Consider the following 121,896-nt stretch of genomic DNA (forward strand, 5'->3'; position numbering starts at 1 on the left):
TGCAATGCTCTCCTCCATCACATTTCAAATGAGTTGATTTTTCTCTTATCTGCTTTTTTTTACTGTCCAACTTTCACATCCATACATAGAGATTGGGAATACCATGGTCTGAATGATCCTGACTTTAGTGTTCAGTGATATATCTTTGCATTTGAGGATCTTTTCTAGTTCTCTCACAGCTGCCCTCCCCAGTCCTAACCTTCTTCTGATTTCTTGACTATTGTCTCCATTTTTATTAATGACTATGCCGAGGTATTGATAATCTTTGACAAGTTCAGTGTCCTCATTCTCAACTTTAAAGTTACATAAATTAACATAAAAGTTACATATGATTGCAAACAACTAGAAGGAAATTTTACATGACCCCTTTGCATAACACACACATTAATCATAACAACAAATATTCATTACAGAAAGAAAGATTATTCTCTGTCTGTTGCTTCATGGAAATGTGTGATCAATCATGACTCATGATGATGTCTTTCAAATTTATCCAGATTCTAAAGAGAAGAAGTGGCTGACTTATTGGTTCCACATAGGTGCATACCTTAATGGGGTTTTTTTGGGATTTTAAAAATTTGCTATATAATCAATGAATACAAATGAAATGTTGTCAAATTTGTCTTTTTTTAATTTGTCCTCTAAAGCAGGGGTGGGGGACCTTAGGCCCTCCAGATGTTTCTGAACTACAACTCCCGTCAACCCCAGCAATCATGGCCAATGGCCAGGGATGATGGGAATTGTAGTCCAGCAATACCTGGTGGGCCTAAAGCTCCCCACACCTGACCTAAATAGTCACATTTTAGTGTTGAGTAGGGATGGAAGGATCTGTCATTTTTGGGTCTCTCGATTTCTCATTTTTCATTCTTCAGTTCAGTTCTCCACATTTCTGCAGCAATTTGGGATTTTTAAAAAAAGAAATCCACCTCAAGATTCGTTGGCATTTTCATGCAAATTTCTCCTGCCAAACATGGGCTTGTCTGCACGTGCACATTTTTGCAAACAGTTTCTCCTAACACAAAGTAGTTTTGTACGTTATTTTATCCACATATTCATTTTTATGCACACTTTCCCCTAATACATGCTTGTTTGTAAACATCATATGGTTGAAGAACTGCATTGCAAAATTCAGATAATTGCGAATGTTGAAGTGCAGATTTGTTAGATTCAGCTTGAAATGTGAACTGAATAGAATTTCCCTCTTGTCCTTTATTCTTGCAGTTGTTTGGAAGACTCTTTGGTGAGACTTGCAGCAGTACCTTGATTTCCAATCTATATCACTGCCTCAGGTTTGGGGAGTGTAATAATGAGCCAAGGGGGATTTGCAGCTGAGCCGCAAGGATTTCCTTCCAGCGCCGTACAATTCCCCGAGCGAAATAAAGATCTGTGAAATATTTCTCCTGGTGCATGGACTAAGCTCAACTTGTCAGCCTGGCTGTCTTTGTTTGTTTCCTTTTTTCCTTTTCCGTTTTGCTACTTCTAGGGAGAGCCGTGACAGTTCATCACATCCACATTCAGCTGCGGTTGCCTCTCCAGAACTGAACTCTTTGCTTTCCATTTTCCTTTCTCGGATTGCTCATTGGCAGCGGGGCCTTCTAGCATGCTTAATGGTGGTACAGTTAGGTAATTTAAACTCAGGATTTAATGGTCTTTCAGCAAGCGATGCTCTCAAGGGCCATAGGATTGCAGAGTTGATAGTCTTCCTGTGGCCCCTGGAACACTCTCCCAGGGGCCATAAGACTGCTGGTTGATCCTCTTACTATGATGGAAGGATTTGTCTGCTTCGTTTCTCTTTGTATCTAGTTTTTCTAATCCTAAACTCGGCTCTCTACATTTCTTTTTTTAAAAAAAGAACATTATTAAAAGTAACAATAACAACTTTCAATGAAAATACGTTAACAAATCACACTTTCCTAACAAACTTCTAACAATTAGACAATGTCTACTAGCTCTTACATCAATATGTTGACATCACAACATGATCCCGCTGAGGTGTCCTGCTGGTACTGCATTGACTGGTCCTAATGCAGGGAAAGGAGCAGAAGTGGTTTGGATTTAGCCAACATCTAGCTGGCTGCTGTATGAAGTTGACCGCTGTATGATGCAGGATGCTTGACCAGCTGGACCCTGTGGTCTGAACCAGCTAGGACAGGTCTTACTTCTGAAAGCATGCTCCGTTTGGAGGATTGCCTGGCCCAAGTCTGGTTTGCAAGATCAAGAGCCCTACGAAGGAAGAGTTAGAAGGGCCTTGATGTTGCCTCCTGTTGTCACAGTGGACAGCCAGCAAGCTGGACCTGAGCACAACTGCAATCTGCCCACCTGGGATTCCCAGGAACTGGAGAGAAGCATACTGCCTCCGACAGTGGATGGGAAACAGCCATCACGACTAGTGGCCATTTATGGTCTCATCTTCCAGGAATTGCACCAGGAAACTTATGTCTGGGCACTGTTTGCACCAAGATGGAAAAGAAAGAGCAATCAGAGGACTGTTTCGACATCCTCAGTTGAGACCAGATGGAAACTTTGCCAGGCAGACTGAAGAACATCGGAAGAACCCTGAGGCTGGTCCTGGCCAAAGGAGGCCCATGTAGTCCAGCGTCCTCTTCTCACACTGGCCAACTAGATGCCCATTATGGAGAGCCCACAAGCAGGACCTGAGCGCAGGAGCAACTCTCCCCACTTGCGTAGGGATCGGAGATGATTTTGATTCAGTTCGCCTTTCAAGCTGCACCTATCGAATTCACACTTTCCAAAATAATTTTAGAACCGAAACATGGTTGTCCTGCAAAATTTGCACATCTCTGAATTTTGCTATGCAGTTCGCCAACCAATGTTGACAAAAATGCCTATATTAGGGGAAAGTGTGGCTAAAAAATGAATATATGTGTAAATGACATGCAAAAATGCATAATGAGAAGCTGCTTGCAAAAAATGTGTACGTTAGTCAAAACTGCATGCAAAAATGGGTTTTACTAGGAGAAATTCGCACTAAAATGCTGGAGGCCATGACTTTTTTTGTTAAATGCAAATTACTGCAGAAATGTGGAGGACTGAATGTAAAACTGGAAAAATGCTTTAATTTGGATTCCTGCATGGTGCAGGGGGTTGGACTTGATGACCTTATAGGCCCCTTCCAACTCTGTGATTCTGTGAAATGAGAAATGGAGCGAGCTGAAATGGACAGACCTTTCCTTCCCTACGCCTGTGATTCCCAGCATCTGGTACTCAGAAGCATCCTGCCTCCGACAGTGGAGAGCAAACATAGGCATTGTGGTTAATAGTCATTGATCACGGTAGGATAGAATACAGCCTGAGTTATTATTCCTGCATTTGCATCTCTAGAGATGCAAATGTGCACATTTTATGCACGCCCGTCTCCCTGGCCATCCCCTTTGTTGGCGAGATGCAAGTGGCAGGTCTCAGCCCTCGCTGGTGTTCAAACTCTGCCTCCTCGCAAGGGGAGCTGCCTCCCGGCAAAACATCCTGCACATCCCTCTCCTCGGGGCTTCCTCTTCTCTCACCTTGGCAAAAGAAAGGGAAGGCAAACTTCCCCTCCCTGCTCCAATCTGCTGCGTGGCGGCGCATCTGACAACTCCCCACCCCCAATGCTCACCGGGGGGGGGGAGGGGAGGAATCAGATCAAATGATATTTTGATTATTATTTTGGTCAGGCCAAAAAAAAAAAAAAAGAGCCAGCAAAGTTTCATCCCGTCGCTTAGCAACGCATCCTGGGATCTGGAGGCTTTGTAGACCTCCTTGTCTGCGATGGGAAATATGTTTGGAGGGGAAGGGAGGGGAGGGGGAAATGGGGGAGGCAGTCTATCAGGAGGGATGATTTTCTTGAGGCTTAGAGCGAGAGAGATTGATTCCTGGCCTTGCTCTGCTTCCAGTTCCTCTAGATGTGAATCCTTTGAATCCAGCTTTCCCCCCTTTCAACCCCTCATTTGGTTTGATCCATTTCCCCCCTCTTTAGGTGTTAACAGGACTATGCTTTGAAGGGGGGCACCTGGCCTCTTCGGCTATATACCAATCGATTCCCCTTTCTTTTTTTCTTCTAGAAAAGTTTCTAGTCTCTTTTATTTGGGGAGATGGAAGAGGAAACGACCAGGCTACAGGGAAGTTGCAGATTCATATATTCATCTGACACTGAAGGATTCCTACATCTCTCTACAGAAAAAAAAAAGCTCTGTCACAAAAGATCTTCTCACTTGGCCTTTCTGTTACAGCTTGCACACTAACTTTTTGGTCAGGCACAGAATTCTGGATATTGACAGACAGAGTATGATAGCCCTGTCAAACTCTTCCTGAATGTGCCCTGTATTGGATACAGAGAAGTATAAATTATGCTGAAAGGAGGGGTAGGGGAACCTCTTAGAGCTCCAGGGCCACATTCCCTTATTCTGAGGGCCACATGCCAGTGGTAGGCAGAGCCAGAGGCAAAAGGAGGCGCTGTCTGAATCCTGGTGGGTACCACTGATATACCACCTGCCCCAGTGCTGGTCCAAGGAGGGCTCCGATTCAAATGCTGGAGCCCTCAGGAGCCCCTTCGATACTGCCCTGCCCAGACTCTTCCACCATCCTTGGAGTCTGAAGACGATTCTCCTGCAGCCTCTCCTCCTTCACCGTCATGCTGGAGTACATGACTGCAGAACTGGCCTTCTAAATATTACAAATAGCTCTCCACTGGAAGGTCAAGCCCTGCCAGCCTTTTAACAGCTTCAGATGACTCTCAGCCTTTTCTGAGACAACATCTTCTGCAACTCAGCTAACAGGGCCTACTGGGATCTGTCCACGGTCCTTGCCTTGTATTTTCAGAGGCTTTGGTGTTCATTACAAGATTCCCTGTGGGTCTCAAGTGCTAACAGAACAGGATAATGTCATCCCAGTGTTTGAAGAGCAGGGATATTAAGAAGGTATCATTTTCCACCCTGTAGTTGTCACATGCAGCGCTGTTTCAGTTCCGCTGCCGTTCTTCTTCTGTCAAAACCAACATTACTCTTCCCACTATCCACTGCGGCAGAATTACATAACTTAATACTTTGTGTAATTAATTATGTAAATTATGTTGTCTTTCTGTTATATTGCCCCATGAAATGAATGCGTTGAAGTGAAAAGCAATGCAAATTTGGGGAAGAAAATGGTAACCTATTATGTATTGCTTGTGGACTGAAAGCAGCGATGACAGCGAACACCAGCTGTATTCGGTGGATGGATTTCTCTTCCGGACACAGGACGGGTAAGCAAATATCAGCAATATCTGCTCCTGTTTCCATTGGAATTCCCCAACATTCCTATTCATAGAATCGTAGAGTTGGAAGGAGCCTATAAGGCCATCTAGTCCTACCTCCTCTCTCTCTTGGAGAGAGATTCGAGAATTAAAGCCTTCTGTTAAGATCACAGCTCACATTTTCCAAGGAAACCAATAGTGATAGGCCTGTTGATGCTCACCAAGAGAGCCAGACTCCTCACCCCTAACCCCAGACCCATGGACAGACACAAATTAGAAGGCTGATGGGGTGGGGAACCTGGCCTGATATTCATCCCAATACTAATAAGCATCGATTTGTATGGCCTGTTCTTACCTGCCAATGGATTTGGAAGGCTACTGATATGCAGAAGGTCCTTAATGCTCTTTGTGTTTAATCTAGAGATGGATAATTTAATAAAACTTCCCAAGAGGGTGATCTCCTTGCCTTTTTGCCAGGAAACAGAGAGTGAGAGAAAGAGAGCAAAGTGACCAAAAAGGTTGTGAGGTGTGTGAGTTTTTTTTAATTTATTTTTGAAAAGGAACACTGAAATAATGAGATTGTTTCATTGAGCAGGGGGTTGGACTTGATGGCCTTATAGGACCCTTCCAACTCTACTGTTCTATGATTCTATGACTCTATGAAATGATAGGGAGGGAAGCAGGGCTGTGGAGTCAGAGTTGGAGTCGTGGAGTCTGAGTCTGAGTCGGGAGCAATTTTGGGTGCAGTCAGAGTCGGTAGAAATGTACTGACTCCGATTCTGACTCTGACTCCGACTCCTTCATAAATGGCAAATGTATATTAACTAGTAATAACAAATTTACTGTAGTAAAATGGTAGCACGAGGCATTTCATCACCACCACGTGAATCCAGAGCTTGGAAAAGTTACTTTTTTGAACTACAACTCCCACGAGCCCAGTGCCTTGTGCTACCATTTTACTACAGTAAATTTGTTATTACTAGTTAATATACATTTGCTATTTATGAAGGAGTCGGAGTTGGACAGTCGAAAAATAGAGGAGTCGGAGTCGAAGGTCTGGCATACCAACTCCACAGCCGTGGAGGGAAGCTAGGAGATATGCCACAATCTTGCCCCCCAGATCGTTAAGCCAATCAGACCCACTGGCAGTGGGGGGAGGGCCCGGCCTTGCCATTGGGCGGAGGAAGTCAGTGGCCTCATGCTGTAAATGTGAGCAAGAAGCAGTGCAGTGGCCCACCCCCAGAGGAGGTGGCAATAGCCACCAGTGTGGATGGCTTTCCAATGAGACAACTTCATGGAGGAGAAGGCTATTAGTGGCTACTAGCCATGATGACTATGTTCTCCTCCCTCTGCAGTTGGAGGCAGGATGCCTCTGAATACTAGTTGCTAGAAACCGCAAGTGGGGAGAGTTGCTCTTGCGCTCAGTCTGGCTTCCCTTTGGGGCATCTGGTTGGCCAGATGGGCCCCCTTTGGGCCTGATGGAGCCTCAGGGCTCTTGTCACGTTCTTATGGGTAGCTGCAAAACAGGACTTGATGAATTCATGGAGGGAAAAGATGCCAATGGTTGCTAGTCACACTACAGCCAGGTCTGCCACGTGGCCTGTCCTGTTGCACCCCTATCTCTGAGCTTCTTTCCTCAGTGTTGCACGGCCAATCTTGAAATTCACCTCCTGATCCAGTCTGTGCATGGCCCTGCTGGATTAGCCAAAGGGGCCCCATCGAGTCCAGCATCCTATTCTCACGGTGGCCAACCAGATGCATCCTGCCTCTGGCAGTGGAAATACAACATAGCCATTGTGGCTAGTAGTCCTTGATAGCCTCCTCCTCCTCCGCCTCCATGGATTTGCCTAATCCCCTTTTAAAGCCATCCAAGTTGGTGGCCATCACTGCCTCCTTTCAGAGTGAATTCCATAGTTTGACTCTGTGCTGCTGGGTGAAAAGGGCCTTCCCTTTGTCGGTCCTGAATCTCCCAACATTCAGCTTAATGGGTCAGCCTTGGGATCTAGGATTCAGAGAGACAGAAAAAACTCTGCCATTTTCCCCCGCCAGGCATAATTCCATACACGTCTATTATTCCTGCTCCTCTTTTTCTTGCCTTTTCTCTGAATGAGAGAAGCCTTCCAAAATATATTATCCTTTTGTACAGCAAAATGATGCCTGTTCTCAAGGAAATGTGTTTACAGTTGAGACAATACATAAGCAAATCCCACTGGGATTGTTGTTACGGTGCTGCGATTTAAGTGAGCTTAAAATGCAAAATGGCACATGCTCAGGGGGCCCTCTTATTTTGGCAGACTCAGAAAGCTGTTTCCTTGTTTGTTTGATTGTATTTTTGTGCAATGTGTCTTAACATATCAGGAAATTAACTAGTTGCATCATTGTTTTGAGAAGCGTGAAATCCCATGGATAGCTACATTCTGATCCATATGTTGGCTTCAGTGGTGATAAGGGGATAAATCTGATTCAGTTTGCATTTAACAGGCAAATCTATTGAATTCACACTTTCCAATATAATATGAGAACTGAAACACAGGCATCCTTTGAAATTTGCACTTCTCTGAATTTTGCAATGCAGTTCCCCAATCAAGCAAAAAGGCATGGATTAGGGGGAAATGTGCATTCAAATGAATACATCTATGAAAATAATAGACGGGAGCGTGGCTTGCCAGCAGACAAGATGGATGCGTAGTCCTTTAGTTCCCCTGAATTGGGCTTAGAATCAAATGGCAAGGTAACACAATCCTTTTTTTGAAACTGCATAAAGTAAAGGGGATTGAATACAAGCCCACTGTGGTCTCAGGCTAAATTTCCATGGCTCCAGCAAGAACCTGTAATCCGATTGACTATTGAGGAGCTGTCAAACGCAGTCAGTGAAACAGGCACAGCCAGTAATGGAGGAAAGGCCGCAAAAGGCAGGAAACTGACAAATGAGGCTTTGACTGCTTCTGAATCTGATGAATACATTGACAAATTACGTAAAGTCCTGTCTCAAGACTGGGCAAAAGCTTTGGAACCGCTGGAATCTAAAATTTTTGCCTTTTTCTCAAAACTAGATGATATAGCTATGACTGCTAATGAAGCTATGAATTTAAGTCTGGAACTCCAGCCCGCAGTCAGGGAGTTAAAAATGGCAACTATGGATCTGGATTATCTCCTGAAAGAGCAAGAAGACAGAATTTGTCATAAGAATATTAGATGGAGGGGCATTCCTGAAGAAGGGGCGGATATGTCAGAATTTTTAGGTAGATCAATGCAACTGGCTTTACCTTATCAGCTGACAAAATGGAAAGGGCACATAGAGCCCTTGGATCTAGACCACCCTCAGATGCTCATCCAAGGAACATTATAGCTTGGTTTGAACGTTTCAGGGTTAAAGATAAAGTCTTCAAAGTGCTATGCAATATGAAGGACCTCCGCTACGAGGGCCACCCAATTCAAGTGTTTCAAGATCTCAGGCTAGAAACCTTAAAATGACAGAAGCAATTTAAACAAGTCACAACAGCACTATGAGAGGCGGGAATCTCTTATTGATCGGGCTTCCCCTTTAAAATGGTTGTTACCCACAGGAGCCAATTGCTACCTGCTCACTGCATGGAGCAAGGTGGAAAAATTCTCGCTCAACTTGGGATCCGCTTACCTTATTAGAGACCTGAAGACAAAGGTTCACAGCAGATGGAGGGCAATCAATCATGGAAGAGAAAAGAGAAATATGATAAGAAAACACCAGGGCTGGCGGAAAATCAACAATGACTTCACACTATTACACTTAAGTAATCGTATTCACTTATTTTAAATTTGCCATAACTATAGGTCTGACACCAGCTATTTGCATGTCCCGAGAAAAGGGGGCATACCTGCTAACATCACCACAGGACCATTCCAAGTCCTCATATGCCCCCCTATACCAGCCCCAGGGCTGAGGTTTCCAAGTTCAGGAAACATGGCATGTTCTAGGTTCAATGTTTGCTATCTGTTGTTGGTATGTTCATTTTTAGTTCACAGTTATACAGTACAGACGTTAACAAATCTGGGATATCGTGCAAAGAAATATGAAAAAACAAAGTGTCTAGAGAAGGTACCAAAATGGCAGGTGACCGGATTAAAATTATCTCTCTGGATGTCAATGGGTTGGGGACAGTTATTCAAAGAACGCAAATTGAAATGGCGCTCAAACGAGAGAACCCAGACGATATTCTGGTGCAAGAGATCCATCAGTAAAAGAGGGAGGCGGGGCCAATATTGAAAGGGAAATGGCTGGGGGCACAACTTAGTCCTCCAGGCACCTCAAAGTCCAGGGGGGCGGCTGTACTTTTCCCAAGTAAATGTACATTTGCCCTTGAGGACACTATTATCAATGAAGGGGAGCAATATGCATTTGTTAAATGATCCATGCATGGGGAGTTCTTCACATTTCTTTCTGTTTATACTCCAAACTCATGACAAAGTGACTTTCTAAATAGGGTGTTTATCATGTTATCTCAGTTTTAAAAGGGTAATTTAATTGTTGGGGGAGAATTAAATGAGGTAATGGACCTTAGATTAGAGAGGAGCAGGAATAATTTGCAAGGCTCTGTGGGTCCTTCAAAAATGAAGAAACTTATAAAAGAATATGATTTGATAGCTGTTTGGAGGGAACATCATCCAATGGAAAGAGATTATATTTTCCATTCTTTGAGATTTAAAACATATTCTCGTATAGATTTAATCCTGGTAGATAAAGAAGTTTGGAACAAAATAAGAGAATCATGCATAGGGACAATAACGGTGTCTGATCATGTCCCTATTTCTGTTCCACTAGAAAGAACGGATCCTCAATACCATTCATTCCAACAGCATTTCCCAGTCCAACTCTTAGCACATAAGGAGATATGTGATTCACTGAAAGAAAATATATCATCATATTTTCAGAATAATATCACTCCAGGGGTGGAGGGCAGAGTAGCTTGGGACTCAATGAAGGCAGTTCTTAAAGGCTTACGCATTGGGGAAATGAGTCGCCTGAATAAATATAAAAAGGCTGCAAGGGAAGCACTATTATCTGACACAGAGCAACTAAGCACGGAATATAAAAGGACTGGAAGCTCAAAAATTTATAGGCTGTTATCTGGTAAATCAACTGAGCTGCAGGCCTTAGATGTGGAGAAAACACAGAAGGGAATAGCTTGTGTGAGAAGCAGATACTATGAATTTAGTAATAAGGGGTCAAAGTTACGAGCGAATGCAATTAAAAACAAAAAAACTTCTCAATGTGATAAGTGGAATCAGAAAAAGGGAGGGGGAAATTTGTCACAATACTGTGGATATTTCACAAGCATTTGCTAAATTTTATGAAAAATTATATTCTTCTGATAACCTGGACCCCAAGTATATAGATGCGTACCTAGCTAAACTTAAATTTCCACAACTATCACAAGATCAGAGTGCCATGTTGACTGAAGAAATTTCTGAACAAGAAATTAAAGACTCAGTCACTAGGCAGAAACTTGGAAAATCCCCCGGGGTAGATGGCTTTAGTGGGGAATTCTATAAGACCTTCAAAGAACAACAGCTCCCTCACCTAAAGGAGTTGTTCAATGCTATTCTAAACAGTGCAAACATCCCAGATTCCTGGAGGAAATCTCAGATTGTGGTGTTGTTGAATCCGGGCAAGGATCCCACGCAAATGGGGTCATACCGTCCGATATCACTTATAAATAATGATGCTAAGTTGTTCACCTCTATTTTAGTTCAGTGCTTAAACATGTTTGTAAGCACGCTAGTTAATGCGGATCAGTCTGGATTCATACCCCGGAGACAGATTGCAGATTCTACTAGAAGAGTTTTAAACATTGTATGTACAGCTGACGTGGAGCATTAAAAAGTTGCTTTGTTTTCTCTAGATCCCTTCAAGGCATTCGATAGGGTGGAATGGGTTTTATTTAAAAAACTGCTGACACATATGAAATTTGGCAAGAGATTTGAACAGCTTCTAGATCATTTATACTCTCCTGCCTCAGTGAGGATAAGAGTAAATGGGGCAGACTCCCCTCTTATTAAAGTCTTTTTTGCCTTCATTATTGAGGTGTTAGCAACACAGTTATGTTCTACTCCACTGACTGAAGAAATAGTAGTCAGGAAAACAAAATAAGATCAATTTGTTCGCTGATGATATTCTTCTAGCAGTAACAAATGCTCAGCAGGCAATATATTCTATCCAAACCATTTTTGCAGAATTTAGGAAGTCAGCAGGACTAGAAATGAATTGGTCCAAATCAAAACTTCTTTGCTTCAATTGTCCTGTAGAGGATCAACTGAATCTGCAGAAGAGTTCTGGGCTGGAGTTGTGTCATGGGGGTTGCAGATGTTTAGGGGTAATTATCACAAAGGACTGGCAGTAACTCCAAAAAAGGAATATAACGCTGGTCACTAAGGAGGTGGTTGGCAATCTTAGGTCCTGGGAGCGCCTTTCTTTACTATGGTTTGGGAAATATGCGGCTGTAAAAAAAGTCAGCATTACCAAAAACTTTGTTCATGTTTCAAGCATTACCAATTGTTCTATCTGAAAACTGCTTTAAAAAGTGGGAAGGTGTACATGGGGGAAGGAGAAGTTGCATAACCAGGAACACATTATATAGGCATAAATTGAGGGGTGGGCTAGGGTCCCCATATCTTCAGTCCTATTAGCATGCATGTCATCTTCAACAATTGATCCATATAATCAAAGGTACAGATTCGATTGCATGGGTAGGTATGGAATTGGGACACTTCCCTTTAAAATGGAGGGCTTTACCTTTCCAATTGCTGAATAAAAAGGTGCTGGTAGCGATGGAAACCCCATTCCTAAGGGCTACTGTGATGGCTTGGAGTAAATGGGCAAAAAAGCTAGCCCCATTACAGCCCCCTCTTCTCCCTATATTGATGCATTTTAAACTTAGACACAAGGATAAGTTTCTACAGTAGAAAGACTGGGAATCGAAGGGAATCTTTCGAATTCGTGACCTATGTAAGAATGGGCAGCCATTATCAGAAGGAGAGATATGGGCACAAGAGGGAAGGCTAAAGCCCTCTTGGCTTCAGCTTATTCAAATTTGGTCCTTTGCTCATGCTCTGTTAGTGCAAGGGGACACACTCAGAGATCTTACATGGTGTGAACATTTATGTATAAAAGAGGGAGGAGACTACAAAGGAATCATTTCTAGGATTTATCAGTCTCTAATTAGAGAACTGACGGAAGACTCCATGGGAGTCAAACAGAGCTAGGAGCTAGATCTGGGTTGTGTAATATCTGATGAAAAATGGAACTCCATATGGGGGAAAGCCCCATTTAAAGCGACATCAGGTAAAATTCAAGAAGGGTCATTCAAAATAATTCACAGATGGCACTGGACACAAAGGCCTTCAAGGCAGCTTACAAAGAAAAAATAAACACAAGTATAAAAATATATCAATAAAAGCAATACAATTTACAAAAATTAAACTAAATAAATGAATAACATTATTAAGAAAAACAAATGTCCATGAAAAATGTTGAACAAGTGAATTTAAAATGGCTCACTCTGCAACTGAAGTTACACAGGATGAACCCAACCATCTCTGGAGAATGTTGGAGAGGATGTGGGGAATTTGGCTCATTCTCCCTTTTTATGGTGGGAATGCAGCTGGGCCAAAGAATTTTGGATTGATGTGTTTAGTAAAATTTCTGACATCGGGCAAATAGCCGTGCCAGAACGTTTGTTGGCTCTCTTGCTGTTCAGTCTTTCAGATCGGCCTTCACTGATACACCGAGAGTTCGTTGCAATCCTTGCTGCCGCAAGACAAGAACTGGCCTCCCACTGGGAAATGACAGGTTTTTCTATGAAAGGGTGCTTGGACAAAATTTGGGACATAGCTCTTTCAGAGTGCCTTGCATACCAGAACAGGATTATTTATGGGTGAGTTGAGAAAGATAAATTTGAAGCTATGTGTTTTCTGTCCTATGTAAACTGGGATGATCAATTATTGCAACCACCTTCAACTCAAGTACAATTATGGCGAGGATATGTCAGAGGGGCAGTAATCAGGAACTAATACGTTAATTTCCTCTCTGATTTCTTCATGCATCTCACTTGCTTCTCTCATAACATACAACAAAATGGCTCTGTACCAGTGTAATAAATGGTTGACATCTCTTCCTGTAGTCATGAATATCTTGTACGTATATGTACTCAATTCCTTGTTATTTATGTAACAGCATATTTTGTTGAGGTTACTTATTTTGAAAACTAATAAAAACATATTAAAAAAAAGAAAATAACAGACAACACCGTATTATATTAGGACAAGCTGCTTGCAAAAATGTGTGCCTTGGTGAAAACTGCAGACAAAAATGTGCCCCTTAGGAGAAACACTGAAATGCTGGGGAATGTTCATAAGGAATTTTATAAACATAAATAAATAAAATTTCAGATTGCTGCCGAAATGTGAACTGAATGCGCTGAACTGAAGATTGGGAAAACAGCTTTTAAAGATGTTTTTAAAGCTTTTTTTTTTAACGATGGTTTTAAAGAAGTTTTGTTTTAACATGTTTTTAAAGATTTTAATGCCTTTTAAAGTCTGTTTTTTATGACGTTTTAGAGTGTTTTTGGTGTTTTTGTTTACCACCTTGGGCTCCTGCTGGGAGGAAGGGCAGGCTTAATTAACCTCTGGAACCTCATGCAAAGGTCCATGCCTCTGTCAGGCCATGAATTAACCCTGATGAAAAAGAGTGGAAGTAAAGAGCATTCTACCAAGTTGCACCTTCCACTGTTTAATGGGAGGGTGGACCTTACCCTGTGTCCCCAGCCCATAGCTGTGTGTGTGTGTGAGTCTGCAGGCTGGACCAGCTACAGTCCACCCTCCCCTCCCCCTCCCCCCATTTCTTGTCTTTTAAAACACACTCCTTTTTCTTTCCATCGCTGTCATCCTCCTTCTCCAGCTGAGCGGCTGTTTTTAGAGAACTGATTTGAAGCTCCCACTGCGCTCCTGTGAGGAAAATGGAAGTTAATTGAATCCCACAATCCCTCGCAGTGCTGTTGAGATGCAAAAAGGGCCTCATCTTCAGTGTGGCCTGCAGGGCCTCTGAGGACTGTCTCTAACGCCCAGGCTCTTGGAAAGGGCTGCAGAGACGTCTTCGGCTGAGATGGCCTCTCTGCTGTAAGAGGAGGGGATAGGGGAACTTTTTCCAGCTCGGTGGGGGAAGCGTATTACCTTCCAGGCAGCCTTCTGGGGTCCACATGCAGGACACCTAGTGGTGGGCGGGGCCCAGAGGCAAAAGTGGGCAGCGCCCAGAGGCAAAAGTGGGCGGGGCAATGAATGTAAATTTGGCCTTCATGCAGAAGGTTAGTTTCCGCACAAACTTGCACACATCCCTCTCTCTCCTCCATCTAGGCAAGCAAGAGGCATTGTTAGAGTTCAGCACTTTTTAAAGTTCTCCAAAGCACCATAAAAGAGCCCTGCTGGACCAGGCCGAAGGCCCATCTCACAAGATGCTCCAGTGGGAAGCCTGCAAGGAGGACCTGACGCCAACAGCGACTCCCCCCACTTGTGATTCCCGGCAACTGGTGCTCAGAGTGGAAGGAGAGCATAGTCACAATGGCTAGTAGCCATTGATCTGTCGAGCCATCAGAAGAGACTGTCTGCTGTATCAGGCCAAAGGGGGGCCATCTACACAGTGGCCAACTTGATGCCCTCATGAGAAGCCCAATAGCGAGACATGAGCACAACGACAGCTGTCCCCCCCTGGGATTCCCAGAGGCACAACTGCCTCCAACAGGGGAGGTAGAGCACAGGATCATGGCTAGTAGCCACTGATCAGCTCAGTTGGTCTGATAACAGGATTTTGGACTAGATGGGCCATTGGCTTGATCCAGAGCAGGGCTCCTTACGTTCTTTGTACATTATTTTTACTCATATAAGCAGGGGTGTAGCTGTTTGGGTTCTTCAGGGGGTGTCTTAAACCCCTTACTTTTTGGGGGGTTAGGGCCCCTATGCCTCCATCATCCTACGAGCCAATCAGCATGAAAGGGGAGTGTGTTAGCCACTTCTTCTAGCCTGCTTTCTTGCCCTTTCCTGCTGATTGGAGCCAATCAGAGTGAAAGGAGGTGAGTGAGCCACTGAGAAGATTCTTCTCAGTAGCTAACACTCTCCTCTTTCATGCTTATTGGCTCCTTGGGGTGTCTGTTGCTGTGGAAGAAGGCTCTCATTCTCAACCAGTGGCAAAATAGGGGATGTTTATGGCTGTGGCTAACATGAAGGGACCCTGCACTTCGGAGTTTGCCACTTACATATAAGCATTGTTGTGCATGCTTAGATGTGTTTTGTATGCAGTTTTTGGGTTGAGAACTACATCAGGCGAATCTCAAAGGATGCCTGTGTTTCGATTAGCGTATTGAGTCAGGAAGTGCATCTCAGGTTGCTGCGCAATAATATGCAAACTGAACAAATTTCCTCTCTATCTCCATCCTTCACCCACCCACCTGCTTGTTGCGAGATTGGCTCCAGGACCCAATCCTGATTTCCACGGCGCCGTCTTTCACCCAGCATCGCAACAGGACCATAAGCAGATTCTTGCCTGGCCATCTCTGGAAGCGTCCAGAGATTCAAATGCCAAGATGTGGAAACAGGAAAAAGCGAATGGTAAGTTTAATGGGCATCCATTTTTATTTTTATTTTTGCATCAAGAGGCATTTCCACGGATTGTTAGGCTCTTGACGCCGAGATGCCTGGAAGGTCATTGCTCTTGGAAGCTCGCATGCACCGCAGATCAGCTCTGTGGGGATGGAGCCGAGATATGCTCTCTTCACCGGCAGCGGAAATGAGCCTCGCTCATTCGTAATCCTGTCTTCCAAGTATGGCTGGCAAAGGTTCCCTCTGGTATGTTAATCGCCCATTGTCTGCCTGAAGCATCCTTGAGGAAATGGGATGGCTGTCTTTCAAGAGGGTACCCTTATCTTTGGATTGTGCCTTTCGAAATAGAGGCTGAAGACTAAGAGAATGCAATGAAGGTGGTGCGCATTCAGAAATGCTGTGCCACAGCGATGCAGTCCTCTTCATCCAAGAAAGCCTGGTTCTATGCCCGACGTTGTCAAATCATGCTTTGCTTCTTTAGAATAGAATATACCAGCCAGCGTAGAACAGGTGCAGGGGATTTTTTTTTCAACCCGAGGGCCACATTCCTTTCTGGGCCACTTCTGGGGGCCATATGCCAATGGTAGGCATGGCTAGAGGCAAGAGTGGGCAGGGCAACCAATACATTTTGTCCTTTGCACAGGAGGCTATTTTCTTCATGCACCCAGAGGGCGGCCAGGTCGGGCCCTGGCTGAGGGGCCTCTAAAGGGCCCCTTCTTAGGGTGGGTGGGTGGATAGCGCTCTCTTACATGATCTGTGGCAGCGTTGGCTCCCGCCCCTGCCATGGATTGCAGAAAAGGAGTTCCCAGGCACCCCACAACTACTGTGCAGGCCCGTGATGCTCGCCTGCACCCTCCATCCACCTTTTCCTTGAAGTAAATCCTGGCTGTGCTACGGGTGCATGCTTGCAATCAACCAAGATGGCGGCCGAAGCTTCCCTAAGGGTCTGATGCACGTACAGCGCGGCCAGCATTCACTTCAAGGAAAAGGTAGGTGTTGTCTGGGGAGAGTTTTGAGGGCCAGGCAGGGAAGCTGGGAGGGCTGCATTTGGCCTCTGGTTCCTGACCCCTGGTGTATACCATACTGAGATAGATGGGACCATGCTCTGACTCTAGAAAACAGCTCCCGATGTTCCTAATTCCAAAAATTATTTTGAGGGAAGGGCTGTAGGTCAGCAACAGAGCATCTGCTTTGCATGCGAAAGGTCCCGGGTTCAATTCTTGGCAGCATCTCCAGCTAGGGCTGGGAATGTCCCCAGCTGTAAACCTTGTAGTGCTGCTGCCGCCACCCAGTGTAGACAGTATCAAGCTAGATGGGCCAACGGTCTGACTTGGGACAAGGCAGCTTCCTCTGTTCACAGGTAAAGGGTGCTTAGTTTTGCTGGGCTCCAGTGGAGGCCGTCGGCTCCGTTGTCAGTGGGGCTGTGAATCCGCTCCGGGTTTGAGTCTGAACTTTCAAGGAGCTGTCCAAGGTGATGAACCGATTTTGGGACTGGGTGTCGGTACCCTGGACAGCTCCTTGAAAGTTTGGACTAAAACCAGGAGTGGATTCCACTGCCTCACTGACAACGAAGCCACTAGTCTCCACTGCCAGGTGGTTGATATGACCGTAGAATAGTACTTGCCACTGAAGTTGTGCCTTAATCCACCCTTAAATGTAGTCATCCCTCCCCGCCTCACAGTTCCACAGCTTTTAGCAGGTGCTGTCCACACACACTTCTAAGCAGCTCTTTGAGTCTGAATGTTCATGGTGCCGGTAAGTAGAATATCTATGTGCAGAGGCACAGTAACTCCTTCTATCTCTGATGCTCAGGCGGTGATTGCCACTTGTTTTCTGTTGTCAAAACAGCACCACCCACAATGCAGAGGGAAGTGCGTGGGTTTTTTTTTTTTTTAGCAAGCATGGGGAAACTCAGGTTTGTAGAAGTAGAATGAATCTATAGAAATATAAAAAGGGGGATCCTCCTGCCCCAAAAAGCCCAGTGAGGACAGTTGCAGAATCCTTGGTGGCCAAGGAGCACTCCAGCTGAGTGTTTGGGGTGTTGGGGAACAGAAATAGTAGAAGTAAGGGTAACAGAATGTCCTGGAAAATGGGCACAGATGCCCGGAGCCCTGAAAAGGAGTGTTCCACCGTGTAACGTTTTGTTGGAGGTCCACTTTGTATCTCTGAGTACGGGGTTCTGTAGGCAATGTACTAGGGCAGAGCGATCCCCATCTAGAGAGTTTTTCTCAGGGATATCCCCATCTATAGATGTTTTCCCCTAGGGACTTCTTCATCTAAGGAGTTTTTCCAAGGGATGTCCTCATCTAAGGAGTTTTTCCAAAGGACATTCCAGTCTAGGGAGTTCTTCCAAGTAATGTCCCCATCTAAGGAGTTCTTCCAAGGAATGTCCATATGTATTAGTATTAGTATTTATTAAAATTATATCCCTCCCTTCCCCCCAGAAGGAGTCCAAGGTTGCAAACAAAAACACTACCATCTAAGGAGTTCTTCCCAGAAAAGTCCTCATCTAGGGAGTTCTTCCAAGGTCCCTCCCCATCTAGTGAGATCTTCCAAGGGACGTCCCCATCTAGGGAGATCTTCCAAGGATGCCCCCATCTAGAGAGATCTTCCAAGAGACTTCCTCATCTAGGGAGATCTTCCAAGGGACTTCCTCATCTAGGAAGATCTTCCAAGGGACTTCCTCATCTAGGGAGATCTTCCAAGGGACTTCCTCATCTAGGGAGATCTTCCAAGGGACATCCCCATCTAGGGAGATCTTCCAAGGATACCCTCATCTAGAGAGATCTTCCAAGGGACTTCCTCATCTAGGGAGATCTTCCAAGGGACTTCCTCATCTAGGAAGATCTTCCAAGGGACTTCCTCATCTAGGGAGATCTTCCAAGGGACATCCCCATCTAGGGAGATCTTCCAAGGATACCCCCATCTAGAGAGATCTTCCAAGGGACTTCCTCATCTAGGGAGATCTTGCAAGGGATTTCCTCATCTAGGGCATTTTTCCAAGGGATGTCCCCATCTAGGGAGATCTTCCAAGGGACATCCCCATCTAGGGAGATCTTCCAAGGATGCTCCCATCTAGGAAGATCTTCCAAGGATGCCCCCATCTAGGAAGATCTTCCAAGGATGCCCCCATCTAGGAAGATCTTCCAAGGATGCCCCCATCTAGGAAGATCTTCCAAGGGACTTCCTCAGGGAGATCTTCCAAGGGACTTCCTCATCTAGGGAGATCTTCCAAGGGACTTCCTCATCTAGGGAGATTTTCCAAGGGACTTCCTCATCTAGGGAGATCTTCCAAGGATACCCCCATCTAGAGAGATCTTCCAAGGGACTTCCTCATCTAGGGAGATCTTTGGTGACAAACCTTTGAACTCGGTCAGATCCAGCATGGCTCTTTGTATATCCATCCAGTGTTTCTGACACTCTCTCTTTCTCTCTCTCGTTGCTTTTTATTTCCAACCACGTATATCCTCCCCCCACGCACTCTTGTCCATTGCCCCCTCCTCACCCCCCCAAAAAAAACTGTGTCAAAAGTTGCTATGGGAACCTATTACCCTGTCAAGGCCTGGCATTTCTCTCTTGGCCGCTTTGATTAGACCTTCCACTTTCGACTACTCTGACAGAAAGCTTTTTTTTCCCCCTCCTCTTGCAACTATCTGGTCTAAACCGCCGTCCGGCTGCAGCAAGAAGGGTAATCAAGTGGAACTGGCAGTGCCGAGTGCCCAGCGGCATGCGGCTTTTAAAAACAGAATTGGCCAGGCAAGGTTCGGGTCTCTCTTTGTTAAGGCTCTCGGGGTTGCCAAGTGACTTGGGGGAAAGAAACAGCGTGTGGGGGCGGTTGCTTTGGGGTGAGCTGTGAGAAAGGTTAGGGCAGCATTCTCTTCTGGGTGACCTTCTGAGGGCCGCAGGTCAGTGGTGGGCAGAGCAACAAATGCAAATGTTACCTTTGCACAGTGGGATAGTTTCTACACCCACCCACACAGACACCACTCCTCTCTCTATCCTCCCTTCAGGAAAGCGAGGGTCATCATCAGTGTCCAAGGACACATATGCCAGCCAGGCCAGTGAGGGCTGTGGAGAGTTCCAAGGGCCAGACATAGAGGCCTGGAGGGCTGCATTTGGCCAGCGGACCTGAGCTTCCAGGCCCCCGAGGTGAGAGTCTACTTATCCCCCCCCCCACTCAGGCATGTTTCAATGGCATGTTTTTAATTCCATCCTGTTTCAATCTCGCTGGGTCATCGTAACCCTGCTTCACCCCATTGTGAACTGCAGCATCCCGTTCTGCTCAGGCATGTTGTGCACAACTTTTGCACGCTTAAAAAAAAAGTGACGCATTTCTCATGCAAGATGTGCCCACCAAATCTTACCGTAAGCGACACCCTTTCCAGTTAACGGCTGTCATTTCCAACAGAGATGCAATACTCTCCACCATTAAGGGAAAAGGCTGTGCCCGGGCGCTTTGGTCAGTCTGCTGCCAAGTGCTGAAGCAAGACTCTGTCCACTTCAGTACACTGAAAGAGGTTCTATCTTAAGCACGCAAGGAGCTGTCATACAATGAGTCGGTCCATTAGCCCATGGCTTAGGACCACAGTACTTGATGGAATGCCTCTCCCGACACGAACCCACCCGTACACTACACTCAACATCTAAGGCTCTCCTCCGGGTGCCTACTCCGAGGGAAGCTTGGAGGCTGGCAACAAGGGAGAGGGCCTTCTCAGTGGTGGCCCCCAAATTATGGAATGATCTCCCTGAGGAAGTTATCTTTTCGGCACCAGGTCAAGACTTTCCTCTTCTCCCAGGCATTTTAGCATGTGTTTTTAATTTTTTTAAAAGTTGTGTCTTAAAACTGTTTTTTGTGTTTTAAAATTTGTATATTTGTTTGTATTGTTTTTAATTGCTGTAAAGCGCCCAGAGAGCTTCGGCGATGGGGCGGTATAGAAATGTAATAAATAAATAAATTGAGAACAGTATTGCCTACACTGATTGGCAGTGCCTCTCCAGGGTTTCAAACAGGGGACACTCCCAACCCTACCTGGAGACATCAGAGTTTGCACCTGGGACGTCTTGCACGCCAAGCAAATGCTCTTCAAAGGAACTCAGGAAGCTGCCTCAGATTGAGTCGGATCGTTGTTCTGTCTACCTCAATATTGTCTATACTGACCGGCAGCGGCTCTCCAGGATAGTCCCAGCTCTACCTGGAGATGCCTTTGGGGATTGAACCTGGAGCCTTCTGCATGCAAGGCAGTTGATCTGCCACTGCGCGACAGCCCTTCCCCATGCTGCGACTCTGACGCCATGAACTTTTAGAGACCTTATCTCAGGCCGCGTCTGTGCTGGGATGGCTTTTTCAGATGTTTTTAAGAGTGCCAGTGTGGTGTAGTGGTTAAAGTGCTGGGCTACGACCTGGGAGACCAGGGTTCGAATCCCCACACAGCCATGAAGCTCACTGGGTGACCTTAGGCCAGTCGCTGCCTCTCAGCTTCATGAAAACTCTATTCATAGGGTTGCCATAAGTCGGGATCAACTTGAAGGCAGTCCATTTTCCATACTGCCTTAAGCAGAGGTGCCAAGGTGGTTTATAAACCCTACCAACCTTTTGGAATTCCCTCCCCTTACATATAAGACGAGAGCCAGGGTGGTGTAGTGGTTAAGGTGCTGGGCTACGACCTGGGAGACCAGGGTTCGAATCCCCACAGCCATGAAGCTCCCTGGGTGACCTTGGGCCAGTCACTGCCTCTCAGCCTCATGAAAACCCTCTTCATAGGGTCGCCATAAGTCGGGATCGACTTGAAGGCAGTACACACCATTCCCAGATGAGAGGGGAACTGGAAACTCAGGTGAGGCTTGGGACCTTCAAGGGCCAAATGCTTAATTATTTCCTCCCTCCGTCTCTCTTCTCTCTCTCGTTCTCTCTCTCACACACACTCCTTTCGTTCTGACATGCCTCGGAGGACCTTGCGTCTCCGGCAGTGCCGCTTGGTCGGCTCTGCCATGAACTCTGCGTCCTTTTTCACTTCTTAGGATTTGGTGGGAACTGAGAAGCAGGAGTCTGATCTCTCTGGAGGCCACCCACGGAGCTTCTGGTGCCCACGTCAGCCTCTGGCGGCTGTCAGTTATTCTCATTCTTATGGGCTCAAGGAGATCTCTCTCTCACACACACACACAGATAGACTAGTTGGGATTCAGAATAGGTTTCTCTGCTGATGGTGTCTTGGAGAGGAGTGGGGGATGGGGAGCTTGTTACACACACACACACACACACTCATCGATGGGGACCTCAACAAAGGCTAGAACAAAATCACTCCTATCCGGAACAACAACAAAAATACAAAACAAAGCAAAGCAAAAATAACTGCATCACTAGAAATGCAGAGCCCGAGCTCTTCCCTGTGAATTTGGATGATCAGAGTTATTCCCTGGGGAGCACCGAGAGAAGCACAGCATGCTTGATCGCTGCGCTGAGCATCTGAGGAAACATGGCTTCAATGTTTAATGTGGGGTAGGATCTGAGTGTGACCCATATTTTGAGCTTGAGAGTGCACTGGCAAGGGGACCCCAGTGGTGATATGCGGGAGGAACAGTTGGAAAAGAAAGCTGGGAAGGGGGACTTTCAGGCAAGGTGTCACAGGGGCCACAGTAAGACTATTGACCCTGCAATCCTATGGGCACCAGGAAGGTGTCAACATAGCTACTTTTCCAAGGCCAGAGAGAGTGAGCTCCAACCTCAGGGAGGGAGATCCAATAGATGTCCCATCCTCATCACAGAAATGCCCATACCCTGAACCGGCCTCAGTTAGAATCCAATCCCTTCAACATCTTCTCAGTTCCCCAAAAATCTGCAAACCAAAGGAGGGGGGGAATCAAGTCAGAGCTGGCATAGATTTTTTTTCCTTCTTCCCTGATTGTACCACAGGGAGAGAGAGAGCACCCTGCCACCCACCTGTAGACTCATCCACCCACCCACACATACACAGTCTGCATCTCGGATCTGTTTGATGCATGCGGAACTGTTTGTGCTTGTATTTAACAGAGTCTAGCCCACTTTCCAGGGTTTTAAAAAAGACAATCCTCACCGAGCAGATTGCAACATGCTTCAAAATGCAGAGGAAAGGATCGAGCCACGAAAACAAGGAAGCGTATTCAAGAGACGATTGATTAAAGATGCCAGCTAAAGGTAAAGGCCTGGTGAAAAACATGGTATGCTACAATCAACCCAGCGCAGGCTGGGATAAGTAGCCGCGCAGTCCTGACCCTGCTTTTTCGAAATTCAACGAGGCTTACTCTCAGGTTAGCACGCTATGGAGGACGCCCCATTGAATTCAGGATTGCACATGGTTCAGATTGCATTGTTAAGAACGTAAGAAAACCCTGCTGGATCAGGCCCAAAGGGGGCCCATCTAGTCCAGCGTCCTGTTCCCACAGTGGCCAACCATATTTCCCAAAGGGCAACAGCACTCTTGCCCCTTGCGATTCCCAGCAACTGGTGTTTGGAAGCATGCTGCCTCTCACCACACAGCCATAATGGATAGTAGCCATCGAGAGCCTGCTCCTCCATGAATAGGTCTAACCCCCTTTTAAAGCCCTCCAAATTGATAGCCTCCTGTGGGAGTAAATGCCATAGTTTAGCTGTGTGGTGTAGTGGTTAAGGTGTTGAACTATGACCTGGGAGATCAGGGTTCGAATCCCCACACAGCCATGAAGCTCACTGGGTGACCTTGGGCCAGTCACTGCCTCTCAGCCTCATGAAAACCCTATTCATAGGGTTGGCATAAGTCGGGATCGACTTGAAGGCAGTACACACACAGCTGTGCGCTGCGTTAAGAGGTCCTTTCTTTTGCTTGTCCTGAATCTTCCGACATTCAGTTTCGTCGGATGTCCATGAGTTCTAGTGTTATGAGAGAAGAAAAAAGAGCCTGTTCTGTCTCCACTTTCTTCATGCTGTGCATGATTTTATGCACATCTGTCATGCCTCTTCTTTCCAGTTGTTAAAAGCCTCACAAAGGCCAGCAAAGAGGGAGCCAGATGAAATTTCTGCAGGAGATTATTCTAAAGAGCTTGGGTGCCCCCACTGGAAAGGCCCTGTCATCAAATTCCACTGCCGTCGGATTCTGGACTGTTTTATGTCAGTCGCAGGTGAGGAGATCCATCTCGCCCCCTTATGTACTCAGACCAAAACACCCATCATTTTTTAAAAAGAGAAGTAAAATAAACTTTAAATTAAAAAGAAACCCAAATTGCAAAGCCACTCTTTATCTTCCTCTTTGTCGGTAGGTTATAATTCAGTTCTATTTGCACCTCTTAATTTCCCTTTCCATCGCTTCCTAGCTCTGCCCAATTGCTGTGTGAGGAACTCTGTTCTCTCTAAACTGCGACGAGCATAGCAGTTCCAACGAGCATCAGTGGAAATGCAGGGAACGGGACGCTCGCTGGTGGCTGGCAACGTGGCAGATATGTCACCCCGGCTAAGAAATGAGCAGAGCAAAACAAGTTTGCAGTCATTGGATGGCTCTGATGTCAGTGTGGCATTATTGGAAATAAAACAAAAAATGTGCCTATATCAGGGAATGGTGTGCAAAAGTGTGTATGTTAGAGACATGCATTAAATGCTGAAAAAAACTCAATTGATGCATAAATCAGAAATGCAGTGAACTGAACTTAGGAGTGGAAGAACAAGACATTCTGAGAAATCGAACTGGACGAATCCATCCATCCCCAACTCAGCCCCTCTCCAAATAAGTCCTGTGGAGGGCAAAGAATTCAGCTCTTTTATCAGACAAAGGGAGAGGTTTGTGCCAAACACCTTTCTTCAAGGTCCTGCTGCCAGTTAGTGGCCAAGACCACCCTTGTTTCTTTTCAAGAATGAGTGGTAAAGGGTTGAAACCCCACCGACTTTCAGATTTCAAAATGTGGGCCTTGCCGGCAGAATAGCTTGCCTCCAAGCTCAGCTTCCAAATTCCTGGAAAGGGAAATTTTGCCTCCCTGGTTTTGCCGAGTCCGCTTTGACTCCCGGATGCAGAAATGGCGCTGCAAGACACCTGTGAAATGTGGACTGCCATGTGTCAGATTAAATTTAGGGCAGGCTGGGGGAAGCTGAACCCTCCACACAGCATGATTTAAGGTTCTTACAGAACGGCAGCTTTACCTGCCTTACACCTGAGTGGGCGTAGCATGGAGAGGAAAGCACCCCTGTGGAACAAATTTGGCCCGTGGGCCACAGATTCCCCGTGCCTGTCGACAACATCAGGACAGACCTGCTGAATCAGGCCAGTGGCCCGTCTAGTCCAGCATCCTGTTCTCACAGCAGCCAACCAGATGCCCCAAAGAGAGGAGGCCCACGAGCGGGGCCTGAGTGCAAGAGCACTCTCTCTATGTGTGATTCCCAGCTCCTGGTATTCAGAAGCATACTGACTGTGGAGGCAGAGCACAGCCATCACGGCTGGTAGCCTTTCATAGCCTCCTACTCCTCCATGGATTTGTCGTATCCTCTTTGAAAGCCATGCAAGTTGGTGGCCCTCTCTGCCTCCTGCGGGAACAAATTCCATCATTGAACTATGCACTGCGTGAAGAAGTCCTCCTAAGGATATTCAGAAACACCGTCCCTCCTTTGCAGCTCTCCTCTTGCAAAGCTTACCCTATTTGCCCACAAGAGATGGTAGGGGACCTGTGCAGAAGGTCATGGGGACAAAAGCATTCGATGATGCGGTGAGCATGATCCAAACTGTGCAGGAAGGAAGCTTCTTCGCAGAGGTGTAGCTCGCTACAGTCCGAAGAGATGGGAGGTGGCAGGCCCGACGGTAATGCATATGCAACAAGATGAAAAAAACACACAGCAGACTCCTGAGCCATGATTTCTAGCCACCCTCCCCCTCTGTGTTATTTATCCATATTAATGTTGCTCAAAGGCAAATTAGGCAACTGGGGAGAGCGAGCCCCAAACGAAAACAGTGATTAAGCAGCCGCAGCTTCTGGCAGTGAGAAAGTGTCGGGGGGAATCCAGGATGAGGTTTGGGCTGGTGTCTCGTCATCTCTTAGTGGAACCATTTGCGCCTTGAGCTGTCAAAACAGTGGGAGCTCGCGGCGCAAAGCAGCGGGCCGGATTCCGGGCTCCCGCCACACAGAAGGGATCCTGTAAGAACTCCGGCAAAAGTGACATTTTTCTCCCTCCCTCCCTCCCCTGCCTGTTTGTTCTCTCCATCTGGCTTTCTCTGTCCTTTCTCCCCGTGGGATGACCATTTAATCTTGGTGAGGGTTTCGCAGGCTGCAAAACAGAGGCCACGCAGGAGCCACAGTGTCCACATGCACACTGTTGGTGTTCAAAACCACTGGGGCCATGAGATGGTGGCGGAAATGGCACGATTGTGCTCATAGACAAAGCCCCCGGGTTGGCTTTTTGAAAAGTGGACTTATACCTAAGTCAAAACATCTAGGCTGGGGGGGAGGGGTGCTGAATGTGGCCCTTCAGGCTTTTCTGTTTGGCCCTCGGAACTGTCTCCAGGCCACACTGCCCTCTCCGCCAGCCACACCCCTCACTGGCCTCAAATGCTTTCTCGTGGCTACACTGCAGCATTGGACTCTGATCATACCTCCTGCTTTCCTGGATAGAAGACAGAGAGGGGCATGCGAGGCTGTGTGCAGAGCAGTGGTGTAGTCATCCAGGGTCTCAGGGAGTCTTAGATCCCGTACGTTTTTGGGAGCAGGGTCCCAATGCCTCCAGCGTCCTATGAGCCAATCAGCATGAAAATGGAGTGTGTTAGCCACTGAGAAGAGGCTTCCTGCATGCTTCCTTGCCCTTTCCTACTGATTGGAGCCAATCAGAGTGAAAGGCGGTGAGTCAGCCACTGAGAAGACTCTTCTCAGTAGCTAACACTTCTCTCTCATGCTTATTTACTCCTAGGGACATCTGTAGTTGTGGGAGAAGGCATTAACAAGGATCTCATTCTCAAACAGCAGCAAAAAAAAAAAAATAGGGAGGGGCATGGCTGTGACTATTGTGAAGGAACCCTGCACTTCTGAATTTGCCACTACACTACTGGTGTAGAGAAACTAGCCTACGCTACAAAGATTAAAATGTACACTAAGCACTGAAGAGTTTTTAGGAGATCACCCTCTTCCCCTCCCAGAGCTATAATTCCCAGGGAACTCTGGCAATTCTTGGCCTGTAAGGAGAAATAGGGGTCTCCTAACAACTTTCAGCACCCTGAACAAACTATAGTTCCCAGGATTCTTTTTTTTTTTGTGGGGGAGCCACAATTGTTTAACTACTGCTATAATCGCATGCTATACTGCTGTAGTACTGGTTTAATTGCATGGTGTGGATGCAGCTATAGTCTAGGGAGGAATGAATCTGCTCCTTCCAGTTTCTCATTGTTGGCAAACTTCAGTTTGGTTTTCCACTTTCCTGCATAAGTGTGCAATTTTATTTTTAAGTCCTCTTGGAAATTCCCGAGAATTCTTGTGCGAATTTCTCCTGATACAGACATTCTTTTTGTAGGCAACTTCCCTTGAAATAGACGTGTTGCCAAGTATTTTCTCTTCTATGTAATGCAGGGTGTTGGGGTTTATTTTGGTATGTTCTTTTCACGAATATATGGCCTTTGATCGCCTTATTCTCCCTGAATCTGTCGAGTCTTCTCTTAAAGCCATCCAAGTTGGTGATGATCACTGCCTTCTGTGGGAGCAAATTTCATCATCAACTATGCCCTGCGTAAAGAAGTCACATTTCAAGCTGAATCTATCAAATTTTCCATTTCCAAAACAATATTTGCAATTATTTGAATTTTGTGATGCAGTTCGCCAACCAACCAGTGTTATCAAAAATGCATACGTTAGGGGAAAGCGTACATGCAAATGAAAACGACATACAAAAAGGCATTCTGTGACAAGTAATGGCTTGCAGAAATGTGTATGTTTGTCAAAACCGCCTACAAAAATGTCTCCATAAGGAAATTGCACACTAAAATGCTGGGGAATTTTCATGAGGGTTTTTTAAAAAAAAAAAAAATCACATATTGCTGCAGAAATGTGGAGAACTGAATTTAAGGCTGGAAAATGAGAAATGGAGAGAGCTAAAATGAGCTGATCTTTCCATCCGTTTCGTCCAGTGGAGAAGGGAAATCTGATCCCAGAGGTCATGGCATTTCAGGTCACGGTCCTGATCCTGCAAACTAATTTCAGGGCAGAATCTGGCATCCATATCTCCCCAACACCGATAACTGAATGTGTTCTCCCTTGAGCATAAGCCAACAGCTGCAAAACCAGAATCTGTTATTTTTTGTTCCCAGTGACAAAATGCCTCTTCCATTCAACCCTCTGTGGCTGGGGGCGGGCATACCTGCAAGCACCTGCAGAGAAGGGGGAAAAACCACCCTGTTATCATCCCACATATGCCTTGTGGATTCCAGCCTTACATCCGCCTCCACCTGCCTGCTACAATTTGTGCAGGTTGGAAAAGGATGAATGCAAATGCCCGCCATATGGTTTGATGTTTCTGCCATCCAAAACTTGTTTCTTTCCATTTTTCTTTGTACATTTCAGCACTCCATCTGATCAGCGCAGCCTGACCAAAAAAAAAAAGCAGGTGAATGGGGGGTGGGGAATGAGGTTTAAGAGCATTAGAACATAAGAGCCTGGCTGCTGGATCATGCCAGTGGTTCATCTAGCCCAGGATCCTGTGCTTGCAGCGGCCACCAAGATTGCTTTCTCTTTGCTTTGGGAAGACTTTTGCTTGTTCAACTGTCTGTGGTGCGTGCGTGTACACTAGCTGAGTCAGTAAGAAGATGCTTTGTAACCAAGCCAGACCACTGGTCCAGCTAGCTTCAGATTGTCTACACTAACTGGCAGCGGCTCTCTGGGGTTTCAGGCAGGGATTGTCCCCTGGCCAGTGGAGACTAGTGGCTCTGATGTCAATGAGGCCGTGCATCCACTCCGGGTTTTAGTCCAAACTTTTGAGGAGCTGTCCAAGGTGCTGAACCGATTTTGGGGGTCGGTTTCAGGACCCTGGACAGCTCCTGGAAAGTTTAGCCTAAAACCTGGCGTGCATTTGCTTCCCTGCTGACATGGGAGCCGCCAGCCTTGACTGCTCCTGACCCTATCCAGAAATGCCAGAGGTTGAACTTTGCAAAGCATATGCCTTACACTGAGCTGAGCTATGGTCCTTCCCTTAAAAATAAAGTAAGATTCTGGTCCTCATGGCTCTGAATGAAAAGCCAGTTTAAAAAGGAAGATACCTTATGCTGAGACAGGCCACTGGTTTTTAACTCAGTCCTGTCTACGCTTATATACCTAGTCAATCATTATGCTGTCCAGGTGAGGTCCTCCTGCAGATACCCTCTTATCAGGAGGTCCATTCCTTACAAAGTAGGAAGCAGACATTTACCATTGTGGCACCACCTCTGTTATCTTTTCAGCACCTAATGAAGACCTGCCTCTTTCAACAAGGCTTTTAAGTAGAGACCTTATCCCAATAACAACAACAACAACAACAATCATCATCATCTGACTGGCAATGGCTTTTCAGGGTTTCAGACAGGGGGACATTATCAACCCACCTGGAGATGTCAAGGACTGAATCTAGAGCCTTTTGAGTGCAGGGCAGACACTCTACCACTGAGGTACAGGCCTTCCTATTGTAACTACACTATGAACACAGCAGATCTGTGCCATATTTGCTGCAGAGTCCAGCTTTCGCAGAACTTCTCATAAGAACAGAGCCTGGCTCCTGGATCAGACCAATGGCTCATCTAGTCCACCATCAGGCTCTCGCAGTGGCCAACTGGAGTTGTTGCCAGCCAGTGTAGACAATACTGAGCTCAGTGGACTAATGGCCTGACCTGATAAGTTCCTGTGAGAGGGCTATAGCATCATAGAATAGTAGAGTTGGAAGGGGCACATGAGGCCATCTAGTCCAACCCTCTGCTCAGTGCAGGAATCCAACAGGTGCCCAACAGGTGGCTGTCCAGCTGCCTTTTGGGTACCTCCATTGTCGGAGAGCCCACCACCTCCCTAGGCCATTGTTCCATGGTTGTACCACTCTAACTCATGTCTGGCTTGAGGCCTTCCCAGAAGAGGCATCCGGTTGGCTACTGCATGAAAGATTGGGCCATTGGCCTGATTCAGCAGGACTCATCTGATATTCAAATGAGTGCATGAATGTATACAAAGAGTGCATCTAGCCATAAGGCTGTCTTCAGACATTCAAATGACTGCATGTTCACAGGGGAGCAGGGCTGCTCTGCCCTCTCCCCAAACGCACATTCGTTGCACCCTGTTTGAAAGCATCTCTCTAAGAGGCTACACTTGTAAGGGGGAGCGAGGCAAATGAAGAAGGTTATGCAAGGAAGCAAGACTGCAAATCATATCCCAGCTAACTCTTGATCATTTAAATATGCTTTTGTTGTGCTCCTTGGAATATAATAGAACACACCCCAGGGGTTGTGGGGTTGGGCTCGAAGGACGATGAGTTCTCATTTTCAAATAGTCAAAAACTCATCAGGCCTGCCCCAGGGAAGGAAGGAAACTCTCCGAGGACACCGTCTCAGTAGTTGTGGTACACAGTTGCCATGCCAACACACAGGCCCTGGATATGGTCTAGAGCATCAGTGAGCCTGGCTTCTGGTTGCTACGGCAACAGGCCTGGGCTGTTCTAGAACTGGCCTTGCCACAATGCCTGGTTCTTAATAGCCCATCTTGGAGGAGGTTTATCATAGGACTTTTTAAAAAAAAAACACACATCATTTTTAGAGTCAATTCACGCAAGGCACTTTCCTCACCCACGTGGGTGGGTGTTTTTTGTTTTTGAATTTCTGAGGACAAAGGTATATCTTTTTTTTAATTATGATGATTAAGAGCATCTTTTTAAAAAAATAATTATAGGCACCTGATGCAGACATCATAAGTAAGTCTTACATATAATAAAGTTCCTCAAATCATAAAGATTCATTAGCAAAGTAGGTCGGAATAAATATAAAAGACATGAATAGCCACAAAGGCGTTTAATTCACCCAGTTCAGTTCTTCAAAAGCCGAGGCTGCCCCCCACAAACACACACTTATTGCACCCCAGTTCAAAGCATCTCTCTAAGGCTTGTAAAGGGGAGTGAGTCAACTGAAGGAAATTACGAAAGAAAACAAGGAGTCAAATCATATCTCAGCCGACCCTTAATCATTTACATCGACGGCAAGACCCCTGCCTCAAACCCTGGAGAGCCGCTGTCAGTCAGTGTCAACAATACTGAGCTAGATGGACTAATGTCTGTCATGGTGTAAAGCGGCTTCCTGTACTCCTCATGAGTAAGCAATCCCTGAAATGCCTTCACTACTAGCAGCTCGGTATAGAAGGCCAACCTCTTGAGCCTTCCAGTTGTTGGAAACAGCCCAGGTTGTTGGTTCCTTGTCTGCGCTCTTGCTGCAGTGCACCTGGCTGGTCTTCCCTGCGATGTAGACCTTTGATTGTCACCTGACCTTGCCTCTGAGTCCTATTTTGGACCTAGACAGACTCTCTGTTCCTTGGCTGCCATTTGTTTGGAAAGTACAGCACCGGCAACCCAATCCTCATCGGTGAGTGTTTTGCGAAGAGGCTTATGCCTCCTGGGATTGGGACCCCAGCTCAGAGGAGTGCGACACTTGTGTAGAAACAAATCATTTTGTTGTCTTCCTCTCTCCTTATTGTAAGCTTGACCCATAGAAGCCAGGCTCCTTCTTTAAAGACCATTCCTCAAAGGGCGGTGGGTTCCAAAGATACTGTGTTTTCACTGGGCAGGTGAAGATTCAACTAGTTTGCCATTGTTCATAAGGGGAAAAAAATCTGGATCAGGCTAACGGTATTGCAGTGGCCTACCTGATGCCTCTGGGAATGCCACAAGAAGGATCTGAGTGTAGCAGCAATTCTCTCCTCCTGTGGTTTCCAGCAACCAGTGTTCAGAAGCATGCTGTCTGTCTCTGTGGAGGCAGAGCATAGCCATCATAGCCAGAAGCCTTTGATAGCCTTGTCCTCCATGGATGTGTCTAATCCTCGTCTAAAGCTATCCCAGTTGGAGGCCCTCCCTGCCTCTTGTGGGAGCGAATCCCACAGTTTGATTATGTGCTGCGGGAAGAAGCCCTTTCTTTTGTCTGTCCTGAATTTTCTAACGTTCAGCGTCATCGGATGTCCGCCAGTTCTAGCGTTATAAGAGAGGGAGGGAAACTTTTCTTTGTCTGCTGTCTTCATGCTGTGCACATTTCTGTCATGTCGCCTCTTGGTTGCTCTTTTCTCTAAACTAAAGAGTCCCATTTGCTACAACCTTTCCTCAAAGGGGTGTTGCTGCATCCCTCTTGATCTTTAAAACTCTCAAACAGAATCTCCACCCCTGGTTTTGGGGAGGAATTGTTTTTTTATTATCTTGACACACTTTAAAGTTCCCCCCAATTGGTGCATCTGCTGGGTCTCTCCCAAGGATGTGCCTGTATATGAAGTGATGTAAGTTGTCAGTGCAGACGTGTCTTCATTCATGCCTCTTTCTCTTCTTGACACCCTTTCCCGTTTTAAGTTCTGTCTCTCGTTCGGTAGGTGGCATCTGTGAAAAGCCAGCCTTCCAGGGTTTGTCTGGGGCAAACAAATCGAGGGAGAAGCTAATGATATATTCATAGCTGCAGCCTGGGGATTAAAACAGCGGCAAGCCCTGATCAAAGGAAAATAAAGCCCATTTACAAAGGAAGAAAAACGGTACAATTCTCTGTCTTGTGGTTGCCGGCATTCCGAAATGCGACGCCGTGGCTTTTGCCAACCAGGGCTTGGACCCGAGCAAGGGGTGAATTATTCAGTGCATACAAGAGAATGAGAAATGCTTGCAGGCAGCGATGTGGATCTGCACAAGTTAGCATTACTGTTTCCCTGATTCTGCTTGGCACCATTGGGGAGAGAAACCAGCCTGGCTTTCTGGTTGGCAGGCGCCAAACCCAGTTTGTTAACTTTGGAAGCAAGGCAGGGCAGCCAAATCCCAGCTGGTGGGAAGGGTTCCGATTCCAGTCGTTTGTCCCCAGAGCTGGAGGCTGCTAAAGGTCCATCTCTGGGTGTGTCTAGAGCCCTGTCCCCTCGTTGGATCATCACCTTGTAGTGATGAGTGGGCTTCCGTGTTCCAAGGAACCCTATGAGCGATGCCGTCGGGAGTCATGTACTCCCAGCAGGGTCACCCATGGCAGTAAGGTCAAGGGAGAGGAACCAGACAAAGAATGATCCAAGAAAATATATATATATATATATATTACTTTCACTGAACATTGGCCCCATCCACACCATACATTTAAAGCACTATGATACCACATTAAACAGTCATGGCTTCCCTGAAAGAATCCTGGGAACTGTAGTCTGTTAGGGAAGAACAATTGGTTGTTAAGGGAAGAGGGACTAATGGTTAAACCACTCTGACAGTTGCAGCTCTGTGAAGGAGAATTACCTTCTAAACACTCTCAGGAGCACCCTGACCAAACTACAGTTGCCCAGGACTCTGGGGGGAAGGCATGACTGTTTAAAGTGAGTTGATTTTTTTTCTTTAAATGTATAGGGCAGATGAGGCCAGACACATTTATGTGCTCATGTTTTGGTTGGGAAAACTGCATTGCAAAATGCAGAGCATTTTGAAAAGAGAGCTGTTTTGGGTTCACTGATCATTTTGGGAAGTGCAAAGTGGGTACGTTGTTTGCATGATGATCATGTGTGTCGAACTGAATTGCTCTGCCCCCCTCCCAGTCCCCATTATGACAGCCTCTTTCCTGGGTGAGTGGATAGAGAAGCACTGTAAAGCACTGAGCAGACTAGTTTCTTGCACAAAAGAATAGTGCTTGTACAATGTGCCTCTTATCTCAGGTTCCACAAATGCTGAACCCCCACTCTGTTTTTAAAACGAAAGCTGGGAATCTGGCATTGGTAGTTCTATGGCAGTGGGATCCATGCTGGATTTAGTCCAAACTTTAAAGCAACTGTCCAAGGTGCTGAAACCTGTTCCCAAAATAGGTGTAGCACTTTGGGCAGCTTCTTGAAAGTTTGGACCAAGCCCTGGAGTGGATTCTACTGCCCCACTGAAGTGGAGGCATCAGCTGCCTCTGCTTGAGGATGATGGTCCATGGGGGGGTCAACAGGCCCCTTGCTTCTCTCTGTTAAGCCCATGGCCTCTTTCCTATAGATGTCAGCGCTATATCCATGACTGGTGGGATCTGTCCATTCTGGTGCTCTGCGTTTCTCTTTTTTTTCAACCTTAAATTAAGCTCTGTGGCAATTTGACCTTTTTTAAAAAAAAATATCCTTGTGAAAAGACTTCACCAACTTAATGCAAATTTATCCCCCTAATTTGTATGCAGTTTTGACTGATGTACATGTTTCTGAAAGCCACTTCTCCAAATAGCATGCATGTTGTGCGTGTCGTTTTCACTAACGCCTCATTAACAGATGCATTTTTGTAAACTTCGGTTGGCGAATGGCATTGCAAAATTCGGTGAAGTGCAAATTTTGAAGGATGGCTGTGTTTCAGTTCTTGCTTTGGAAAGTGCGAACTAAATCAAATTTCGATTTAGCTGTGAACGAAATTGAATTTGTCTCCTGTCCCTACTCACTGCTCCATTGTTGATTTACACTTCAGCAAATAACACTCAGCTAGGGATTTCAGAGAGACTCATCTGTCTTCCCCCTTTTTTTTTCTTGGCTTCTCTCCACCCTCAACCTACACGCCTCCCCAAAGCCCAGTGATCTGTTTATATATATATTTTTAATTACTGCTGCTCTGTAGACCCGATGAGCGAGCGGCAATTCACGCCATAGCACAGGTGTCCCCTTGATCTGGTTTCCATGGCTTCAGCGCCGAAGTAAGCGGATGCAGCTTCGGTTTTATTATAATTTTATTGCAGCTGCTTCAAAACGGGCATTGGGAGGATGGAAGAAATAAAAAATATATTTTTAAAAAATAATAACAGCAGAGAAAGTCAAGTCAAATTTGTTGCCGGCATTCTTCCTCTATATGCACTAGGCCTTGTAAGTCCTTCAAGGCTACGCCTCTCCCTCCAAACCTGGCACCATCAGCTCAGGGCTTCTGAGCATATACAGAGTGTGTTTTCATTCTGAGAGGAAGCAGCTTTTCTTCCTTGAAGGAAGGACAAAGTGCATTCAGCTACAGATTGCCTTTGAGGGTGTTCAGACTTTCCTTTCCCCTCAAAAGTAAATAAAGCCTTACTCTACCTCAGTCTCTCACACTAAGGCCCCCATCTATGCTGTTCATTTAAAGCAGGATCATACCACTTTAAATGGTCATGGGTTCCCCCAAAAATCCTGGGAACTGTTTGGAGTGCAGAGAGTTGTTAGGCGACACACCCCACAGAGCTACAGATCCCAGAGTTCTCTGGGAAGAGGGATTAATTGTTAAACCAAGATAGAGAGCCAAGACAGGATCAGCACCTTGGAGAAGGACCCAACTGCAATTCTTCAGGACCATGGTTAGCAATTCTACAGCTGAGCCAGAACATACAAGTTGTCTCAGCAATGTCTTGGAGCACCTGGCAGATTTTTATAGCCTGGGCTGGGTATTCATTCACTAGAAACTTTATCATCTTCGAGTCTGTAGTTTGTCCCTCTGCTTTTTATTACTGTTCAGGCACCCAAATGGCAAAAAACAAAAAGCAGGTGACTGAGAAAACAGAAAGGTTAACAGGTACTCTAGATGCCCCCTTTCCAAGCATCCCCTCCGTCTGCATTTCTTGGCATGTGTTGGGATTTCTGGGGTGGGCGAGTAAGGAGGATTGTCTTCAATATTTGCTCAAAGCCAGATTCCCTCAGCCCCTGAACAAAGGAGGAGCAAATCTAATAACAACAAAAATGAAATCTCAGAGAACCATGTTCGAGAACCGAAAAGCCTTTCATAGCTGCAAAATCCGGCAGCGCTTCTTATTTAATGTGCTGAAAAGCAAAATGCAGACATGAAGGTCTTTAAAATCACACAGACACATATATATGCAGGTTTCTTTTGCTCAATAAGAGGGAAAAAAATAAAAATAAAGCCAACCTTTCTAAAATCGGAGAGGGGAACAAACGGTTTTCAGGGAGAACTGGAGCAAAAAGCCTTTGAAACCCCATTGCATTTTGCAGCGGATCAGTAGCTCCATCTGTATTCTGCGGTCACTGGTCAGCAGGGCTGTAGTCATCCAGGGTCTCAGGGGGTCTCAGAACCCTTTACTTTTTTAGAAGCAGGGTCCCAATGTCTCCAGCATCTCATGAGCCAATCAGCATGAAATGGGAATATATTAGCCGCTGAGAAGAGTCTAACTTGCTTCCTTGTCTTTAGATTCAATCAGAGTGCAAGGAGGTGAGGTGGCCACTGAGAAGACTCTTCTCAGTAGCTAACACTCTCCCCTTTCCTGCTGATTGGTTCCTACGGACAAAAGAACATGCAGAGAGCTTTGCATGGGGGCCAAGAAGTGAGCACCAAGAGTTTGGAAGAAAAAGCATCATGGCAGCGCTATCAAAGAAGCACCAGTGTTTAAAATTTCAGAATTATTTAAATTAAAGCTGCAGGCCTCAGCATTCCAAAATGAAAGACCTTCCAGCTTGGGAACGGAGTGTGGGTGCAAATTCCCTTCTGGGCAGCTTTCTGAGGGCCACATCCGAGTGGTGAGCAAGCGGAGCCACTGGCAAATTTGGCTGGAGCAAAAAATGGAAACGTTTTGCTTTGGTACAGCCGGGTAGTTTCTGCATGCATTCCTCTCTGTCCTCCTCCCAACAGGATTCAAGGATGCTTTTCCAGCCGGGCGAAAGCACTAGAGGAGGAAGCAAAGGAGGGATGACTAAGGGGTGTGGTCAAAGAGAGGGATGGAGGGCCATATTTGGCCCCCAAGGCTGAGTTTCTCCACTTCTGCAGTCAACTGAGGCCAAGCCTTCATCCGGATGAAGTTGCTACAACCATTTCCAGCAGTAAATCCTTGTATGCAGCCCCAAAATCCCTGCAGCAGAATATTTGTCTCAGCTCTGTCTCTATGCATGAGCTTTTGCAAGTGGCCAAGGAGGACAGAGCTTGGGGAGGGGGCCATGTCTCTTTTTTTCTCTCCTGAATTGACAGCCCTACTTGTCTGGGTAAGAGGGTGGAGGGATTAGTCTCAAATTTAATGAGGATCTAGTCCTTGTAGCTGTCATTTTATTAGCAGGTGGGTGACATCACTTCCCCCCCGGGGATGCATGCAGAGAGACAGAGAGAGAGGCACACTTTTTTATCTTTCTTCCATCATGCCTTGGGCCAGCGCATGAAGACGGTGGTCTCCCAGGGGAACCAGGCAGAGACAGCATTCACCAGCAGCCCTGGGTCGCTCACTTGGCAGATGCTTCTTTGATAAGCATTTCTCCATTGGCCTCACTCTTCTTTGTCCGTGCTATGCCACTCTTTTTTTTCGCAGCGAGACAGAACCACCGAGGGGTACAAGAAACAGAACAGATGTCAACACGCACTGCTGTGTTTGCTTTGGGATCTACAGTGAGGTGGAAAGGCAAAGCCTTTCTGAACGTGGGTGTTCCTGTTTGTGCGGACCTCTCCAAGCAGAAATATGTGCCGTTTCATCTGTTCCTTCTGTGATGACTCTAAAACAAACGTCTGATGCTGTCTAAGGACAACAGAAGTGCCCTTCAGCTGGACCAGGCCAAAGGGGGCCCATCTAGTCCAGCATCCTGTTCTCGCAGTGAGCAACCAGATGCCTTGGTGAGAAGCCAAAAAGCAGGACCTGAGCACTCTTCCTTCCTGTTGTTTCCAAAAAGTGGTATTCAGAAGAGTAGTGCCTCTGACTATGGAAAGAGAACATAAGAAGGGCCCTGCTGGGTCAGGCCAATACTAGCCTAGTCTAGTATTGGAGCAACTTGCTCACTAGGAGCTATCCATGGTGCTGAAACACATTGGAGCAACTTCCTCACTAGGAGCTATCTGTGGTGCTGAAACGCCTAACCTGCCTTGGTCCATGAGTTCCTCCACCACACCAGAACAGAACATTAGAACACAAGAGCCCTGCTGGATCAGGCCAGTGGCCCATCTAGTCCAGCACCTTGTTTTCACAGTGGCTAGCCAAATGCCCTAATGGAAAGCCCCTGAGCAGGACCTGAGTGCAACAGCACCTCTCACCTCAGGCAGTTCCCAGCAACTGGTATTTGGAAGCATGAGCGTCCGACTGTGGAGGCAGAGCATAGCCATCGTGGCTAACAGCCGTGTTTAGGTTGGTGGTGGAGCTGAGCACTTGGAGAGCTTGGGAGAGTGAGAACTAACATTTGGGAAGATGGATGCATGGGTAAATCTGGATATGGATACAAGTTGAGTGCTGGGCTGAGATCAGACCAAAAGGCTCTGGAATGAGAGGCTGTATCCAGCCAAGTTCAACTCAGAGTAGACCCATTGAGATTAATAGACTTAAGTTGAAATTGTGGAGAGGCACTGTCAGACAGTATAGACAGTTCTGAACTGGGTGGAACAATGGTCTGACTCTGTATAAGTCAGCTTCCTATGTCCATTAATTACCTTACGCAGAAGGAGGAATCACGAGGCCAAGTAGTCTTTGGATCAGGGCTGTACTGAGACTTCCAGATTGGGTGAGGCAGGACAGAGATCTAAGAAGCTTTTCATTGGCTGCCTGGCTGTTGCTGGTGCAACATGGCTGACCAGCGCCACTTGCTGCCTGGCTGTTGCTGGTGCAACATGGCTGACTAGGTCCTTTACCTCTAGCTACTTGGTAGGACAGCTGCTTTGCTTTCTCAACAACGTTGTTCTCAATCCCCTGCCTCACTGCTGCATGAGTATTCGAACAGGCCTCACTTCTCCACCACTAGCGGCAATGGGACAGGCCTCTGGTAGGCCATCTCCACTGAAGATATGCTAAAGTTCTCAGATGCTGGCATCCCATCCAGGCATGCCCCCCCCATGCTTGAGCAACGCAACTATACCCAACTGCACTTTTAATTTTGTGCATGTGCTTTCCAAGCCAATCTCTGGGCAACGTGTTTACCAGCTGCTTGTGGGCTTTGCGTCTGTGAGAGATGAGGCCCTGCGTCTTAAAATAGATTGTGACTCCTGTGAAGACTTGCTTCTTCACAGCTTTGCTAAGTGATGTTGAATATGCTGCTCCTTCTAACCCTTTGTTTGTACACTGTGGCAACTCCTCTCTCTTTCTGTTTTTTAACAGCCCATTTTGCAACCTCCACTTCAGCTAAAGTATCTAGCTTTTCCAGGAAACTTTAGAAACTTCAATTCCTACCTTGGCACCATCCGGGTGCGAGGAAGGCTGAAGAAGTTGTCCTGGTGTGGATTGATGTATATGATGGTGCAGGTGTATGTACTTTGCTGCATGTCAGCCTGGCCTTGTGTCTCTATGCCGCTATCACTGTCCATGGGCACTGATGGCACCATAGAGGTACAAATCAAGTTTTACAGGCAGCAATGGTGTAAGCAAAAGAAGGGCAGGCCCGATACTTCTGTTTGCTCTCTGCTGGACTTGCCACATATGAAGCTGGCCTTGTACCTCTATGCCGCCATCACTGTCCATGGGCACTGATGGCACAATAGAGGTACAAATCCTGTTTTGCGGGCGGCAATGACATAAGCAAAAGAAGGGCCGGCCTCTGATGGCTTCTGCTTGGCTGCTGTTGGAAGCAGAACACTAGGCTAGATGGGACTTCCTTCAGTGCCAGGGATTACCTTTATTGGGCACCTGCTGGGGGCCTCTAGTGAATGAATACCCAGCCCAGGCTATAAAAATCTGCCAGGTGCTCCAAGACATTGCTGAGACAACTTGTATGTTCTGGCTCAGCTGTAGAATTGCTAACCATGGTCCTGAAGAATTGCAGTTGGGTCCTTCTCCAAGGTGCTGATCCTGTCTTGGCTCTCTATCTTGTCTGCCTGGGACTGCCGATCTCCACCTTGATGGGGCTGTCACCTCTCCTCAGTGGCAGGAATCCTCATTGATAGAAAAGCAGGTGATGGGAACTACCTTTTGCTGCTGATATCCTTTGCCAGTCTGGATAGAATATTCTGGGCTGGAACTGGAGCAAAGCTGCTTCCAATGACTTCTTCCTTTGTACCATGTGTGGGGACAAGGGGGACGGTGCCCACATACGCACAGCTGCTCAAGTCCCTGCAAAGTAATATGCGGACACTTGGAACACACTGCAATTTTGGGGGAGGAAGAAAAAGGGATGGATTTAGTCTGATCGCTTTTTATTTTAGTCCCTAGCCAATTAGCTGAGCCTGGCAGGCTCGCTGCCTCCGAGTCGATTAACACGGAGGTGCAAATGAGCTTCATTCCTTATTGCCTCTCTCCATCTCATTTGTTTTATTAAAGATATTTGAGGTTTCTCTCTCATTTAACTCAACGATATGTGTGTGTGTGTTTGTGTGTTAGCAGTCATGGAATAAGGGGAGAGGTCCTCTTGTGGATAAGGAATTGGTTAAGAAGCAGAAAGCAGAGAGTAGGAGTAAACGGACAGTTCTCCCAATGGAGGGCTGTAGAAAGTGGAGTCCCTCAAGGATCAGTATTGGGACCTGTACTTTTCAACTTGTTCATTAATGGCCTAGAATTAGGAGTGAGCAGTGAAGTGGCCAAGTTTGCTGACGACACTAAATTGTTCAGGGTTGTTAAAACAAAAAGGGATTGCGAAGAGCTCCAAAAAGACCTCTCCAAACTGAGTGAATGGGCGGAAAAATGGCAAATGCAATTCAATATAAACAAGTGTAAAATTATGCATATTGGAGCAAAAAATCTTAATTTCACATATACGCTCATGGGGTCTGAACTGGCGGTGACCGACCAGGAGAGAGACCTCGGGGTTGTAGTGGACAGCACGATGAAAATGTCGACCCAGTGTGCGGCAGCTGTGAAAAAGGCAAATTCCATGCTAGCAATAATTAGGAAAGGTATTGAAAATAAAACAGCCGATATCATAATGAATAATACTGTTTATTACGGTCAAAGACCAATACAAGAGGAAAACGTACAAAAGTAAAAGACATGAACCGATATCATAATGCTGTTGTATAAATCTATGGCGCAGCCGCATTTGGAATACTGTGTACAGTTCTGGTCACCTCATCTCAAAAAGGATATTATCGAGTTGGAAAAGGTTCAGAAGAGGGCAACCAGAATGATCAAGGGGATGGAGCGACTCCCTTACGAGGAAAGGTTGCAGCATTTGGGGCTTTTTAGTTTAGAGAAAAGGCGGGTCAGAGGAGACATGATAGAAGTGTATAAAATTATGCATGGCATTGAGAAAGTGGATAGAGAAAAGTTCTTCTCCCTCTCTCATAATACTAGAACTCGTGGACATTCAAAGAAGCTGAATGTTGGAAGATTCAGGACAGACATAAACAAGTACTTCTTTACTCAGCGCATGGTTGAATTTGCTATGGAATTTGCTCCCACAAGATGCAGTAATGGCCACCAGCTTGGATGGCTTTAAAAGAAGATTAGACAAATTCATGGAGGACAGGGCTATCAATGGCTACTAGCCGTGATGGCTGTGCTCTGCCACCCTAGTCAGAGGCAGCATGCTTCTGAAAACCAGTTGCCGGAAGCCTCAGGAGGGGAGAGTGTTCTTGCACTCAGGTCCTGCTTGCAGGCTTCCCCCAGGCACCTGGTTGGCCACTGTGAGAACAGGATGCTGGACTAGATGGGCCACTGGCCTGATCCAGCAGGCTCTTCTTATGTTTTTATGTTCAGGTTCACTCACCGACATCTCTAGGGACGGCTGGGGGAGAGACCCCGTTCCAACCCCCCCCGAGAGGTGCTGCCGGTCAGTGCAGACAATACTGAGCTCAGTGGACCGGTGGTCTGGTTTGGCATAACACAGCTTCCGATGTTCTTAAGGAAGTTGCAGTGGCCAGAAGGAGGAAATGCTGCAACTGTTGAAGTCCTCAGGGCATCGGCTTGGAGACCCGTTCGGTTCGGTTCCTCGTTTGTCCTGAAAGAACGGGCAGGGCCTACCAGAAGCTGGGGGGGGGGAGTGTAATGGGTGCTGCCTGTCAGAATCTAGGGGCTAACTGGGCAGAACTCACTGCTCATTAGTCAGCATTCAGCTACAGAGGAAGAGGAAATGGGGGTTCATCTCGGGAGAATTTGTCACGAGGGTGACCTTCCAACCTGCTGCCTTTAACTCCTGGCCTCCCCCTTTTTTCTAAATTTGACCTTGCTCCCCCAAACGCTGCAGGGTTTCATTTTCCCTATTCGTGGCGTTCTAATTACCCGGCAGAATCCTTTGCGCCACCCAATTAGCTGTGATGTTATTGGGTGGATTATTAGCCGAAACAGGATAATTGGGAGGCGCCAGACAACTGCGGGTTGGGGGCAGGTGGTGTGTGTGTGTGTGAGAGAGAGAGAGAATGGCAGAAGTAATGGAAATTTAATAAAGGTCAGCAGAGGGGCATCTTCCGCCCTCCTTTTAATTATTGCAAAGGTTAGAAAAAGGAGCAAGTTGCCGCCTTAGACTAGGATTGATTCGACCTCCTGGAGTTTAGCTCGGCAGCACCTCCCACTGGGTTAGCTAGTGACTTGTTTCCGTAGCCTGTTCTTGCAGGACAGTGAGAAGGCATCTGGCTGGCCTGTGTGAACAGGATGCTGGACTGCATGGGCCACCAGCCTGACCCAGTCTTTAAGGTCTTATGAGTGTGCTGAGTGGTCCTATTCCCCTCAGTGGTCAAAGTGATGTCTCCTCAGAATTCCCCAAGCAGGGCATGGTGGTGAGAGCCCTCCCGCGCCACATGTCACCAGAGTTTAGTCATCTGAGGTAGACTGCCCCATTGTGTGGAGGCTTCACTTTGCTATCATGATACAGCTGCACAAGGAGAGCCCTGCCACGTTGGATCAAAGGCTCCTCTGCTCCAGTAGCCTGCTCGTTAACCTTGCTCCCATTTAACATCTCCACAACACTAGGCTCCTTAATTCCTCCTACAGTGGCCTTCTGGTGACTGGCCTGGCCTGAGGGCACTTAAAACCCTTATTGCCAGAAGCGAGTTGGGTAGATTAAATGTTCCCTACCCAGGCTCCATCTTTCAGATTTCTATCTTAATTTCCAAGCTGAGAAATGTTTTTGTTTGAATTGTATGCGTCAAGCAACTGTAGTTGATGCTTAGTGTATCGCGCTTGATGACATCACTCGGGCCTGCCCCATGGCATCACTCAGGCCTGCTCCATGACATCACTAGGACCCGCCCGCAAAATCTCAAGGTTTGGGATGCTTCTGACCTTTTCTCAGACGGCCAGCCAAACAGAGGCAAAAGCCAGTGTAAGTAAAGTAGTTAAAATAATAATAAATAAATAACTGTAACAGGAGCTCAGGAACGGGGCAGGGAACAGTGTCTTCTTGGAACAAAATCAAAACCTTTTATTCTCATTCTCTGCCTGATGTCCAAGCACCCACACTCCGTTCCCAAGCTGGAAGGTCTTTCATTTTGGAATGCTGAGGCCTGCAGCTTTAATTTAAATAATTCTGAAATTTTAAACACTGGTGCTTCTTTGATAGCGCTGCCATGATGCTTTTTCTTCCAAACTCTTGGTGCTCACTTCTTGGCCCCCATGCAAAGCTCTCTGCATGTTCTTTTGTCCGTAGGAACCAATCAGCAGGAAAGGGGAGAGTGTTAGCTACTGAGAAGAGTCTTCTCAGTGGCCACCTCACCTCCTTGCACTCTGATTGAATCTAAAGACAAGGAAGCAAGTTAGACTCTTCTCAGCGGCTAATATATTCCCATTTCATGCTGATTGGCTCATGAGATGCTGGAGACATTGGGACCCTGCTTCTAAAAAAGTAAAGGGTTCTGAGACCCCCTGAGACCCTGGATGACTACAGCCCTGCTGACCAGTGACCGCAGAATACAGATGGAGCTACTGATCCGCTGCAAAATGCAATGGGGTTTCAAAGGCTTTTTGCTCCAGTTCTCCCTGAAAACCGTTTGTTCCCCTCTCCGATTTTAGAAAGGTTGGCTTTATTTTTATTTTTTTCCCTCTTATTGAGCAAAAGAAACCTGCATATATATGTGTCTGTGTGATTTTAAAGACCTTCATGTCTGCATTTTGCTTTTCAGCACATTAAATAAGAAGCGCTGCCGGATTTTGCAGCTATGAAAGGCTTTTCGGTTCTCGAACATGGTTCTCTGAGATTTCATTTTTGTTGTTATTAGATTTGCTCCTCCTTTGTTCAGGGGCTGAGGGAATCTGGCTTTGAGCAAATATTGAAGACAATCCTCCTTACTCGCCCACCCCAGAAATCCCAACACATGCCAAGAAATGCAGACGGAGGGGATGCTTGGAAAGGGGGCATCTAGAGTACCTGTTAACCTTTCTGTTTTCTCAGTCACCTGCTTTTTGTTTTTTGCCATTTGGGTGCCTGAACAGTAATAAAAAGCAGAGGGACAAACTACAGACTCGAAGATGATAAAGTTTCTTGCTGTTCCCATGGAAACGAGTCTTTTACTTCCATGGAGAAGTTTAACCCAGTGTCTAGGGTAGGGGTCTTCTGCTGTTGCAAGCATCAAAGGCCTCTCGCTCGAAACCACTGTTTGATAGGAAGGACAGCTGTAAAAAAGCAGAAAAGAAAGAAAAGTCATTCTGAGAGGCAAGGCCTGTGTCGGAATGAAGATAACTATGGAGCGCCGTCTGCTTCCGACTGCTGGCTAGACAAGGGAGCTGTCGCTTCTACACTCCTGCTTTCTCCCAGCTTATTCTATCATTGTTATCTGCAAAATGTGCACCATCCTTGTATACATGAATCTAATATTTCAGTACCTGAATTGTGCAGTCTAAATTCTGCCCCGACACAAAGCAAAATTCTGTAACAGCGCGTGAGATTTTTTTCAAAAGTCTTTTGCATAATTTCCCCCCTCTCCATTTTAGCTAGCCACCTGCTTCCAGGGTTCAACTCCCTCTTCTGCCACAAGGACTCACTGGGTAACCTGAGGCCAGTCACTACCTTGGTTTAACATACCCCTTATCCTAACCTACCTTGCAGGATACCATGGGGAGGGGGAGGAGGACCATGGACTCCACCTTGAGCATTTCACAGAAGAGGCAGTTTAAGCAAAAGAGCTGTTACAGAATAGCTCTTCCAGGACTGTACCACTTTATTTGCTGATGGACGGGCCCGTTTCAATCCCCGTCCCTCATGTAGAAAGCCTGCTCCACGAGCTAGAGGGAGCCCCAGCTGACGAAGCGTCAAGGCCCCAGCTGACAAAGCGTCAAGGCGAGTTAAGCAGCAGAGCGAGTTCGGCAGCAGGGTGAGGAGGCCAGGGCCCCCCACTCTGCCCGTCTGTTCCCTGACCTCAACTAAACCGCAGTCTCCAACCCATTGACGTAATAAACCTTAAACAAAACTATGCAGGTAAGAAGCCAGCAGGGGTGTGGGGGCTTTCCAGTGTTTTGCACCACCTGCAGCATGTACGACTATCTGCCTGTTGGACAGAAGTCGTGGGTCTGCTCTCGGTGCAATGAGCTCCTGGCTCTCCGGGAACGACTTCAGTAATGGCCACCAGCTTGGATGGCTTTAAAAGAAGATTAGACAAATTCATGGAGGACAGGGCTATCAATGGCTACTAGCCGTGATGGCTGTGCTCTGCCACCCTAGTCAGAGGCAGCATGCTTCTGAAAACCAGTTGCCGGAAGCCTCAGGAGGGGAGAGTGTTCTTGTACTCAGGTCCTGCTTGCGGGCTTCCCCCAGGCACCTGGTTGGCCACTGTGAGAACAGGATGCTGGACTAGATGGGCCACTGGCCTGATCCAGCAGGCTCTTCTTATGTTCTTATGTTCTTAACGCTAGCCTCTCATCTACAAATGGCATGATTGAACGGGCTGAAAGCCCTGTTTCTTTATTGGTGTTGCTGAAGTCACCCCTCTGTCTGGATCACTGGTGTTTGACATTGACCCATTAAGCATAAAATACCAGTTGGCTGCTGTTTGACAGGAATTAAGCTGATGGACATGTTGGGAGTAAAGCACCAATGCATGTTACCAGCGACTTGAATCAGTCTGTTGGAGGGGTAGCAATAGACAGAAAGGCAATCTATTCTTCCCTCTGTTGATTCCTCCTCTAAAGTGTTTGTCGTTTTTGCAGGCTACCACCATTCCCTTCAAAATTCATACATCTCCAAATTTTGCAGCACAGTTCTCCAGCCAAGTAATGTGTAAAAAACCGCATATACTGGGTGATGGTTGAGTACTACCTGCACTGTTGGACCCTGTCAGGAGCATGAAGAACAGCCTCGCCATCTTCCTGAGCTTAGAGAAAGAAAAGGGGACTCTGTGGCTCTCGGAATGTTGCTAGACTCCAACTCCCAGCTTCCCTGATCGTTGGCTATGTTGGCTGGAGCTGATGGGTGATGGAGTCCAGCATCACCCAAGAAGGCCACAGGTTCCCCTTCTCTGGCTTACAGGAAAGCCTAGCTGAAGGAATCATGGGGTTTTCAGCGTTGGGAGTAAAATACCGATGCACGTTACAAGTTATTTATTTATTTATTTATTTATTATTTTATTTAATTTATATACCGCCCTAAGCCCAAGGGCTCTCTGGGCGGTGTACATAAAATAAAACAGTCAGGAATATATAAATACAATAATACAATAAAATCAAGCCAACAAAGGTAAACAAAAATAATCAAACAGCAGCAAAATACAACAATACATATAATAAAACGCATTAAAATGCTTCTGTTTGGTGGGTGGTGAGCGATAGACAGAAAGGCAATATATTTTTCCCTCTGCTGATTCTTCTTCTAGAGAGTTTGGTTGCTTTTACAGGCTTTGCTCCTCCCTCCTTTTCCTGTCTTTGTTCGTGGTTAGTTGGTAACGGCTCCCTTTGTGGAAGCCACGTGATTATTTCAGCATGCATGACTTTACGTTAAGTATACTTTATGTTAAGTTTCTTTATTCCTTTAGCTACCAGTCTTGACAAGCCAGTTATTTCTGCACTTTCCTGCAATATATACCCAAAACTCTAACGGGGTCAAAGACAAGAAGTGATAACTCCCTCCCCCTCCGTGCCATTTTGCAAAAATCGCACATGGACAACCCCAAATCCTTCTATATCTGGAGGTGCTGGGGGACCTGTGACCCTCCAGATGTTACTGAACTACAGCTCCCATTGGCTCCAGCAAGCAAGGCCAATCTTATTTAATGGTCTATAATTCAGTTTCACAACATCATTGTTATTTGCAAAATGTGCATGATCTAATAGTACAATAAAAAAAGATATATGTATTCCTGAAACGCGTTACCTCAGAACTGAATAAACAGTGCCCACCATTCTAAAAAAATTATATGTTTGGCCATTTGTTCCCCATCTTCTATAATATGTTAAGCTTGTTGTGATTATGCTGTCTCAGATTGTTTCAAACCAGTCTGAAACCAAACGGGTTGCTCTCTCTGTCTGTCTGTCTGTCTGTCTCTCTCTCTGTCTGTCTGTCTCTCTCTCTCTCACACACACACACACACACACACCCCTACCTACCTACCTACCTACCTACCTTTGGCAATGCTTATTTAGGCAGCAAATAATAGATTTAACGTTCCTTCCATTCCTCTTAAATAATTTAGTAGTCACGTTTTAGGATTATTTGGTCACTGGTACTACCCAGTCATTTCTGCAATAACATTGCAGGTTTTAATGCAGGATGCCAAGGCTTAATTGCAAAAACAGAAAAGTTCTCTTTCTGTCTCCTCTCTCGCCTTCGTCTTTTGGACTAGCAGGTCTGACTCTAGAACTGAAAGCTCTCCTTCAGGTTGACAATAAAGACTTTACAAAGAACCCATTAAGATTGCTATCAACTGCCGTTCTCTTGAGTCTCTGCAGAGACTCAGCAATGCAGTAGGCGTGTGAGTGTGTGTTATCAAATTTCCTTTTGGGCTTAGTCTCGTGTGTGGGGGGGGGGGAGAGAGAAAAACCAATTAGTTTTAATCCAGAAAGATGTATGGTGATGGGGTTGGCAGAGAAGGAAAGTGAAACCCATTTCAGCCCCCCCTTCCCCCTTATCTTGCGTCTGGCAAAGAAAATCAGTTTGCACGAAAAGAGGCCAGCAGCCTTGGAGCCCGATTCGAGGCCCGTTTGCTGCGTTCGGTGCAAAGCATGAATACGATTGCATCAAGCAGGTTTTAAGCCTGCATTGTGCCAAAATCTGTCCTCCGGTTTCTCAAAAGCGGTCTCCTCCCATGAAAGCTCTGGGCCGTGAATCCGCTCCGGGTTTTAGTCTGAACTTTCAAGGACGTGTCCAAAGTTGTGAACCTATTTTGGGAACAGGTTTTGGCACCTTGCACTAAAACCCAGAGTGAATTCACTGCCTCGCCGACACTGGAGCCGACACTGGCCTGGAAGTGTTTATCAGCTGGGAAGGACCAGCGGGAAGCCTTCAAGCAGAGTCATGTTTGAACATGGAGTGCCTCAGGAGTTATCCAAACTGGAAACAAGAACCTTGTGATGGGCAGACCTCTGCCCTGTGTGGTGAGGTATCAGAACTGCAGTAGGGGATGGGATTTTCTAAAAGTCCCAACCTGATTTGCATGGGTTTTTCCTGATTTGACACCTGAGATGTCTATTTTTGTAATGGCAAGTTGGGATTGTTTTAAACTGTAGCTCCTCCTACAAAGGGCTTTCAAGGAACTGCACAAGGTGCTGGAACCTATTCCCCAAGCAGGTTCAACACCTTGGACACCTCCTTAAAAGATTGGATGAACACCCAGAGTGGATTTACTGGCTCACTGACATTGCAGCCAGCAGCCTCCCAAGCTTCTAAGCAAGGTCTGAGCAATGGTTACTTTTAGCCTTGGCTATCCAGCCCAAGATCTTCAACCATGATGAAGGAGGTGTGGAAACTGGAGGGAGAAATATCTGTAATTTAAGATATGCAGACGATACCATACTACTAGCAGAAACCAGTAATGATTTGAAATGAATACTGATGAAAGTGAAAGAGGAAAGCCCAAAGCAGGACTACAGCTGAAAGTCAAGAAGACTAAAGTAATGACAATCGAAGATTTATGTAACTTTAAAGTTGACAACGAGGACATTGAACTTGTCAAGGATTATCAATACCTCGGCGCAGTCATTAATCAAAATGGAGACAACAGGAAATCAGAGGAAGGCTAGGACTGGAGAGGGCAGCTATGAGAGAACTCGAAAAGGTCCTCAAATGCAAAGATGTATCACTGAATACCAAAGTCAGGATCATTCAGACCATGGTGTTCCCGATCTCTATGTATGGATGTGAAAGTTGGACAGTGAAAAAGCGAATAAGAGAAAAATAAACTCCTTTGAAATGCGGTGTTGGAGAAGAGCTTTGCGCATACCATGGACCGCAAAAAAGACAAATATTTGGGTGTTAGAACAAATTAAACCAGAACTATAAATAGAAGCTAAAATGATGAAACTGAGGTTATCATTCTTTGAACAATGGATAATGCTGGGAAAAACAGCAGGGAGTAGAACAAGAGGAAGACCAAACAAGAGATGGAATGTTCCATAAAGGAAGCCACAGACCTGAACTTACACAATCTGAACAGGGTGGTTCACAATAGATGCTATTGGAGGTTGCAGATTCATAGGGTCGCCATATGTCATAATCGACTTGAAGGCACATACATAACAACAACAATCCAGGCCCAACTCTAAATTCAACCTCCCCTCTGCATAATATTATTAAATAATGTTATATATAAGTGGTATAATAACAGCATTAACAACTCAAGTAAAATATTACAAATTTCCTGAATTAAACCATGCAATAAAACAAACCAGTTAAAACCAAAAACTTCCCAGCAGTTAACAAACAATCCAACCAGTGAATAAAATCCAAAGTTCAAGTGCAGGGAAGGCCACCCCAAACAGGTGTGCCATCAGGAGCCGGTGGCATGCCAACACTGATTGGAGCCTGTCGCATTTCAGCTGATTCACAAAGTTTTCTGGGATTCCCTATCGAAGATGGAGGCTGGCACTGCTGAGTTTTGTAGCATGCTATGATTTGCTGTTGAAATTGGCCTTCTGTGATTCCCAGGGGCAGTCCTAAATGAAGCTGATGATTTATAGTACTCTTCCCCCTTTTTCTGGCAAGGTTAACTCCAGTATTAATTAATACATTTCCCAGTTGGGTGTGAGAGTGGTTGGGAATTGTGCCTTCTGTTTATCCAGATGAGACTACCAATGTTGACAAGGTATTTCAGCCCCAAATGCCTTAATTTTTACACAAATGACATTAAACAAAGGGTGCAGAACATGTGCCCCAGGGCAAGTATATTTCCATCACCTATCTGAACAATATAGGGCGGAGACAGGTAGAGACGGGCAAATCTGGCAATTTCAATTACTCATTTTTCCAATCTTAAATTCAGGTTTCCACATCAGTTTGTGATAGCTTTTTTTTTTTAAAGTCCTTGCAAAAATTCATCAGTGTTTTAGTGAGAATTTCTCCTAATATGCACATTTTGTCTGCTGTTTTGACTAACTTGCACATGTCTGCAACACATTTTCCCTGACATAATACATTTCTGTATGTTACTTTCACAAATATATGTATTTTTAGGCATACTTTTCCCTAGTGCATGCATTTTTTTGTATGTGTTATTTGGCTGGAGAACTGCAGTGCAAAGTTCAGAGAAATGTGAATTTCGAAGGATTCTTGTATTGTTTTGGAAAGTGTGAATTAGGTAGGTTTGCCTTTCACTGCAAACTGAATTGAATTTATTCTCCATCTCTACCTGCGGCCCTCCAGATCAGCCCCAGCCAGCATGGCAATGGTCGGAAGGGCCACAGAGTCCACATCTCATATATATTCCACATTCCACTTCACCATATATTATCCAGTTTGGGTTTGTCAGGGCACAGTTGCTATATCAGTGGAGGTAGAGCTTTTCCTCAAAAAACAAATTGCTTTGGTGTGTGAATATTTACCTTTTTCATCCTTGTTCAGCAACATGTTTTTCTTTCCTTCCTGGATCAATTGTCTGATCCAGATCACAGCCAATCAGGGATCACACAATGAACAGACTAATGTCATGGCACTATGTGGCCAATCACTGACTACATAATGATATCAATGAGGGCAAACTGGAGCAGTGTTTCGTGGATTAATAAGTTACATGGGTTATCCCAGCCAATCAGGGACTATACGGTGAATAGTTGAATGTCACGGTATTATGTGGCCATGTAGTCCTGGTAATGGTGGCAAGTCTTGCTGGTGTTTGTCCAATTAGTTGCAGGGGTGAAGCCACTGATTGGGTGGAAAAGATGACATCACAAGCTACAGAATTGAACTGGCTATGTGATAACATCACAAGCAGGAAGCTAATTAAGAGTGAGAGGCAATGCAAATAAGGAAACATGTTCACAAGAAGCCTTGGAAAAAAACCTTGCGAAGAGGGAGGTTTTGACAGTGCCAAAATTGACTGTGGAAAAACTGCATCCAGGCTTTTAAGGGGGGGGGGAACCACCAATATAACAAGACTCTTTACACAGGCACCATTGCAGCACAGCTTCCGCCCAGCATTTGAACAAGCAAAGTCAGTCATCCAGCTGCTCAGAGCATGGGCAAAGTGTCTTCCCCACCAAACCTGAATTAGCAGACAGTCCACCGAAGCACACATTTAGGGATTGAAGGGCCCAGGCCTCCAGCTGAGAAGACTCCCAGGTCTTAAAAGTTGCCAATCTGAATTATTTTGCACCATTTCGACAGCTTTGGCGCTACGCCTGAGCAGAGTGACATCTAGTGACCACAAGGCAAAATGACGCATCTCCTCTCTCCAAAATAGAGAGAAGAGGTTCTCTTTGATCCACATATTATTTCTGTATGAAGACGTCTATAGACCGCCTTTCATATAAAACAAGCCCGGGATCCTTGTGTCCCCCACCTACCCTTTGCACACTTTGTCAGGGCTTTAAAGCACCACACTGGGCTTGCAAAGGGTTTTGGAGCGCTGCTGGTCAGCTGATTGCCGGGGCTTTGCAAGTTGGCTGAGAAGTGTATCTTATTTATTTATTTATTTAACAAAATCATAGAATAGTTAAGTTGGAAGAGGCCTGTAAGGCCATCCAGTCCAAACCCCTGCTCAGTGCAGGAATTTAAAGCATCCCTGACAGGTGCTTGTCCAGCTGCCTCTTGAATGTCTCCAGTGTCTGAGAGCCCACCACCTCCCATGGTCATTGGTTCCATTGTCATGCTGCTCTAACAGTTAGGACTTTTTCTTGATGTTCAGCTGAAATCTGGTTTCCTGGAACTTGAGCCCATTCTTCCGTGTTCTGCACTCTGGGATGACCGAGAAGCGATCCTGGCCCTCCTCTGTGTGGCAACCTTTCAAGGACTTGAAGAGTGCTATCCTATCTCCCCTCAGTCTTCTCTTCTCAAAGCTAAACATGCCCAGTTCTTTCAGTCTCTCCTCACAGGGCTTTGTTTGCAGTCCTGATTGTCCTTGTTGCCCTCCTCTGAACCTGTATATACCACTTGAACCACCAAATGGTGGCCTGTGGACCACCAGTAGTCCATGAGCTTCCTTCAGGTGGCCCGTGGCATGACTGCGGATTTGTGGTTGAAAGCAGGAGATGACATACTGATCATGTTAAATGTTTATATTGATTTTTAATTGCATTTTTATTGCTACTCTTATTGCTGGTATATGGGATTATAACTTGAATTCTACGGAATGCAAATGGTAATACAAAAATACACGGTATATATATTAAACGAAACAATGAAAATACAGTTGTTTTTTTAAATCACGCAGCATCTAGCACAGCACATGACAATGGCTACAACGGGCAGAAAAATCATTAAGGGGTCTGCCAAGATCTCAGCCATTTTCAGGTGGTCCGTGGGGAAGGGGTGGGGACTTTGGGAACCACTGTTCTAAGCGGTTTACAAGCAATGTTATAATGATTAATTTTAAAAGTCCAAATGAAATAAACGTCAAAAACAAGCAATTAAAACATTTAAAGGACAATGACAATGAAATGTAATTCCACTTGCATGGGGAGCCAGTGGCTATTCTTTGAAAACTAGCACAAGGCATAAGATTATAAGAAGAGCCTGCTGGATCAGGCCAGTGGCCCATCTAGTCCAGCATCCTGTTCTCACAGTGGCCAACCAGGTGCCTAGGGGAAGCCCGCAAGCAGGACCCGAGTGCAAGAACACTCTCCCCTCCTGAGGCTTCCAGCAACTGGTCTTCAGGGTGGCAGAGCACAGGCATCATGGCTACTAACCATTGATAGCCCTGTCCTCCATGAATTTGTCTAATCTTTTAAAGCCATCCAAGCTGTGCACTCTGCACAGGGTCAGGAACCCTCTTGGTTAGTACAGCTTCATTTCATTTATTCATTTTCTTCCATTTTTTTCCTCCTGCCTTCTTCCATCATGGACCCTGAGGTGGCTGACAGGTGGTTCCCAAGCGAGTCTCCCATTGAGGCACTGACCAGATCCAGGCCTGCTTGGGCTGGACCCGGCCCGATGGGAGTTGCAGTCCAAAATGTCTGGAGGGCACCTGGTTGGAGAAGGCTGGACCAGACGGACCCTTTGGTCTGATCCAGCAGGACCCTCTTCTGATGTTCCCATCTTCAGAGTCCATCCTAGGCATTTGGTCCAAAGGAGTTTCCCCGGCAACAGAAGACGCGGTCACAATCCCCATGGCAACAGATGCTGGCATTTCTGCATTCCGTTGAGCTATGGATAGACTCGGGACAGGTTTGTCTTGAAGGGGGTGGAAATGAGTTGGGGGGAATCCAAAGATGGGGAAAGAAGGGGTGAGAAAAAAACAGAGCAACATCCCCTATAGCAGGGACGCTCCCCAGATTTGGAGGGACGGTGGCTGCTTGTAGGATTATTCTGACTCTCATGCACATAAACATCTGGGTTTTCTACAAGCCGTTAAAGTGTGGTGAAGGCTCAGTGGCGAGAGCATCTGCCTTGCATGCAGAAGGCCCCAGGTTCAACCCCCAAGGGCATCTCCAGGCAGGGCTGGCAGAGACTCCTTGTCTGAAATCCTGGAGAGCTGCTGCCAGTCAGTGTAGACACTACTGAGCTAGGTGAACCAATGGTCTGACTCAGTGTAAGGCAGCTTTCTGTGTCCCTGAGTATGGTTTGTTGTTGTTGTTATGTGCCTTCAAGTCGATTGTGACTTATGGCGACCGTATGAATCAGTGACCTCCAGTAGCATCTGTCATGAACCACCCTGTTCAGATCTTGTAAGTTCAGGTCTGTGGCTTCCTTTATGGAATCAATCCATCTCTTGTTTGGCCTTCCTCTTTTACTACTCCCTGTTTTTCCCAGCATTATTGTCTTCTCTAGTGAATCATGTCTTCTCATGATGTGTCCAAAGTATGATAACCTCAGTTTCATCATTTTAGCTTCTAGTGACAGTTCTGGTTTAATTTGTTCTAACACCCAATTATTTGTCTTTTTCGCTGTCCATGGTATGCGCAAAGCTCTCCTCCAGCACCACATTTCAAATGACTGAGTATGGTTAGGGATGGGCAAATCAATTTCCAGCCTCTGTCTCTTGCATATCTCCACACCCGGTTCTGCATTCATCTGTAAAATTCCAAATGGGAGTACAGCATGAAAATTCACAAATTTCTCTCAAAATGCATATTTTAAATGGGTTGTTGTTGTTGTTTTGAGCTGAGAACTGTGTCAGAAGCATGTTTGGGTAGTGCAGACTCTGGTGGATAACGACCTTCCAACCTGCATGTTCGTCCGGGAGGTGCGGATCATATCCGAGTCCACAAAAATCAAATTATTCAAATATCTCTAAGTTTAGATCAGTCCTCTGCTGAGGTCATAGTGCAAGGGATTTGTTTTTGCAATGAAATATATACCGGTGTGTATATTTTGTGGCAAGGGTATCCCCTAGTGGTGAAGGTTGGTATTAATTTTTTTTTAAAATCGTTTAAAAACAAAAACCATTAAGATATGTCTATGCCACTGCCGGTTTCCAAGTAGATTAATAAAAAGACATTGGAGAGCACATACCACTCTCCAGCCAGACAAGCAAGAGGTATTCTCGCAGTTCAAGGACATATCCAAGCCAGCTAAAAGTCACTAGAGGAGGATATAGAGCAGGGCCACTGATGAATGTGGCTTGGGCAGAATCCCAAGGGCCAGGTAGAGAGGAGCAGAGGGCCACATTCAGCCCCTCCACCCCTGCATGATGCAGAAAAACATATTGCTCCAACCCAGTAGTAAATAGCAGAGACAGTTAAAACCACAGCTTCAGGATTAGAGGCCAGCAGCATTGCTGAACAGCCTGGTCTTTCAAATGTGTTTCAAAGCAATTAGCGAGGAAGTTGAGCCCACTTCCCATGGGAGTGAGGGGCCACCACTGCAGAGGCCCTGCCTTTTGTGCTCTCCAACTCAAGATCTGCAAGCAACACCCTCTTCCGGAGGTATGGAGCCTCCAGCCCAGGCTAGCTTGGGTCCCAATTTGTTGTTTTCATCACTATTTGAATTTGTATGCACATGTTCCCTGATATATGCATCTTTGTACACCTTGCTTGGCTGGAGAACTTCATCACAAAAGTCAGAGGCATGCAAATCTCAAAGGATTGTTGTTTTTCCATTCGCATTAATGGTAAATTATATTATTTCTCATTAAAATGCGAACACCATTGCATCTCTCCCCTGTCTCCATGGTGAACCCCAGAGGAAAGTGACGTCCACCTGATCTGTGTTTGACTCTTGATCAGAGCAGCAGAAATACCTCTGGATTCAAACGGTGTCTCCCCACTCCGCTGAACACTGCCTGGACCCAGGCCATCTCTCAAACACCTGTAGCCATTGCTTTTCGTTGCTCAGAAGCGTAGTTGAAGCACCTCCTCAGACATCATCAGAGTTGGTTGTTCCATTAACTCATGCCTCCGGAATGGGTTCATAAGAAAGACCGGACCAGCATACTTGCTCAGCCGAAACCTATTCACCAGGTCATCTTCTGCAGGTGAGAGTCTGGTTTGTGCATCTCTTGGCCCCAAAGGGAGCAATCGTCACTATGGTGTTGATGTGAAATTTCAAGGGGTTGCATCCAACTCAATTCTACTCAGAGAATTGACGGAACGCAGTAAATCACGTCCTTTAATTTCTATGGGTCTCCTCCAAGTATGATTAACACTGAATGCAACTCCTGGTTTATGCTGAAATCAGGTTGTAGCCAACTCAAAGTAGGCCTATTGACATTGATTTCAGTGGGTCTGCTCTGAGCAGGACTTAGGCCCTATCAAGTGGTGTGATATCTGCCTGTCATACCACTTTAGACAGTTACAGCTTCCCCAAAGGATCCTGGGAACTGTAGTTTGTTGAGATTGCAGAGCGTTGGTTGGAGACCCCCTATTCATCTCAGAGAGCTACAATTCCCAGAGTGGTGTAACAATTAATTCCGCTTCCCTTAAAAGGCTATAGTTCCCAGTGGCTAGGGCACCTGCCTGGCATGCAGAAGGCCCCAGGTTCAATCGTGAGTGGAATCTCCAGGTATGGCTGAGAAAGACTTCCTGCCTGTAACCTTGGAGAGCTGCTGCCCGTCAGTGCAGATAACACTGAGCCAGATGGACCTTTGGTCTGACTCATGCAGCCAATCCCAGGTGGCTTGAAGTTGGCACCAATCAGCTTGATATGCAGTGACTTAAAGCTTCCCTTACCAAGGTACAATGGGCAACACACTTTAAGACTCCGGATTGTTCATTGGCAGGCACGTGTAAGCCGCCCTGAGTGCCCTATTATAGGGTAGAAGGGCAGGATAGAAATATTTTAACTAAAATAAATAATAAATGTCTAAAATTATGCACGGCATGGAGAACGTAGATAAAGCGTTTCTCCCTCTCTTGTAGCACTAGAACTTGTGCACATCCAATGAAGGTGCATTTTGGAGGTCACACTAAAGAAAGTCCTTCTTCACATAGCGCATACGGAATTTGCTGCCACCAGAGGCAGTGACGGACAGCAATTTGGATGGCTCGAAAAGAGCATTAGACAAATACATGGAGGAGAAAGCTACTAGCCACAATGGCTATGCTTTGCCTCCATGGTCGGAGGCAGGATGCTTCCAAATACCAGTTGCTGGAAACCTCAGGAGGGGAGGGTTGCTGTTGAGCTCAGGTCTTGCTTTTGGGCTTCCCGTCGTCATCATCATTCATTGGCGATCACTCGTGGCCGAGTAAGTTTGTCTTCCAAGATAATGTCTTTAACAGTGGGTCTGTAAGTGACTGTGGAGGCCAATTCTGGATCCACACAGCCTCCCACAGTGAGGACATAGGCTTCCAGATGGAAGATGGTCGCGATGAGGGTTTGTTTGACGCGCCTTCTGCTTAGCTCATTTGTCCCGTTCGCCCTGTATTCGTGCTTCTTCGAAGTCCATAGCACCTTTGATAATAGCCGACCTCCATCTGGGACATTCATGGGCCAAGACTTCCCAGTTGTCGATGTTCATGTTACATTTTTTTATATTCGCTTTAAGAACATCTTTAAACCTCTTCTGCTGTCCACCAATGTCCTGTTTTCCATCCTTAAGTTGGGAGTAAAGTTGCTGCTTTGGAAGATGGTGATTAGGCATTCGAACAACATGGCCGGTCCAGCGAAGTTGATGTTGAAGGATCATTGTTTCAGTACTGGTAGTCTTTGCTTCTTCCAAAATGCTAACATTAGTCCGTCTGTCTTCCCAAGTAATTTGCAGAATTTTCTGGACGCGTTGGTGGAATCTTTCACGAAGTTGGGAGCGGCGTTTATAAATCTGGCTGGCCACTGTGAGAACAGGATGCTGGACTAGATGGGCCACTGGCCTGATCCAGCTAGGCTGTTCTTACATTCTTATATGACAAGTGGGTGTGGTTTTGGGGGAAGGGACTTGCCATGCCAGGCTGAATTAGGCCCATGTACCGGAGGTTCCCAATCCCTTCCTTTGAATGTTTCATTGGGACTTTATCTCCCACTTGTGAATCTCTGTGTTTAAGAGGTGGGGGGGTGGATAGACATAAGTTCTGAAGCCTAACAGAGGTGTACTGGCCTCCCCTTGAAAAGATGGGCACAAGAAGGCAAATATCGGACCAGAGATATTTTAGCAATCCATTTAACAGTCTCCCCCCTCTCTCCCTCCCTCCCTCCCTCTCTCTCTCTCTGCAGACCTTCTGTATACTGGGTTGATAAAATACCCAAGGGACATCCTAGGAGCACAGTTCCAGGCAAGTTTTTCAGAATTTGTACCAAGAACCTTCACCCTTCACTGGCAATAGTTTGATTCTGTCTGTTTCCCATTTCTGCAATCTTAAATTCAATTTTCTACACTTCTACAACATTTTTTGTTTTTAAAAAAAACCTCTTGAAAATCCAACATTTTACTGCAAATGTCTCCTAATAAACACATTTTTGTAGGCTGTTCTGACTCGTACACACATTCTTCCCAAGCAATTTCTCATCATTTCTGCAAGTTATTTTCACTTGTATATTCATTTTTTATGCACACTTTCTCCTAAGAGATGCATTTTTGTAAATATTTGGTGGGCGAACTGCACTGCATAGCTGAAGTAGGTGCAAATTTCAAAGGATGGCTGAGTTTCAGTTCTCATATTGCTTCGGAAAGTGTGAATTTCACAGATGCAGCTTGAGACGCAACCTGAACTGGATTTCTCACCCATCCCCAGCTGGCAGACAGTATCGCTACCCTTTTCATTTATTTATTTTTGTCACTTTTAAACTGAGGTTATCAAACTTTGGACACAATAATGAGAAGACAGGATCCATTAGAAAAGACAATAATGCTGGTAAGAACAGAAGGGAGTAGAAAAAGAGGAAGGCCAAACAAGGGGTGGATTGATTCCATAAAGGAAGCCACAGACCTGAACTTACAAGATCTCGTGGTTCATAACAGATGCTGTTGGAGGTCACTGATTCATAGGGTCGCCTAAAGTGGTAATCGACTTGAAGGCACATAACAAATATCAACAAAAGTCTTAAAATGCTCAAGAGGAAGGCTTGGCTGCTGCTTTTTGAAGCCCCAAAGCTCATGCAGTATGTCAGCTTTTCCCAAGCTTTTTTCCCCACGGACCACTTGAAAATTGCTGAGGGTCTTGGTGGAAACCACTAGATGATGTTTCTGCCAGTTGTAGCCAATGTAATACGCTGTGCTAGGTGCTGCATGCTTTTAAATTGTATTTGATTGCTCTTTACAGATTTCGGCTAGTAATACAATAAAATGCAATATATAAGAACTGAAATAGCAATAAAATACAACTGAAAATCAATATGGATATTGGTGAATGGGTGTGCTGTCTCTTTGTCTTCAATGACAAATCCACAGACCACTTGAGTGAAGCTTGCAGACCTCTGGCGCTGTCCTAGGTGCTGTATGATGTTAGATTGTATTTGTATTGGTCCTGTTATTTCATATAAATTGTAATTTTATTTGCATTCCACTGCATTCAAATTGCCGTACCATAAAATACAATGTAAGAAGTAAAGGTAGCAAGTCAAATCCAATTAAAAATCAGTATGAACGGTTAATGTGCCATCTCCCGCCTTCAGCTACGAATCCAGACATGCTGCGGACCACCTGAATGAAGCTCATGGACCTCTGGTGGTCCGTGGGTGATAATTTGGAAGCCCTTGGTCTAGATATAGGAGTCTGGTCTAGTCACATCCTTGCAATGGTGTATCAATGGTCACTGCTATTTCTCTCCCCCCAAAATCCCTTCTTTTGCAGCCTTAACTTCTAGGCAGGAAGAGCTGTCTCAATCCAAAAAGGTTGATATGGACTTCAAGGATGACAGGTAGGGGAGAATGCAATATGATCAAAGTGTCCTTTCAAACAGAACAAGTAGCTCCTCTTTTACTGTAAATACAAAATGCATAGATGTGCACATGTAGATGGAAAGGTTGAACATGGGCCATTTTTATTTCACTCAAGGGTGGCGTTCATGGTTCTCCTCCGCCCTGTTTCATCCTCACAACAACCCTATGAGGTAGATCAAGCTAAGAAACAGTGACTGGCCAGTGAGCTTCAGGGCTGAGTGAGGATTTGAACCCAGGCCTCCTAGGTCCCAATCCAACACTGTAACCACCTTCCTTCTTCTGATTGGCTGCCACATCTGTTTGCTGCAGGCACGCCAGCATCTTGGCCAGCATCCCTACAACTCAAGTGGAAGAAGCATTATTGTATTGTGCTTGCAATGGTTGTGTGGAACATGTGCTGTCCAGTCCATGTCCCGTAGATCAGTTGCTAGATCTGGAGCTAGAAGCTAGAGCAGGGATAATGTGGTTGAGCAACTGAGTGGTTGCAGCATTCAGAAGGCCCCGGGTTCAATCTCTGATGGCATCTCCAGGGAGGGCTGGGAGACACCCCATGTGAAGCCCCGGATAGCAGCAGCCAGTCAGTGTAGACAATACTGAGCGAGATGGACCAATGGTCTGATTCAGTTTAAGGAAGCTTCCGTTGAGGGCTGGGCCCTGATAGGCAGCAAGTAATTCACTGACAAAACCACAGAATTCCCTTGAGGATGTACAAAGACCTTTCCCTCACCCTTTCACAACTTCAGCTTGTCCCCACCCCACGTGGATTTTGATTATTTGTGACACTTCAGTCCCACTATGCTAAGGAGCCCAGGATGGTTTAGACAGAAGGAGCAGGATTATTATTATTATTAAAAATAAAAAACACCCTTCCTCCAGGAGCCCTGTGTGGCAAACATGCAATAAAACACTAAAAACATCTTTAAAACAAAAAATCTTTTAAAAAAAATCTTTTTAAAAAATCTTTATTTTTTAATCTATATACTGTATCTATGCATCCGTCCATCTATCTGTCCGAAGGGATTTGTATCTAAAGGTTTTTTTCTTGTCTTCCAAGATAAGGTCTTTAACGGTGGGTCTGTAAGTGACTGTGGAGGTCAATTCTGGATCCACACAGGTTTCCAGATCGAAGATAGTCGCGATGAGGGTTTGTTTGACGCGCCTTCTGCTTAGCTCATGTATTTCGTTCGCCCTGTATTCGTGCTTCTTCGAAGTCCATAGCACCTTTGATAATAGCCGACCTCCATTTGGGACGTTCATGGGCCAAGACTTCCCAGTGGGAACTGTAGTCCAAACAATCTGGAGGCCACCATGTTTTGGGGGAAGTGCTTTGTTTTAAACTTTTCAGTGGTGGCCCCACTTTTGTGGAGTGCCCTCCCCAGTGAGGTGCACCTTTCTTCATCATTACTGACTTTTAGGAGGACTCTGAAAACATTCCTGTTGACCCAGGCATTGGATGGCTGTAGGAGACTGTTACTGGCAACCCAGAGATCACTGGATGGAAGAATGTTTTCATCTGCAACTGTTTTGGGAATGTTTTAACTGTAACTGTTTTTTTAGAATGGGTCATTTTGCTAAATGGTTTTGTCGGTGCGTTTGCTGCCTTCAGGAGGAAGGGTGGGATATATATTTCATTAATGATAAATAATAACAGGTGTTTTGTCAGGTTGTGTGTGTGTTTTTACTGTCTGATAAGTTCCTGGTATATTTTCCCCCTTGTTTACAAACCCAGGCCCACCGCTGCGTGGCCAGTGACAAATGCAGCCCTAAAAGCAAAGGCATCTTCAAGATTGAAGCAACTGGCACTGCCCCGGCCATATACGGATGCTTGGGAATTAAATCGCCCTCCTTGTCCTATGGTATGTAAACTCTTTGCTGGTCTGCCTCCTGTCCTTTCCCAAATGGTGCGATTACTGTTGAAATAATGCTTGTACACGGCTGGTACGCCGCATGACTTGGCTCCTCAGTTCTGAAACGCCAGCGCAGAAGGGGGGGGAATATTATTATTTTTCCTTCTAGAGAGCCAGTGTGGTGTAGTGGTTAAGGAGTTGGGCTATGGCCTGGAAGACCAGGGTTTGTATCCCCACATAGCCATGAAGCTCACTGGGTGACCTTGGGCCAGTCAATCCCTCTTCCCAGGGAACTCTGGGGATTGTAGCTCTGTGAGAGGAATAGGGGTCTCCACACAACTCCCCCTTAAACTACAGTTCCCAGGATTCTTTGGGGGAAGAAGCCACGACTCTTTAAATTGGTACGATATTGCTTTGTAGCACAGATGAGGGCCTTGCTTCCATTTCAAGCGGTGCACCACTCTACTGCCGACTCGGCCTCCCCTGACTCCTGCCTGCTGCACATTCTTTGCTTTACAATGACAGCTGTAGAGATCTTTTGCCCTTGTGCCGTGATTGTGGGTTTCCCATAGGTATTGACTGGCCGCGGCGGGAAAGAGGATGTTGAACGAGATAGGCCTGTGGTCTGATACAGCAAAGCTCTTCTGTTCTTTTAAAACAGTTGATTGCATCTCTATGTCACTTGACTTTGTGTCTATTCCTGGTTGGGGAGGGACCCCATGATCATCCTTGCAACAGAACAACTTTGTTTCTTGTCATCAGGTGAGTAAAGGAGCATTGACGGCCATTCCCACACAAAGGATTGTTGCTCTAGCCAAACCAAAGAACCTGCCATCACCTCCAAAGAGTAAGTGATCTGCTTCGGCCTTCTCAGTAACGATGACGTAAGCTTGCTCTCCATGCTATAGTCTGGCGGCAGCTCCTCCCAGGAGGTTTTTGATACGCCAGGGGTATGGAGGCTGTGCCCCCCCGCTGCTCACTAAAACAATAAATATTCATCCATTTTTAGAAGATGAGGAACATGGGAATATTGCTGTACAAACACAGGTGCCTGTGTGCATTGGAAGCATGGCTCCCACTGGCTTCCAAGATCCCCTTCCAACATCTAAACGGCGTGGGAACGGCTACCCATGCCCCCATGAGAAAAGCTGCCAGCAATCAGATCACAGATGCCAACTTGAAAGACTTTTCCTTCAGCTCAAGGGGAGGGCTCCCCTTCAGATGTGTAGTCCCATCTATTACTTTGGTGAGGATTAAACTACCTGCTTTGCCTCCACGCCGAGAAGTGGCATGTGCCTTGCCTGATCATCTGACTGCTAAATGGTTAGCTGTATGTCAGTCTAGAGACAGAAAAGTCTACCTCAAAATCGAAGGTGGCATAAGAGCAGCACCGTTGTCTGTAGGGTGCATACTCAGCCCACTATTTTCCATTCACACAGGTTTCTTTAATGGTTTAAATACCTGCAAAATCTGTTTCATCAGACAGTGGTTAAGTATTTACCTTCAACTCAAAAGCTGGCTGAAGATTAAAATTTTTAAGGAAGTCCCCAGTTCAAATCTCTGCCATGAACTCATTGGACAGCTTTAGGCAAGCTGCTCTCAGCCTCAATATCTGCAACATGATACTGACCTGCCTTACAGGGCAGCTATAAGGATTAGTGAGTATTTGCAGTGCATTGAAGGCTCAATATGAGCTGCCTGTAGGACCACTTGCTCCCATTACGAGACTGCCCCTTGAAGATCTTCAGAGGGGCTCTACTCCAAATACTGCCTTGATCTGAAGTTAGCCTGATGTGTACACAGGATGCTTTCTCCAAAGAGAAAGACAGCCAGTGGTGGTGTAGTGGTTAGAGTGTTGGACTCGGACCTGGAAGACGAGGGTCCAAATCCCTGCTTGCCCATGAAGCTCACTGAGTGACCGTGGCCAGTCGCTGTCTCTCTCTCTTGGCCCAACCCACCTCACAGGGTTGAGAGGATAAAATCAGGAGGGGAGAACCATGTTTGGATGCCACCTTGAGCTCCATGGAGGAAAAGTGGGATACAAATAAATAAACACATCATCTAGGCTTGGGAATTCCCTTCCTTGTGTGGTGCATCCAGCTGACTTCCTGGTTTCTGGTAGACAGCAAAGGTTGTTTTCTTCTGTCAGGCATATTATCCTATATACTAATAGCAAATTTATTATCTGAGTGTAGATCCCTTATGAAGCCAAAACGGCATGATCCCATATAAGGGGGAGATAGCAGCAGACTTGGGGGGGGAACCTAAAGTTTACAGATGTACAACCCCACCCCAAGAACTGTAGAAAGCAATTTATGAGGATCTCTCCCCCCAAATACAGCCCAATAAGGTAGTTGAAAGAGGAAGGTCAGTAGGTGCTGGAAAGACTAGATAGCACCTAATATTTTACTGGAGGACATTTCAAAGGGTAGGTGCCACCCACAAAAAGGCCCAGTTCCTATATAGAACAGGCCTCCCAATAAGACAGTATCTGATTGGGCATATACAGGCTGAGATTATCTTTTAGGTGTACAAAAGATGAGACTATCTTTTATTGAATTTTAATTGTTGTGATTTTGATTTGCTTCACCTAGCGTTTTAACTTGATGCACCCTGCTTTGGGTTCCTATGGCTTGAAAAGCCGCCTATAAAATTTAACTGTTATAATTATTGTTTAAAACAGAAGTACATTCTTATTTTGGGCTTAATCTGTTGAAGTGCGCTGACTCCTTTAAAGCCCTGGCAAGAGCAGATATACAGGAAATGTCCTCTTCACTTTCCTCCTATGCAACAAAAGGGGGGAGGACTGAGTTGCTATGAATTCCTATTTCCCTATCGAAGGTGTAAACCCTTGAGTCCAATCCTGACTTCCTTTCAACATCTAAAGCATCTTGAAGTGAGACTCACTGGCGACAAGTTGTACCCCATAATGTGAATTCCGAGAGACAGCTGAAATATTTCCTAAGCTTCTTGAGCAATTTTTCATCCCTTCTAGGTTTTTGCATCATTGTATTGGGGAAAGGGTTGGTCAGCCCCAAAGCAATTATTTGCTTCTCTTTTCTTGCTCTCGCAGGGCCACCTAGAAAATCAATCTATGGTCCTATTGCTGGGTTTGCAAAGTTTGACGAACTCTCCAAGCCTCGGATCTACTCCTTTGATGGCAACAATCCATACAAGATTTCCAAGGCAGCTCTCCAGTACGTTCCTTCTCCTCGCATTCTCGAAATCAGCCGTCCTGTGAGAGTAAGAGGCAAAGCAGCTTGAGTTATACAAAGGTTGCTGTCCCCTGACTTCCAATTAAAGGATCTTGCACCTCTCAGATCTGTAAACTGGGCATGATGTGTCATTGGTTTAGTTTCCTTCTTGGTTGTAGAACTTGGGGCCTCTCTGGCTGGTGTGTTTTGAGATATCAGTTGACTTGCAAGGAGAAAGGATGGGTTAACCTGGCTCTGAATTAATGACGAGAGGAGCCCCACCTCTTCTTCCAAATGGCAGCTGTGAGATTTATAGGGGCAACTTTTCCCCATCATACATATGCCCAGGTTTCCATCCCTCCTTTCTCATTTTCAGTCTGGCCACTTCTGCCAGGATCAGATGGGATTCAAAACAAAATCCTCGTCGGCACATGCATACACCTTCTGGTCAGCAACTCAAGGGTGCACAAGCAAGGGATTAATTTTATTTATTTATTTTATTTATATACCGCCCTAAGTCTAACGGCTCTCTGGGCAGTGTACAAAAAAAGTAACAGCTCAATATATAACTTCAATAAATATAAAAGGCAAAAACCAAAAACAGACAAAGAACAACAAAAGCCAAACAGCAGTACTGTCCTCCTAGGCTCCACCACAGTTCCATCATTTAGGTGCTGCTAGTATTCTGGGATGTACAAGAACTGGGTATTTGCCTCAGTAGATCAGATCCTGGCTTTATTGGTGGGTTTCCCTGGTCTCTTCCAAGGTGTTGAACATGCAGGTATCCCTACAAGTCTGCCCTATGTGAGAAGAACATAATGAATCCACTAGCTAGAGGAGTATATTTTTAGGAACCTCTCCAGTTGTGAATGTAATTTGTTTTGAACTGTTTAAATACTGCATTTTGTATTGTTGTGACTTGCCCTGGGACCTTCTGGTGAAGGGTGGGTAATACATTTAATAACAACAATAATAAGTGGACAACTAAAAAAAATATCCTGAATTGGGCATAGAATCCACTTCAAAAGCAGCCACTGGATTTTGGAATCTGAATCCTTCATATATTGCATTATGAACAACTACCGGATCTTGGAATATAAACTCTTCAAATATTGCATTATAATAATACAAGCCTATCTCCCTTGAGTTTTAAACCCTTGTTGGTTCTTGTCCTGTCCAAAGTGAATCCAGCAAACCATTTCTCTTCTTCTCTATCGGAGATATTTTTGAAGGATTTGAAAACTCTATTCTTATATTTCCCCTTAATCCTCTTTTCTCTCAGCTAAATGTATCCATTTGTTTTAGGATGTTCCCTTCCTATGGTTTACTTTATAGCTCCTTTGCCATATTTTATCACTAGGCTCAGGCATCACTCTGTGTTGCAGCTGAATGTGTGAATGAATTCCACTGCTCAGCGTAGTGTTTCAGCTGATGAGACGTGATATTTATGAAAGTTGTGGGTTGTATCTAAATTATACTCAGAGGAGACTCATTGAAATTAATGGACCTAAGTTAGTCATGTCTATTAATTTCAATAGGTCTACTCTAACTGTATACCATCAGCATTTGATTTCTGATAAAGTCACCACTTTATGTACATGTACATTTGTGGAACCATCCCTGAATCTTTCCAAGTTGCCAATATCCTTCCTGAACGACGGTGCCCGGTGCCAACCACAACATATGCCTCTGAGCATATATCAAATACCATCCTCTCACTTACAGAAGACGACACCAGCTTCTGTATAGCTAGACTTAGTCCATTAAGCAGTTTCGCTTGGAAGTCCTGTATTCATTATAGGCTAAGAATCTGTTCCTCTGCTTCCTCAATATCTCTGGTTTATCAGGTGGTATTTGATTCTAATGAGTAAAATGAGAACTGTTCATTTGTCCCCTTTCTGTCTCTTGTCCTTGGACCCAGTGCAAGCTAAATCCATTGTTAAACAGAGATTAAAAGATATGGACAGCCAACAGCTCTATCCTTCAGCCAATGGTCCTTGTTCACCATGCTCAGTAGGCCTGATTTAGTCTGCCTCTCACCAATGTATGCCATACTTATGCTTTTTAACAATACCCTCAGTACAGAAGAGCTGTTCTACTGGCACGTTTTAACATTTTGCCTTCATAGATGTTAGAGGGCAGATTTGCTAAAATTCCAGTCGACAATAGGTGCTGGAACTTGAGTTTTCCATGTGTTTTTTTACTGTAGATTTTATCAAGGGGTCAGATAATGTATAATCCACCCCCTTATGAAGGTGTTTCCCAGTTGATCTTTGGCGGCTCTTGAGTATTTTCCTCGGAGGGTCCAATATATTTATTACTGAACAGGTAGCAATATTTCTGAATGTAGTAATATCTCTTAGACGTTCAGGGCCTGTTAGCTGTTAATCTTCATTTTTCTCTTTTGATTTTGTGACCGTGTATTTATTCAGTTGTATACTCTTTAGTGGTTGGCTGACCACCATGAAAATTTTGTTGTTGTTGTTGTTGTTCAGCTTCTATGTGTCTTACGATTAAAAGAGGGCAGGGCATCTGTCAGAAGGTCTGAACTCTTGTTTTATCAAATGAACATTGCCTGCCACGGCCTCAGACATCAGCCAACACAGGATGGAGACGAAGCCAACAAAAAATTATGGGGTGTTTCAACCCCTTGTTACAGTTTACCCTGCTGGACTCAGCTGAGTTCAGGGACTTGAGAGGTTGTCATGCAGGCAATGAAATGACAAATAAACAAAATATTACCTCAGCTTTCCCCTTCATAGCTTCCCGTCTCCCTTATTCCTAGTTCCCTATGTTTGGCTCCACTTTTCATCTTTTAATTTTCCCTCACGTCCTAGAACCCTAGCTCTCTCCCCCTTATCATAATGGGTTGTACCCAACCAGGGCTGTGGAGTTGGTACGTCAAACCTTCGACTCCGACTCCTCTATTTTTCTACTGTCCGACTCCGACTCCTTCTTAAATGGCAAATGTATATTAATTAATATTAATAAAAGAATATTAATATATTAATTTTATTTTGAAGCCAGAGTCGGTACATTTCTTCTGACTCTTCCACCCAAAATTGCTTCCGACTCCGACTCCACAACTCCAACTCCACAGGCCTGTACCCAACTAAGTTTTATTCAGAGTACACCCCACTGAAATTAAAGCTCTATAAAGCTCAGGACCACTGTACCTCAGTGACTGCCTCTCCCCATATGAATCAGCCTGGATGCTGTGGTCCTCAACAGAAGCCCTTCTCTGTGTGCCCCACCTGAGAGAGATGCAGAGGGTGGCCACATGGGAACAGGCTTTTTCAATGGTGGCCCTTATCTGTAGAATACTCACCAGGAAGACATGCCTGGCACCATCCTTGGCAGTCTTTAGGTGCCAGGCTAAGACCTTTCTATTTAACCAGGCCTTGGTTAATATTGCCTCCTATATTAGTCCTTATTAACATATTTCTCCCTTTCCTCTCCCTCACATACCCTTCCAACCTCCCCCACATTTTACCTCAGGAATCCTCACCTGCTCCACACATTTCTCCACTTTTTATCCTTCCGACAATTGCCTTTTCATGTCCCTCCACGGTATTTTGTTTAGATATTTATAAACGGTACTTTCATAAAAAATATAGCAAGGCAGCGCACAAGAGAACAGCCATGAAAACTTGGGTCTCCCCACCTGCCCCACACTTCTACTTCTTTCATTCCCCCCTCCAACGTTTTACCTCCACTCTCCCCACCTCTGCCCCCTATTTTCACTTAATTTCCCATCAACTTTTTACCCCAGTGCTCCCCACTTCCCCCAGAAAGCCCTTTTCACCCCTCACACTTTACCTCAGCCGCCACACTTTTGTCTTATCCTTCCACTTCTTCCACCCCCATTTTACCCCAGCTCTCCCCATTTTCCCTCTTTCCCCAGAAAGCCCATTTCGCACACACCCTCACATTTTACCTCACTCTGTCCCAAACTTTCACTTCTTCCATCTCCCCTCAACATTTTACCTCAGTCTCCCCCTTTTCTCTCACATTCCCATTTCTTCCATTCTCCCCCCACATTTTACCTCAACTCCCCACATTTCCCCCCTTTATTGTCCCTGGAAAGCCCCTTTCATCCCCTCACATTTTACCTCAGCCTTCACACTTTTGTCTCATCCTTCCACCCCCCATTTTACCTCAGCTCTCCCCATTTTCCTTCTTTCCTCAGAAAGCCCCTTTCACCCCTCACACTTTACCTCAGCCGCCACACTTTTGTCTTATCCTTCCACTTCTTCCACCCCCATTTTACCCCAGCTCTCCCCATTTTCCCTCTTTCCCCAGAAAGCCCATTTCGCACACACCCTCACATTTTACCTGTCCCAAACTTTCACTTCTTCCATCTCCCCTCAACGTTTTACCTCAGCCTCCCCCTTTTCTCTTACATTCCCACTTCTTCCGTTCTCCCCCCACATTTTACCTCAACTCCCCACATTTCCCCCCTTTATTGTCCCTGGAAAGCCCCTTTCACCCCTCACATTTTACCTCACCTCTGCCCCACACTTTCACTTCTTCCATCTCCCCTCAAGGTTTTACCTCAACCTCCCCACTTTTTTCTCACATTCCCACTTCTTCCGTTCTCCCCTCACATTTCCCCTCAACTCTCCCCACATTCCCCCCCCTTTATTTTCCCTAGAAAGCCCTTCACCCCTCACATTTTACCTCAGCTCTGCCCCACACTCCCACTTCTTCCATCCTCAACTTTTACCTCAACTCCCCACATTTTCCCTAGAAAGCCCCTTTCACCCCCTCGCATTTTACCTCAGCTCTGCCCCACACTCCCACTTCTTCCATCCTCCCCCCACATTTTACCTCAACTCTCCCCTCATTTATTTTCCACAGAAAGCCCCTTTCACACACGTCCCTCTCGCATATTACCTCAGGTAGCCCCACATTTCCACCTCTCTCTCTTTCCCCTTTCCAGCATTTTACCTCAGCGCTCCCCACCTGTCTCCCCTCCCCCCCATTTACTCCCCCCCACGCGCGCTCCTCCTCCCCCTCCCTTTTCCTCTCCTGCGCTGACCAGCCAATCAGAGGGCGGCTCCACATCCGGGGTTCTCCTCCTTCGCCCCCCCCCCACCCCACGGCCGTTCGCACTCTCGGCTATGGCGGAGGTGAGTGTGTGTGTCTGAGTGTCGAGGGGGGGAGGGAAAAGTCGAGTCTCTCTTCCCCCCCAAGGCAGAGGGGTCAACATGGTGGGGGGGAGGGGCTTGCATTTGATTTGGGGGGCAGTGGTGTTTCTTTTGGGGGGCTGCCAGGTGGGACTTAGGGGAGGACGTGCATGAAGCATTTGCTGCTTGGGTGGGGGGTCGACTTGGGGGGCACTAAAGGGGTTCAGGGAGAAGGATGGAGCAGTTTTGACTTTACTGTTGGGGGGGTGTAGCTGGGACTATTCTGGGTCTCACCAAGGATTTAGCAACTGAAGGTTTTTTGGGGGGCTCAGCACGGACTTAGGAGGTGCAAGAGAGGAGATGTGACAGTTGTGCCTCCTGTAGGGCTTTTCTGGGGGCAGCAAGGTTTTGGGGGTGCAGCTGGTGGGCATGAAGCTGCTGGAGTTTGGGTGGTCTCTGTGAGAACTTCAGGGGTGCAGGAGTGGAGATTTGGGACTTATGGCTTCTGTAGGGACAGAAAGACTTTTTTGGGGGACAGCAATGGCTTAGGGGGCAGCTGGTAGTTGCAAAGCAGCAGGAATTTTTGGGGGGTGGGTAATTACATTGGGGACACAAGGGTGGAGGTGTGACAATTGTGGCTTCTGTAGGGTCGGAGGGAATTTTCAGGGGAGCAGCAGTGACTTTGGGGTGCAGCTGATGCCCGGAGGGCCGCTGGACTTCTAGGAGGAGAGGGCCAGAAAAGATTTAGGGATCCGGGGCAGACAGATGGGTTGTGTGTTTTATGAGGGGCTGGTGGTAGTGCAAGCGGAACTTTTATGGAGGGGGGTCACAGAGATTTTGGGGGGTTTAGGTTATGGTCATGAAGAAGCTGGAGGTTTGTGGGGGATGTAACTTATAGCTGCAAGGACTTAGGGGCACATTGTGACTTTGGAAGGGGGAATCACAACTGGGAGTTTTTGGCAGTGCGGATGTGGTCCACAAGAGCTTAGGGTAGAGTAGGTGCAGCTTGGAAATCTGGGGGTACAAATAGCAAGCAAGCAAGCATTTGGGATGGCGGTGAAACCATTGGGACTTTGGAGGGGGCGCAACGGGGATCTTTGTGGGCCAGCTGAGACTTTTTTGGGGTGTTGGAACTGGAGTGGTGTGTACTCTGGGGTGACGTACTTGGGACATAAGAGGAATCTCAAGGGGCGCAACTAGAACGAAGGATGAAAGTTGGGATTTTTGGGGTGGTGGAATGAAGGAACAAGCTTGACTGATAAAAAAAGACATAGCTGGAGATTGGAGGGGATTAAGAATCTAGCTGGTGTTGGAATGGGGGTCCTGCCAGAGCCCTAATGAAACCTTTCGGGGGTTTATAGACTTTTGGAGCGTCGACGATGGGATATTTGCTACTTTGGGGGCTAGAGGATGAGGTAGCCAGGGCTGTTCTGAGGCTTCTGACTAGGATTTTGGGGGACAGAAAGATGTGAGGTATGGCTGAGATCTGGGACAGATTGGCTAAAGGGTCCTATGCGGGACTTTTGGGGCTGTAAAGAGGCAGCAGGCAGTGCTGATTTGGAATAGTGTGCATTTAGAGGTGAAGCTGGTGGCGGTGAAGTAATTGGGGACCAATGGGTTGAGGAGGTTGCTTGATACAACAAGGAACGTTAATAGGTCCGTGAGGAATTAAGGGTGGCATTAAACTGCCGGGGCTTTTGAAAGGTTGCCGCAACCTCAACTTGGGACCCTTTGTGGAGAGCGATGGTGAGGAATCAATTGGAACTTTCTTGGGGGGGTGTCTTATCTGCTGGGATTTTTGGGCACAGGTGGGACCAATGTCGAAGGAAGGAATAGAAGATGGAGGAGGAAATTGTGAGACTGGGGATGGGTGAGGTCTGGTAAGGGCTTTGCAGGAAAGGAAGAATTAGTGATATAGATGTCACATCAGATGGTTAGTGTTTAATTTTCAGTTGCTTTTGTGGAGTTTTGTATCCTACTTCCAGTATCTCATTCTCTACCCTGAGGGCTTTTTTTGGGAGGGGGAGTGCACGATGTGAATGTAAAGAAATAGATGACACCTGAGCTTGGAAATGCAGTCGCCGTACGAACCGGTCTGTCCTTCCGATTTTAATAATGAAGCAAAAAACAAACAATAGGATGTACTGTGGGAGTCTGGTGCATTAGGAAACACACACATATTTGGCCCTCTAAGGCAGCGGCGGTGAGTGGCGCAGAGTGGTAAGCGGCGGTAATGCAGCCAAAGCTCTGCTCACAGCCGGAGTTCGATTCCAACGGAAGGAGGAAGTCGAATCTCCGGTAAAAGGGGTCGAGGTCCACTCAGCCTTCCTTCCATCCGTGGTCGGTAAAATGAGTACCTGGCATATGCTGGGGGGTAAAGAAAGGCCGGGGAAGGAACTGGCAATCCCACCCCATATATTTGGTCTGCCTAGTAAACGTCGCAAGACGTTACCCTAAGAGTCGGAAACGACTCGCACTATAAGTGCGGGGACACCTTCAACTTTAAGGCAGCGGTAGCCAACACGATGCCCTCCAGATGTTGCGGTACTGCAACTCCCATCATCCCCAGCCAACATAGCCAACGGGCAGAGCTGATGGGAGTTGTGCCACAGTCCAAAAATATCTGGAGGGCCCCACATTGAGCACAACTGCTGTAAGGTCTGCTGAAGTGGGCTGTTGATAGCAAGCAATATGGGGAGTGGCGAAGGAGGGATTTGGGTTTTGCAGAGCAGCTTTGGCAGAAGTTTAATGGCCATAACAAAGCTGGTGTCATCTGGTCTCACTGACCCATCAGCATCCTGAGAAGGATGGCCTTGTTGTATGTACCAGGTGTAGCTCCGAGAGTGCTTCAAGAGCTGCCCTTGACAGAGTGAGTTGATGGAAATAAAATGAGAATTTGAAGATAGGTCCCGGGTCCTCTCTCTCCACAAATGGGATGGAACCATCAAACCAAATGGATTTGGTAAAATACATTTTCTGCAGGACTCGTCCATCCAAGAGCAGTTCGGAGTCTTAAGATCGCTCTAAGGATCTAGACCTGATCACTCACTGGAATTTCATTGGTATATAACTGGCCATTCTCTCCTGGAGTTCAGAGATTGACTAGTAGAGCTGGGTGAGAAAACTGTGGCCTGTTGTTGCTACACTACACCTCCCGTTGTCCCTGACGAGTGGTCATGCTGGCTGAGGTTGATGGGAATTGGAGTCCAGCAACATCCAGAGGGCCACAGATTCTCTGCAATACTTCGCTGATGTATGCATTGCCTTTCAAGTATATTTCAAGGCGATTTACAATCATGGAATAAAAACAACTAAAGGTAAGCTTAAAAACAAACACTGAAGGCAGAGACCTAATTCCACCAATCTTGCTGGAAAAGCTTGTCGGTTTGGAGTACTGTGTACAATTCTGGTCACCTCACCTCAAAAAAGAGATATTGTAGAGTCGGAAAAGGTTCAAAAAAGGGCAACCGAAATGATGAAGGGGATGGAGCAACTCCCCTATGAGGAACGGCTGCAGCATTTGAGACTTTTCAGTTTAGAGAAAAGGCGAGTCAGAGGCGACATGATAGAAGCGTATGAAATTGTGCATGGCATGGAGAAAGTGGATAGAGGAAACGTTTTACTCCCTCTCATAATGCTAGAACTCATCACTATCCAACAAAGCTGAGGGTTGGAAGGTTCAGGACAGACGAAAGGAAGAACTTCTTCACGCAATGCATAGTTTGCTCCCACAGGAGGCAGCAATGGCCACCAACGGATGACTTTAAAAGAAGATTAGACAGATTCATGGAGGAAGAGTTTATCAAGGGATCCTAGCTACGTTGGCTCTTCTTTGCCTCCACAGTCAGGGGCAGTATGTTTCTGAATATCAGTTGCTAGAAACCGTGCTCAGGTCCTGCTTGCAGGCTTCCCAGAAGAGGCATCTGGCTGGCCACCATAAGAACAGGATTGTGAACAGGGCTGTGGAGTCGGAGTCATGGAGTCAGTCGGAAGCAATTTTGGATGGAGTTGGAGTCGGTAGAAATGTACCAACTCCGGCTTCAAAATAAATTTTGATTGACAGATTTTTTAAAATATAAATTCACAGCGTCAAAGAAGCTTCCCATGAAGTCAGCTGCAGTTGAGCATTTCACCATAACTCAAGATGGAAAGCATTTTGTGTGTCAGTGTATGACACAGGACCCAGATGAAGACAAATGCTGTGATGCCAAGATCAGCGCATATTCAGGCAGCAATAAAAATGCTCCTATGAGAGCTTCCAATTTAAAAAGACATTTACAGCCCTTTCCAAGGCTGTGGAGTTGGAAGCAATTTTGGGTGGAGTCGGAGTCGAACAGTAGAAAAATGGAGGAGTCGGAGTCGAAGGTTTGGCATACCGACTCCACAGCCCTGATTGTGGACTTGTTGGTCCCTCTTTGGCCTGACCCAGTAGCCAGGCTCTTCTGATGTTCTTGTCCTGATTCATCCTCAGTTTCTCCATGTTCATCCATTCCACCATCACAGTTGGACACTCATTAGAGCGAGCAATACAGAACTCAATAAATACAAAACTTTTTTTTTTAAATAGAATTAGGTGTCATCAGTGCATCGATGATGTCTTGCCTGTAATCTTTGGTCAGTCTCTCCCAGCAACTTTAGGAATGTTAAGTAGGAAGCGCAGATAGGTATGAACTTCGCAGCACTCAAGAACATCTCAGGAGGGCAATGAAAAGACAACCCCAGCAGAAATTCTGGGTACACTCGGAGAGGAAGGAGTGAAGCCAGCTTAACACTAGACACACCACTACCTTTGCCCATTTCTGAATGCTTTATAATCTATGTAAACCAGAGGTGGGCCTCCCAGACATTACTGGACTCCAGCTCCTACCATCTCCATTAGCTCTGCAGAGTAGGGCTGATAGGAACTGAAGTCCAGCAACATCTAGAGGGCCACAGATTCTACACCCCTGACGTAAAGCAACAGAGGAACAAAGAAAATCACTTTTTTATAATTATAATAATACATTATTTTTGTTGTACACCTCTAACCTGGAATACAGGTCCCAATGTGGAATATGTAGGTTTAAAAATCCAAAGCATACATAAAACCATACAGAGATTTAAAAAAAAAAAACATACAAAAACCACACATGAACAAATCCGTACAATTCTTAAAAACATCAGTACAAAGGGGAGAAAATTTAACCAAATGCTGGCATAAAAAGATGGGTCTTCAGCAGCCGTCTAAACACAGGAAGAGAGGGGGCTGCTCTTACCTCACAGGCGAGGACATTCCATAGACTAGGGGCCATGACAGAGAAGGTTCTGTTGCGAGTATTCGCCAGTCGGACTTCAGATATAGTAGGCACTCACAACAGGTCCGTTTCCCTGACTCTCATCCATTGGGCATGACTAATGAGGGAAGGCGGGCAGACAAATACTTAAGTCCCAAACCATTTGGGGCTTTAAAGGTCAAAGCCAGCACCTTGAATTGTACTCGGCAGCAAACTGGGAGCCAATGTAGCTCTTTCAGCACAGGCGTAATCTGCTCAAAACGACTCTAGTTAACATCCTGGCAGCCACATTTTGAACCAGATGAAGCTTGAGCTTATTTTCAAATGAAGACTGTGGACCATAACCACAGTGGCTGCTTTCAGATGATCCTCCAAACCATGGTCTGGCGCTTGAGAACGAGCGCAGACTTAGAGTGGAAAGATGGTTTAGCATCCCCTGCTTGTGGGAAGATCTTGCCTTGTGGTAAGTTCTGCAGACTGGGCCCAGAGGGAGAAGACTAGTGAATGAGCGGCAGTGAAAGGAGGCCCAAATAGGGAGGGCATAGGAAGCTGCCTTATACCGAGTCAGTATTGTCTACTCTGACTGGCAGCAGCTCTCCAAGGTTTCAGGCTGGGAGTCTCTCTGACCTCTACCTGGAGATGTCGGGGATTGAACCTGAGACCTTCTTGCAAGGCAGATGCTCTACCACTGATCTACAGCCTCACTTTGGGTATGTTGCCGAAGACCCCTCTAATATCTGGCACCAGCACTGATGACCACTTTGTAAGACCATGTCTTGAGGGCCAACTTATGATCCTGGCTGGCTGAATCATGATTTAGGTTTCGGCTTCAAAGGCTCTGTAAATTACGCTGAGCTTGTGTTTTTGGCGTACCTAGCTTCATAAATAACATATAAATTTGCACATAAGAGACATGGGCTGTTATGGATAGCATTAAGATGGGATCTCCCCATCAATGATTCTACAATGGAATCCCTGGAATCTTGATTTCTGTTGAAAAAGAAAGCAAGGTATTTATCTTGTTTTTAGTCACTCATCATTGGAAAATGTTTCAGGCAATCTTCTCTGAGGAAGGATTTTCCTGGATCTCTTTTTTTCTGGTAGCCCATTCGGATTTGGTGCCCACCTGGTTTGGTTTCAGAACATTCAAAGAAAATTAGAAGTGTGACTGTAGACTCAGGGATGCAAAATCTGTGGTCTCCTAGGTGTTCCTGGACTCCAAACATTCATTCATTCATTCATCTGTTAATTATTTGATTTATATCCCACCCTTCCTCCCCGTAGGAGCCCAGGGTGGCAAACCAAAAGCACCAAAAACACTTTAAAATAACATAAAAACAAATTTTAATATATATTAAAACAAAATATCTTTAAAACATTTTTAAAAGCTTTAAAAACATCTTTTTAAAAAAGGAAAGGTTTTAAAACATATTAAAAAGCAATTCCAACACAGACTGGGATAAGCTCTCAAAAGGCTTGTTGAAAGAGGAAGGTCTTCAGTAGGCACCAAAAGGATAACAGAGATGGCGCTTGATAATATTTAAGGGGAGGGAATTCCAAAGGGTAGGTGCCACCACATTAAGGTCCATTTCCTATGTTATGTGAAATGGACCTCCTGATAAGATGGTATCTGCAGGAGGTCCTCACCTGCAGAGCACAGTAATCAACTGGGTATATAAGGGATAAGATGGTATTTCATGTATCCTGGTCCCAAGCTGTATAGGGCTTTGTACACCAACACTAGAACTTTGAACTTACCCCAGTAGCTAATAGGTAGCAGTGCAATTCTTTCAGCAGCGGGGTGACATGTTGACGATACCCTGCCCCAGTGAGCAGTCTCACTGTTGCATTTTGCACCAGCTGCAGCTTCCAGACCAACCTCAAGGGTAGCCCTACATACAGCACATTACAATAATCCAGCCTGGAGGCTACCAGTGCATGGACAACAGTAGTCAGGCTCTCCCAGTCCAGAAACGGCCGCAGTTGTTTTACCAGTCAAAGCTGGTAAAAGCCACTCCTAGCCACTGAGGTCACCTGGGCATCTAATGACAAAGATGAATCGAGGAGCACCCCCAGACTATGGACCAGCTATTTCAGGGGGAGTATGACCCCATCCAAAGCAGGCAACTGACCAATTATCCAAACTCGCATGACCTCTCCCGATTCAGATATTACAGAGAAGTAGAGCCGGGTATCATCAGCATACTGCTGTCACCTCGCCCCAAATCTCCTGATGACCACTCCCAAGGGCTTCACATAGATGTTAAACAGCATGGGGGAACAAGATGGTGCCCTGTGGCATCCCACATGATGCATGGTATGGAGAAAGTGATGCATGGCATGGAGAAAATGATGCATGCATTGGAGAAAGTGGATAGAAAACAAATTTTTCTCTCTGACCATTGGTCATGGTGGAGTCTCAACAACACCTGGAGGGCCAGAGGTCCCAGATAATTGCCGTACACCTTCTGGAAGTAAACCACCAATTGCATCAGCCAAGACCACAGAACACCATTAACTGAAGGGACTTTCTTTTAGCACCCAGAAAGAATATCATGAGGTCTGTTTCGCACCTCTGTCATCCAGAGTTCTCAGCAGGGTCATCTGGCCTGATTCATATGTCCCCTGTGAGGAGACGTTGCAGCATTTGAGGCTCTTTAGTTTAGAGAAAAGGTGACAGGATGGAAGTGTAGAAAATGATGCATGGCATGGAGAAAGTGGATAGGGGACAAGTTTTTCAGCCTGTGTCGTAATACTAGAACTCGTAGACATCCAACGAAGCTGAATGTTGGAAGATTCAGGACAGCAAAAAGGAAGGACTTCTTCACGCAGAGCAGAGTTAAGCTACAGAACTCGCTTCCAGAAGAGGCAGTGATAGCCACCAACCGGGATGGATTTAAAAGAGGATTAGATGCATGGAGGAGAAGGCTATCAATGGCTGCTAGCCATGATGGCTATGTTGTTCCTCCACGGTTGGTGGCGGTATGCTTCTGAATACCAATTGCTGGAAGCCGCAGGAGGGGAGAGTGCTGTTCTTGCGGTCAGGTCCTGCTTGTGGGCTTCCTTCTGGGGCATCTGGTTGGCCACTGTGAGAACAGGATGCTGGACTAGATGGACCACTGGCCTGATCCAGCAACTCTTCTTCCATTCTTATGCCACTTAATATGGTTTATTTCCATGTTAATTAGCATCAGCCAGATCCGTCCATTTGGAAGAGCTGAATTCCTTGAGACTACTGTTTGCTACACAGAGAGAGATTAGTCATGCTCAGAGTAGACCCATTTAAAATTCATACACTTGACTAACTTAATCCTACTAATTCCAATGGGTCTGCTCTGAGTGGAACTGAGACACAACCCATAATGTCTTATCTTCATGCTGCTTTAGTGGAAATGGGAATTAGAGATCCAGTTTTTCAAAGATGGCACCAATTTTGCGACAAGACATTTAATTTCTTTTTAACGCCAATTTTTGCATTGAACCAAAAAGTTATTTAAGATTCCTAAGCATCAGTATCAACTTTTTTAGCCATCCCAGTGCTGAGACTTATCCTGTTCACTTATGTTCAAAGAATCCCTGATCTCTGAGTTGGGACCAAGCCTTATGGAAAGTCTTGAGTTGCCTACGTCACTGACACTGTTCTCAGTGCCTAAGTTGCATTTCTCGCATCCAGTGGATTCCTTCTGCAAGCAGACGAGGTGGTCTCCAGTGAGAATATGCATCCTCAGTCGCTAATGAGACACTAGGGACTGGTGCATTTCAGCACACGTTGTGTGCTTCGCATTAAAGGCATCCTCTTCGCAAAGTTTTCCTAGTAGGCAGTAAGCTCCTATTCCCAAAGTCGCCTCTTGAAAATCAGCTCTCCGGCACCACAGAAGCTGGCTTTTCTTAAACAGGGTGTAAGGTGACTAGTGAGATCTTAATTCCTGGCCCTGCTGCCTTCGATACGGACTTCTCTTCCTCCTGTTGCATGTGCTACAGTACACTGGAATCAGAAGGTGACTGTTTCCTTTATGCTGCTCTTAGCACTCCTGTGGCCCTCAGGTCCTGCTTTCAGGCTTCCTGATGGGGCATCCGGTTGGCCACTGGGAGAACAGGACGCTGGACTCAATAGGTGCCCTTGGCCTGATCCAGCAGCCAGGCTTTCCATATGTTGTTCTTGCCATTGTTATTTTGTTCATATCAAGGTGGAGTACAAACATGGCTCTCCTCCTCCCGATTTTACCCTCCCCCAAATTCTGTGAGGTAGGTTAGTCTGGGAGACAGCGAGTGGCCCCTAAGGCCACCCCAGGAGTGTAGTGGCCACGTGGAGATTTGAACCCTGGCCTTCTAGGTCATTGTCCAACGCTCAAACCACTGCACCATTGCTCATATAGGGTCCCAGGTTCAGTCCCCACGATTTCACAGGTACCAAATAAGGTTTGCTTTTGGGTGTTTATCGAGCGGTCACCCTGATTTGTTTTCTGGGAGTTTATACAATGTTGGGTGATTATCAAGTATTCATCTTGATTTGATTTGGTGGTATTCAGTGCTAGTCCTACTCAGAGTAGACCCACTGAAGTTCATAGAGTAACTAAGTTAGGCTCATTCATTTCAGTGAGTCTACTCTGAGTAGAGCTTAGCTCAATGCAGCCCTTTCTGGGGAAGTTATATGGCATCACGTCAAGCAATTGTTACCCCACATTTTTCCAGGACATTTTCTTGTCATTGTCCTTACCGCACGAAGGCTGATATTCTTTTTTTGGGGGGGGGGTAGATGGGGGGGTAAAATGGGTTTATTGCACAAGAGCTCCCAAACCTCTTTGATTGTGTAATCTGAATTTGCCGGTGTGCAATTGAATCCCACCTGCAAAATAGCGACAGTCTGGAAGCTGCCTAGGTGGCCTTGGAAAGAAACAGCTAACCAGCCAGAGTAGTCCTGACTCATCCATCCAAGCGCAATGAGTAGGAGCAAAAGATTTGGCACAGAGCTGTGTTAAGAGTTACTTTGATTGTTTTATGGCAGGGGTGGGGAACCTAGGGCCCAGGGGGATGCATGCAGCCCTCCAGGCCTCTTTATTAATTTATTATTTAATTTGTATCCCGCCCTTCCTCCCAGCAGGAGGCCAGGGCGGCAAACAAAGTGCTAAAAACACTTTAAAACATTATAAAAACAGATCTTAAAATACATTTATCTGGTCCTCAGGACTCTCCCCCCTTTTTTGCACCCACCTTGAGTGTTTTTCTCTGTCTGGAATGTGTGTCCTCGAACTCTGATCATGCCTCTTGCTTGCCCGGATGGAGAGAGGGTGTGTGAGTGCAGGGAGAAACTAGCCTATGGTTAAATAGGTTAAATTGCCATCCATGGCTCTGCCCACCTTTGCCTCTGTCCCCACCCACCACTGGCACGTGGCCCTCAGAAGGTTGTCCGGCAAGGAATGTGGCCCTTATGCTGAGAACGGCTCCCTGTTTTATAGAAAGGAAGGTTCTAAATCCTAGAAATAAATAAATATACATATTGTAATAGTGTATCTCTTTGTTTGTTTGTTTAAAGGCCTCAATCGGGAGGCAGAGTCCAAGAGTCGTGTCTTATCCTGCGCGAAACTTATGTCCAGGGAGACCCAGCCTTCATACCACGGCAGGTACAGAGATCTTGAACCTACATACATCCCAGGTGCTCTAAGCCTTCTCTCTTCTCTGTTCCCTCTTTCATCATCTCACTTTCTCCCCTCTGCCACTGATGTCTTCCAGGGGCACGGTCACTGAGCGTGCATCTGTATATCCAGATATATGCCGACATCCATTTCATCAATTCTGTAACCAGTTTATAACAGAGTGCGGAATCTGTTGTGGCCTTTCAGATGTTGCTGGGTTCCTCAACTCCCAGCAACCAACATAGTACTGTAAAAGCTTGTTATAACACGGAGCTTGGGGGATGAAGGATGCACCCGTCTTGTAGGGTTTCTGCGTTATAATGAAAGCTGCTTACAGTAGGTGCCCGCTTATACGGCGGGTTCCGTTCCAGACCCCCGCCGTAAAGTGGAAAACGCCGTAAAGCGGAACCCCATTGACTTTAATGGGCCGCGTCGCATGAAAATGACGCAAAAACGGCACAAAAGAGAAAAAATAGCTTTTAAAGTAAAAACAAAAGCTGCCGCATCAGCGGAATGCCTTAAAGCGGAATGCCGTAAAGCGGGGCCCTACTGTACTTTGTACAGTATTGTACTTAGAGGACATCGGCATACATCCAGTACTCTAATCTGTGGCACAGTGAGCCATGTTATACCGAGCTTCCACTGTAAATAGGTGAGGGATGATGGGAGCTATAATCCAACAGCATCTAGAGGGCCACATGTGCCCTATTCCTCATCTAAGAAGAGGCAGTCCCTCTTGTAAGCAAGAGATGGAAGAATGTCTCTATTTAGAAGAGCCGTTCCCTCCTGAATGCCTCTTCTTAGATCAGAGATATGGAAATCTGTATCCCTCCAGCATGCTCAGTGGTCACCGATGATGGGATTTGGGAGACCACCTACATTTGGAGGGCCACAGTTTCCCCTTCCGTATCTAAGAAGTAGCATCCCCTACTACATGCAATAGATGGAAGGATGCCTTTATTTAGAAGAGGCATTACCTCCTGAGAGCAGGATCTTTTTAGATCAGAGATGGCAAAACCTGTGGGGCCTTCCAGATGTTGCTGAACAACCCAACTCCTGGAAACCAACATGGCCAGTGGGCCAGGGATGATGGGAGTTGTAGTCTAACAACATCTGGAAGGTTCTCCGTTTTTACCCTAAATGGTTTGGGACCAGATTACCTGAAGGTTTGCCTGCACCCATATGTGCTAGCTCAACTTGGCTCATTGGTAAGAGATTGACAGGTACCAGGGGTGACCGTGGGAAGAAAAGAACCTTTTCCGTGGTGGCTCCACGTTTTGTAGAATCCCCTCCCCTAAGAAAAGCACACAATCCCTTGCAATGTTGGACCTTAAAAATGTTTTTATTTTTGATCTGCGCTTCATGGACAGTTGTGTTTTGATTCCTTTTTGCTACTCTATATAAAAGTGCTTTAGGGTTTTTTGTTTTTAATATGTTTTATGTATTAACTATCTTTAGTTGCTAATTTTCCGTGGAGGACAGTCCTAAAAGGCAGTATTAAAAGTCATTACTTAATAAACAAAACAGGCAGCCAGGAGATTTCCTCTTGTGAGTCATTTCTGCTAGTGACGGAGACTTCTTCTCAAATTCCCTGCAGTGGTGTCTATGGGCTCAGCTGACCACCGCTTCAACCTGGCTGAGATCCTGTCCCAGAACTACGGGGTGCGGGAAGAGACCGAGGAGGAGGAGGAAGAGGAAGAGCAAGACCACGCACAGGGGAAAGCAAAGCCTTTGGAGGAGCTTGAGAAGAGTTTCAATGCCTCGCAGGTAAAGCACTTAGAAGGCAGCGCGTACGTGTTCCCTGATTGCCTGGGGCTAAGGCCAACGAGCTTGATATTTGAGCATACTAAGAATCTCGTTATTGGGGGTTAGTATCAAAGAGGGAAGGGAAGCAGGGCCGCTCTGTCGGCTCTCTTGGGAGGCCCGCTCCAACGGGCTCCTTGCTCCATCACTTGTCACCTGGCAGCAGCCATTCTACGGGAGCCCGGACCACTTAATTTACTTGTCACCTTGTCACGAGTCACTTTTTATATCACTTCATCGGCTACAAGGTTTGTGTGACTTTTTGAACTCCCTGGTTCCCCCCCTCCCAATGCCCATTTTCAGTCTGGCTGCCCTTTTTTTTTTTTTAAAGCCCTCACACAGAGGAGCGAAACAAAGGAGAGGGGCTGTAGCTCAGTGGTTAGAGCACCTGCTTCGCATGCAGGTCCCAGGTTCAATCCCTGGTATCTCCCAAATGGGAATGACTTTTGCTTGTGACCCTGGAGAGCTGCTGCCAGTCAGTGTAGACAATATTGAGTTAGATGGGCCTATGGTCTGGCTCAGTAGAAGGCCGCTTCCTATGTCTTAAGGGAAGGGCCATAGCTCAGTGGTAGGTCATGATGACTGATCTTGCATGCCAAAGGCCCCATACTCTGTCTCCAGCACCTCCAGGTAGGGCTGGGAGATACTCCGTGTCTGAAACCTAGCAGTGTTGTTGCCGGTCAGTGTGGACAGCACTGAACTCCAAGGGTCTGGCTCACTATCGTGAAGGGCTGTAGCTCAGTGGTAGAACATCCGCCTTGCATGCAAAAGGTCCCTGGTTCAGTCGCCAGCATCTCTAAGTAGGGCTGGGAAAGCATCCCTGCCTGAATCTCTGGAGGGCTGCTGTCAGTTAGTGTAGACAACATTGAGTTAGATGGGCCAAAGGCAGCCTCCTATAGTTTACCGTAACACGGCAAACTCGGCTGCCAAGGATGCCCCCCCCCTGATGTCTTCCCTGGCTGAAGCTGCTCTGGGGCAGCCCTCCATACCTGACAATGGGTTGCTTCTCCTCTCATCCAGAACAGTGAAATGCCGTTTGAGGAACTGCTGGCCCTCTATGGCTATGAGGCCTCTGACCCCATCTCTGAGCAGGAGAGCGAGAGCAACGACGCCTCACCCAACCTTCCAGACATGACCCTGGATAAGGTAAGTGCCGCTTTTGCTCCCAGCAGCCTTTCTCTGCTTCTAGTCCTCGTGGCTCTTGCCGTTCGTGAGCAAGAAAGGACGATTATGATGATTCATTAAACTTGCTAGCCGATTGCTTACCCGAAGGTCTCCAAGCGACTTACGATACATTAAAAGCCATAAATGTACATAATACCATAAAAGCAGAATGAAACAACCCCTGTAACAGCCACAGGAAGGTTTGAAAGCACACTAATGACAGAAACAACATCATCTGAGTCTATCAAAAGCCTGGGAAGGATGCGAAGTCTTTCCCTGACTCTGAAAAAGGGGTCAACAAAGGTGCCAGATAGACCTCGCTGAGGAAGAGCATTCCACAGTTGTGGAGCCACCACTGAAAAGGCCATCACCCTTGTCACCATCCTCCAAATCTCCCTCAGATGGCAAACTTGGAGAAGGGCCACAGAAGAAGATTTATGGGGCCGGGGAGGTTCATATTGGGAATAGTGATACAACCCCTTTGAGGTGTCCTGTTCCCTTTGTAGAAGGGACTGTTGGATTTCAGTAGGTACCCCTTGACCCCTTTTTTCCCCTAAGAAATTCAGGATTGTAATTATGCTGTAAGTCAGCCCTTTGAAAGTGAATTGTGAGAGATCAGAAGAGACGAAAGGAAGGATTTCTTCACTCAGCCCGTAGTTAAACTATGGAATTTGCTCCCGCAAGATCTAGTGATGGCCGCCAACTAAGACGTCTTTAAAATATTATTTACTTTAAAAAATTGTTTATTAAAAATATAATTGATATAATTAAAAATCTCTTAAATTAGAATAACATTTGGAAAAGTTTCCTAAAAGCAAAGCAAAAATATATAGCACTAGTAAAACCTGAGCTGCATGCAAAACAGAGAATAAAAAAATTAAGAGTCAAAGAGTCCCGGGAAAGTTGGGTAAACATATACGTTTTTAAAGAGGCATTTAGCGGTCATTAGTGTCTTGGCCTTATATATGATCAGAGGGTTACCACCAAGAAGGCCTGCTTCTACATTGTCACCAAGTGACAATTCTCTGGTCTGCTGGAAAGATCTTGAGGATGAGTGGTCTATAGTGGAAGAGTCGGTCTGCTAGGTATCCTGGTTGCAAGTTGTTAATTTAACAGGATTTATATTATTACTATTCATTGACTTTAGAGCTTTAAAGGTCATTTAAAGGTGCCGCCCTGGGCTCCTACTGGGAGGAAGGGCGGAATATAAATCAAATAATAAATAAATTATCTAGCCCTGTGAATACATTAAGAATTAATTTAAAAAATAAATAAAAAGCATTCTCTTCCAACCCTTTTCTTTCCTGTTGTCGATTTAAAGGAACAGATAGCAAAGGATCTGCTTTCTGGGGAAGAGGAAGAAGAGACGCAGTCTTCGGCTGATGACCTAACGCCTTCGGTCACCTCTCATGATGCTTCGGACCTTTTCCCCAACCAGACGGGTTGTAAGTCTGACTGAGAACGGAACCCGCCGTATGAGTGGAGCCCTACTGTAGTGATTATTTTACATGATAATGATGATGATGATAATAAGCCTGCTAGGATCTCTTTCCAAATGCTGCTTCTCTGCCCACGTGAACGCGCTTTGAACTGTCCCCAGGTCTCCATATTCCTGAGCCAACTGCAGGGCAGTTTCAATGTTTGGAAGTATCGGGTGACGTGTTTTCCCCAAACCGGTCAGGCAGAGGGCAGGGGGATTGGCACGCCTGAATTGCACCCCCAGGAGAACAAATTTTCAGGTGGTGTTGGACTTCCAACTCCCGTCAGCCTCAATGAGCATGGCAAGCGGTCTGGGATGAGAGGAGTTCCAATCTAGCCATGGTTGGAACACCACAGGTCCCCAGTCTGTGGGCTAGACTTGACAGCAGAGGTGGGGAACCTTCACCCTCCAGAATAGTCTTGGCCGACCAGGGGGTCCTGTTTTGCCCACAAGGACATTTTCCCCAAAACACATCTACCTACCAATCAGCTGATGTTACTGGGTGGCATTAGCTGATAGGCGGGGAGCGGAGAGTTCAATCCTTCTGGGTGCTGCTTTGCTAGAGGTGGTGACCCCTGCAAAGAGCAGGACTGAACCCTCCGCTTGTAGTAGATGTATTTGCAAAAGCTTTTGGTAATCAATAAAGGTACTGGATCTTACTTGGTCTCCTGTCTGGTGTGTATTGGACTCCCACCAGGTGTCACGAACCCTTGTGTAATATGCTCATCAGCTGATGAACGGAGAGTCCAATCCTGGTGGGTGCTGCTTAGTCAGAGACAGAGACCCCTGCAAAGAGCAGGATTGAACCCTCTGCTCATCAGCTGATGAGCGGAGGGTTCAATCCTATTGGATAGTGCAGGGAACACACTGGTGAAGCCAACCCTTCTACCCATCCCCAAAGGTCAACTTTGACGATTTTTATGTATCACTTGATGTCGTCATGGTATCAGATGATTGACAGGTAGGTGGCCCCACCTGCTTGTCAAAGTTGCCCTGTGGGATTGGTGTGTGTGTCGGGGAGGTGGGGAGATAAAGATCTGGCTTTGCAGGTTGTTGTTTTAACCTTTGGCTTCCAAGGATGGGGTCGAAGAAATGCACTGAAACGTGACCAACCGACAAATGGTGGATAAACCTTTATCAGTGGCTGCTCACCGCTGAGCTAAATGGGACCTCCATGTTCAGAGGCAGTCTACCTCTGAGTACCAGCTGTCAGGGGCAGCAGCAGCAGGGGAGTGCTGTTGCCTCCATGCTCTGTTTGCGGGCTTTTCTGTGGGAAACAAAGCTGGGCTTGATGGGCCTTTGTTCTGATCCAGCCACGGGGCTCCAATTGTGTCCTGACGTTCGTAAGCACAGAAGCTATTTCTTTCCTTTCCCCCTTTTCCAAGCAGCAAATTTCCTCGCTGACGAAGACAAAGGCCCTTGCTCTTCCCCCTGCGCGTCCTTCTCAGCCGAGGATTCTGAAGAAGACTCCATCCCCGCAAACGACTGCAAGAAGGTAAGACTTTGGACCCCGCGGCTGACCTGAACTACCTCTGTGTGGTGGTAGATGGTGGGGAAAGGGGTTGTTGCCAGGAAAGAGAGATCCCTGCTTTTGTCGAAGGCTGGTCAGCAGCATGTTCATGGCTCAAGGGTCACCCTCATCACCCCTGCAGGGACAGGAAGGGATACAGCCTCCCTGGCGAACAAAAGTGGCTAGTACAGCCTTCTGTTTGCAATAGGACACAGGCACCCAGGCAGCTTGCAAAGAGGGCATGAAAAAGGCAACCCTCTGCCCCATGGCCTGAGACATGTTGCTGGACTCCCAATTCCCATCATCCTCCCTGACCGTGGGCCATGCTGGGTGCGGGAGTCAGGAGTCCATCAACATCTGGAGGGCCAGAAATGTTTCCTAGCTCTGGTTTATAGGATCTTCTCTTCAGGGAGCTATCAGCGGTCCACGTTTCCACTCATCTTAGAATTATAGAATAGTAGAGTTGGAAGGCGTCTGTAAGGCCATCAAGTCCAACCCCCTGCTCAATGCAGGAATCCAAATCAAAGCATTCCCGACAGATGGCTATCCAGATGCCTCTTGAAGGCCTCCAGTGTCGGAGAGCCCACTACCTCTCTAGGTAATTGGTTCCATTGTCGTATTGCGGGGAACGTTTCAAGTGCTGGGGAGTGCATGCGGGGAAGAGTATTGCTGTTGCGCTCAGACCCTGCTTGTGAGCTTCCCTTTGGAGCATATAGTTGGCCACTGTGAGAACAGTGTTTGTTTATTTATATATTTATTACATTTATACCCCGCCTTTCTTTTCATGATTGAAACCCATAGTGGCTTACACATGGTTTCCAGGCGGTCTCCCATCCAGGCACTGACCAGACCTGACCCTGCTTAGCTTCAGCAGGGAGCTGGCCTTATGTTTGGCCTGATCCAGCTGCCTCTGCAGGACTCTTCTCGGGTTCCCTACCCCTGCATAAGCAAATAGTACACAGCTGTTGTCAGTAGAATTTGAGTGATCTGATATTTTTATTCTTTGTTATTAACTATTGTTACTAGTTATTCATAATTATTGCATAAATCCAAGTTAGCCATGTGCATTATTTTCAGTGGGTCTCCTCTGAATAAGACTAACGATGGATACAACCCTAATTTCTTATCTTATTCACAGGAGATCATGGTTGGTCCTCAATACCAGGCAGCTGTACCCCTCTTGCACTTGAACAGGCATGGGGAAAAAGGTAGGGGACCTTCTCCCTTGGCTATCTTACTCCAGGCTGTGCTCTGAGTGTGTGTGGTTTCCAAGCATCCCTGCCTGGGGGTTTGGGAAGCAGAACTTAGCTTCTTGAGAAACCCTGAGCTTGTCTTTTTAAAGGATGAACCTTACAGCATCCTTTGGATTTAACTCCTCGCCTGTGGCAAGCAGGAATTGCATGCAGGCGAGTGAGCGGACTTGGTGGAGGAGGATTAGATCTCACACCCACTTGTTGAAGTTTTCTCTTCTAGTCTACGAAAACGATGACCAGCTACTATGGGACCCAAACATCCTCCCCGAGAGGGAAGTGGAAGATTTCCTTTACCGAGCCATTAAGAGGAGGTGGGACGAGATCTCCAATGCCAGCCTCCCGGAAGGCGAGATGGTGAAGGATAATGAGCAAGTGAGTGGGGCGTTTACTCCCAAACGGCATGTGAGACCATCTTCGGGTGCGTCTGAGCAACAGCTAGCATGCCACAGGATATCAATCAATTTAGAAAGCTCTTGTGGGGAGCCCAGATCACAATTGCAGAAAAGTCTGCCTGCGGCTTCTCTGCCTGTGCCTGCTCTTGTCCTTGCCTCCTCCTCTTAGTCTCTCTCTCCTAAATCAGCCCGATTTGGGAACGATGGGATAATTGGATCACGGAAGATTGACCTGTTCTCAAAGCACACCTAGAACAGAGACTCATGCAGGTGCACAGGCCGGTCTTCACTGAGGGTGGGTAGCCTACTCTTACAGCAAACTTTTTCAGCTGCAAGAGCAAGCAGCGGCTCCAGCTTTAAGCTCTGAAATAAAATTCGTGTTGGCCGTTAGATGGCTGGGGGATGCCGCAATGTTATGTGCATAGGTCAAACTCCCTCCCCAAATCTGGTGTCCTCCAGATGTTTTGAACTACAGCTCCCACCAGCCCCGGCCTTGGAGGACATCACCTTGAGGTAGGCTGGCTTAGGAACACAGAAAGCTGCCTTATACTGAGTCAGACCTTTGGTCAGTCAAACCCAGTACTGCCTACACTGACTGGCAGTGGCTCTATCTGATGTTTCGGGCAGAGTATCTGCCCCAGCCTTGCCTGGGAGATGCCATCGGGGCTTGAACCTTGGGACCTTCTGCCTGCAAAGCAAGATGCTCTGCCCCTGAGCTAGGGGCCCCTTCAACCGTAATTGTTCATGGTTCCCTGCTGTGCTCCTTAGTATTGCACTTTCCCCGCAAAATGAATAAATAAAAAGATCTGCCCCCCTTGCTGTCCTGCTGTAGCTTTCCCCACCCACCCGTGAATGTTTGCTCCACAGGCGCTGTATGAACTGGTGAAGTGCAACTTCAACGCGGAAGAGGCCTTGCGGCGACTCAGGTTCAACGTGAAAGTCATCCAAGGTGAGAGAGTCCAGCACTCCCTGGCCCTGTCGGGGCTGTCCTCTCGACTCACCAAGCGTCCATTTTTCTTTTTTTCCACTGTGCCCTTCTCTCCAAAGAGCTCTGGGAGGTGCATTTAGTTGGCCATCCTTCCCCTGCCCACCTTTTTATCCTTACAAACAACCTTTTGAGGTAGATTAGATGACAAGGGAGAGCGGCCTTTTCAGTGGTGGCTCCCCTTCTGTGGAACGCGCTCCCTAGTGAGGTCTGCCAGGCGCCTCCATTGACATCTTTGCAGCACCAGGTAAAGACTTAACTTTTACCCCCAGGGATTTGATAGAGAGAGATGGTGATGTTGGTTATTGGCCTGCTGCCAAAGCTTTCTGTCGCTGTATGGGGGTGCTGGTGGTTTTAATTATTTTGTTTTTACGGAAAAATAAATTTACTTTTGTTTTAACAATATTATAAGTCTCTTGGAGACCTTTGGGTAACAAGCAACTAATAAATCCAATTAATTACAAATAAATAAATAAGGCCAAAAACCTGTGACAGGCCTATGATTAGCCAGCGAGCTTTACTGGCTGAGCAAACATGTCTGTTGCTCCAGAGGGTAATATCTGGACCAACAATAACAACAACAACCCTGGGTTCAAATGATGATGATTGAGATTTAGACTCAACGTTAGGAACCACTTCCTGATTGAAGTAGCTGTTCAACAGTGGAACAGACTGTCACGGGAGATGGCGGGCCGCTGAAGGTTTTCAAGCAGAGGCTGAGTTGCCACTTGGTATGGGCACTCTGGCAGTGGGATTTTCTCCATTGGTAGCGGGCTGGACTAGATGACCTTTGAGGTACCACCCAACTCTACGACGCTTAACGCAAATGTTTTCCAGCTAAACCAGCCAACTCAACGCAATCATTTTAGCAGCCTCTTAACTTTATGAATAATATAAAATGAAAAAAACAAAAAAATTAACATAAATGCAGGGGAGTGACAATAAAATATTTGCAGAGCTCAGCCTAATGCGGGTGTGCCAACAACCACTCCGGCATCTTCACTGTCACCGGTTTTCAACGAATGCTGAAGACGCTCCTCTTTACGCTGGCCTTTAGTTCAGCTTTGCCCCTTGGGCTGTCAGAGAACATCAAGCAAACATCCCTCACAAATAATTCCCTTGTTGCCTTTTTTCGTTCCCCCTCTCCCCACCCCTCCCATGCAGATGAACTCTGCGCCTGGAGCGAAGAGGAGTGCAGGAACTTTGAACACGGGTTTCGGGTCCACGGAAAAAACTTCCATCTTATTCAAGCGAACAAGGTAGGTGTCGTATGTATCTTACATAAGGACATCAAAAGAGTTCTGTAGCTGGATCAGGCCAAACGAGGACCCTCTAGTCCTGCATCTTGTTCTCACAGTGGCCAACCAGATACCCCAATGAGAAGCCCTCAAATAGGACCTGAGCACGACAGCAACTCTCCCCTTCTGCAGTTTCCAACAACTGGTATTTGGAAGCATGCTTTCTCTGACTGTGGAGGCATTGCCTAGCCATCGTGGCTAGTAGCCATTGATAGCCTTATCCTCCGTGAATTTGTCCATCTGGGTTGGTGGCTGCCATCTCTGCCTATTGTGGGAGCGAGTTCCACACTTTTAATTCTGCGCGGTGCGAAGAAGTACCTTCTTTTGTCTGTCGTGAATCTTCCAGCATGGAGTTGTGTTTCCATGAGTGCGATTCTCAGGCAGGCGTTCCCAGGAATCCTGATCTTTCTAAGCTTGTCCTTTCCTTCTCCTCATCGTTGCCCGCAGGTCCGCACCCGGTCGGTGGGCGAGTGCGTGGAATACTATTACATGTGGAAGAAGTCGGAGCGCTACGACTACTTCACTCAGCAGACACGTTTTGGAAGAAAGAAGTATGTCCTCCAACCTGGAGCCACGTGCGTGGACTACGATCAGTAACGATTGGTGTCGCTGAGCCGTAGCTGGCTGAGCACGTGGGAAAGCCAGAGGGCGAATCCCAGAAGCGTTGGAGTCACATGGAGAGCTGGGGGCTGGGGCTCCAGCGCAGGATGATCGTAGGCCAGGGCCTGCTTTCAAGAAGGAGCTGGAACAAAGAAGCAAGAAGGGAGGCGAAGGAGAGGGAGGCTGGCAAGCAGGAGGGGGAGAGGCCAAGGAAAGGAAGACTAGGAAGCAGGAGAGAGAGAAAGGAAAGGAAGACTAGGAAGCAGGAGAGAGGGAGGCAAGGGAGAGGAAGACTAGGAAGCAGGAGAGAGAGAAAGGAAAGGAAGACTAGGAAGCAGGAGAGAGGGAGGCGAGGGAGAGGAAGACTAGGAGGCAGGAGAGAGAGAAAGGAAAGGAAGACTAGGAAGCAGGAGAGAGGGAGGCAAGGGAGAGGAAGACTAGGAAGCAGGAGAGAGAGAAAGGAAAGGAAGACTAGGAAGCAGGAGAGAGGGAGGCGAGGGAGAGGAAGACTAGGAAGCAGGAGAGAGAGAAAGGAAAGGAAGACTAGGAAGCAGGAGAGAGGGAGGCGAGGGAGAGGAAGACTAGGAGGCAGGAGAGAGGAAGACTAGGAGGCAGGAGGGAGAGAGGCAAAGGAAAGGACTAGGAAGCAGGAGAGAGGGAGGCGAGGGAGAGGAAGACTAGGAAGCAGGAGGGGGGAGGAAGACTAGGAGGCAGGAGGGAGGCTAAGGAGAGGGAGTCTGGCAAACAAGACCTGAGCGCAACAGCAGCTCTCCCCTCCTGCGGTTTCCAGCAGCTGGTATTCGAAAGCAGACAACCTCCAACCGTGGGGGCAGAGCAGAGCCATCATGACTAGTAGCCATTGATTGAACTTGTTAATCCATTGTTGTAGGAGACCCTGGGCCCAAGTGTTTGCACGGCTCATTCACTGAGACTTGGTTACCATGGAGGGGGGAGGACAGAGGGAGAGGCAGTTGCCCCCCCAGATGAACCATAATCCCTCATATTCCCCTCTTTTTCTTTTTTCTTTTTACAGTGTAAGTTTGTAGCATTTGTAGAACTGAAATAGGTGACAGAATTTCTCATTTGGTTTATGAAAAAAAACCACCTTTCAGTGACGCATGTTTTTTTGTTTATTTGGAGTGTTTCCATCACCGGACCTGCTGAAATTCCCATGGATACCCATATATGGGGAGGCATGGATGCCTCCTTGAGACCTCCACTGTAATCTGGTCATTGAGAAGCAATAATCATCTACACACTTGTTCTGTTTTGCTTGTCTCCCTCCCCCCCGTAGGGATTACGTGGATAATTTTTTAGACGGCAGCGAAGTAGAAAACGCCAGTCGTTCACGCGGTTCTCCACCCATCCCCTCGGCCACTGGTTGTCTCGACTCTCGTTTCAACCCAGATCACCTGACGATGGAAAGCACAGGTAACCCTGCCAGGATTGCCCTTGGGCTGGGTGGTGGCGGTGGTCCAAACGTTGAGGCCTAGAAAACATTTACTAATGCCCTTTAGTACACTTTTCCTGATTCTGTCATATTTTCTAGTAATCCTTGCAATCTCCTTAGTTTGCCCCTCCTTTTTTTCGTAGCAAGCAGGATGCATTTTCCCTGTGGTGGGTTTGTTGGAGATCAGGTTCTCCCTAGAACAGGGGGCGCTCGCCTTTCTTGGACCAGCAGGCACATTTTCAAATTACGAGAGAGTGCTGTGGGAGGTTGTTAAAAGACCTTTGCAGAGAGGCGTAGGCGTGCCTTCTAATGTGCAGGAGGTGATGTCCAAGAACTCCTTAAGAATTCATTGGACAGAGGAAAGGAGGCGGTGGATGTCTGTGCCTTTTCCCACATTTATTGGAATGTGGAGATGAGCAGGCCCACACCATTTTGTGGCCCTGCTTCTGTTTCTGCTCTTTTAGTCGTGGCAGCCATTGTGTCTTATGCTGTGCCAGGCCCCTTCCCTCACGGCAGCCATTTTGTCGCTGGCACCCACAGTACTTTCTCAAAAACTCCACTGGCCCCAAGAGGTTGGTGACCCCCCTGTTTTTTCTTTAAAGTGTACCCTAGTTTAAATCAAGTGACATGTACCTGCCACATGTGAGCCAGACCTTTGTTGTCATTGTCCCCCCCCCTCCACAGAGCCCTTAAGCATAGAGAGTGCAGCTTGCAGCTTGGGGAGCACAAGCGAGTCGGGCCACGGCTATGAGTGCAGCACGCCTTCAGAAACAAACTGTTCCTTCGACCCTGCCGAGGAGGTGCCCGTGGGCAGCCGTGGGCCTGCTTACCTGCAGCATCCGCCGAACCCTCCTGAAGCTGGGTTCTACCAGGTGGCCGCAACTGGCAAGCAGGAGCCGCTGCGATGCTCCGGGGGGGCCATCGCTGTGGACTTCACCCTCCCCGGGACCGTCACGGAGGGAATTCCTTTAATTTCCAGCCACGTGGGACTGGACAGAGATCCAGAGACGTTGGTGGCCCCTCCTCAAGTGTCCTTATCGGTTCCGGATTTCAGCATCCTTGGCATTGGAGATGTAAATAGCTTCCTGGCCGCTCAGCAGGCCTGCCCAGCACCAATGCCCCAGTCGGACTCCTTGTCCCAGTGACAGCCTCCGTTTAGGGATCTGCCGCAGACCAAAAGCTGGCAAGACTGGATGGAGTTCTCCTTCTGAGGAGGGCACGGAGACAGGTTGGAGCAGTCGGCCTGTTGTCATCTTTCCGCACCCCCCCCCCGAGGCCGCGAGGACCGGTCAAAAGAGTCGCTCGGTCCTTGCCTTTCCAAATCACGGGGGGGGAGGGGGTGTCCGCTGCTCTTCCTGCCCTGCCCTTGATGTCCCAATGTTTCCCCAGCGAAACCAAACGCCTCCGTCGTTAACTCTTGTGCAGCTTCTCAAGGAAAAAGAAAGCTGATGGAGGGGGAACCTGTGACCCCCATGGGGCCATCGTAGATGGGGAGGAGGCCAAAGCCATGCATGGGCAGATGGAGTCTTTCCCCATCCCCAGTTACCCGATCCGCCCAACCCTTGGGTAAAAAGCTGAGTATCCTGATTTGGCAGCCAGGGCTGCTCTGGCACGATGAGGGAGAAGAGCGAGAGAGGGATACCGTGAGCACTTTTATGGGAGGAGCTGGATTGGAGTGGGTGATGGGTGGAAAGTTTTCATGCATGGCGGGAATGGACATGAAATGCAGCTGGTCATCGAGATATGGGGTGAGCTGGGCAGGGGGCACCCGTGTCTTTTAATTGCAGCGGTAGAAATTGGTACCCTCCTTTTTAGTTTGGCTTTTCTGTACAACTTTGGAAGGGGTGTTACTGTTTGCCAACCCTTGCAGTTGCAACCTGTGTTGCTGTGCGATGGGCAGAAACATCATTCTGCTTCGGGTTTTCTCCCTCCACCTCCCCAAATTAACCCAGGTTGGTTTGAGGCTTCCTTGTAATGGAACTGCACCTTCCAGACAGAGAGAGAAAGAGTGAGGCCACTACTTGTGCAGCAAAACAGCAGTCCACGCACCGCAGCACTCCAAGGCGACACTGAGTTTCTTGTACGGGGAGAGGAGGTTGAGAGAGGAGGCAACTAGTAGGGGGAAGGATGGCTTAAAGGGTGGGTGAAGAGGGGGGAAACAAAGGCTCTGCAGCCCCTTTGCCAAAACTGCATAGCTCTCAGAGGGAGCTTTCCATTCCGAGCACTCCAGAGGTAAACAGCCTTACAGGAAGGGTTGGCATTTCATCTTTTAGGAGCCACCCTGCCCAACTTACAGCAGCCTGACATCCATACATCTCTGGGCATTCGGCAACTCCCCTCCGTGCCCCCCCCCGACAAGGCACACCTTTTGTGTGTGGGACGGGAGGGCAGACTTCAAAGTCAGCGAACGAATGTGCCTAACTTTAGAGCAGAAGAGAGACCATCTGATGGCAGCAGGTGCAGAGCTGCTGTTCCAGAGTGCCAAACTAGTACTAAGGGTGGCATGAGTGTGTGTGCTATGTGTGACAGAGAGACGGCATGCACGAAACGTGGGCGTCCGCATCCGTCTCTTGGCTGGTTCGGCCATCCTGCAATATTACAAGATTGGCAGGGGGGCGCTCGATGCCATCTACCCTCTTTCTCTATTTTGTGTTCTTCATCTCTCTTGCACTTGGGCCACAGGAGAAGGTTTTCGCTCTTGCTGGTAATCCCCTTTTCGTCTTTTTCTTTCGTAAATCATGAACTCTGAGGGGGTCGCAGCCTTCATTCCGTCAACCTAATTCCACCCCACTCACCCTCTTTTCTGGCTCCTGCATCCAACACACACACACACTTCTTGATGGTGTTGTTGGATCCTTCTTTGGAATCGGGGGAGCAGAATGGAACGGTGGTACCCCCTCTTCCCCTCCTTTCTCCTGGGTTCACCTCCGCACAGATCTTTGCCATTCCTCTGTCTTGTTTCTGCTTCCCACAAAGGATGTTTTGGTGGCTATGGAAGATTCACAGGCAGGTTTTAATTGTCACTTCATTGTTCCTCTGTTGAAACAGGCGCCAGCGATGTTGGTTAGCTAATGTGTCCTGCCGCGCAGCTCATGCCCTCTGTGCAAAAGGCAAGGGAGGATTCTCGCACAAGCATCGCGCTAACTGGGCATAGGGAACTCAGAACAAAATGGGCTGTCTTCGCTGTGTTGCATCCAAATGCTTTTGGGTTTACACTGGTTTATGGGGAGCAGGGGAATCCACTTTGGATGTATTTACCCTAGCCTAGCAGTCTCTGTTAAAGGGAAGCAAAATTCAGCCCACTTTGGCAAGCCACCTGTTCAGAATGTCCTCCTTTCCCCACTAAAAGTGATTTCTCTGAAGGGACACTTTTTAATGGCCCGGTTGCATTATTTGTTTCCTTTTAAACAATGCTATTTCATCTCTCCACTCTCCAACCCCCATTTTCATATTTTAATATGTCTTATTTATATATGTATGTTCCCCCCCCCCCCAAGTTTGTTTACAAGTTGCAGGGGCAGCAGTCTATGATCTTTTTAAAAAATGCCGGGATAAGGTGTCTGTGTGTGTGAGGAGGGGGTTTCCCACAAAAGAGAGAGAGGGGTACCTTTTTTCCCCCTGCTCCCCCCTCGCCACTTTTCTGCCTCTAGGAGAGGGATTTTGTTATGAAGCGCTGCCTTCCTCCTAATTCCAATATCACACACACACTTATCTACTGCTGCAAAGCGGGGGGGGTGTCTCCACTGTGAAGTGATACTGCCTTGAATATTCTTTATTTATTTAATTATAAAGCCTATGTTTGAAGAAACAACAAAAAAATGAAAGAGTTGTGTCTTTTTTCACACACACACCAGCAGTCTCGTAAACAGCGGTGCTTGGGAATTCTAAGAAGGCAGCAACAACGAACAAAAATCAGCATGGTTTTGAAAGATTCATTCCACCGTCTTGGTACCAAATGGCATCCAATGGTACCCAAACAGGTGAAAACCTGCTCCTTTATCTTGGGAGTCATCATGCAAAATCGGGCGAGGCTACCTTAAGAGATGTCCAAATGCACAGAGAACAGATAGGTAAGCAACTTTCCAAGACGGATTGTAGATAACGATGGTTTTAAAAATATTTTTTTAAAACCTATTGTGCCGGTTGCTAGCAAGGAGAAGGGTTATTGGCCAACACGCTGGAATAGAGTTTGCTTATCAGGGCTTCAGCCAATGACAGAATCCACTTTTCACTGAGAGCTGAACAATGTTGTAAATGAGCCTTCTATTTAACAACTCTACAGCGGCAATGTTTCAGAAGAATATCAGTGAACTAGACCGTGTCCAGAAAAGGTCAAGAAAGGTAGTGAGGGGTCCTGGAGCCCAACTCATATGAGGAAAGGACAGCAGCAGCATCAACAACAATGTTATTACTGCAAGAATGTCTTGAGGTGCCTCACGGTAGAAAAAAATACACTGCAAAAAGATTTTGAAGGACAACAAGCACTAAAAATGATCATACATTGAGGGAACTGAGTTATGTTTAGGCTGGAGAAGAGATGATTAAGATGGGGGCTGTCTTCTAATATTTGCAGGACTGATGCACAAGATGATTTCCGTTCTGTTGCTCCAAGAAGGGCTCAGACACAGTGCGTTCAAATGAAGCATCAGGAAGACCCTGTAAATGGTGTGGAGTACTATTGCTTATTATATAAATAAATAAATACTACAACTCCTATCAGCCCGAGTTAGTGATCACAGACGATCGGAGTTGTAGTCCAAAAAATCTGGAGGGCACGATGGTGGCGGTCCCTGGACAAGATGACCCTCAATATCCTTTTTCAACTTCCAGCTCCTTCTAGCTGCCCTGGGTTCCTGGGAGAAAGGGTGGGGTGTAAATTTAATCAATAAGGCGAATAAACTTGCCAGCTAGCCATAGGCAACCAGGAGTTCCGAGTAAGGAGACTGGTCCACTTGCCTTTCCAGTGGTCCGTTTGGTTTCCATGCTGGCCACAGAGAAAAGAAAGCCCCTTCACTTGAGAGCAGGTGAGTCAATAGTAAAAATAATAATAGCCTCCTAAGTGACTAGTAAGATCCTCCGTGGTGCAGAGTGGTAAGCGGCAGTAACGCAGCCAAAGCTCTGCTCACGGCTGGAGTTCGATTCCAACAGAAGGAGGAAGTTGAATCTCCAGTAAAAGGGGTTGAGGTCCACTCAGCCTTCCATCCGCCCGTGGTTGGTAAAACGAGTATCCGGCATACGCTGGGGGGTAAAGAAAGGCCAAGGAAGGAACTGGCAATCCCACCCCATATATACGGTCTGCCTAGTAAACATCGCAAGATGTCACCCTAAGAGTCGGAAACAACTCGCACTACAAGTGCGGGGACATCTTTACCTTTTTAAGTGACTAGTAGCCTACATTTCCATTCTGGCTATGGAGGAGAGGGGCTTTCTGTTCCTCTGCAGGCTAGCCTCTTAGCAAGCTAATAGAACATTTTGCAGGTTAGCCACTATTGCGGGCTTAAGAATGTGGTAAGCTGCCTTGGGAATTTTACTTATAATTATTGCAGGGCGGTATGTAAAAATGTTTCAGATAAATGCATTTCCTGAGCTCAGGCCCATCCTTCCATTGCACTGATGTGGCTCTACATGTTTGAAAGTGCCAGCCTGAGAGAGGAGAGCCCAGCACAGAGTAGAGACAGCTCAGGAACAGTATCGCTATATTAGTTTGAAGATTTATACCAAGGGTGTCTACTGCCCAGTAGAGAATGCAGCCCATGACCAGTGAAAGCTTCCTCGTCCCTATTCAAGATGATGGTCTGTCCATAAGTTGACTGGGGCGTGTGTGTTTTAATATTGCATGCAGCCGCCCGCCTCCAAAAAGTACGCAGCTGTGGACTCCCTGGCCCCCTTCAACCCCTCACACAGCCTGGGAGTTGCAGAGTTAAGCAGATGCAGACAAGAGCAGGACGGCTTGCCTAGAATTATCCACTGGTTACCAGGATGCAGAATGCTCTTGGCTCTTTTTAAAAAAAATACAAAGCAGAGGGTTTTTGGTTTTTGCTTCTCTCCACCCCCTTCTCGGTGGGAACCTTTGGGGAGCTTTTCGGCGGCACAATCTGGCCTATTTCTGGAGCCAAAAGGAGTTTCAGGGGTGCTTTTTTTTTTTCCAATTAATTTTTATTCAAATTTTCAAAATCAAGACAATACAAAAATAAAAACACAAATTAAAACTAATACAATAAAAAGAAAAAAAACTAAAAAAAAAACTATTGACTTCCGATTTGTCGTAGTTCAGCTATAGGTCTATAATATATAACAAACCTGTCTCTTGATAAATTATAAAATCACCTTCCTCCAGCAGTTATCTTAGTTGGTATCAAATCTCATTAACATCATATCATTTTATTCTTCTACAAAAAGTCAAAGAGAAGTTTCCAATCCTTGAGATATATGTCCATCAATTGTTTTCTAGATAGACATGTCAATTAATCCAACTCTTCAGGGGTGCTTGAAGGAGGGAGGGAGTCATTATTTTCTGTGTTTATTTTGTGTTTATTTTGACACTCACCCAAAAACTCCTCAAAGCTGTTTTACAGCTGCATATTTGATTGCCTTGGGGACAAGGCAATCTTGATTCTGTCACGTAGGCACATGTACATCTCTCCCCTTCCATTTTTTCCCACCTACCCCACTCTTTTTAAAGGGATGGGCTGTAGCTCAAAGGTAGAGCACATCAGAGTTGCATGCCAAAGGTCCCTGGTTCAATCTCCAGCAGCTTCTCCAGGTCCGGCCAGGGTTAGGGTTGCACGGACCACAACACAGCCTTCTGTCAAAATTTGTACCTCTGCGAACTTTGCGATGCAGTCCTCCAACCAAACCAGAGGAAAGTGTGCTTAAATGGCATAGGTTCCTGAAAATCACACGCAAAGATGCATTATATTATATTGCCAAAAACCATGTACGTTCGTCCCAAGCATGTGCAAAAATGCTTAGGAGAAATTCGCACTGACAATTTTCATGAGGATTTTTCCAAAAAGGAAATAAAGTAGCAAATTGCTGAGAAATGCGGGGAACTGGATTTAAGATGAGGACAAAATGGGAAACGGAGTGATGCCAAAATAGACAGAGCTTTCCGTCCTTAGTGAGGAGCGAAGAGTGCAAAGCCAGCCATTGTTAGCATTACTGGGAGTCAAAAACTCTTCTCGATCTATGGCAAACTATCCAGAGATGTTACCTTCTCTCCGCCCACCTAGACCATTCATGGGGTGGCCTTGCAGTTGGGGGTGATGGGAGTTGTCATCTGAAACATCCTGAGGTCATCAGGTTGGGGAAGGCCGATTTAGGAAATGAAGCCAAGATCCCACACACTACCAGATTATAGCGGCTACTGGAGGAGATAGATAGACCAGAGGTGAGGAACCCTTCTCAGCCCAAGGTCTGCAATCCCTTCTGGGCAAAACCTTCTGAGGGCTTCATGTGAGCGGAGCCGAGGCCACAGTGGGCAGAGCAACAGATGTATATGTCCCACATTTTAGGAGGCAACTCAAGGAACATAACCTGTGTGCAAGAACACATTGTAAGCTTTTCCCAGAGAGGGGAGAACTTTTGTTCCTCGTGAAGAAGCCCGGGGGCTCCTCCTCCTTTTCTCTGATTGGCCAAGGGCCACAAGCCACTCCCCTTCAGCATGCAGTTTGCAAAAGCCCCTTTCTCAATCTCATTCATTCACTAAAATCCCATTCTCACCTGGGATAAGAAGGGAGCAGGGGGGAATCCTACTCTGCATAGCAACAAACTAAAATAAGAATAAACATTTTAGAAAGACCTACACTGGAGCATTTTTCTTCTTGCTCAGTGGGAGAGGGCTGAGTTTCATTTATACTGGAACTCAGCCCTGCCATCTCTTTTCAACGTCTAGGTGTCATTTTGCCAAATGCGAACTAAGAACAGGTGCAGAGTCAATTCCCCTTGCTCTTGAATTGCTTGCCGAGGCGTAAGGGGAGGGTCTCTCAGGGACGCTCCGCACACCCCAGCATCTCTCTGTCTAGAGATTTAAGCTCTACCCTTTTTATCCATGCGTACTGGTAGTGCGGCGGTCTTTCCAGCAGGACACAAGAGCTGAGAGGTAAGTGCCTTTCTTCAAAACTCATCCTTTAAGAGAAAAAGAACGACAGACCTGAGAGTTTGGAGATTGTCGAAAGCAGGGCAATAGAGGCATAGTTTCTTTTCATGTATGCTCTCTCTCGCATGGTTTTTTTCGGTCCTGGTCAAACAGGTGGCGTGGGTTTTTGAACCGCTGCGAAAAGCCTGTCAAACCTATTTAGCCGAGCGGAGCAAGCAAGCGACCCAAGCAAAGATGTCTCACGTTTGACCGTCTCACAAAAAGGGGACATCTGTCCCCCAGGCGTGTTGCAATCGGCTGGTTGAGAGAACGAAATAAAATGAATCTTTTAAGGGAATGACATAAGCCACTTAATACTGTCAAACTAGCAGCTTTGCTTATGGTGGAAGGACAGACCAGAGAATAGATTGATAGGAGTGTGTGAATAAGAAGCAAACAATCTCGGGTCAAGGAATAGACTACCTGGGTTGGCTTCAGCTAAGTCCTACTCAGAGTAGACCCATTCTAATGAATGAATCTAAGTTACTCATGTCTATTAACTTCAGTGGGTCTACTCTGCATAGGTCTAGCATTTCATACCACCTTGTGCACTTATAGAATTGCAAGATCCGAAATGAAGAGTGTGTTTACCATTCAGAAAGAGCTGGTTAAAATTTTGCCCTGTCGGTTATTTAGCATTGATGCACATTTGGCATATATTTGGTATATTTGGGGCAAAGAACTGTATTGAATCACTTGAATCAATTTGTGTGTGTGTGTGTCTATTTTTCATGTAACACATTTATAGGGGATTTTGTGTTGCATGCGATCATAGATACAAATATTTTTAATGCAATACAAACTGAACAAAAGAAAGGTGTGCGCTTGTGTGTAATGAGAAGAAGCGTATCTATCTCTGTGTATGAGAGGACATTCAGGAATGCATCACAAGGAGATGAGAGACAGGTTAGGAGAAAGCCAGTGTGGCAAAGGGTCAGACTACAACCTAGAAGACCAGGGTTCAAATCCTCACTTAGCCATGAGGCTCACTGGGTGACCTAGGGCCTGTCACTGCCTCTCAGCCTAACCTACCTCACAGGGTTGTTGTCACACCCATCAACCCCAGCCAGCACAGCTATGGTTCTAACAGCCCTGGTGCCATAAGGCCATGCCAGGAGTTGTAGTCCAAAACTTTGGAAGGGCGCCAGGTTAGTGAAGGATGTGCCAGAAAGGTATCGTGGTTAGAGCGTCAGGCTATGACCTGAGAGCTCCAGGTTCAAACCCAGCCATGAAGCTCACTGGATGACCTTGGGGTCCAATCAGTCTCTCTGTTGGCCCAGCCTACCTCACAGGGTTGTTGTGAGGATGAAATCGGGAAGGGGGAAAACCATGTTTGTGTGCCACCTTGAGCTCCTAGAGGAGCAACATCTGGAGGGCCAAAGGTTGCCCTCATCTGTTCTGCAGTAAGTTATTCTCTCAGACTGGTTTCCAAATGGTGCCCATTATTCTTAATTTTCTTTCATAGGCACACATGGACGCATACACACGCTAATTATTTTGCAATATGTGCGAATACGATGGCGGTGGGTTTTTTGGGGGGGGATTAATTAATTAATCTCATTCTTCTTCTAGCAATGGTATCCTGCTGTCAAGGACCTGCCCTGTCTGGATTCACTAGTGTGAAGAATAATTAGCATAATGCTAAAAATGACCGGAAATTTTTTTTTGTAATGAAAACAGTATTTGGGCCATTTAATGCGCCATTCTGGAAGTGCTCACCGTGCATTGGAAAGGGAACTTGGAGGCCATCTGATCAACCCCCCTGCTCACTTAATGTAGGATGCCATTGTGGTGTAGTAGATCCAGTGGTAATGTAGTGGTTAGACCATCGGAGTAGGACCTGGGAGACCAGAATTCAAATCTCCACTTGGCCACGAAGCTCGCTGGGTGACCTTGGGCTAGTAGCTGTCTCTCTCAGCCTATCCTACCTCACAGGGTTGTTGTGAGGATCAAATGGGGAGGGAGAGAAATGTTTGTATGCCACCTTGCACTCCTTGAGGAAAGGTGGGGTCCAAATGTCATCATAACAACAACACTGCTTATCTGATCAAGCACAGAGCATGCACACACTCTCCTCCAGCAGTTGCTCCAGATCTGTGTCACATGTCATTCCTTCTGTTTCCAGTGTGCAGAGGTTGAGTGTACAGGCGGAGATGAATTAAGATTCAGCTCGTATTTAAAGGCGAACCCTCCCAATTTGCACTTCCTGAAACAATCTACGAAACCGAAACACAGGCATCCTTTGAAATTTTGCATTTTCTCTGAACTGTGCAATGCAGTTCTCCAGCCCAGTAACATGTACAAAAACTTACAAACATGTACGCTTTGAGGAAACTGCGTGCAAAAATGGGTTTATTGGGAGAAATTCACACTAAAATGCTGATGGATTATCGTGAGGATTTGGGAGGAGGGGGCAAATTTCTACTCAATTGTGAAGAACTGAATTTAAGATATATATATATATATATATAGTTTGTTGCACAGCTGGGAATCAAAACACTGGTGAGTCTTGGAATGGAGTATTCTGGAGGAGGTCATGACTGATTGGCTCGAATACACAACAGGAGCACATGCATGCCCCCCCAGCCACTCCACCCTCCTTACCTCCCCCACCTTGCCACTTCTGCAGTTCAAAGCACCCTCCCCCTACACTCACTGACAGTGAAGAGGTGCGAGTGTGTATTTTTTAAAAAGAAAGAAAGGAAAATTAAAGGAAAACAAAGCAGAAGTCGTCTTTGTTTGATCTCTCTTCTGTGTTCTCTCCAAAGCTGTGATGCGTTGGCGCGACCTTCAGGATGCGGCTGACTATGGTGTGGATCCTTGCTCTCCTCGTCCTCGCCTCCTGCGCGGGTAAGAGTGATGCTACAGAACCCTTCTGTCTTTTAAAAGTTTTATTTGTTTAAAATAAATAAATTTGAGATCTTTTTTTTAAAAAAAATCTCTTAAGCAGCGTGCCACGTAAATTATAACAATAAGCGGCATCATTCAGTGACAGAAAACCAGTAAATTGGTTACATTAAAGCATATAAAACCAGGAATTCTGAGGATTCATGCAAATGAAAATGGGGTCCGATCTTAGAGGCCAGAAAAGGCCCAGGCAAAAAGGTCTGTCTTTACAAGACATATCCTTCACGTACCGCAAAAGAAAGGTTGTTCTGACTGAGTACAACAAAAATAGTGGGCCATAGCTCGTTGACACAGCATCTTCCTTGCATATGGAAGGTCCCAGGCTCAATCCCCAATGGCATCTCCAGGCAGGGCTGAGAAAGGCTTCTGCTTTGGAATCCTGGAGAGCTGCTGCCAGTCTGTGTAGACAACACTAACCTCTATAGACCAGCAGTCTGCAGCAGCTTCCTATGTTCAAAAATGCCCATTGTCTGGTCACCACTCTGTAGGGTGCGGTGCCAGAAGGAGAATTTCCCCAGGTGATCTAAGTCAGGGCAGGGGGCGACCTTTAGCCCTCCAAATGCTGCTGAACTGCAACTCCCATCTGGCCTCAGCAAGCATGCCCAATGAGTAGGACCGATGGGAGTTGTAGCTCGGCAACATCTGGAGGGCCAAAGGTTCCCTACAACTGATCTCAAAAGCAGTCTTTCAGGTAACCTGGTCCCGAGTTTTCACCAGATTTAAGAAATGCCCACCTATTTTAGTTCTTAGAAGCTAAAATGGCATTCCTTCTATGGACTGGGCCAAATGATCCCACTGTCATTGTGATGGTTTTTATTTTTTAAATCGCAAATTCAGGATCTTCAAAGGTATACACACCATGCATTTAAAGCATGTTCAAAGGACATTATTTTCCCCAAAGAATCCTGGGAACCGTCTTTTTTAATTTTATTTTAAGGGTGCTGGACATGGTAGCTCTGCGAGGTGTAAACTACAGTTCTCAGGATTCTTTGGGGAAAGTGATGTGCTTCAAACGTGCTTTACATGTTATGCTGTGTAATCTTCTGGGAAAAGAAAATTTCTCTCTCTTGGCACTCTTGGCTATTCCTACTCTTCTGATTTGGCTGTTACTCTCTTGAGCAGCATCGTATCGTGGTCTGCAGGCAATTAGATTTCTAACCTCATCCTCTCAAATGGAAAGGGATGGAGGAAGTGCTCTGCAGTTTGAAAAACCAAAATGGAAAATGGCAGGGCTTTATTCCCCTGTACAATTATTAAGGGTTCCAAAGCAACATGCATCTCATTGGCCAGCCAACTCTAGCACCTCTATAGAGAATTTAACTTCATGTCACAAGGGTGGTTGGCATGTGGAGGTTCCCCACTCCAGCCAAAAACATTGTGAGATTTGTTTCTGGAAAGCCACATTTTAAAATTGATGGTGATGGTTTTTATAACTAATTAAATGCATATCCCACCCTGCCTCTCGAAGGAGCCCAAGGCAGCAAAAACATCAACAAAAGATTTTAAAAAAAAACATTCTAAAAACAATTAAAAACATTATAAAATATTGAAGATAAAAGCATGCTAAAAACCGTTGCAGTTAAAAACATGCTAAAAACATGCGGATAGAAGCTGTCTTCCATCCAGTGGCCTCTGGGTTGCCAGGAACAGTCTCCTTCAGCCATCAAATGCCTGGGTAAACAGGAATATTTTCAGATGATTATTACAGTAATCTAGGTTTGTATCTATCTGACATTAAACCCAGCAGACTGTTTCCAGTGTTAAGAGTAGACCCATTGAAAGTGACGGACATGACTAGTTTGGGTCCATTAATTCCAGCGGGTCTTCTCTGAGTAGAACTTAATTGGATACAGCCCATAATAATTTGCACACTCGTGGGCAGGACTGAGGACTGGAGCCTTTATCTTTAAGGAAAGGACTGTAGCTCAGAGGCAGGACACATGCTTAGCAGGCAGAAGGTCCCAGGTTAAATCTCTGATGGCATCTTCAGACAGAGCTGGGAATGCCCATCTGCCTAATCCCCTGGAGAGTCACTGCCAGTCAGTGTGGACAATACAGAGCTGGATGGGCCAAGAGTCTAGCTTGGTAAATAGCAGTGTCCTATTTAAATCAACTCTTTTAATTCAGAGAACCATGAGGATTGGAACCTTACTTTTATCCTTAGGGAAAGGACTGCAGCTCAGTAGTGGGGATCCAGGGTTCAATCCCCGCTGGCATCTCCAGGTACGTCTGGGAGAGACTACCGGCTTGATTCTGGTTCGTTATTGTTTTTTTTTTTTTATGATTATTATTTATTGTATTTATATATTGTGCTTGTTTTTATCTTTTTGTACACCGCCCAGAGAGCCTTCGGGCTTAGGGCGGTATATAAATTAAACTAAATAAATAAAATAATAAAACCCTAGAGAGCCGCTGCTGCCAGTCAGTGTAGACAATACTGAGCTAGATTGACCAAGGGTCTGTCTCTGTCTAAGGCAGCTTGCTATGCTTATATCTGGAGGGCACCAGGTTGGCAATGGGTTGTCTAGTAAAGTGTGTATGTCTGTCTCTCTTTCTCTGTGGTTTGTCACATTTGGCAATTTTAAGCAAAAACAAAATCTTGTGCCAAACAATTTTTCCCTGGGAGAGAGATGGAAGATTATACCCCCCTGTCTCTTCATCCCCCCCATTTGTGCTTTGCAACTATGCCTATCCCCCCCCCCCAAAAAGCAGCCACACGCGTTGGGGAGAGCCACCGTGTGTCTGACTCCATAGCTGCACTGGGCAAGGAGGTGAAAATTGGACATGGCTGGAAGCAGATATCCCGCACTACAGGGAAGGCACCGAAAGGCTGTGATGCAAAAGAGGAGCAGGCAGGGGGGTTGTCAGGAGCGGCTTCACCTCAGGCCTCCTGACTCTCCCTCTCCACGTTTGTTGACAGCTTGGCCGCTGTTATTTTGTTCCATCCTCGTAAGTCAATACGTCTGGCCCAGTCACCAGGTCCGGATCTGAGGCCTCTGCTCTCCAACCCTGTCCCTTTCGCCCATCTCCTTCCGAGGCACGTTTGCTCCGTGTTGCATATCTATAATTTCTTCCGCTACAGCTTCTGGAAAGCCAATGGAACATTGTGTCCGCGGTGACAAATTGCTGGAACTCGGCCAGCGCTTCCCTCCGGATCTTTGGGGAGGCTAGGCCTTCGTCAGCCCCATCCCCAGGGAGGAAGGGGGGTTCCAAGTGGCTTTGCGGGCATGAGATGAATCAGTGGCAAAACCTGCAGCAAAAAAATAAGGCTCAGAATTCATTGCTAAGCTGGCTGCTGAAAGGCGAACTTGTGTACCTTCCTGTGCTCCTAAAAAATTCTCACCTAACAGCTCAACAGTTGAATCCTTTCCAAGCTTGCATGCAACATAAGAACATCACTACAGCCTGCTGGATCAAGCCAGTGGCCCATTTAGTCCAGCATCCTGTTCTCACAGTGGCCAACCAAATGCCCCAATGGGAAGAATCTGGCAAGGAGGACCTGAGCGCAAGAGCAACTCTCCCCTCCTGCAGTTTCCAGCAACTGGTATTCAGAAGTATACTGACTCCAACCCTGGAGGCAGAGCATAGCCATTGTGGCTAGTAGCCACTGATAGCCTTCTCCTCCATGGATTTGTCTAATCGTTTCTTAAAGCTCTCCAAGTTGGTGGTCTTCACTCCTCTTGTGGGAGCGAGTTCCCTAGCTTGATGGCGCGCTGTCTCAGGAAGGACTTACTTTCCAACGAGGTCCTTTACCACAGCAGTCAACAGAGGGGTGAAACTCAGTGGTGATTGGTGCCCATTGGAGCTGGTGGGGTGGAAGGCAGGGAGCCCGACAGTGGGCGGAGCCAGGGCCAATGATAGGTGCAGCCACAGCCAATGAGATTCAAAGCCAACGCATTCAAGTTTTGTCCTTGTCCTCTTTCTCCTTGCCGAGTTCTACAAGGGGCAGCCCTGAAACGAACAAAGGTTATCTGCAGTGTCCCCCTACCAGAGATGGGTGAGCATGTCGATCCGGTTCGCATTTCAAGCAAAATGTATTGAATTCACAATTTCCAAAACAATATGGGAACCAAAACACAGCCACCCTTTGAAATGCACATTTATTAGAATTTTGGGATGCAGTTTGCCAACGAAACAACATTTACAAAAATGCATATATTAGGAGAAAGTGTGCATGAAAATGAATACATGGGTGAAAATAATGTGCGAAAAAGCATGAAATGATGAGAAATGGCTTGCCAAAATGTGTGCTTTTGTCCAAACCGCCTACAAAAGTGTGTTTATTTGGAGAAATTTGCACTAACATGGTGGGGAATTTTCATGAGGATTTTTTTTTAAAAAATTCGCAGATCGCTGTAGAGATGTAGAGAACTGAATTTAACACTGGAAAAATGAGACACGGAGAGAACCTTTCCATGCCGACACCCCATTGCTTATAAGAAGGCAGGAAAGGGCAGGCTATGCTTGGTGAGGCAGTGCCACACCCACCGTTGTAGAGCCCTTGTTGTGTGCTTTGCACGATCAGAGTTGCAGGCCCCACACTCCTGTTTTAGTGCTCCGGACAAGCCTCGCTTGCCGATCCAGCGTTTGCTCTGGCACCGGCTTGTGCCAGTTCATTCTCTCAACAGCCCTCCAAACACATGCAATTCCTTGCCGTGGGATTGTTTGGCACAGCGCAGAACAGGCTTCACGTTAACCAAAATTAGCACATCGCTGCCCAACCTGTTCCTCACTCTCCCCTCCAGGGAAGCGGATGTCGAGGGCGACTTCAATGTTCCAATTTCACCCTCTGCTTCAGTGCCCTCAAGGAACATCATGCAATGCTCTGACATTCCCCCCCCCGAGCATCCCACCGTTAATCCTCCCATCTGTCCCTCCGCTGACATAAAACACAAAATCACCACCACCCCTCTCCAATTTATTATTAATCACTTTTACGCTGCTTTTCAAAAAACACTGGAATACTTTACAGTCATTATGACATTAATCTTGGCAGCAATTTTGGGCTTTGATCGCTTGCTTGTTTTTACAAACAGGAAACTGAAGTAGGGATAGGCCAGAAATTCGATTCAGTTCACATTTCAAGCCTAATTTGCACTTTCCGAAACGATATGTGAACCCAAACACAGCCATCTTTTGAAAATTGCACTTCTTTGAATTTTGCTGTTCGCACAAAAATGCATCTGTTAGGGGAAGAGGTGCATAAAAATCAGGAGAAACTCGCACTGAAATGCTGAAGAATTTTCACGAGGACTTTTTTTTAACGGCCATCCCAGCTGGAGCCAATGGGAGTTGGAGTCCAAAACATCTTGAGGGTACTAGGGTTTTTTGGGAGGTGACTGATTTAAGCAAAGGTTTGTCTGCTTTGATTTCTCAGCCGTGACTTTCCAAAGCCCGAAGATTGAATACTGCATCAGCTTCTGGGCTAAGAACATCACGTGCTTTTGGAAACCTTTGCCAGAGATGGACCCCCCAACTATGTACACCCTTCATGTCACAGAGTAAGTTTTCTGCATGCCTCTGGTATAGTGTGTGTGTGTGCTGGGGGGAGTCTGCCAAGCAAAAGTGTGGTGTTGGAGACACTTTTCCCAAAAGAGCACAAGACAGAGCTGTGGAATCAGAAGTCCTCTAGATGTTGTTGTTCACGAAAGTTTATCTTATTATAATTGAAATGCACTGAAGTTAACGATGCAATCGATTGCATAAGTTGTTTGTTTGTTTATTGACATTTATATACTGCTTGATTGTAAAAAAAAAAACCCACCTTTAAGCGGTTTGCAACAGGCATGAAAATGATCAATAAGACAGCTAAATACAACTAAAAACAAATTAAAAACAGAAAGAGGCAAAAAAAATTGAAAATGAAAACACATCAACGTCTGTGCATCTGGATAGGCTTGCCTGAACAAAACAAAGTTGTAAGCAGGTGCCGAAATAATGAATTACGATAGTTTTGGCCATGGCGGATAGTGGGACGAATGACGCAAGTTTAGCAGAAGCCAAATTGCAGGGTAAAGGAAACGGCGCTTATGGTGAATCACACTGGACGGGATGGAAATTGCTGCCTCCTTTCAACCCTAATCCCTGTCCTTGAACCTGTAGCTGCTAAGCAGGGATCCCTCCTGTTTTATTTTTTTCAGAGAAGCTGGCCGCTGCCGGAGGGATTTTGGCAACCGTGAGAGCTGCGTTGCCAAAAGAGGGGACCACTCCTGTGCGGTCCCAGTGGAGAATCTCTTTGCTTTCTACAAAATCACACTAACCGCAGAGAATCAAAAAATCCAAGCTAACTCCTCGGAAAAATGCATCCATGGGATGAGCGTCAGTAAGCAAGGAAGCTCGGGAAGGTCAAGTGTAGTTCTCTTTGCCCTCCCCGTATTACCCTCACAACAACTCTGTGAGATAGGTTAGGCAGAGAGAGAGAGAGAAAAAAACAGGCCCCCATCTGCACTATACCTTTAAAGCATTATTATGCCACTTTAAACAGCTGCAGCTCCCCCCAAAGAATCTTGGGAACTGTAGTTTGTGAAGGGTGATGAGCACACGCACACCCCATTCCCCTCACAGAGCTACAATTCTCAGAGTTCTCTGGGAAGAGGGCTGGATCCTTGAACCATTGTGGGTACTGAAGCCCTGTGAGGGGAATACAACTCTCTTCACAAACTACACATCCCAGGATTCTTTGGGAGGGAAGCCATGATGGTGTCAAGTGGTATAACCCTGCTTTAAATGTAAAATGCAGATGGGAGCCCTCCGTGTGTGTGTGTGTGTGGCTGGCTGGCTGGCCTGAATCACCCACTGGGCTTCATGGCTGAGCATAGATTTGACCCCGGATCTGCCTAACCTGAAAACTCTAACCACTACATCATGCTGTCTTGAGCAGAATAAGTTGCATGGAAGAAAACCAATATAGATTCCTCTCCTTGCACACACACATTGTCTTATTTTTCCCATTCTGCATCCTAGTGAAACTGAATGCACCGGAGGTGAGTGTTGCTGTTGCAAACAAGTCCCGATGTTTCCATCTGGAGTGGAGCCTGCCTGGTGACGAGGTGCTGTCTGCAACGGAGGCACAGTACGAAATCCAGTTCCGTGACATGGCAGAGGAGTCCTGGACGCAAGTGGGTAAATGGCTTCTCTGCCAAGAAGCTTCTATAGCAAAGATCGGTTGATGATGATGATGATTACTACTACATTTATATCCCACCTTTCCTCCAAGAAGCTCAAGGTGGCATCCAAACATGGCTCTCCCCCTTCCAATTTCATCCTCACAACAACCCTGCAAAATAGGTTAGGCTGAGAGAGACGGTGACTGTTCCCCAAGGTCATCCAGTGAGCTTCCTGGGCAAGTGGGGATTCGAACCGGTGTCTCCCAGAGCCCAGCATGACACTCTAAGCACTACACCGCCACTGCCTCTCCATCTCTGTCCGTGAGGCTTTAAAAAGAGCAAAGGTCTGAACAGGTCCCCGCCCCAAGGGGCTTGCAAACCCAGAGGAAGGGCAGGGAAATGGAGGCCAGGGGAAGGTGTCATGATTATTTTACCTTACATGTACCGTAGGTTAGGCCCCCATCTGCACTGTGCATTTAAAGCAGTATTATTCCACTTTAAAATGCCACAGCTTCCCCCAAAGAATCCTGGGAGCTGCAGTTTGCAAAGGATGCTGAGAGTTGTTAGGAGATTCCTTATTCCCCTCCCAGAGCTTCAATTTCCAGAGTTCACCCCAGATAAATCCTTAAATATCAGACAGGCGCCATCTCTGTTATATTTGCGGCGCCTACTGAAGACCTTCCTCTTTCAACAAGTCTTTTAAGTAGAGACCTCATCCCAGTCTGTGTCTGTGTTGGGATTGCTTTTTAAGATGTTTCTAAAGCTTTTTTTTTTAAAAGATGTTTTTAAAGATGTTTAAATATATTTTACAGTCTATTTTAAGATTTTAGAGTGTTTTTAGTGTTTTGTTTGCTGCCCTGGGCTCCTTCTGGGAGGAGGGGTGGGATATAAATCTAATAAATAAATAAATTGCACCCCAATTAAAATTGGCTCCTTTTACAATCAATTCCGTTTAAATAACCCTTATTTGCTACCCTCCCCCAATCAAATGTGGTGATTGCAGCTCTGTGAGGGGAACAGGGGGTCTCCTCTCAGCACTAAGTGGGCTCTTCTCCCTTCTGTATCTTTCCTCCCATGAAGGTAAATGTGACCATGCAGAATGCAACGGCCCTTGCGGACATCTGCGGTGTGTCCCCCTTCACCAACTACTCTGTTCGGGTGCGGGCAAAATATCTCCTCGGTGCTGCTTTCCAAAGCGATGGGGGTCCTTTCTGGAGCGACTGGAGCTCTCCGCGATTTGTGAGGACCCTGCCTGCGGGTAAGAGAGACCCTTGCAATGTCTCGAGGCAAACTGTGTGTGCAGATTGCGCCTCTGATTTCACAACCTCTCGATGCATTTGCTTCTGGTCTCTGCCGTTTTGCTGGATCTTCCTAATGATTATTTTGTTCTGCTACAGTTCCATCTACAGGGCCAGCACTCTGGAGGAAATTAGGACTCCGTGATGCTGATGGGAACAGAGCTGTTGTCCTGATGTGGAAGGTAGGAAGAGATACTCAACACATCAGCACCACAGACTGTAAAGATGGTGGCACAATGCAGTATTTCCCTCCACCCCGAGAGCTGACGGTGGTATAATGTTAACACTCAAGGCCCATCATAGACACAATTTTAACACAAGAGGATAAGAGCCTACTGGATCATGCCAGTGGCCCATCTAGACCAGCATCCTGTCCTCACAGTTGCCAACCAGATACCCTGATGGGAAGCCCGCAAGCAGGACCTGAGCACAACAGCAACTCTCCCCACTTGTGATTCCCAGCACCTGGCATCCAGAGCCATATTGCTACTGACAACGGAGATAGTTTGCATCTGCTAATAAATACGCCTGGATGGAAATTTAGAATTTAAATGTCACAGAAGGCAAGCCAACAATTTCCCATCCAGATCACCCCAGGGGTTCCCAGACTGTGGTCCGCAGGCTTAATTCAGGTAGTCTGCGGCATGTCTGTGTTAAATATTCATCTTGATTTTTAATTGTATTTTTTATGGCTTCGGTTCTTTCTTATAGTGTATTTGACGGTATTACAATCCGAATTCTACGGAACGCAAATTGTAATGCAGTAAAATTACAATTTGAGTTCTGCAATATAAGTAATAAAAGAAGCGATGAAATGCAATTAAAAATTAGGCAGCATCTCGGACAGTACATTATAGTCGCTGCAGCAGGCAGGGAAAAAAATCATTAAGTGGTCTGCCATGACCAGCGGCAATTTCCAAGTGGCCTGTGGGGGGGAAAGGCTTGGGGAACCTCTGCTCCAGACAAATCTGTAATTTGTTCAAAATCAGTTCCTCTTCTGTTCAGTTCTCTTTGCTGTTACCTTGGTTGGCTACCCTCCCTGAATCATCTGTAGTTACAAATAATCTCAAACTAATTTACTTCCCCCAAATCAGCACGCTGCCCATTAACCCACATCGCATGCACGCATCCCGATTCAATCTCCTCAGAATTCATTATCCACCCAGAAATACTCAGGAAAAGATTTTGCTCCCGTGCCCTACAGGCCAGCCCTTGACAATGCCCTTGTCTTCGACTCTTCCTGCTGTTATCTCTGTTCCCAGGTTTTCAGCGAACCTGAATTTTTTTCGGTCGCTGGTTTGTATCCAGATTTGTATTGGGAGCCAGAGAAAGTCACCAGCTCCCCGACTAAATTGGAGGGGGCTCTGTGAGTTGCCTCCATTCCATTCCAGCTCTCCCAGTTTGTGTTCCTGTCCCCTCCCCTCACAATAGTGGCAAATCCAGAAGTGCAGGGTCTCCTCATGATAATCATGCCACACACCCTCGCTTGCTTGCTTACTTGCTCTCAGTAATCATCTCCACACACCTCAGTCCTCTCCATGCATACTTTCCCCCAGAATAGCAGACGTCCCTAGGAGCCAATCATCATGAAAGGGGAGAGCGTTCACTACTGAGAAGAGTCTTGTCAGTGACTGGCTCCCCTCCTTTCACTCTAATTGGTTCATCAGCAGGAAAGGACAAGGAAGCAGGTGAGAAGACTCTTCTCAGTGGCTAATACACACCCCTTTCATGCTTATTGGCTTAAAGGTCTCTGGAGACATAGGGACCCAGCTGGGACTCTGCACCCAAAAAAATAAGGGGTCAAAAAAGTAAGTTAACCCAGCAGCAAAAGGGGGGGGGCATGGCTGGGACTAACATGATGGGACCCTGCACTTCTGAATTTGCCACTTCACTACTTATAATATATACCAGATTTGTCACTGTTGTGTGGGTTTAGGGAGGACACGTTCCCTGGGACAAGTCTCTCAGTGCCGTGCCGTTTCTATCTGGAAGGGCTGAGCCTGCCTTTTTTGTCTTTCCCGTCGTCTCTCTTTCAGCCCTTGAAGCCAAAAGAGGCAAACGGAGAGATCCTGGGGTACAGCCTCCATTCGCAAAGAGAAGGGGAGCCCGCTATCCCACGATGCCTCACTCGAGAGCTGCAGTGCACACTCTTCCTCCCAGCCGGAGAGGAGTTTACATTCCTCGCTGCGGCCAGCAATGTGGTGGGCGTCTCCCCTCCAACCAAACTTGTGGTCCCCCCCTCGGATGGCCAAGAAGGTAAGGCAGGGAGCGCCGGGGGTCACTAAACCAGCCAGATGTGGTCCTGGCCCAAGGAATTGTTCTGCCTTAGGCATTTTGAAAATCCTACCACCAAACCTTGTGCTAGTAGAAATCCAGGTTGGAGGACCTTTTTCACACCGAGGGCCATATGCCCTTTTGGGCTACCTTCCCGGGGGCCACATGCCAATGAGTGGGTGGGGCCAGGGGCAAAAGCAGGTGGAGCAAAAATGAAAAATGTTGACCTTTGCATAGTAGGCTAGTTTGTACATTTTTAGGCGACAGGCAAGGCCCTTGCTTTTTACTCAGGCTTTTGCACCTGTTGCAAGTCGCTTGGAGACGGCTGGGCCTGAGAGGCCTAACAAATGAAATAAAGAATAATAAATAAAGAAAAATAAAAATAAATGCACACATTTACAAACCTCTCTCTAAGTGAGAGGCAGGATCAGAGTTCAACGGCACATTGCAGCCAAGCACAAACACTCAAAGAGGGTTCAAAGCATGGCCAGGGAGGGGTGTGGCTTGGAGGAGGGGGTGTGGCCTGGAGACGGGGTGTGGCTTCCTATGGGACATCTCAAAGCAATTTTCAGTAAAACACAAAGCATATATAAAACTATTGCATAAATAAACACAATTTTAAAACAAACGAATTATGTACTAAACATTTTTTAAAGAAACCAGCAACAATGCTTACATATGCCCTGGGCTCCTTCTAGGTTGGAAGGGTGGGATATAAATTTTTTGTTGTTGTTGTTGTAAAATCAAGCAGGACTTGGCTGAATACCACCCTCAGATTCTTTTTTTTGTTGTTGTTAATCAGAAAATTCTCAGAATTGTTTTTGATTTGGTTTTAATCAGAAACTTCTCAGAATTGTTTTTGTTTTGATCAGAGAATTCTGTTCTGAGAAATGCTGGTGCAACTGTGCTTCCAAGCATACCTTCTACAGCAGGGCCGTCAAACCTGTGTGGCCTCCAGCTCCTGCTGAACTACAACTCCCAGAAGTCAGCAGGGCCAAATGATGAAAGATGTGGTCCAGCTTCCCTGGCTTACAGACTCAGCCTGCACATGCATGGGAAAGCGCATGTAGCCGATGAGACTAGCTCAGTCCCTGCCCCCATCTCCCTGCCCACCAAATCTGACCTTCCAGGTCCCTCCCAGGAGTGGTGCTGATTCTGTAGCTAGATCGTCACCATTCGACACCGGACCTTTCCCCTCGGCATTTTAGAATGTTTATGAGCATTCTGTGACCTTGCCGTTCTTTCTCCTCCTAGCACCACCCTCCCAACTACCGGTCCTGGTATGTCCAGCAGGGGACCATAGCCTCCTTTTACAGTGGTCTCTTCCCAGCTTCCCAAAGATGGGCTATGTTTTTGAGTGGGGTCAGCTACCTGAGAATCAGGGTGATGACCTGCACTGGCATTATCAGCCAGGGAATGTGGACCACGTGATCATTACAGGTGAGTGTAGACCTCCGATAATAAAAGTGTGGGCAACAATCTAATGCGGTGTAGTGGTTAAGGTGTTGGACTATGACCTGGGAGACCAGGGTTCGAATCCCCACACAGCCATGAGGTGCACTGGGTGACCTTGGGCTATTCACTGCCTCTCGGCCTCAGAGGAAGGCAATAGTAAACCCCCTCCGAATACTGCTTACCATGAAAACCCTCATCATAGGGTCGCCATAAGTCGGAATCATCTTGAAGACAGTCCATTTCCATTTTCATTCAACCCAAAGTTTCTCTGCCTGGCTCATGATAGGAGTCACACTGGGATTTTTTTTAAAGCTATCTGCATTGATGTTTTATATAATTCATTCTGCTGTGGGAATGGAGCTCATCTTTGCAAGAGCTGAGCTGGCTGGATCAGTGCGAACCTCTCAGTGAGACAGGCAGCCTCCTCCACCGATAGTTTAGTGAAATGCAAAGTGTGAGGCCAAAACAGGACCCTTGAGAGATCACAGCAGGTTTTCATTTGTATGTTTTTGCAAATTAAGGTTAACTTTGCTAAACCTGAGCTACTGGACTGTAAGGCAAGCCTGGTGTGTTATTGGTGTGAGTGGGTGGCAGTGTGGGGGGGGGAGGGAGGAGAGAAATGACCAAACAGTTTTGCACAAATTTCTCGGTTATGAAATCTTTTAATTCCCTCTGCAGAAGCAATCGAGCCAGGAAAGCTCTATGGCCTGAAGATCTTTGCCCTCATTGATGGCAGCATTTGGGTCTGGGGTTCTACCAGTGCTTATTCCAAGCAGATTGGTAGGTAGAGCCAGAAGGAGCCTGCTTTCGAAAATACATTTCTGACCCATTTATTTATTTATTGTTACAAAATGGGACCTGCCCCAGTGATTGATGGATAGATAGGTATCTCAGCAACTCAAAGCATCTCTTCACATCCATGAGGTCTAGAAACTTGGTATTTTTTTAAAAAAAATTAAACCCAAGATTCTCAGGAAGCTGAGATCTCCGCAGGTGCTGCACACCTTTAAGTATATCTTTGCAGGCATAAGGTCTAGAAACTAGGGGGTATGTTTAAAAAAATAAAGCTAAGATTATTAGGAAGCTGAGATCTCTACAGGTGTTACACACCTTAACACATATCTTCTAGTCCATAAGGACTAGAAACTTTGTCTGCGTGTATGGGGAGTTAAATTAAAGCACCCACTGCCACATTCTGTTTTTTCCCCTCTGCACACCCACAGAACATAACGCAACCAGCTGAGCAGCAACATCTTGTCCTGTGGAATGCTCCTGATCACTATTCCAGCCAGCCAGCCATGCCCTGTTCCAGAGCACTCCATTCTATTGCAGTTAATCTTGCTCATTTTTATGCATGCTTTCCCCTCATAGATGCATTTTAAATTTTTTTTACATTGGCTGGAGAAGCACATTGCGACATTTGGATAAGGGCTGTCTTTCAGTTCTCATACTGTTTTGGAAAGCGCTGGTTTTGATAGATTCGGCTGGAAATGCAAACCAAACCCCTACCAGAAAATGGATATTAAACTTGAGGTGGGATATGAGGGGGCGATTTAAATCCAAGGTTTGGTTTATGTGTATCTAAACGGATGCTCGTCTTTCACCCTTCCTCTCCCTCGCTGTTTTGCTCTTTCCCCAGCTCCGTTTCGGGCACCGACTTTATATCCCGTCCGAATCTGGAAGTCCCAAGTGGAGCTAAAGTGGGATTCGCTCCCCTTGGCGGAACGAGGCGGAGTGATCCGGAACTACACCATTTGCTACAAGGAAGAAGGAAAGGATGGGCAGAGTAAGGAGACAATTTGGGTGTTTGAGGGGCAGGGCTGTAGTCACCTGGGCTCTTGGAGGGTCTTAGACCCCTTACTTTTTGTGTCTCCAGTATTCTACGAGCCAATGAGTATGAAAGGGGAGTGTGTTAGCCACTGAGAAGAGACGTCTCATGTGCTTCCTTTTGCTTTCCTGCTGATTGGAACCAGTCAGAGTGAAAGAAGGTGAGTTAGCCGCTTGGAAGAGTACTTTCAGTAGCTAACACTCTCCCCTTTCATGCTGATTGGCTCCTAGGAATGTCTGTTGATGTGGGAGAAGACATTAACAAGGATCTCAGCAGGAAAAAAAGAGGGGGGAAGGGGGCATGGCTGTGACTAACGTGCACTTCTGAATTTGCCACTACGCTAAACGCCCAGAATGTGGTATGCTTTACCTTTTTTTAAAAAACACACACCAAGTTTCTCGACCTTTAAACGGTGAGTGAGAAGATACTCTTTAAGGTGTGCAGTTTAAACACACACACACACACATCAAGTTTCTAGACCTAATGAGTTGAATTCAACTAATGCCTACACAGCATAGATCCACCGAAATTAAGGAACCAAAGTTTAGCCATGTCTGTTAACTTCAGTGGGCCTACCCTGGATGCGATGATATGTTTTAAGGTGAATAATACCTGTGAGATGTCAGCTTCCTCAGCTTAATTTAAAAAATAACACCCCCACACACATCAAGTTTCTAGACCTTATGGATGTGAAAGATATGCTTTAAGAGCAATGGATTGTTAAACCACCCTGGGAACTATAGCTCCATGAGGGGAATAGGGGGTCTCCAAAGAACTCAGCACCCTGAACAAGCTACCGCTTCCATATGGGGGAAGCCCTGACTGTTTAAAAAGTATCATAATGCTTTAAATGTATGGCACCTCCCTCTCTCACACAGCCTAACCTACCTCACAGGGTTGTTGCGAGGGTAACACCGGGAGGGCAAAGAGAACCACACTCAACTTTTGCAAGCATCGTTGCTTGCCCACGGAGGTGGGGGCAGAAGTATATGAAAAATTCAGTTGACACCTCCTTTGCCTTGTCTCAGGTCAGGGCACAGATCCAGGGTGGTGGCTGCATGTGCAGCAGCTGGGGACGAGCAAGAACCAGCTTGTCTCTGGGACAACCCAGCTTCTTTTCTTTTTCAGCAGCGGTCGTGCTGGACAGCGCTGTCCGTCGCTACCTCATTGAGGGCCTGGCTCCTAGTTCCATTGTAGCGGTCACCATCACGGTCGCCAACGACGGGGGAAGCCTGAGTGGGCCTGTTCTCTCCATCCGGACCAGGAACTCTGGTGAGAGAAAGGGGTATGTGTGTCTCTGCTAGGAGGAGGCGGGGTGCCACAGACTGGGGTTGGGGTGGCCCTCTCCCCTTTCTCTTGGAGCCCTCATTTTTCTTGCCAGACGCCCACAAGCAGGACCTGAGTGCGGGAACACTCTCCCCTCCTGCAGTTCCTGGCAACTGGCATTCCGAAGCAGGCCGCCTCCGACTACAGATGCACAGCGCAGCCATTGTGGCTAATAGCCCTTGACTGCCTTTTCCTCCATGCATTTAAAACCACCCAAGTCGGTGGTCATCGCTGCCTTTTGTGAGAGCAAACTCCGTAACTTAACTCTGTGCCACAATAGGGAGTCCTTTCGTTTGCCTGCCCTGAATCTTTCAACATTCAGCTTCATTGGAGGCCTCTTGTTCTACGAGACGTAGAAAAAGGATTCTCTATCTGCCTTCTCATTAATTTCACGCACTTTGATCCAGTCCTCTCTGACTCGCCTTTTCTCGAAACTAAAAAAAGCCCCCCAATTTTGCAAGCTTTCCTCGTAGGGGAGTTGCTCCATCCCCTCGATCATTCCCAGTTGGCTCATTTGATTGGCAGTGTCTCTCCGGGATTTTGGATAGGGAGTCTCACGCAACCTTACCCGGAGACGCAGCTGGGGGATTGAAGCTGGACCTTCTGCACATGTTCTGCCACTGAGCAACGGCCCTTCCTGGCGATCAGGCTATAAAAAGCTTTGCCCTGATGGTTTTGGCACCTCAAATTCTTGTTAGAGGTGCAAGCGCAGCGGATGGTCAGTTGGCAATCCTGCTGCATCGCATTTATGCTTAAGGCTGTAGCTGCAGCCATGTGGATGAGCGGAGGGTGGCATTACTTTCTAAAGTCTTCTTTAGCTGAACGCCTTGCCCTTGAGCTCCCAGATTTATAATTTCTCATTCCCTCTCTGTGTGTGTGTGTGTGTGTGTGTGTCTGCTTTTTCTTCTCTGTCCGCAGATTACGGTGAAGCAGAAGTATTGTTCTCAATCTTTTGTGTGGGATTCCTCCTTCTCCTTCTTGCTGGATCCCTGGCCTGTCTTTGCAAACATCAGTTGTGCGTGTCGATAAGTATTACAGTCCCCCATGCATTCTCCCCATTGCTCCCTAGAATTCCCCACTGATTTTATTTTATTTTTAAAACGACCCCTAGGTAAGGATGGGCTAGAATTCCACCCAACTCGGCTTTTCTACGGAATTTCCCAATCATCCGCTTATCGTTGCAGATCAGATTTTTGTGTAGCGATAGAGAAATCAGAGATCAATATTTACGTCAGCAAAATCAGTTACGCCCACAGGCCCTTCTTCCAACAGAAAACAAAAGCCACCCAGATTTTGTCTGACATTGCAAGGTGTATACATCAGCCATCCCCATCTAGTGACATCTGGAGATGTTTTGGACTACAAAATTCATTTTAGTTTAAGTTGTCGTCTTCTTTTCTTTTAAACTCGAATATTTTAACTTTGCAGGCTTCAGAAGTACCTGTGGCCACCAATCCCAGATCCAGCAAAAAGCAACCTTGCCACTTGGGCACCGCAAAAAATGCACCTGGTGAGTGGGGTGGTGGTAGTGTTTTTGTCACCGCCGCCGCCGCTGTTTCGGTGGGTTGCCATTTTCGTTCTTGGTGTTGCACAGAAGGGATTTTGCCAAGGCAATGAAAATATGGGGAAGGGCGTAGCTCTGTGGCAAAGAACTTGCTTTGTAGGCAGAAGAACCCAGGTTCAATCCCCAGCATCTGTAGGGCTAGGAGTGCCCCCTTCCTGAAACCCTGGACAGCCACTGCCGGTCAGTGTAGACAATACTGAGCTAGGTTGGACCGAGGGAATGTTGGCTGCTACAGAATCCACATTTCAATTATATTACAACCCCAATCCCGTGAATTTACAACATTGCAGTGATGGTGGTAAGGGCTCAGCCAATGGGAGAATCTGCCAGCACATTCTGTCTGTGACATAAGGGCAGTTCAGCCAATCACCAAACAGAGGCGTTAACCGTCTGGTCCCCCAGTGCATTGCAACAGAGCCACGATGGTGAGGAAGGTCAGGTCCGACCAGGAGATAGGAATTTTTATGCAACAACTGATATGGATATACCCTGAAACAACATCTTCTCTCTCCAGGAATTCTCTTCTCCTCGCGCTGAGAAATGGAGGCAAGATTTTCTCGGTCTGACCATCAACAACCTCCTGAGAGTCCTCCCATCCCAGCAGGAGGAGCCAGGAAAGAAAACGTTCTTGGGAAACCGGTGGCTGGTTGAGGTCCCCGGCACTTTGCAGAAGGTCATCCCAGTTACCAGAAATGGGGCCGTCTCTTTTGGGAGTGGAGGGCAGCCCATGTCCACCGAGAACGAAATGGACTACTCAACGGTAGTCGTGGTGCAGAAGAACTGTGGTCCCAGTGACCCACAGAGCAGCCCTTATCGTTCACAGTCCCTTTCCAAGTACCAGGATCTTGCAATGTCTGATACTGGATTCACGTTTGGCCAAGGGGTCTGGCTGCAGAATTTGGCCTACGAGGCCCCGTTAGATGTTGGGTCATGCAACAGAGCGTTTGAATCCAGAGGCGAATTTTCACTTCTGGTGAGTCTTGTGACAGTCAGAGGAGTCCTCCACCCTGCTGACAGCCCCCACGGGAGACGAGGAAAGAAAACCTAACCTACTTTGCAAGACCTTAGATCTGAGCTGTCGTGCTGCTCAGGTTCAGCAAAACGCTCTTAAAATGAACTTGACGATGAGCTGCGGCTTTGCAGAGTTTGAAGAGGGTTTTTTTGGGGGGGGTTGAGGCCTCCTCTGGCTTGACAGTTCTGTGCTTGCCTTTGTTCACCCGAGCTGCTCATCAGCTCACATCTAAGGTCTGACAAAGTGCTTGGCTTCGATCTAGCATGTGTGTCAGCTTTTGGATGGTGTGTGTTCCAGGAACCTTCCCCTTTCAGCTCTTATGTGGCTATGAATGAAATCTGTACCCCTCCAAATGGAATTATCAGCCTTTTACCAC

General features: G+C 46.5%; 3 protein-coding genes and 1 non-coding gene across 7 annotated transcripts; all 4 read left to right on the forward strand.

Moving 5' to 3' along the window:
* The first annotated feature begins 55,683 nt into the window (after nt 1–55,683).
* Nucleotides 55,684–64,713, forward strand: SPMAP2 (sperm microtubule associated protein 2). Its single transcript, XM_061602209.1, has 6 exons — nt 55,684–55,766; nt 57,938–57,996; nt 59,514–59,580; nt 61,332–61,458; nt 62,212–62,296; nt 64,523–64,713. The coding sequence occupies exons 1-6, from the start codon at nt 55,684–55,686 to the stop codon at nt 64,711–64,713; spliced, it is 612 nt and encodes a 203-aa protein (XP_061458193.1).
* Nucleotides 64,714–69,742: 5,029 nt separating this feature from the next.
* MIER2 (MIER family member 2) lies at nt 69,743–96,412 on the forward strand. Of its 4 annotated transcripts, none has more exons than XM_061601599.1 (13): nt 69,743–69,775; nt 80,579–80,666; nt 82,276–82,445; nt 83,502–83,627; nt 84,967–85,090; nt 86,511–86,620; nt 87,774–87,843; nt 88,109–88,260; nt 89,148–89,229; nt 90,430–90,524; nt 91,011–91,138; nt 92,458–92,594; nt 93,298–96,412. In XM_061601599.1, the coding sequence occupies exons 1-13, from the start codon at nt 69,767–69,769 to the stop codon at nt 93,756–93,758; spliced, it is 1,752 nt and encodes a 583-aa protein (XP_061457583.1). In that variant the 5' UTR covers nt 69,743–69,766; the 3' UTR covers nt 93,759–96,412. The 4 variants fall into 4 exon arrangements, with proteins under 4 accessions (XP_061457583.1, XP_061457586.1, XP_061457585.1 ...); XM_061601602.1 differs by having other exon boundaries at nt 91,011–91,114; XM_061601601.1 differs by having other exon boundaries at nt 86,514–86,620.
* On the forward strand, nt 82,843–82,912 carry TRNAA-CGC (transfer RNA alanine (anticodon CGC)). The gene has a single exon. It is a non-coding gene; the product is annotated as a tRNA-Ala (tRNA).
* Nucleotides 96,413–102,254: 5,842 nt separating the features above from the next.
* LOC133372761 (interleukin-6 receptor subunit beta-like) lies at nt 102,255–121,556 on the forward strand. Its single transcript, XM_061601825.1, has 13 exons — nt 102,255–102,273; nt 103,519–103,600; nt 109,798–109,979; nt 110,621–110,775; nt 111,844–112,021; nt 112,161–112,243; nt 114,098–114,317; nt 115,590–115,775; nt 116,469–116,570; nt 117,430–117,576; nt 118,750–118,890; nt 119,863–119,936; nt 121,023–121,556. The coding sequence occupies exons 1-13, from the start codon at nt 102,255–102,257 to the stop codon at nt 121,554–121,556; spliced, it is 2,103 nt and encodes a 700-aa protein (XP_061457809.1).
* The last annotated feature ends 340 nt before the right edge of the window (nt 121,557–121,896 follow it).

Source organism: Rhineura floridana, chromosome 18 (assembly GCF_030035675.1).
Source record: "Rhineura floridana isolate rRhiFlo1 chromosome 18, rRhiFlo1.hap2, whole genome shotgun sequence".
Lineage (NCBI taxonomy): Eukaryota > Metazoa > Chordata > Lepidosauria > Squamata > Rhineuridae > Rhineura > Rhineura floridana.

Bases quoted from the DNA above. Each gene is read 5' to 3' on its own strand.
- LOC133372761 (XM_061601825.1), top strand. The intron at 109,980-110,620 runs GTAAGCAAGGAA...TCTGCATCCTAG, and splicing joins CATCCATGGGATGAGCGTCA to TGAAACTGAATGCACCGGAG. The intron at 112,022-112,160 runs GTAAGAGAGACC...GTTCTGCTACAG, and splicing joins TGTGAGGACCCTGCCTGCGG to TTCCATCTACAGGGCCAGCA.
- SPMAP2 (XM_061602209.1), top strand. From the start codon at position 55,684: ATGCCTCCGGAATGGGTTCATAAGAAAGACCGGACCAGCATACTTGCT. The intron at 59,581-61,331 runs GTAGGGGAGAAT...TTACAAACCCAG, and splicing joins ATGGACTTCAAGGATGACAG to GCCCACCGCTGCGTGGCCAG. The intron at 61,459-62,211 runs GTATGTAAACTC...TCTTGTCATCAG, and splicing joins ATCGCCCTCCTTGTCCTATG to GTGAGTAAAGGAGCATTGAC.
- MIER2 (XM_061601599.1), top strand. The intron at 80,667-82,275 runs GTACAGAGATCT...AATTCCCTGCAG, and splicing joins CAGCCTTCATACCACGGCAG to TGGTGTCTATGGGCTCAGCT. The intron at 89,230-90,429 runs GTGAGAGAGTCC...CCTCCCATGCAG, and splicing joins CAACGTGAAAGTCATCCAAG to ATGAACTCTGCGCCTGGAGC.